Raw genomic sequence first — 120,233 nt, forward strand, 5'->3', positions numbered from 1 at the left:
GCCGGCTTGGAGCCCTCTCCAGGCTCCCCCAGTTTTCTGAATCCCCAGTGGATTCAAGGTAGGTCAGGGTCTCATTCTCCCCCAAAGAAACCACCGAGGGCCCTCTCGCCCATCTGTACCCTCACCAGCAGACACAGATCCAGATTTTCCAGTCTGGAGGGGCACAGGGGCAACTCTAGGACTGGAAAAAAAGAAGCTGAAGTCTGCGGCGCCACCGCCCCATCCCCAATCCCTTAGAGTCTCTATTGCGCATTAAATGGAGATCACTGCTACAGACTAACCTGGGCAGGAAAGTAATACTGACAAAAGAAACATACGAAAATAAGTTTCCTCCTGGAAAACCCCTAGTGAGGGTCCTTCTCCGGTGGAGACGCGGTGCGCTGCAAACTGCCAAGGCTAAAGGCCAATCCCAGCCCTCCCTCTGGCCTACATCAAGGTTTCCAGCGGCGCTGGGGGCGCTTTAGGGTCCCGCGGCGTATCTCTGATGGGGGTTGGGCGGGGGGGGGGGGGGGAGGCGGGGTGCGGTGTGCGGGTGTGTTTGTATCCGCAGCCTGCAGGTGCGGAGTCAGACCCCAAAGTAGGCAAGCTGGGTTGAATCTGGCCCTCTCAGGAGATTCTGAACCGACCCACCTCTCCCATTCAAAACAACAGCTTGGGAACATTTTTTTTTCTTTCTTTTTTTAACGCAGCCGAATTCGACATCACTTCATCCAAAACGGCAAACAAGCCTGTTCCCATCGCCAAATCGGAATCGGAGCTTAATTCGGGAAAAAGAGAAGCAGAAAACCTCCCCCGGCGCTCCATGCTTCCTTGAGGGTCTCCTGCGACCCCTCCAGCCCGAGACCCCGGCGGTGTTTTCAGGCGTCCCAGCGCCCAGCGCTCCTCCTCTCCCAACCCGCGCGTCCCCTCGCGGCCGGCGCCGTTAGGGTTAAAAGTTACCTCTCGGTTTCTTCTGCCTGCAGCCCCCCCCCCCCCACCCTCGGGGCCGGATGATGTAACCCCCTCCCCGCGCCCTCCCCGCCCCCCTCCACCATGTGACACTTTAATTAATAATAGCGCCGTCAGCACAACAAACGCACAACACAAGGAGAAACTTGGTGTCCAGGGGAGGCCCCCGGCGACTGGAGCGCGGCGGAGGCAGGCGCGGAGGCCGGAGGCAGAGGAGGCGAGGGGCGGCCGGACGCGGGGAGGGAGCAAGGCGAGCGGTCATGTGCCCGTGCCCCCTGCACCGCGGCCGCGGCCCCCCGGCCGTGTGCGCCTGCAGCGCCGGCCGCCTGGGTCTGCGCTCGTCCGCCGCGCAGCTCACGGCAGCCCGGCTCAAGGCGCTCGGCGACGAGCTGCACCAGCGCACCATGTGGCGGCGCCGCGCGCGGAGCCGGAGGGCGCCGGCGCCCGGCGCGCTCCCTACCTACTGGCCCTGGCTGTGCGCGGCCGCGCAGGTGGCAGCGCTGGCGGCCTGGCTGCTCGGCAGGCGGAACTTGTAGGAACGCGGGGCTTCTTGGTGGGGCCGGAGCCGAGACCCAGCCGGAGCGAGCAACAGGTACGCGAGCTAGCGCCAGGGCGCGGCGGCTGGGGACTGGAGACTTGAGGCTGACTTGGGAGCCGGAGAGCCGCAAGTTTGCGGCTTCCCATCTTCTCTGCTCCCTTCTCTCGCAGGGATCTTCTTCCCTTTCTTAGACAGTCCCCATCTCTCCTTCCATGTACCAGGTCCACCGTTTCTGCCCCTTGTCTCCAACTCCTCTTAAGCGCATCCTGCCACTCCCTCCATCGAGGGGCTTTGGGAGGACTTCAGCCTCCCTAAGTCCCACCAACCCTTCAAGCAAACACACAGTGCAAGTGAAAAAGTGTGCTTGCTCAGAGAACAGAGTTACAAGCCACGCCAAAGAATTATCATCTATCGCGGTTTCAAGACGAGTCCTCAGTCCTCTTCCTGCGGCCTGCCATTGCTACGAGCCACCGTCTCCATCACCTCCGCCCCAAACCCTGTTCTCCTTCAGTGTCCCTTCTCCAGTTTCTGTAGCCCTTCCTCCGGTGCCCGGAGCGCATGTCGCGACTTCCTCCCCCTCCAGGTTTCAGGCCGGCTCCCTCTTTCTCCCTAAAATTTTGCACTTTTCCTCCGCTCTGCCAACTTGTCTCCTTCTCCATTGAGGTGTCCCATTCAAGGAGTTCGGCCTCCTCTTCACCAAACGGAGGGAGTTGAGATGAAGGCGATGTCCCCAAATGAGCGGGAATCTGAGGCTCTTAGGGAAACTCCAGGGGAAGGCCTTAATGAAAGAGCATTCATTGAGTTTTTTCTGGGTACTAGGCCTTGTAGTTGGAGGCAATGTTTGAGAGCCTGCAGTATGCTAGGCACTGGATGGTGATGGGGGTGGGTAGTAAGTAGTGAGCGCCTAGCATGGTTGGTACCAGTGGAAGAAAGGTACTGGGCATCTACTGTGCGCTAAGTCCTTGGGTTGGGGAATTGCTGAGCACCAGCTGTGTGCCTGGCACTGTGCTAGGCACTTAAGGGGAGACAGCAGGTCAGGACTGTCTTTTCAGGTTCTGGAATGGAGAGGAGAGCTGCAGAGAATGGGGGTGGAGAGAATCAGGCTGAGCCCACCACAGGTGGGTCTAGGGCCGGAAAGTGAGAAAGCCAGCCCCGAAGTCACGGCCCGCAGGCGCCAAACGCTCGGGTCGCGGCCGAGCCCCGAGGTGCGCCAACACCCTGGGAAGCTGGCGCGGCGCCTGCAGGGAGAGGCGGCAGCCGGAGCGTGGGGGGTGGCAACGCCCGGGGAGCTGCGGGGGTGCGCGGGGTGTGAGCCGGGAGCGCGGGTGACAGATGTCGCGTGGGCCGGCGCAGCCCCGGCGCTGGCGAAGAGAGGTGCGCGCTTCGGGGCGCCCTCTGCACGGCTCCCGGAGGTCCCATTCGCTTCTCCCTCTCGCGAAAGAGAGACAGGGAGCTACCCTCGGCTGCAGGGGGCCGGGCGGGGGCTGCCGGATCCTGGGGGCAGGAAAAAAATTTTGGATGGGGCACGGGGTGGGGGTGGGGGGGGCCGGCAGGAAAAGGAGCCAAGAAAGAGACGCGAAGCTCAAAGTGTGTAATTTAGGGAAAGGCGGAAAGAAGGTGGGACAGGAGGCAGAGACCAAAAAAAAAAAAAAAAAAAAACGGCGGCGAGACGAGGAAAGTCGAAGAAGCTGGAGAAAAAGAGAGACTTCCTGGAGAACAAGACAGTGGGAACGTGGATGAGAAAGATGGGAAGCGAGAGGAACCCAGTGGAAATGGGGAGGAAGGTTAGGACATCGTTTCCTCCAGTCTTGGGGTCCGGGCGAGGTTCGAGAAGCGCTCCCGTCTCAGGATTGGACTGTGCGGGATGCTGGGCGTCCCACCCCCGGGACGGAGGGCGCTCAGCCAGAGCCCGACTGTGTGTTCGCTTCGGGGCCGGGGGATGCTCCCGGGGTCCTCAGGAGAAGGCTGCCGCCGGGGAGGTGGCCCGAGACCTCCGCGAGGGCGCGCGGGGCGGACGGAGCGCGCCGCTCTGCGCTCGGGCGAGCGGGAGGACCCATGCCACCCGGAAGGGGGACGGGGAGGAGTTTGGGAGGAGTTTCGCTGGGGTGGTGTCGGCTAAGCATCGTCTCCGCGGAGTTTATTTCCCCCTCCTCACTCTATTTCTGCCGCAGAGTCTCGTGCTGCGTCCCGACTCCAGGCCACCTCCTCAGCACATCCCTGGGTTCTCCTCCCGCCTGTGTGTCCCTGCCGGGTGTCCTCAGCAGTCACACCCTTCTAGGGTCCTTCCTCCTTGTGTGCCCCGACCCTAGGATGCCCACAACCCTCTCAGATCGCCTATAGAATGGTAGAGTGTATACCACTACCATCCCAGGGTTCGCTGCGCTGGGTCTTCCAGGCTTGGCTCCCATACCAAGGACTTGGCTTCTCTCCCTGCTATCCACCACTCGGGCCTTTCTTGTGCTTTTGGCTTAACTGGGGGAAACCCATATTTGGTTAACCTCTGGTAAATTAGGAAGTGAAAGGAAATCCCCTGGGGAAAGTCAGGTTTGTTTTTTTTTTAGTTCTGTGTGTGGTCCTCTCCACATTTCCTACCCTGGAGGAGAAATGGAAATGCTCACAGGGTACCTTAGGGGTTTCAGGGAGGCCTGAATCCTCCATCCACAGCAGACCATTCTCTTAGGCGTTAAAGGCAAGCTTAGCTATACATAGGACAGCGGTTTCAACAAAGTGGTCTGGAGCTTCTACTGTGAGCCACCAATACTTTTCTCAGAAGTCATCATTAAACAAAGAGCCAACCTCCCCTCCAAGACTCAGTTTTCCCATATGTAATGTGGGGACAGTAACAGTACTTAAATGCATAAGTGTTGTCAAGAGGGTAAAATGAGGTCATATACAGAAAGCTCCAAAACAGCTCCTTGTGCATCAAGAAGGGATTGTGCATTTAATACCTGTGTTTGACTATGATTGTGCATTTAATGCCTTTTTTTCTGAAAGTAGACAACATTTTGCCATTGTCCTTGCTGGTGGTTCCACACTATTTCTACTTGCCATTTTGGGGAATCAGGGCCACACGGGCCCAGATAGTATATTGGTGAAGAGCATGGGTTTAGGGATCAGATGAAAACTGGATTTAAGTCCCAGCCCAAGAACTTTCTGGCAGTGTGACCTTGGGTAAGAACCATAACCTCTCTGAGCCTTTATCTGTAAACCTCAGCTATATCTCTGTCAGGATTGCTGGGAGGTCAATAAGAGGTCATCCATTTCAAATGCCCAGTGCAGTGCCTGACACTTAGTTCAATCCTTAGAGGATGCTGCTGCTGCTGCTGCTACTGCTGCTAAGTCACTTTAGTCGTGTCCGACTCTGTACGACCCCATAGACGGCAGCCCACCAGGCTCCCCCGTCCCTGGAATTCTCCAGGCAAGAACACTGGAGTGGGTTGCCATTTCCTTCTCCAATGCCTGAAAGTGAAAAGTGAAAGTGAAGTCGCTCAGTCGTGTCCGACTCTTCACAACCCCATGGGCTGCAGCCTACCAGGCTCCTCCGCCCATGGGATTTTCCAGGCAAGAATATTGGAGTGGGGTGCCATTGCCTTCTCTGTTAGAGGATGCTATGAAATGGTTAATGCCATTCTTATTGTTTCAGAGGGGAAACCGAGGCAGAGAAAATCCACCTGAGTTGTCCTGAAGGATCAGGGGCAAAGTCAGAACTCACATTGGAGGGTCTGTCTTTAGGGACCTTCACCTGGCCGCCCCTCAGATGACTTGAGGGGTGCAAGGGAGGAGAAGATAGTGAGCAGCAAGCAAAGGGGGTGGTGAGCCTCAAATTCCTGCACTAGAGAGATTCCCTTTCTGAGAGAGCCTCGGGGGAGTGGGGGGTGGGGGAGGCTCCCTGGAGGCTGGGGAGGCCCGGAGGAGAATGGGTGTGTTTTAACCAGTCACTGCTCCAAAGATACAGGAGAGGGAACAAAAGATGCTTTATGGTAAGCGCTGGCTGGCGGAGGCGTGCTAGGGAGAAGTGTGTGCCCTGGGAGGGGGAGGGGAGGGGAAGAGAAGGAGGAGGATTCTGGCAGGGGGAGGGGGCTAGGGGTGGGCAGAATCTTGGCTTAGGACTAAGGAGAAGTGGAAAAAGGGGGACTCTTGCACGCCCAAGAGGCGACGTGGTCAGCGGCAAGGAAGATAATGGGCCAGCAGGAGCCGGCTTTAATGAATTAATGACGGTCTGGCTTGCCCGCCAGACATGCTAACTGGTTCTTGGCAGGTACTTTGGGGATTAAGTGGTTAAACCTGGAGGCACATCCCTCAGGCTTCCCTCCCAGGCTGCACCCCTGCCAGAATGACTTTTAGAGCTTGAAAGCCTCGGCGGGGGAGAGGGAAAGGAGGGAACAGAAGGGAGGGAGACAGCTGTTGGGGAGGACCACCCCCACCCCCTAGGAAGGGGCCAGATGTGCAGGACTGTGGCAGCCCTCCTGCCACATGGTCCCTGTCTGGAGTCACTCGCTTGCCTGCCGAGAGGCCAGGGCACAAGTGACTGAGCTGTGGATGTAAACACAGCCACACCCGGGGTTAATTAAATACACCTCCAGATGTGGGCTGGGTGGATTTGGCAACCGCAACTCTGGTTGTTGAAACGTCAGCTTTTGAGACCTATGCTGGTTCTCAAAAGGGAGGACGCAGAATAGTGAGGGCTTCGGTTTCCCTTCTGGTCATCACTCTGTGTGGTAGGATTTCACCGGAGCAACGAGCTGCCCCACACTGTCCCCAGCTCATGGCAACTTGCTTGTGGCATAGTAGATACAAAATAACTATGATGAACACAGTATATGAGTCATTCAGAAACTGTCAGATGAGTATTACTGTTTCCCAAATTCAGCTTCTTCCACTTATTCACCTAGTAATTCTTGAGTTCCTGCTGTGTGCAGGGCATGATGGACACAGAACGACCAAGACATTAGAAGCCCCTGCCTCTCATGGAGCCTACATTTTAGGGGGAAAGTACAGATGATAAATCACTAAAGATTGTTCCGGTTACAACTGCTGTGTAACCAATGACTCCAAAACTTAGTGGCTTAAAATGACTATTTGAGGGCCTTCCCGGGTGGTCCAGTGCTTACGAATTTGCCTTACAATGCCTGGGATGCAGGTTCAATCCCTGGTCTGGGAAGATCCCACATGCCAGAGCAAATAAACCTGAGCGCCACAACTAGAGTCCGTGTGCCGCAATGAAAGAGCCCACACAACGCAATTAAGACCCGGTGTCCTGCAACTATGTCCTGACACAGCCAAATAAATCTTTAAATAGATATTCTAAACTATTATATACTTAAATTGATATTTACATATTATATATTTAAATAAACGTTAAAAAAAACCCCACAACTATTTGATTAGGCTCAAACATTCTAAGGGTTAGAAATCCAAACAAGGCATAGCAGGGGTGACTCGTCTCTGTTCCAGGCTGACTGGGGGACTGGAGTCATGGGAGTGGGATCTTCATTTATATAAAGGTATGGCTGTTGAAGCTGGGTATCGGCTGGGACTGCCAATCAGAGCATTTATACTCGGTCTCCTCTTGTGGCCTGGGCTTCCCCACAGCATAGCAGCCTCATGGTAGATGGAATCTGACCCCGTGTCTTAGAACTCCAAAGGCAGACGTCTCAGAGGGCCAAATGGAAGCTGCTTTGTCTTTTTTGACCCGGCTTCAGAAATCACTTTGGTCGAAGGACTTCCCTGGTGGTCCAATGGTTAACACTCCTCACTCCCAGGCCAGGGAGCCCGGATTCGATCCCTGGTCAGGCAACTAGATCCCGCACGCCTCAACTAAGACCCTACGCAGCCAAATAGATGTTTTAAAAAGAAAGAAAGAAATCACTTTGATCAAAAGCAAGTCACAAGTCAGTCTAGATTTAGAGGAGAGTGGAATTAGATCCCACCCCATGAATGGCAAGGTTCTAGAATAGCAAATAGGAGAGAAGATATTGTGGCCATCTTTGGATTATGCAGTATAAACACAGAATTTTAGAAAGTGCTGTGGGCTCTGAAGGTAACGCACAGAGATAATGTACAGGCAGGCCTCAGAGATACTGTGGTTTGGTTCCAGACCACTGCAATAAGGCAAGTCGTGCATTTTTTTGGTTTCCCTGAGCATGTAAGAGTTACATTTACATTATACTGTAGTCTATTAAGTGTGCACTAGGGTTATATCTTTAAAAACAATGTACACACCTCAATTAAAAAATACTTTATTGCTAAAAAATGCTGCTGACCATCATTTGAGCCTTCTATAAGTTGTAATCTTTTTGAAATAACCACATCAAAGATCACGGATCAAAGATCCCTGTGACAAATACAATAATGATGAAAGAGTTTGAAATATTGCAAGAATTACCCAAATGTGACACAGAGACATGAAGTGAGCAAATACTATTGGAAAACTTGCATCAATAGACTTGCTCAACGTGGGGATGCCACAAACCTTCCATTTGTAAAAAACAAAATCAACTGTGAATTCTCTGACGTATGCCTGTCATAGAGGGAGCGTAGTGCTTTCCTACCTGCAATGGATGGTGACGGCCACTCGAGGAGAAACCAAGAGACCAGTGACTTGAGTGATGAGGAGCCAGCCGTGTGGTGTCTGGAAGAAAGGTGTTCTGGGGAGGTGACATTCTGCACTGTATGTTTGAGGAAGAGAAAAACGAGCAGTGGGCGAAGACCGCATGAACTAGGGGGAGAGGAAGTCAGGTGGCAGACGGGCTAGATCAGGCCATGGTAGAGAGGGTGAGTTCTGCTGTAAAGGGAGTCATAAGTGCTGACAGCACAGGAAGAGGTGCTTTATAAGCAGAGGATTAGATGTGATGCAAGAAAGAGAACTGGGCTTCCCTGTTTGCCCAGTGGTAAAGAATCTGCCTTCCAATGTAGGAGAGTCGGGTTTGATCCCTGTGTCAGGCTGATCCCCTGGAGAAGGAAATGGCAACACACTCCAGTATTCTTGCCTGGGAAATCCTATGGCCAGAGGAGCCTGGCGGGCTACAGCACGTGGGATTGCAAAGAGTCGGACACAACTGAGCAACTGAGCCCACACCAGACATCAATAGTGTGTATATGTCAATCCCAATCGTCCCATTCATCCCAGTCTGCCCTTTCCCCTTGGATATCTATACATTTGTTCTCTACATCTGTGTTTCTATTTCTGCCTTGTAAATAAGATGGTCTATGCTGATTTTCTCAGACTCCTCATTTATGCATTGATATATGGTTTGTTTTTCTCTTTCTGACTGACTTCATGCTATATGACAGTCTCTAGGTCCATCCATGTCTCTACCAATGACCCAATTTCTTTCCTTTTTATGGTTGAGTAATATTCCCTTGTGTGTGTGTGTGTATATATATAAGTACGTATACACATATACATATACATGTATGCATATGTATACATACATGTTTATGTGTATGTATCAGTTCAGTGCAGTTCAGTCGCTCAGTCGTGTCTGACTCTGCAACCCCATGAATCGCAGCATGCCAGGCCTCCCTGTCCATCACCAACTCCGGGATTTTACTCAAACTCATGTCCATCGAGTCAGTGATGCCATCCAGGCATCTCATCCTCTGTTGTCCCCTTCTCCTCCTGCCCCCAATCCCTCCCAGGATCAGGGTCTTTTCCAATGAGTCAACTCTTCGCATGAGGTGGCCAAAATATTGGAGTTTCAGCTTTAGCATCAGTCCTTCCAATGAACACTCAGGACTGACCTTTAGCATGGACTGGTTGGATCTCCTTGCAGTCCAAGGGACTCTCAAGAGTCTTCTCCAACACCACAGTTCAAAAGCATCAATTCTTCGACACTCAGCTTTCTTCACAGTCCAACTCTCACATCCATACATGACCACTGGAAAAACCATAGCCTTGACTAGATGGACCTTTGTTGGCAAAGTAATGTCTCTGCTTTTTATTATGCTATCTAGGTTGGTCATAACTTTCCTTCCAAGGAGTAAGCACCTTTTAATTTCACAGCTGCACAGGGTGATAATATTTTTGGGGAGCCCCAAAAAATAAAGTCAGCCACTGTTTCCACTGTTTCCCCATCTATTTCCCATGAAGTGATGGGACCAGATGCCATGATCTTAGTTTTCTGAATGTTGAGCTTTAAGCCAACTTTTTCACTCTCCACTTTAACTTTCATCAAGAGGCTTTTTAGTTCCTCCTCACTTTCTGCCGTAAGAGTGGTGTCATCTGTATATCTGAGGTTATTGATATTTCTCCTGGCAGTCTTGATTCCAGCTTGTGCTTCTTCCAGCCCAGCGTTTCTAATGATGTACTCTGCATAGAAGTTAAATAAGCAGGGTGACAACATACAGCCTTGACGTACTCCTTTTCCTATCTGGAACCAGTCTGTTGTTCCATGCCCAGTTCACATGTATATATACATGTATGTATACATATACATGTGTGTATACATATACATGTGTGTGTGTGTGTGTGTGTGTGTGTGTGTAGAAACCACATCTTCTTTATCCATTCCTCTGTTGATAACTATTTAGGTTGTTTAAGGTCTGAGAGATTCTGGTCCCTGTACCGGCTCTCTGATGACCAACCCTCAGTGCCCTTAGACGGTTGTGGATACAGGTTGGATTTCCGTCACCTAAGAACTTTCACCATTCAATTCCGTATTGTCTTCCCTCCCTCCTTCCTGCCCTAAACTGGTGCCCCTGTTATTGGGTGGGGATCTCTGTTTTGGGCCAGGTCAGTGAGATGTGACCTTCCAGTAGCACTGTACACCAGGAAACGAGAAGGCTCCTTTACCTGCCCTGTGGAGAGAAAATTGACTACTCCACAGACTATCACCATCTCTAAACTTTTGCTCCACACGCCACGGACTTGGGCAAGATGGAATTAAATAGCTTTGGGAAACTTTATGTAATAAAGTTTATTACCTTTTTAGGAAAAAAATAGCTTTTTTTCTTGATTATGAAAAATATTACAAGCTCATTGTCAAATACTTGGGAAATACTGAATAAAGGAACATTTTAGTCGATTGTTTTTATCTCGCTACCCATTGTTAACATTTTGATAGATTTCTTTCCATTTAAAAAATAAATGCACTGAGGGGACTTCCCTGGCCATCCAATGATCAAGATCCCATGCTTTCACTGCAAGGGGCATGCGTTCGATCCCTGGTTTGGGAACTAAGATCCCACATGTTACATGGCATGGCTGAAAAAAAAAATGCACTGAGAAGTAGTTTAACAAATGGAATCCCTGTAAATACATTTTCTGTAATCTGACTTTGTCATTATATCATGGACATTTCTCCATGTTTTATGGTATTTTCCGTGACACACTTCTTAGAGGTTACTTAGGATTTCTCTGTTTGGCTCTTCCATCATCTGCCTTCTCACTCGGCTATCACTGGAGGTTTGGATCGTTTCCAGTTGCCATACAGAACGTCCTTGGGTGTCACTCTTCAGGGACATCACAGAGATTTTCTTAAGGCCCACAGGTGGAACTTTGGTATCAGAAGTGTACGTAAACATTCTTTTATTATAGAGGATGTCTAAGGAGTATAAAATCTTGTGGGTTCTAGATAAATTCTGCCCTTTGTTCCCATTTCTCATTTATGTCACCGGCCACGATCCGTAATGTGGTTATCGCTTGACTCTGGAGCTGGCTGTTGCCATCCTCAGCTAAATCTGTGTTGTGTTTTTATGGAATATTCTCCATAGAGCACACCTCTAGCTGTTGTTGGAGTGCGTAAGTGTGATGACTGCTGGCGTGCCCCTCCCAACTTCAGGAAAAGGCTGCAAGTCATAGCAGTGTCACCAAGTTTGAAGGACTTCTCTGCCTGCCGGGCTGTACTTGTCATTATGGCACCACGTTCATCTGATATTCTTCGATTTGGCACAGGGTACTTAATAAATACTGCAGGATGCTAACATAATGATGGCAGGGAATCTTAGACAAAGTGATTTTGGAGGGGTCTTCTGAGGATGGGAATTTGCCAGGGGCCATGAGATAGATTTAAGAAAAGGTACCATTTTCATGGGTTTCCAAGGTGGTGCTAGTGATAAAGAACCCCCCTGCCAGTGCAGGAGACATAAGAGACAGGGGTTCGATCCCTGGGTTGGGAAGATCCCCTGGAAGAAGGCATGGCAACTCACTCCAGTATTCTCACCTGGAGAATCCCCACGGACAGAGGAGCTTGGCAGGCTACAGTCCATTGGGTTGCAGAGTTGGACACAACTAAAGCGATTTAGCAATCAGCATGCACCATTTTCAAAGACAGCCCAGATTGAAAATGTTTTAGCCTGTTAGCGCATTGTGGAACCTCACTCTTGATTCAGAAAATTGAACTGCTAGTAACTGTTTATCTAACTCACCCATATTTTTTGCCGACGTAGGACAGCTTGGTGGAAAGTGACGTGAACTTTCAAGTCAGTCTGACTCTCAGGTCAGGTCCTAATCTGCCATTTCCCACTTGTGTGGCCGTAGGCAGGCCTCTCTACCTTCTGAGCAGTATAAGACATGTCACTGATGTTCAGAAAATGGTAGAAAGTGGTAAATGATAGTGCAGGATATGTGTTCTTGTTTGGTGTAAATTTCAGTCCATGGGCTCATATTCAATGTATGGTGGGAGCTCTTAAGGGAATTCTCTGAGCCTTCTGCACAAAGGAATTGCCAATCCTGCCTCCTCAACCCTGTGGATCACCAACAGCCTTCTTAAGTCACTGCACCAGGGCAGGGGGAACCTCCAGACCACCACTCCCCAACTGTCCTAGGGGACAGGACTCCCCTACTGTCCTGGGGGACACTAGCCCTGGGGTCCCCAGGGGACCCCAATTCATCACTTATCCCCAGCACCTGGCATGGTGACTGGTACAGAGTAAGCATTCACTAACTACTGAATGAATGGATGGATGAGTAAATGAATCAATGAGTTGGGGAGAGGCCTAGTAAATTTGGGACCCCCCCCAGAAACAAGACATACAATTGGCTGATTCATACTCCTTTATTCATCTCCCCCACTTCAGAGAGAAATCATAGCTCTGATCTGAGTCTCAAAAAATCTAGGACCCCAAGAGATCACTGTTCCAGAAGCATAGCCAGAGCTAGATAGGACTTTGGAAACCACCAAACCCAACTCCTCACCTTATAGATGATGAAGCTGAGGCTCAGAGAGCTTCTGAGGGTTAAAAGGATGTGGGCTTACATGCCAGCTGTCCTTGTCTAAGAATACCTTCATGTCTAGGCAGAGATCAAAACCTGGTGGTCTCCTGGCTGAAACTGGCCTTCTGTTGAGTTTTATTTGACTTGCATGCTTTCTCCCCAACACTTACAAACCAGGCACTTCCATATAGAAGCCCACATTTTCCGTTTTTCTTGAAAAAATGGAAAGATCTGACAATACCAAGTCCCATGTGGCAGTGAAAGGCTGCAGATGAGCATCAGAAACCTCTTTAGATGGGACACAAACTGTCCAATGACTGTGGCCCCTCCTGCACTGGATCTGATGCGTTTAAATTGACAACCCCTGATTTTGGAGACCACCCCACCAGAGGTCCCTTGATGCATAGACACACCCACACATGCATCCCATTTTAAATAAATGAGATCATTCTGGTCCTGCTGTTTGTAATCTGCTTTTTCCCCAATAAAAAAAATAGGTTGCTGAGATGTTCCCATGTCAACAGAGGTTTTCATCATCTCTTTTTATGGCTGCCTGGTGTTCTGTTGCTTGGATGGACCACGATTTCCTTATTTGGTCATTTCCCCAGGGATATTTACACTGTTGTCATTTTCTGATAGTTCATAAATGAGGTTTAGTGAACATTCTTGTTTGAACAACTTTGCAAAAAAAAAAAGTGAAGTTCCTAGAGGTGAAGTTGTTGAGTGAAAAAATGAGTGTGTGATAACGTGATGCACGTGGTGAGATTGCTGTAAGAAGGATCTGCACATTTGATCTGGCGTCAGTTCTGTGCTGTGCTACTCCCCGCCTCCCCAGCTTCTCAGTGCTTACCCTTCTGGACATCGAGTGAACTTGGCATTCAAGGCCCACCTGCCAGAACTTCATAGTGGGTGGAGCTTTGAGCTCTTTGGGCTCTCTCCACAGACTTTATGTGATCACTAACTGTTCACTGGACTTCCCTGGTGGTCCAGTGCTTAAGAATCCGCGTGCCAGTGCAGGAGACACAGCTTCAAATCCCTGGTCCAGGGAGATTCCATATGCCGCAGGGCAACTAACCCCGTGCACTGCAACTCCTAAGCCTGTGCTCTAGAGGCTGTGCTCTGCAATAAGAGAAGCTGCCACAATGAGAAGCCTGTGCACCACAACAAAGAATAGCCCCCGCTCACCACAACTGGAGAAAATCCCGCACGGCAACGGAGACCCAGCACAGGCAAAAAATAAATACAGCAATTAATTAAGAAACACTGTTCAGGGATAGAATTGATAACTATTCACAGATAACAGGGGCAGCAGACAGATAGGCAGAGAGAAGCAAACACTTCTTCCAGGAGCTGCCAAATAAATGGCCGCTTCCTTTCTCGTACACCCTAAACCTAGCCTTCTGCTCTGTTAGTCCCCTCAACCACCGTCTCCTCAGAGCCCAGTGTTCCTAACTGGCCAGCATGAGTGACACAGGTGGAGATTTAAATGATAACATGGACCAGAGCATCTTCCCTCTAGGAGGATTCCACTTGAAGAACTTTGTACCCATGGTTCTTAGACATTAGGACCTACTACTGGTACCATTTGAACCCCATGGTCACAATCAACTTGTTGAAACCAGAGATGAAAGAGTGGGTAATAAGGACTACTGTAAAGCACAGGGAACTCTACTCAATACTCTGTAATGACTCATATGGGTATAGGATCTAAAAAAGAGTGTATAACTGATTAAAAAGCAGAGCATCACAGCAAAACATCACTTTGCTGACAAAGGTCCATATAGTCAAAGCTATGGAGAATCCCATGGACAGAGGAGCCTGGCAGGCCACAGTTCACGGGATCACAAGAGTCGGACATGATTTAGTGACTAAACCACCACCACCATGGTTTTTCCAGGAGTCATGTATGGATGTGAGAGTTGGACCATAAAGAAGGCTGAGTGCTGAAGAATTGATGCTTTTGAACTGTGGTTCTAGAGAAGACTCTTGAGAGTCCCTTGGACTGCAAGGGGATCAAACCAGTCCATCCTAAAGGAAATCAACCCTGAATATTCATTGGAAGGACTGATGCTGAAGCTGAAGCTCCAATACTTAAGCCACCTGAGGCGAAGAGCCGATTCACTGGAAAAGACCCTGACGCTGGAAAAGATTGAGAACAGGAGGAGAAGAGGGCAACAGAGGATGAGATGGTTGGAGAGCATCACCAGCTCAGTGGACATGAGATTGAACAAGCTCCAGGAGATAGTGAAAGACAGGGAAGCCTGGCGTGCTGCGGTCCATGGGGATCACAGAGAGACACGACTTAACGACTGGAAAACAACAATAATAACTGATTCATTTTGCTGTACAGCAGAAACTAACACGACATTGCAAATCAACTATACTCCAGTAAAAATCAATTTTAAAGATTAAACAAAAAATCCCCAAAGATGGAAAAGTTGGGAAGTTACTACCATTATTCATGTGCTCAGTTAGCCACTGTCGCTCGACAGGTTGAATTGAGCACCTACTGTGTGCCGGGCATGCTGCTGGGCCCTGAGGAAACATGATCAAGGGAGAGACTTGGTGTGTACATGCACAGAAGGTGTCCTGGGTGGCTCGGGGGTGGAGGTGAAGGCGGCTTTCTTTTTATTTCTATATCCTTCTCTGCTATTTGGAACTTCGGCTGGATGGCATCAGTGACTCAATGGACATGAGTTTGAGTGAACTCCGGGAGTTGGTGATAGACAGGGAGGCCTGGCGTGCTGCGATTCATGGGGTTGCAAAGAGTTGGATACGACTGAGCAACTGAACTGAACTGAACTGAACTTACCACATATGCAAACAGCAAGAACAAAAAAGTTTTTTTTTTTAAATTTAAAACTGGGACCCCTTAGGAGGGAACCCAAGAGTCCTAACTCTTCTCTGATGTAGGGAAAAGGGAGTGAGACTTCTGTCCCATCTAAAGCTGCAGCGGGATTCACAGCTCCCCACCTGCCATATCTCAGCCCAGGCAGGTGGGGTCTCCAGGCTTCCTGTCCCCACCTCCACCCCAACCCCGCACCTCCACTCTGTGGGTGCAAAGTGGAAACAGGGACATTGAAAAACAGAAGTTTCATGAATCTCCCCAGTTGTGAGCTTTGGTTGTGAGTCAGCATTTGAGAAAATGCTTTATGAGCCAAGTTTGAGGAAGAAAATCCCAGGGGCAGGACAACTGGGCTCATAGCGGGCGGTGGACTATGTTTTTAAACTAATTTTAAATTGTATAATGACTCCTTGCTCCTTGCAAAAAAAAAAAAAAACGGGAAGTAAATAATATGGAAGAATATGGAAGTACAGTATATAGAGAACTGTAGTGTTCTTTTACTCGGCCCCTAAAGCTACGCCCCTGGTGTAACTTTCAGTCTGGATGTATATATAACCACAGTAACAATCATAATAACAAATGGGTCGGTGCTTTCAGTCCTAACATCAACACAATGAGATTCAACATACTGCCCCACTCCTTTTCCATATAAGGAAACTGAGGCCCAGAGAGGTTACTAACTGGCCCAAAGTCACACAGCTTTTAAATGTCTGAATCAGGATTCCAACTCAGGTATTAAGCTCCAGAGTCTGCGCTCTTAACCATTAAACTCTTTTGCCTTTCTGCAATACTTTTTATATGGATATATAGATAGGTATAAATGTCTGTGTATACACATACACAAATACACATATTTGTTAAAAGAAAAAAAAAGACCTGGGCTATTTGCTCTTTTCAGTTAAAAATCATAGCCAACTTTCTATCTCAATACATTAAAAAAATTTTTATTTTGTATTGGGGTATGGCCAATTAACAATGCTGTGACAGTTTCAAGTGAACAGTGAAAGGACTCAGCCATACATGTATCAATGAGAGGACTCAGCCATACATATACATGTATCCATTCTCCCCCAAATCCCCTCTCATCCAGGCTGCCACATAACATTGAGCAGAGTTCCCTATGCTATACAGTACATTCTTGTTATCCATTGTGATCCATTTTAAATATAGCACTGTGTACATATCCATCCCAAACTCAACAATTCCTTCTCCCCATCCTTCCTCCATCTCCTGGCAACCACAAGTTCGTTCTCTAAGTCTGTGAGTCTGTTTCTGTTTTGTAAGTGAGTTCATTTGTATCGTTTCTTTTTACATTCCACAAATAAGGGATGTCATATGATATTTCTCCTCCTCTGTCTATCTAATTTAGATTTACCTCTTTCTAACTTCCATGAGGCTTGTTAGTCCAGTCTCCTGTCAGTAAACACATAGGGGACTTCCCTGATGGTCCAGTGGTTAAGAATCCACCTGTCGATGCAGGGGACACCAGTTTGATCCCTGGACTGGGAACTAAGATCCCACATTCCTTGGCACAATTAAGCCTGTGCACTGCAATAAGAGAAGCCACCTCAATGAGAAGCCCACTTGCCACAATTAGAGAAAGCTTGTGTGCAGCAGTGAAGACCCAGCATAGCCAAAAATAATAAATAAATAAAAATAAACACATGGGTTGTTTCCAAATTCCAGATTTGTAATAAATTGCGAATTTGTTACAAATAACGCTAGAGGGGACATCCTTAGGTACACTCATGTGACTACTTCTGTGGGCTAGTGTAGGGTGTCCAATTTAAAATCCCCTAGAAGTGTACGCACAGAAGCGAAGTGCCCACCCACTGATTGTGGGATGTGGTGATGTGATGATGTGCCCGCTGGTTTTTTCATGCAGTGCAGAGAGGTGCTTCTGATGTTTGTCCTTCACTGTGGATACCAGCCTGCAATCAGGATGCCAACTGGTACAGGAATTTGTCCATTTAGCAGCCCTGGGAGAGCCTTAGACTCATTATTGGCTCAATGATTTATAGGTAGGAAAAGTGAAAATCAGTTGCTGGTTCTAGTTTTGCAAGAAAACAATACCGTTTCTTGCCTGATGCCACCTTTTTTTCCCTTCATCATCTCTACTCAAGTATCAACACAGTCTCGGTTGTCACAACTCTCTGATGCAGTTCCCTGCTCATCAGGGTCTCCTGTTTGAGCCATACCTGTCACTGTCCTTGAGCCTTGCTCAGCCTCTTCCCCACCTAAACCATTTTCCATTCTTCCAAATATAGGGAAAAAAACTTCCCATGTATTTTCAAGACCCAGATGAAATCCTGCTTCCTCTCTGAAACTTTCCTGGTGATATAACCGCATCCCGATTTCTAGGCTCTACACACACCTGCAGACAATGGTCTTTGGCAGTCCTGACCTCTGGTATTTCATGTCTTCCCCAGTAAGACTGGAGGCCAATTGAGGGCAGAAACTGAGCTTTTTCTAGAGCAGGGAACAATGCGTATTAGTACAAAGTCACACTTGATAGCACACAGTAGGTGCATTCTCGCTTTACTTTCTTTTAAAAAAAAATACTTATTTTTTTATTTGGCTGTGCCAGGTCTTAGTTGCAGCATGTGGGATTTAGTTCCCTGACGGGGGTTTGAACCCAGGCCCCCTGCATTGAGCGTGTGGAGTCCTAGCTGCTGGGCCACCAAGGAAGTCCCCCCATCCTTCTTTTTTTGTACTGGTATTTAAGGCAGCATAATTGCCTTAGGCTAATACTGCAGGGTTCCACTGACGTTGGCTCTATAGATGAGTATGACTAGGCACCAACAAAGTAAGATTTTTAGGAGTTAAAGAAGCTGGTTTCTGTGAACTAAATCAAGCGTGTTTCACAGTTGTGTTGACAGTGACTCTGAATCTGTATTCCATGAACACACACAGCGGCTAAATAGAACACCTTCTGCGCTTGTGCCCTGATGAGACAGGAGGAGAATGGGGTTGGGGTGGTGGTTGGCGGGCTGCAGGGATCTTCTCCTTCTACCTGAGCCGGTCAAAAGCAAAAGGTTTGAAGTTGCTGGTTCAGATCCTTGTGACCCTCTGATACGGATGCATTGGGTTGGCCAAAGAGTTCATGGACAAACCCGAACCGACTTTTTGGTCATTCGAATAGCTTGTGGGGTCCACATGATTGTGACTCCCCTCTTTCATACAGTTCTATGTATTGACCAGGGTCCAAGTAAGGGCAGAGAGCACCCCCAAACTGAGTTATCAGAGGAGAGTTTAGTAAAGGTTCGATGGCAACATGTGGGCAGGGTTTAGGAAATCTGTGGGGGTGTCTGCAGTCCCGTCTCCACCACCACGCCCCCCACCCCTTCCTGGCAGGCTGGCCTAAAGGTGAGGACAGGAACCTGGAGCTATGGCAAGAGCTTCCTGGCAGGCGCTCTGGCCGATCTGTGGCCCTGTTTGTGGCCCCATGACTGCCTTCTGAGAACTAGACCCTGCAGGAGGCCACAGGCCCAAGTGAGCCTGTTGGTGCAGTTCAGACAGGTCAAAATCCGGGACTGCTGCCTACCTGAAGGTCATCAAGTGATCTTTCTCCTACCCCATGTGGTTTGTAACAGGCACAAGGCAGTTTCCCTACCACCTGCTGTAGAGGAACGTGTGAATTGTTTTTGTCTCCTCTGCTAACTCTCCAGCCTCATCTCTCCCAGGGCCCCGTGGCCCAGTCTTCACTTGAGCCTCATCAAGCTCCCCGACCTTGTCATGCTACGTCATTCCTCTGGGTCCTGTTTCTTCTCCATTCCTCCTCCTCCTCCTTCCCTTCAGCCCCCTCCCCCTTCCTCTACTCCCTCTCCCCCTCCTTATAGCCTTTTAAAGTGCACAAGTTGGGACTTTCCTGGTGGTCCAGTGGCTAAGACTCCACACTCCCAATGCAGAGGGCCCCAAATTCAATCCCTGGTCAGGGAACTAGATCCTGCATGCTGCAACTAAGATCTGGCACAGCTAAATAAATATATAAATGAATAAATATTAAAAATAAACTAGCAGTCTGGTGGCTCAGATGATAACCTGGTTATCTGGTGGCTCTGGTTGGAAAGATCCCCTGGAGAAGGGAATGGCAACCCACTCCAGTATTCTTGCCTGCAGAATCCCATGGACAGAGGAGTCTGGCAGGCTACAGTCTATGGGGTTGCAAAGAGTCAGACATGACAGCAACTAACACAGACACACAGCGATCTTTTAAAAAATAAAGTGCACATATCAGTGGTGTTTATTATATTTCCAGAGTTGTAAGGCCATCCCCCAGTCAAATTTAGAGCCTTTTTATTTCCCCAGCAGAAGCCCTGGACCCATTAGCATTTACCCCCGCAACTGTTTACATTTCCTGCCAGCCCTGGGTGACCATGAATCTGCTTTTTGTTTCTATAGATTTTCTTATTCTAGACATTTCCTATACATGGACTCATACAATATTTGTCCCTCTCGTGTCTGGCTTCTTTCATTAGCATCATGTCTTTCACAGTTGATCTGTACTGTAGCATGTATCAGTGTTTCTTTCCTCTTTATGGCCAAATAATATTCCACTGTATGGAAATACCCCACTTTATTTATGCATTCATCAGGTGATGGGCCTTTGCATTGTGTCCACTTTGGGGCCATTAATAGATAATGTTGCCCTGGACATTTGTGTACAAGTTTTTCTGTGGATGTATAGCTTCCACCCTCTTGGGTTTGTACGATTTTTTCAGCCCTGCCCAGAATACCTTAACTTGGCTAATTCACTGGTATCACTCAGTACTCAGCAGGGGTCTGTTTGCTCTTTCTCTGAGGGCTTTTCTCAGACTCGTCCTCCTCCCTCACAAGCTACCTCTCCTCTGGTCCCTCATAGCCCATGCTCATCCAGGTTGCAGGCTCTTCCCATGACCCAGTCATGACTGATTTCATCCCATCTTCCCTTTGTTGGCCTCTGAGCCCCTGAAGGGTAAGAACTGTATCGCTGGATGTTTAACACCTTAGGTTGTGCTTGGCATGTTCATCAGTGAACAAATGGACGGATGGGTGGGTGGGTGGATGGATGAAAGCAGAGACTGTCCTACAAGTCTGCCTTGAAGATGGATCTATGAAATGAAGAGATGAAGGTCCTGTTTCCTGACATGGAGGAGCAAAAAAGTAGTGTCTTTACATTCTCTTTTTTAATCACAGAAGATGCCTATGTAAAATCCATCTAGGTTTGAAAGCAGAGCCAGGTGTGTGTGTGTGTGTGTGTGCACTCACAAATGCATGTTTAGAGAAGGCTGCTATGTGGACAGGGCTTTGTGGGGAGGGGCAGCACCAAGACCACCTTTGGGGGAACCTTTCCTCCCAAATCAGAGCTTTGGTATCTAGCAGCTCTCACCCATCCCCCTCCCTGACACACAGGGCTGGCTGTGCAGCAGTCCAAGGCGCTGACATCATCCCCAGCGGCTGTCTGCACGTGCCTACTGACTGAAATACAAGTCTTTATTTCTGCAGGTTGGTGAAAACCCTGTGTCCTGGAGAAAGCTGGTTCCTGTTTTCCCAAGGGGGAGCCCAGAGCTTGAAAGGCCACAGTTGGCACTTCGAGAAGGAAGTGGAGAATAAACACAGCGCCTGGAGCAATAGTAGCAACGAGGAACGGGACTGGGGAAGCCCTCTGGATGTCCAGCTGCAGACACAAGACACCCCAACACTATTTACATACAGCTCTCTATATATAAAAAAAGAAAATATGAATATTACTACTCAGTGCATGCCTTGTCGAGGACGTGGTCCCCTCCCTTTTCTGCACCTTCCGATGTGAACTCTGATGCTCTTTCATGTCTGGGGGCACTGGAAGACAGATGCTTACTGTGTACCTAGAAAATTTGCAAAGACTGGTGGGAGTTAGCCTCAGAGGCGACCAACTGCCTGGGAAGGGATGCTGGTGGAGGAAGAGGTGAAATGGCAAAAGGCAAAATAGAAAAAAAAAGTTAGGAGGACCAGGGGCCGATGTCGTAGGGGCAGAGCCCGGGGACACCTCCATTTCTGTCTTCACAAATCCTAGCCTCTCTCTGTCTGCCTAGATAGATGGCTAGTCCCACTGTCACATCAAGACAAAAGGCATTTCTTTTCCCCGACCAATCTGGTGTCTCTGGTGCTTCACTTAAATCTTGCTGGTGCTAAGCGTGTTCTTGCTGGTGCTGCCATGGTGTTCTGTTGCCAGACCCGCAAGGCCAGGGAACGAGAGAGATGTCTATTTTGCTGTTTCGGATTCTATTTTAAAAGGGATCAGTCACAAAAGTGCCACTTGAGAGTCTTTTCTCTTTCTTTGCGTGGGGATGAATATCCAGAGGTGTTTTGGAGCAAACCTTGGGGTCTGGGAGGGAGGAGGTGGACGCTGATGGCACCGAGTGGCTTGCTGGTCACGAGGCAGAAAGCTGACCTCACATGCGGCTTTTTTGCTGTCTCTTCCACCCCCACAAAAAGTATCCTGGGAGTTCAGTCCACAGCCTCCCCCACACCCCAAGGGGATTTCAGGGCTTAGGTTTTATGGATTAAAGAGCCAAGAAACAGCTAAGTTCTGGTCAAGGGTGATTTATAAGCCAGGGACGTTGGGGGAGGGAGCGGGGTCATTTAAATGAAATGCACCAGCATCTCACTGACTGAAGGTCTGATGTGTTTTTTTTTTTTTTTTCTCCAGGATAAGCTACTATTTTCAGAAGTTTCTAGAAGGGCTAAAAAAAAAAAAAAGAAAAAAGATGTGTGCTGGACTGAGACTTGGCTGCAAAGACTCTTCAGGGAGCAATGATTATTTTTTGCTTTCATTAAAAAAAAAAAATCCAACAACAACAGGTATTATTCCTCTGTGCAGGGTACACCCTACGGTTTTTAAAGCTGAGGTGGTGAGGCACCAGACTGTAGGTCCAGACAGTCATTCTACAAGGCTGGGTTTGCAAATCACCACCCAGTACCTGTGGACAGTGGGTGTCCTGGTCTGTTCTGCAGACACCCTTCCAAGAAGCCAGCAGAGGGATCATCTGTTTTAAGGGCTGAAACAACAGTTCTTTCTCATGGGCTTTGCTGAAAATTACCAGGTCCTTTAGAATGCAGGAGCTTTCAGTGCTGCTGCAAGCTGGGAGCTGTCTCTTTCTTTGAAAAATAAGTAAGTCCATGCCTTATGTTTTTCTAAATAGCCCTTTAAAGAAACGTGCAACCCAGAACTGCTGAAGGTGAGAGCAGCTTCCCCTCTCCTCCCCGACAGCTTGGAACTCAGCAGAGCCAAAAGGAAAGCTTGTTTATAGACGATTTGTTTCCCTCATGGCTGGAGCCCTTCCTGCAGTTATGTTTACAGGGGATGGGTGTGTAGGCACAGTTGTCAGAGAGCGGCAGGTGACATCCCCACCAAGCCGTGAACTCAGAGAAGACAAATTCACTAGAATGAAATGAAATACAGCCTCTGCTTTGTCAGTCACTTTCCTAGGCAGATGCTAGACTTTCCAGCTGACCCCATTTTCTGGGGAGGGGGTTTTCATCACCATAGTTGTTCTTGATCACAGCTCTCTGCTGCTTTAAGGCTGCACCTTCAAGACCACAGTGGGGATGTGCTGACCACCTGGACACAGATTAAAGGTCAGAGAATCCCCTTTTTCGACCCTGACTAGCTTATGACATTTCCACTGGAGGATACACACTCCAAGTGCTGGGGTTTGGGGCAATTTTCATTTCAATGAAGTCACACTGCTGAGAGAACTGGGCACCCAGGACCCTCCTGATGGAGCTTTACAGCCAAGTCCCTTGTACATATTCTCTTGTATTATTAGAAACTGTGTATTTATCTAACCCTGGCTTTTTCTTGCACATCATTAATTTGAGTGCATTTCTCCACTGCCCCGATTTTTGACAAGGGGTTGTTTTTAATGCTTGTTTTTATATGAGATTTGACTTCTTGATGGACATTTGTATTAGGAAATTGAAGCATGATATATATGTATATATTGTCTCCACCGTCTCTCCTGTTGCATTACTTGGATTGCATGAGATAGTGGGGTGGTGTTTTTTTTTTTTTTAAATATTTCCACAGCATGCAAAGTGCTGGCACCATCCCTCCCTCTCCCCCTTCCCCACCCCCTTGCTTTTCTCTGGCTGCCAAGGAGTCATTGATTTTGATTAGCTGCACTGCAGAGCGTCTGTGAAGAGAGAGAGAGGGAGGGAGGCTTTGAAATAAATTTTAAAAAAGACCTCATATCAGGTTTCAGCAGACAGCAGTGAGAGAGAGAGTGTGTGTTTGTGTGTCTGTGTGTGTGTGTGTCTGTGTGTGTGTCCGTGCAAAGCAGAGGGAGGCCTCTGAGATCATCGTTTAGGTAGCTTGCTGCATAATGAGGTGAGGAGCAAACAGAAGGGCCTCCTTCTTTCTGGTTGCTCTCAGAAGGCAGGGATCAAGGAGCCACAGGGATTGAATCCTCTTGGGACTTCCACATTCCAGATTAGATCCATTCCCTTCTGGAAGCTTCTCTCCCTTACCCCAACTCCCACGAGCAGAGACGATCTCTTCTCCCTTTTTAAAATTTGGGGTTCCCTTTCCTATTCCCTTGGACATAGACACAGCTTGAGTAATAGAGTTCTTTGGGGAGCCCTGTGCCTCCCTGGCTGCTGTCCATGGTTCTAGATGGTGTATTTCCTAGAACCCAGTTCCCATTTTGTTCCTCTTTCACTGGGATCCTGGAGACTTTCCCCCCACTTCTTCCAGTGGTCTCATTTTAAAGTTCTTTTCTAGTTTGGGGAGGGGGAAAGGGTGATTTAAACAGTACTGTCACAGAACAATGGACCTGTGACTTTGGTTTCACAATTCATGGATCTGATTTCATGCACGCCTACCTTTATTTTCATGTTCCTGACAGTGACAAAATATCACTTCCCCTCTTGCTTGGGAAATTAAGAAAGTCCTCTTTGATGCTATACAGATGTCTTTTGGGGACACTGGCTTGCCACTCTGGAACTGTTGTGTGTCCACCTGGTATTAGAGGCTGCAGTGATCAGAATACAGGTTTTGTTTTTCTATGTTGATACCATTTCCTTTTCTGAATGTCCCCTTAAGTCCACCTGGGCCCATCACAGGGTCAGAAGCTGGTTTAGGGGATGAAGGAGGCAGGCTAGACACTTTAGCCTAGTCCCATGGGAACTGATGGAGTAAGCTGATGTCAAAAGTGTCATTTTAAAGTGTAAACCGAAAGTTTACTTTTTAAAAGTTTAACTAATTCATTCAACACCTATTTATTGAGCACCTACAACGTGCCAGGTTGTAGAATGTCCTCTGGGAAGAGATTTATGTATTGATAATGGAGGGGTAGACCCGCTTAGAACCAGACAATACTCAATGTCTCTTTCCAGTCTGGTTCATGGTTTTTAACAGATTTGTCAGGTCATCGCTGTGACCCCAAGCCTTGCTGGCAGATTGTTCTACAGAATTTATATTTACTAAGAGCTACACTCTCATGAAGGCGATTCAAAAGCCGATGACCTCAACTCATTCCCAGCACGAAAAGGCTGGTTCTTGCTGCTTCACACAGCAAAGAAGCTGTGCTAAGTGCTTTCTGCGTTTACCCCTTAGCTATTCCTCACGCCCACGTTGGAAGACAGTGCTGGTATTATTCCCAGTTGAGGAAGCTGAGGCTCAGAGAGGCTATGCAACTTAGCTAAAGTTGCATGCGAAGAGTGAAGTGACTGAGCCAAGGTCTGGACTCAGGCTTCTGTGACCCCGCCCCCCTCTGCTGCCCCGGTCCCACTTCCCTCCAAGCCTGTGAGCTAACCGTCCTGCTCCACTGAGCTCCTTCCACAGCATCGCTAGTTCAAAGGCAAGCACATGCCTGGGGCCCAGCAAGCAGCAGGGGAGCCCCGCTTAGGTTGCATTTGGGGGCACTCCAGGACAGGCTGGATGGCTTAGCTGGGGATTTTGTATCTGTTCCTGGCCCTCTGTGTTCCTGGTTTCTGTAAGGTCCCTGGGACAAGAATCTCATTTGCAAACCAGGTCTGTTTGACTTACTTCCTAGGACACGGGAAGTTTTTCTCCCCTCCTTGTGTCCTCCCCAACTCAAACCCCCAATCTCCTCCCCTCAAGGTCTTTTGCACTATAAGCGCCCAGGAACCCCGTGTGTGGTGGGGACAGCTGTGGGGCTGCTTGGATCCTCAGTGAGGCCTCTGACTCCGCTGGAGGGGCAATAAGCTTGGGGACATTCCGTTCTGGGTTCTACCCTTGCTGGTTCGTTGTGCTCTTTTGTAAGAGGAATTTCGTACCTTGGAGACGCTTTGTACATATTTGTAATGACTTTATTAAAAAACAAACAAACTAGTTGTGTGCTTCCAGCCAAAGGCCTTTGCGTGTTCATTTCCTCTTGGAAGGTTGGTCCCCAAGGACTATGGAAGGATCTGGCCGCACATGCCACCCTTCCCTGGGACAGAAGGCCACACACTCATCTCCTGTCAGGTTCCTGGGAACACCCCAAGGGGAGGATTGGCCTAAGCAGTACCCTTGGGTTGAGCAACAGATTGGGGGAACGTGTCCAACAGTCCAAGGTCAGTGCACAAAAGCATCATTTATGCATGACATCATGTAGATAATAAGCAAGTGAGCCTACAGACTCATGTCTTCAGCTAAGGATGAATGAACAGCTCTGGGTGGGGTACTTTCACCTGCATTTATCTGGTCTGAGTCGTACCAAGAGACCAAGTTCTAGTTTCTTCCGAAGAATGGTAGGTTGAGGACAGGTTGTTTTTCTAGATAATAGGTCCTTTCTTCTTTGGGGACCCACTGCTTCCCCACTCTCAGTCCATAAGATTTGGAGGGATGGACCTCCTTTCCCACCCAACTCTGCTCTGACGTCCAGAGCACAACACCCAATACAAGCTTGTTCAGCGCTCTGAGTCCTCAGAGCTAAAATGGTTGGTTTGGGAACAAACTAATGAGAATAAGGCTCAAGACTCCTGCTGGAGCTTCGGGGAAGCAGGGGCTCTTTGCTGAGGTTGTGAAGCTGGTAGAACACAAGCACAGAGCTTCGGGGTGCCCTCTTCCCAACACATGGGATCTGACAGCCTGAAAATCAAAGCATCTCAAAGGAAAACAGAACCGAGGGATGGAAAGACATGATTCTAATGTCCCTGGAGCCCCTGAATCCAGCTGTACCTGAAGCCCATGCTCTTACATGAACCAAATAGAGTCCTTTTATTCAAGACATAGCTGACTTGGTTTACCAATGATTCCAACCAAAAGGTTCTGCCTGATGATGCTTGTGTGGCTGGCTTCCTAATGCTGACCTGAGAGGCACCAGGTGTCACTACTGATATTTATATTTTAAATACCCATCATCCTCTGGGGTCTGGGAACACCCTTCTTGAATCAGCCCATGCACCTGGTATCATTCAGCCTATAGTGAAGGCTGCAGTGGGCACTGTAGATGCCACACCGAGATCCCTTCTGATCCCTCTTACCAGTTCTCAGTGCTGTCTTGCATCTTAGTGTGTTCTGTGGCACCTGACACTTTCAGAGGCTTGGGGCCTCCTGAGTGGAGTGCTTGAGAGTCCCTCCCACCTCCCGCATGAGCCCATGGCTGGGAGCACAGAAACCTCAGGGTTGGACCAATTCTGAGATGCAGCTCATGCTCCAGAGCTGCCCGTGGGACCAAGCTGAGCTGGGACTTCTCTGAAAGTCGCCCTCTTATTGGGCTGCATCTCCTCCCTCTCCCATTTCGTTTCACCCATTCCCTTACTGGTTTCTCCTGGGAGCACTTCCTTAATAAATCATGTGCAACTCAATGGGATCCACTCTGGGGAAAAACTGCCATCAGAGAACCACCCCGTGCACAAAACATCTCTTCAAAGTTGTCCTAAAACAGGTCCACCTGGCTTCAAGAGGAAAATGGAGACTCAAAACCCAGATGTAATTTTTATCAACACATCATATTTATTGGCAGACTGCAACTTAAGGGGACGTTAAATACACCAAAGGCGGCTCTGTTTGGCCCAGAGCAAACATACTAAGATTCCAGGACTCACTTTACATTTCCTATTTCCAACCCCAGGTCTTGGCAGCTTGGAAGTGTTCCCATGCCTCTCACATGCTCCCCTTAGGGAGATAATGAACCTATGACATCCAGGTCCAAAGCTTTTTTTTTTTTTTTTTTCTTTTTCATCTCGTATTTATTACGCTCAAGATCTTTTACATTAGGAGAGCCATTTCCAAGGACTCCGTGGAACTTCAGCCAGTGAATCATAAAATATTAAGAGCAGGACTCTCCCACCTGACACTCAATTAACCCTGCCTCTAACAAATGAGTTTGCAGAGCCGAGGTGGATAAAAGACAGTGGCATTGTTCTTCTTTCCAATGGTGACTCTTGGCTGCTTTTCTCATGTTAGGGAAAATATGCAGCTTGATGTCTGGAAACCTCTGCCCCTGGCCACTGTTTCTCTGCCTTGAGCAGAAGTTAAATCCTCCCACCCCAAAAGGAAACCTCCAGAACGTGACTTGAGGGTGGGATACATAAATAAAATCTAACTAAATCATCCCACCTGCCCCCCCTCCCCAAATGTCCCCCGCATGTGACAGTCTTTATAGTGTCTGAGACATGGCTCATTATTTGCAGAACGTTCAATATTTTTTTTTGGTGGCATGAGTGTAATTGACAAAATGGTTGGGGGTATTCATCTGTAATCTACATTGCTGGTTTCCCTGGTTCCCGCAGATAATGCACTAGGCTTTGTCACCCTGGAGATGGCTACGGGGAGGTAAAGTGACTTCCCAAAGCCATGTGGAGTCTGAAATCAAAATTCCAGGCCTGACTCGCAGCAGACTGCTCTGTCTGCTCCATCACACGCTGGCACATTAGTAAGTCTTCTTCAGTGGCATTTTCTCATGCTTCTTTGATGGCATCTGCAGGCAGGATGATCCTTGTGATAAAAATCAGCTGTAGAAGCTCCTGTTGTGTCCCTTCAGTTCTTCCTCAAGGTGGCCGGGTGGGGGGCGGGGGAGAGGGGGAAGGGGGCAGAGCAGCCAAATCCCCCTGGCCCCACTTCCCCTTCCGACTTGATTATCCAGGCAAGTGGGATTGTTAACATCACGGCCATTGCCATAGTAACAGAGCCTGAAAGATGCCACGCTGCCCTGGAAGGGATGTCTTGCTGGGTACCAGCAAAGAGCCAGGGATGTCAGGCAAAGGAAAGGTCCTGACTTGATAGCACAAAAGGGGTGAATGCCCTGAATCTCTTGGGGATGGGATGGGCATGAGAATCCTGGCTGAGGGTGAGGTGGCAGTAAGGCTCCCACCATTTCTCTCGGGGCTTTCTTGCTAATCTGCTCAGTAGCCACCCAGAATGCTCTCTAATGCTGTTGGCACTGACCTGTGGTACTGAGGTTGACAGTGAGAGAATAGCGCTGGGAGGGTGGGTAGGCCAGGCAAGATTCCAGTGGCTTCCAAGGGGCCACTTGTGCCTTCTCCTCCCAGATTTCAGAGCAGAGAGGGTCTCGTGGGTGGAGAGCTTGTGTTACAGAGATTAGGAGCTCTGGTAGAGACATTCCAGGAAACATGGATCGCTGCTGTGCTCTCTGCCAGCATACTGGCTTGTGGAAAAAAAATCCGTAACAAGGATCTTGCCTTTTGCTCTGAAGGCTACTAGAGGAGAAGGCAATGGCCACAGGAGCTGTTGACAAGCCTGAGATTTAAATGAGGGACAGGACAAAAGGAGAAGAGAAATAAATACGGGAGGGGACACCCAGTAACACCCGCATCTGGACCAGGGGCGGCCTTTCTATTTCTTCATTTTCAGGTCACGTCCCATGGCATGTGGGATCTCAGTGCCCTGAGCAGAGATCAAACCCAGGCCCCCACACTGGGGACACAGAGTCTTAGCCACTGCCTCCGGGCAGGTCTCTGGAACCGGCCTTTCTTGATGTGCCATGTGCTGTGCTCGATCAGCCGCGTCTGACTCTGCGACCCTGTGGACTGTAGCCCTTCAGGCTCCTCCGTCCATCGGATTTCCCAGGCAAGAATACTGGAGGGGGTTGCCATTTCCTCCTCCAGGGGATCTTCCCAACTCAGGGATCGAACCCATGTCTCCTACATTGGCAGATGGGTTATTTACCACTGTGCCACTTGGAAGATACCCAATCACAACTGAGCATCCTGGCAGGAATCCAGCTAAACAGCAACTTTAAGGACCAAAATTTCCTGTGAACCCAGTCACGACTAGATTTTCAGAGCTGGCATTCAATATTAGCATCCTCAACCCAGTCCAAATGAAACACACTACATACTTGAGTCACCGATGACGTCAGAATCACCTCCTGTGCGTTGAAAAAAAAAAAAAAAACATGACTGAGGGGCCTCATGCCCGCAGTGTCTGAGCAGCACATCAGTGTGTGGGTAAGAGGCAGGCTCCAAAGCCAGACAGGCCAGGGCTGCAAGCTTGGTCCATCACTGCTCGCCGGGTGACCTGGAAATGTTTCCACATGGAGCTCTGAGCTCAGTTTCTTCATCTGTGACACAGAGGAGACAACAGTACCTCCACCTTGGGGCGGTGTGAGTGTTATAGGAGGTCATCTGGGCCGAAAGTTCGAGACCCTGCCTGGCTCACTCTGAGGGTTCTGATACACGAAGTTCCCGTAGGTATAAGGTGGGGCCCAGCATTTGCATTTGAAAAATACTTCACAGTGATTCTCATCTGCAGACCTGGGGCCCTGGTGGGGAGGCGGCATTGAAAGGCCTCTCTCCGGTTTGCAGCATCAGGTGTCAGGTCACCACGGGTTATGATCACCAACAGGTAGAATCTGGTCCATTATCAGTTCTTTGACTCGGAGGGAGGAGGGAGACTGACCTCGGTGGAGACCAAGTGTGAGTGAGAAGGCATCCCCATGTGGAGGCAAACAAGAGAGGAAGGTGAGGGCGGGGGTGGGGTGGGGGACAGGTGGCTGGATGGAGAGAGGCAGGAGGGAGGGCAGTTGGGGCCCGAGGGCTGTTTTCAAGGAAGCTCTCAGAGGTGGTCCTGACACCGTTGACCCTCCATCATCTCCCTGGTGTGCCTGCGAGCCCCGGGGCCACAGTCTTCAGCCCTAGTACACCTGGAAGTGTGCCGAAGTGGCCCCGTCCTTCCAGCAGCGCAGGGTATCCACGGCAACCGAGCGGCAGAGCGGGCAGGTGCGCTCACGGTCCAGCCAGAGGCAGAGGCACTCCTCACAGAACACGTGCTGCGGGGGACAGCAATTAGGACCACTGGGGTCGCCTCCCCCAGCATCCACCCCATGCCCGCCTCGGTCCTAGGAGCTGAGACCCAGCAGTGAACAAGACAGACGATTTCTGCTCTGCATAGTCAAGGGACGTTCCTGGAGGCGGGGTGATGCTTGTGTTGAAGTCTGAAGGATGTTTAGGGGTTAACTGGGGGAAGAGAAGGGGTGGGGCTAGAGCATTCCAGGCTGAAGGGAACAGCTGTGCAAACCTCCTGAGATGGGAAAGTGTTTGAGAATCTCGAGATGCTCTAAGTGGCTACAGGGTGTAGGGTAGTGGGGGGGAGGAGGTGAGGAGGCCATGCAGAGTCTTGAAGGCCGTGCCGATTCTCACCAAGGTCTGAAGTGCAGGATCCAGGGGTCAGCAGGCCCAGCAGCTCCACAGGGCAGTGACTGCTGCTGCTGTAACCCCACTGCCCAGCCCCGGCCTGCACTCTGACAAATGAATGCCTTCCCATGCAGGTTAGGTGGAAGATTCTAGAGATACCAGCATGATGAAGACCTGGTCCCTGGCCTCCAGGAGCTCATGGTCTCCTTCTCAGAGAATCAGACAGGACAGAATCCAGTGCCAAATTAAGAGATTCAAAGCACACAGGACCCCAGGGGCAGGGCTGGAGGAGTTCATGACCTAGGACTGCCTCCCACATCTAGAGAAACAAAGGCGTGTCTACAGAGGGAGGGGGCAGAGGGGTCCTTCCAGGCTGGGATGTGTAGCATCAGGTCAGTTTGTGGTTGGTGGGGGATCACAGGCGGGGCTGGATGGTTAACCCTTCCCTGGCTATGTATCCTGGAGTGTGGACTTGGGAGAGATCCTGCCCTCAGGAGGTGCTCTATCCATCTTATCTGTCCCATCCACCCATCCATCCATCTCTCCAACCATCCCATTCCTTCTATCCAGCCATTGTTTACTGAGTCAGTACTGTGGTTACACTACTAAGACAACATGGTCACCACTCCCAAGTGGCTTACAATCTGGCAAAGAGGAGACAGACCTGACCTAACCAGTCGCCCAATTAGCCATCTAGCTGACAACTGGGATAGATGCTCTTAAGGAAAAACATATGATCTGGAGGCTGCATAGCTAGGGGTGCTGACTAGTCTGGGGAAACAGAATCAGGGAAGCCTTGAATGAGGATGTAACACGTGACTCATTCATCCATTTGCTCATTCATTCGGTGCATTTAGGAATTACTGAGGCCCTTTTCCCTGTGGAAGGCATCTTTGTCCTTGTCCTTCTAAGCCCAGCTCACAGGAGCAGAGCAAGACTGAGGCGTGTACTGGGCCTGGCCAGGTATGTGGGCTTCAGCAGCACTGGGTGTGGCCACTGCTCCTAGCTCTGGGATGGCGGTGTCTTGTCCAACCCCTCCCACCAATTCTAATCCAGGGATGGGGACACATACTGGTACCAGGAGAAGAATGGGAGAGAGACACATAGACTAAGGCTTGGAGAGACTGCCATCAAGGAAGAAGAAAAACTTTCACCTTGACATCATGTTCAAATAATCACTGCTACCGAGAAGGAAATACAGATGGCTCTGAGGCATATGAGAAGACGCTCATCTGCTCTCATAATTAGACAAATGCAAGTGAAAACTGCACCAAGAGAGCGTTGTCACCTGTCAGATTGGCGAGGCTCAGGAAAGGCTTGATAATGTGGTGTGTTGGTGAGGGCGGCGAAGCAAGAGGGCACGTCACACTCCTCACTGGGAGCGCAAACAGATGCACTCCTTTACGGAAGGCGACTGAGCAGTATCTGTCAGACTGCATACCCTCTGACCCAGGAATTCCACTACTAGGAGTGTATCCTACTAAGAGCTTGCACACGTGTGGAACGGAATACGTGCCAGTGAGAGCTAGTGTTTATGGAACCCTGACCACGTGTAGTTCTAGACGCAGCACCTGAATCAACTCATTTAATCAACACAGTGAGTCCAGGTAGGTGCTACAGATCTCCCTATCCCTGATCCCTCCTGACAACCATACTTGTGGTAACAAAAGACTATGAACCACTAAAGGCCTGTCAATGGGAGGATGGTTGAACAAAGATGGTCAATCCATAACATGGGATGTTATGCAAATAAGGAGCAATCTCTTCAGGCAGAGTTTCAAATCAAAAAGAAATGATGCAGAATGGGCCACGAGTTAGGTCTTTTTGGAAATGATATGTTCATGGTGTGTGTTGTGTATTTAAACTTTTCAGAGCATCTCTGGAAAGATATAAAGGGAACTGGCAACAATGGTTGCCTGTGTGGGTATTTGGGGGCCTAGGGAGCTAGGGATAAGTGAAGGAGCCCTGTCATCACTTCCCTTTTTGTATCTTTAGAATATCTTTTTAATGAACTTTTTACTTTGAAATAATCTTGTACTGTTCTGTGCTTAGTCGCTCAGTCGTGTCCAACTCTTTGTGACCCCATGGACTGCAGCACAGCAGGTGCCTCTGTTTGGGGATTCTCTAGGCATGAATAATGGAGTGGGTTGCAATGCCTTCCTTCAGGGGATCTTCCCAACCCAGGGATCAAACCCACGTCTCCTGCATTGCAATTCTTTACTGACTGAGCCACCAGGGAAGCCCCAAAATACTGGAGTGGGTAGCCTATCCGTTATCCAGGGGGTCTTTCAAAACAGGGTCTCCTGCGTTGCAGGTGGTAGCTGAGCTACCAGGGAAGTCTGCAAAGGTAGTACGCAAAGTTCCTGGACACCCCTCCCCCAGTTTCAGTCTCCCCAGTACCATCCTCTTGCATCACCACAGTCGATTTGTCAAAGCCAAGAAAGAAACCCACACAGAGGCATGACCATGGACTAAACTCGAGCCTCTCTTCGGATTTTACGACACTGGTTTTTCTCTCCTGTCCTCTCTCTGTATCAGGTCCCACATTGCATTTAATCATCATGACTTCTTCATCTCCTTTTTGAATGTTTGAGTCACACAAATTTATTCTCAATTTTAAAAATAAATACAATTAAAAATGAACCTCTTAAACATCCTCAAACAGCAAAAACAAAAAAATTTTGTTGGTGCCATAAAAGGCCCCCACCTCTTGTACTCCTACCCCTGGGTGGTGGGGGCAAGGGGACAGGGGGAGAGCCGTCTGCTCTCCCATTCCTTCCAGTCTGCAGGCTATGCCTCCCCCAAAGCCTTCTCAACCTCCAACTCATCGAGTTCTGGCCCGGTCCCCTGGGACGCTGCATGAATCTCTCTTACACAGCACTTATCACTGCCTGCCTTGTTTCATAGTTATTTATGTATGCGTCTGTTTCCCCAGGGTGACTGTGTGCTTCTAGAGAAGGGGACAGGGTCTGTGTGCCCCCTGCCTCCCCTGCCCGGTATCTGATAGGATGCTTTGACTCATACACATTTGCTGAATTGACATCTTAGTCCGCCCCCATGTCAGGAAGGTGCGGGGGAAGGGGAAGGGTTGGGGGAGGAGGAGAAGGTGCGGGGGAGGGGGAAGGGTTGGGGGAGGAGGAGAAGGGCTAAGTTTAGGCAGCTAAAAGTAACTGACCAGAACTATGAGTTGGTGACCCACAACTAATAATGAAAACAAGTGGTAGTAATAATTATAATGATACTAATAACTGTAATAGTATAAAGTTTTAGGGCTGAATATTTCAAATTTAGCTCTTCCCAGGGATGATTTCATTTGATAAGAATAGCTCTTATGATTAAATGAAGTAGGCACTATTATGATATCCGTTTTATAAATGAAAACAACCAAGGTTTGGGGAGATGGACTGAGCCACTTGGGGTCCACACACCCGCTAAGATTCACGTGCAGAACATTCTGACACTGTACCATACCAAAATGTGCATTTTCTACATTTTACTGATGAAACCAAGGCTTGGAGTGGTGAAGTAACCTGCCCCAGGGTAGCCAGCTGGGAAAGGCAGAACTGAGTTTTATACTTGGGTCTAACAGACTCCAGGCTTCACCACACTTTTGCCAGAAACCCAGCCCAGCGCCCCGAGGCTTGGCAGGGGACAGGCACCTGGGACTCCTGCATGGGGCAGGGCCCTGTGGTCCCGTGGCGCCCATCTCCAGCGGTCCCGCCCGACCCTGCTCACCTGGCACATGAGGACCAGAGGCTCCCGGAACTCAGCCTGGCAGATGGCACAGATGTCACCAGCTTCTGTGCACTGCTGCCCCGTGGCCCGGACTCCATAATTCTGCTTGACAGAAGGGAGGGAGAAAGACACAAACACAGCTGTGGCCCCTTGCTGGATAGGCACCCTCGGAAGCACAGTGTGGTCTGTTCCCAGCTCCTGGTTCCTATGAGCTCGGTGAGGCCCATCAGAAGCCAACTCACCTGAGAGGTGCAGAGAAGCTTCAGGGCCTTCCTGACTCCGCCCACGCGGCCACAGATGTCGAAGGACTGAAAGGAGAGTGAGTGGATGGCTACAAACTATCCAAGGATGGTTCAGGATCTTTCTCATCATGGGCCTCATCTTTGAACATCTGCAGGGTACATCCTCCCATTTAAAACTCCCCATTCCCAACAGTTTTACTTGGCTTTTGTCTTGCTACCCATCAGCAGTCTCCTCTGCCAGTGGGGCCAGGATGGCGAATATATGGCATGCCTACTGCCTCTTCCCCCGCCATAAGCCCAGGGCAGGCATTGCTAATCGATCACTCTTCTTCTGAGCCAGGCTGTGATCATCCTTCTCCATCTAGCACTCCTGTCAGCCACAGCCAGCAGATCAGAATTGGCAGGCAAGACAAGCCCCAGTGGTTGACTCTACATGGACTGCCTGGCTAGTCCTGCTTTAAAGAAAGGGAACACATGATTCTTCCAGGATTCTCTAAAGCCAGAAATAGATACGGAAAAAGAAAGAGGAGGATGTGTTTATTGTCAGGAGTGGGGAATCTGACTCTGCACTAATGATGAAAAGAGGAGTGGTCTATACTGATTTGCAGAGTTGAGGGTGTGCAATTTAAGAGGAACAGAAAACAAATTCCATGGCTGTGCTGTTGGTGGGTTGAGATCTCCAGACTCTGGAGGCAGCCTGCCTGGGTTTGATGCTTGTTCTGTGATCTCCAGCTGAGTGACGCTGGACAAGTTACTTCTCTCTGGACCTCAGTACACTTCCCATAATATTGACATGATAATGGAATGTATCTGGAAGGGTTGTTATGAAGACAATGAGAAAGGATGGCATATAGTGAGTTTTATGGGCAAGAAATTAGGATGGCTGTACCCATAAATGCAGGAAAATACTGACATATGGTATAATGTGGAGGAACCTCAGAAATGACCCTAACTGAAAGAAGCCAGACACTAAACATCACAGAGTGTATGATTCCATTTACATGAAAACGCCCAGAAAAGGTAAATCCAGAGAGTCTTCAGAAAGAAGACCTGTGGTGGCCAGTGGCTGATGGAAGAATGAGGAGTGATGCTTCCCAAGTTGCTGCTGCTGTTGTTTAGTTGCTAAGTCATGCTCAGCTCTTCGTGACTTCATGGGCTGTGATCCACCAGGTTCCTCTGTCCAAGGGATTTCCCAGACAAGAATACTGGAGAAGATTGCCATTTCCTTCTCCAGGGGACCTTCCCAAGCCAGGGATCGAACCTGTGTCTCCTGCACTGGCAGGAAGGTTCTTTTCTACTGAGCCACCTTTCTTTGTGGACATTTCTTTGTGAAATGTTCTGGAACTAGACTCTAAATGCCACTGAACTGTTCACTATAAAATGATAAAATAATTTTGTATTGTGTGAATTTTGCTTTTCAGTTAAACAGAAAGAGATAAGGGTGTTTATCCAGGTTCCTCACTTGCACCCCCCACCCACCTGCCAGGTTCAGCTGGTGAATGGGTCGTCCTTAGGCCAGCCCTCTAGCCCCCAGGCCACCTCACCTTGCACAGGCTGTAGAGGACGATCAGGACCCCTCCCAGGAAGTAGCTGTTGGAGGAATCATCACCCATGATGTATTTATACCACAGCTGGATGGGGACGAGGGATCGGAACAGCTGGCTCACCTCCTCGATGACCAGATAGAACTTTCCCTGCAACCACACAGAAAGCATCAATTATTATCAGCAGTAAAGACCCAAAGGACCCAGCTGAGGGGCCCTCCAGCCCAGGGAGTAATGACATTCCAGGTCACAGCCAGCCCATTAATCAGTTCTGGAAAGCACTCAGGCCTGCTCCTAATGGGCCTGCGATGTGGCCGGGGAGACAAGGCCCCTGCCCGCTGCCCTCGCCCGCTGCCCACCAGCCCAGGAGATCAACGCTCTGAGGATCACCTTTCAGGGAGGCAGAAACTGGACACCTTTGGTAGAAGGTTGGAGTGGGGGTCACTCCCTGGTGCCTGCTGTGGCTTTGAGGGCTTCAAGACGATCATGGGGCAATAGTCACGGGCCCTGCACACAGATCACGCTCATCTCTAGGGGGCTGGCCCCAGCTTCGTGGGTGACTGCCCTCAGTGGCAGGGGCAGGATGGACCACAGGATGCAGAGAAGGATAGGCAGAGAAGAGGAGAGGAAAAGATGGCCCAGCTCCCCTGCCTACTGTCTCCAAGGAGGCAGGATCATATGTGGGGAAAGAACATGGACTCAGGGCTGGGGTCTCAGGCTGGGGGGACTCAGAACCTCAACTTGCTACATGTCCACGAGCCTCACTGTCATCACCTACAGAATGGGAATTGCACCTGCTACCTTCTGGGTGGCTCTGAAGATTAAAGGAAATAACAGGAAAAGTATCTAGGGTTCTCCTTCTCTTCCTCTCCCAGCTTTTATTCAAGTCCCTCAGCTTTCTGGGGCCTGCGCTATAAAATGGACATGAAAATAACCTACCCTGCCGTGTTCAATGAAGTTAAACAGAAACCTCTTTAGGACCCAGCACTCCACTCCCAGGTGTGTACCCAGGGGAAAGGAAAATATATGTCCATTCACAGGTAAACGTTCATGGCAGCTTTATTCATAATATCCCCAAACTGGAAACAGCCCAAACGTCCATTCATGGAAGAATGGATAAACAAATTATGGTATATTTATTCAATAGGGTATTACTCAGCAATAAAAAAGGAACAAATGTTTGTGATACACAACAGCCTGGATGAGTCTCACACATTCTAGCCAATCAAAGGAGACAGACACAAAAGAGTACATATTGTGACATTGTGAGTTACATGAAGATCTAGAATAGGCCATGGTAAACTGCAAAGATGGAAACAAGATCAGTGGTTGCCTGGGGCGAGATGGGGGAGGACGGACTGTAAGCGGGCATCAGGGAACTTGGGGGAATGAAAGAAATTTCAGATTGTCTATATAAAATTTTATATTGTGTACAGTGATGGGGTGGTGGTTATTTGTGTGCGTACATTTGCTAAAACTCACTGAAATGTGTGCTTCAAATCTATGTGTCTTGTTGTACAGATATACAATGTTCTACACCTCAATAAAGCCGACTGAAAGAAACAAACAGAAACAAACAGCCCTGCCCCAGGCATGCACAGCCTTAAAAATATGAACAGGGGCTTCCCTGGTGGTCCAGTGGCTAAGACCCTGCATTCCCAATGCAGGGGGCCCTGGTCTGATACCTGGTCAGGGAACTATTAGTAGATCCCACATGTCGCAACTAAGAGTTCTCAACTAAAGATTCCTCAGGCCACAATGAAGACCAAAGATCCCAACTAAGACCCCGTGCAGCCAAATAAATAAATACATAAATAAATGTTTTTTAAAAAGTGAAAAATTTTTGTTCTAGCAATTCTACTTCTAGGAATTTATCCTAATAAATCAGGGATATGGGTTAATAGATATGTCAGTAGGAATGGCTACTGCAGCATTCATTGTAACAGAGCAAAAAAAAAAAAAAAAAAAACAGGTGACAAAGTAAATGTGTACAAAGAGGATCTGGTTATGATACAGATCAATAATGCAAAGCCATACAGCCAGCCAAGCACCATCCTGAAAACGAGCAACTTCGCAGTGAAGAAATCCAGCACATATTGCCTTGCTGTTGCTGTTAAGTTGCTTCAGTCGTGTCTGACTCTGTGCAACCCCATTGATGGCAGCCCACCAGGCTCCCCCATCCCTGGGATTCTCCAGGCAAGAACACTGGACTGGGTTGCCATTTCCTTTTCCAATGCATGAAAGCGAAAAGTGGAAATGAAGTCACTCAGTCGTGTCTGACTCTCAGCGATCCCATGGACATATTGCCTTAACCAAGGTTAATTAAGGTTAACATCCCCAGTAATAAATCACTGAAGCCTAAACCCCCGATACAATGCACTGAGAAGAACACAGTATCACTCCTGTGTATTCTGGTCAAAAACTTAGAACCTCGATTGAATCAGGAGAAAACAAGAGACAAACCCAAACTGAGGAACATTCTGCAAAATAACTATCCAGCATTCTTCAAAAGCATGACATTCACGAAAGACCAAGAAAAGACCAAGGAATTGTTAGATTGGAGAAGAAGGTAAGTGAAAGTTGCTCAGTCATGTCCAACTCTTTGCAACCCCATGGACCGTAGACTGTCAGGCTCCTCTGTCCATGGAATTCTTCAAGAGTGAGTAGCCATTCCCTTCTCCAGGGCATCTTACTGACTCAGGGACTGAATCTGGGTCTCCTGCATTGCAGGCAGATTCTTTACCATCTAAGCCAAGACTAGGGAGACATGACTAATGCAATGTGGAATCTTAGATTTGGTCCTTAGATCAGGAAAAAGACATCTGTGGGACAATGAGCAAAATGTGACAAGGTCTGCAGTTTAGCTACTAGTAAGGGAATTGATCTTAATTTCTTGGCTTTGCTAACTGAACTATGATTATATTAAATGTAACATTAGGGGAAGCTAGGCAACGGGTACATGGGAACTCTGCACTATTTTTGCAACTTTGCTCTGAGTTGAAAATTATTCCAAAATAAAAAATTAAAAAAGAAATAATCCTGGCAAAAGATATCTATTGATTCAGGGAAATGCTCATATTATAGTTCCAAGTGGAAAAGCCACAGAATGCAGAAACTACTCATTTTCGTTGTGGTTTTCTGTCTTTTCCAATTTTTTCAGTACTGAACATATGATGTGTTTAAATTAGAGGGAGAAAAAGGTTATAAAAACATGTTGTGTATCCACACATGGATGATGTAAAAGGCTATGGATAGAGACTTTATATCCATGTTGCTATATTCTGTCTTGATGGCCTGGGTACAGGTCACTCGCAAGGGGACCCCTTGAAGTGGATGTACCCACATCTGCTAAGGACCAAGGACGGGCATCCAGTCATCCGTTCACTCCCATGTCTGACCTTGCAGAATCAGAACCTCACTCCAGACCTGCTGAAGCCCAGAACCATCAGTAATTTAACAAGGTTCCCAGGTGATGGGTGTGCACGTTTAAGTTTGAGAAGCTCTCTTTCAATGGATAAGTGGAAGAAGGACCGTGCAGTAACGTGGGGACTATGAGGGAAGAAAGGTGTTGCAGAAGCCCAGGGGTGATGGAAAAGGTGGTCAGTCTTTGGCTATCTTGCTGGGAAGCCTCCTGTTCTGTCCACCTGGCCCCATGGTGGGTGAGGATATGACCACCTCATGAAAGGTCCTATGTCCCTGTGTCTCTGGGAACCCCTGCCTGCTCATCTGACTGGCTCTGGGGGACAGACCCTCCTGTCCCCTCTCAGGCTGATCTTGTGCCACCAGTCCGGCTTGGTGGGAAGAGTGCAGCCGCAGGAACCACACAGCCTGGACTCAGATCCTATTGCCAGCTACCTTGCCATTTCTGTTCCCTTGTCACTGTCTTTGGATCCCCCAGTTCTCAGGCCCCACTGGCTGAGAGCTGGTCCCCTGGCCCAGACCCCACACTTCCCACTGGCCTAATGAGTGAATCCAGAACAAAGGTCAGCGACCTTTCTCTTCTGCCACGGGCCAGATAGTGACTACTTTGGCTTTGAGGTCACACAGCCTCTGTCACCACTATACCCCTCAGCTACTGACAACAGACAGACAAATAGGCAAGGCTGTAAAATTTTACCTACCAAAACAGGTGTCGGGGCATATTTCAATGCAGTTTGTGGTTTACTGACCCCTGATCTACACATCAGAAGCTAGATAAGTCAAGTCTGGGGGCTCCCAACATATCCCCAGATTTCAGGGCAGACTCAGGGAACAGCTTTTGGGCCCTTCTTTCAGGTGCTTTGCTATGAAGGCCAAGCTCCTTCTCTGCAGATGGATGTCTGGTCCCATACTCTTTGCTGAGCTAACACTTGAATATCTTCTGTGTCTCAGCTAGCTGTCACCTACTATGAGGACTCTTCCCCAACTACTTAATTAGGTGCTCTTGTTACACCCTTTAAATCACTCTTTTAGATCACCTCTCACAATATTTAAAAAATTATCTCTGTCTTCCTCTGGACTGTAAGCCCCATCAGCATGAAGATAATTTGGCTCCTGGTCATATCACCAGCACGCAGCACAAAGTAGGTGCTTACTTAAGAGCTAGACACTTTGGAAGCACAAGATTTCCACCCTTATTACTCAGGTCAATGTCTAGAGTTTGCTGATGGAGAAACAGAATTGGAACATGGAAGAGAGTATTTTTCTTTATAAACAAGCCCTGATGTCACAGAAAATAAAATAAAGGGAGAGAGAGCGCTAAAGGTAGCAATTAGCTGCTGGCGGGGTAGGGGGAGGCACTTGGAGAAGGAGATAGAACCACCAGGGAGAACTGGGCATATCCCAGTGAAACCATCTCTCTCTAATTAAGCAGTTTTATAATTCCAGGTTGCTTAAGCGTGTTATTTCTGACGACCACCAAATGGAATGTGTGGTTTCTCCAGGGTGTCAGAGAACAAGGAAAGCGATCAGATTATGAGCCGTCTGGCCTCCCTGTCACCCGTGAAGGGGGAACAGTAGCAATTGCTGCAGAACTTGGGCATGGAGAGTTTGCTGCTGGGATTCTGATAAAGGGGGCGGTAACAGTCGAGATGGAGAAGGCAGATTCAGTTCTGACTTTCTTACTGCTTGGAGGAGGGAGGGAAGGACCACACGTGAACTGGGAAGCTAGGAAACAAGAGAGAGCTGACTCTGGAAGGGAGTCAGAAGTGAAGGCAAGTGGGATGCCGAGAAGCCAAAGAAAGGAACAGAGAAAGAGCACTCTGGAGAAACACACCTAGGAAGGGTGATGTGAAGGATTACAGGGATGAAGAGGAAGGGGACAGAGACCTAAGTAGAGAGTTGTTAGCAGCATAAATGTACAAAGACATAAACACTAGACAGACACGGAAAGACGATTTTTTTCTGCATCAAAATTAATAATGAATATTTATGAGACCTTACCTGTTTATGAATTTCTTTCATACACATTTTTCTCATCTACAGAAGTAGGACAGCACAGTGGTTAAGGGCATGCAATTTGGGGCTCCAGGGTCAAATATGCTGCCTACTAAATTGGTTGACTTAGGGCAATAATTAAACTTCTCTGAGCCTCAGTTTACTCATCTGTAAGTGGGCTTGAAAACAAACACACATAGTGGAAAACAACCCCCGCCCCCAAAAAAGGGCCCCAATATGTAGGTTTCCAATTTCTCTGGTGTAAATACTCCCACCAGGCCAATTTCAAGGTACCTAGGGTTTAAGGACTATTGGAAAATTTCCTGAAAATGTAACCATCCACTCTCACAAGCCTGTGCAAGTTGGCTCCAATACACCAGTGATTGGGAGGACTGAGTGAGCATATGAACCTAAAATATAGGTACCCAGAAAGGGCCCAGTGCATGATGAGAGCCAGGAGAGAACCTCATGATGATCTGGGGATGCGGGCACTATTACTGTCACCTTCTTTCAGAGATGGGGCACCCCAGGTTCAAAGAAATAGGACTGAAGTAGAATGAGGCGGAGGTGCTATCTGGGATGCCCAGGCCCCATGAGCCCTGGTAGCTGTCCGGGCCTCCCCCTCGCTTGCCTTTCTTCCTCCAGCACCACATTATGAAAAACCCAAAGGGAGACTACATGCAGAGGCCATGTGCAGAGGGAGAGGCTCTGAGCAAGACTACATGGAGGAGAAGCAAGGAACCCAGACAACAGGGAGAGCTGAGGCAGCAAATATAGGACTCTGGGCAATTCATCCCACCCGTGTCAGCTGAGCCATTAGACCCATGAGTGAAAAAGCCATCTGAGATGGTCCAGACTCACTGTACATCACATGAAGACCAGCTGTGCTCAGTGTGTCCTGGCTGAACTCCTGACCCACAGAATCATAGGAAATAATGAAATGGTGGTTGTTTGAGGCCAAAAGAAAGAAAAAAAAAGAAAGAACAACAACTAAAGTACTCATCTAAGGATACTCAGCCAGTGCTGTGGTTTGAATGTGTCCCCAAAAAATTCTTACTCTGAAGCCCTTACCCTCAGTATGGTGGTATCTGGAGAAAGGGGCCTTTTGAGAGGTAATTAGGTTATGAGGATGGAGCCCTTCAGGAGGATGAAGGGCTTCATGAGGATGGAGACCTCACTAATGGGATTAGTGTCCTTATAATGGCACCCCACTCCAGTACTCTTGCCTGGAAAATCCCATGGACAGAGGAGCCTGGTGGGCTGCAGTCCATGGGGTTGCTAAGAGTCAGATAAATTGGTCACATGGGGCAGGAGTGGGTGGGGTGCCACAGCTGACAGCCGCAACAGGACCACAGGTAGAGGGAGAGGTGCTTCCGCCATAGAGAGGGGAGTGGCAGGAAAAGGAGGCCAGAAAGCTTCTCTGAGTTTAAGTTAGAACAGGGCCAAAGGGAGTCCTCATTGCAGAGCCCTCCTTTAATGTGGGGAAAATAAACAGTAACTGTGTCCAGACTCTTGGTGCTTGCCCTCATTTGCTTCTGTTGCCCTAGACTGCTAGTTAGCTCTGGGTTGCCTCAAGGGACAGGGCCACGCTTCCTGCTCCAAAATGGGTGGGCTGGGCCAGTGCAAAGGGCTGAAAACAAAGACTTGTTTTCTTGGGAAGGTATCCTGTGGGTCTGTTATGATTGCTGGCTGCACCAGGGGAACAGCAGCTGAAAGAGCCCTTCAGAACAAAACAGCCACAACATTGACCTCTGAAGTGCTGTGCCCATCGGCTAAGGGGCAGGAGGGCCAGCTCAGACTTCAGAAAGCTTAAGGGTGGGGAAAGAGCTTGGTAACTGCCTTCAGAACAGCCTGGCCTGGAGTGCTGGGAGCAAGAGGTGTTGAGGGGACTGGGACTAGAAGAAGGCTAGAGAGAAATGTAGGGGGTGGGGAAAGGGGAGAGACACAGGAGGGGAAATAGGGGATGTGCCCAAAAGAAGAGCGGGGAGGAATGACCGAGTTAGAGGTCAGGAGAAAAAGGGCACCCAGGAATGAGAGACCAGCACAGAGGAGGCCAAGGAGGAGAAAGTAATCCCATTATTAAGCACATATCATGGGCGAAGAATTGTACATCAAATGCTCCCTTGGTAGGGTAGCTATGACCCAGTTCCATTTCTCGGATGACAAATCTCAACAAACGCAAGGGAGGCAAGAAAAAAGCATGGGAGACTAAGCTAATGAGATATGTACAAGAGGGAAGAGACAAGAAACTAGCAGCAAAAGAGAAGATCAAGGGCCAGCTCAGTTTGGTGATGAAAGTTTCTCTGGGAACACTTAGTACCTGCATGGGGCCCCCAATTCTGACAACCCTAGGAGATGGACACTGTTCTTACCAGTCCCAGTTAGCAGGCGAGGAAACAGAGGCTCTGAGGGGTTCCCATGTGCTAGACAGCGGTAGAGCCAGGTTTAAACCCAGTCTGACTTCCCATCTTGTGCTTTGTGCTCTAAGAGGAGACTCTAAGTTAAGAAGTTAAGAGTGAGATGAGAGGGGAGAGAGAAAGAAAAGATACAAGGTGTGTGGGAGGGTAGAAAACCAAAGAGTGAGGATGAGATTCAGATAAGAGGTCCTTTGAAAGAACTTCTATTCTTAGCTGTCTGACAGTCTAGGGAACAGAGTCTCTGAGTGGGGGGTAAGGGACCTGTAGGGGTTCTGACCAGAATAGAGAATGAAATAGATTTTTGGGTGCTGGAAGCGTTTCATATCTCTGCCACCCAATACAGTAGCCCGTCGCCATGTGTGGCTATTGAGCACTTTAAATGTGGCTAAATCTGTACTGAGATGTACTGAAAGTATGAAATACACAGGAAATTTCAAAGTCTTAGAAAAACAACAAAAAGTAAAATATCTCATTAAATTTTTTAATATTGATTACATGTTTAAACGATACTTTGCACATACTGGGTTAAATATATTATTAGAACTGATGTCACTTATTCCTTTTTGCTTGCTTAATGTGACTACTTAGAAATTGGAAATTGCTTATGTGACTTCTACTATATTTCTGTTGGAGAGCACTGGTGATATCTTGAAACATATGGATATACATATACATATTTTACATATGGATACATACATATGTAAAAACTCATCGAGCGTGTACACTTATAATTAGACTGCTTTACAATATGTAAGTTATGCCTCAATAAATAAAAAAAGAAATAAGAGTGAGCCAGGTTGGATATAGAGGATGGGAGCGCGACGGGTGGGGGGTGGGGGGCGGGGTCCGAAGGGGCGGGGCCAGAGGCAGGCGGCCGCACGTTACCCGGCAACAAGCGCTGCCGGTGACGTCATCGGTGGCGGCGGAGGCCATCAATCCCCTTCCCGGTGGCGCGGGCGAGTGGGGCCGCCTGTCTCCTCCTCCCCCGGGCCCGGATGAGATCACCGCAACGGGCAGCCGGCTGTCCCCGTGCTCCCAACAAATCGACTCCACGGCAAGCGCCGGCATCTCATGATCTCATGGCCCCGCGGGACGGCGCCGGGCGATGAGGTCACAGCCCCGCGCCCCTGGCTGCCCAGGTCTGCGCGCCGGCTCCTTGCCAGGGTCTCTGGGCACCCTGCCATCAGTACCAAGCAAGCCCCTCAGCTCCTGGCTCTTAAGCCTTCGGGGACAAAGGAGGTGGCTGTTTCAGAAGGGTAAAGCTACCTTTTCCACTCTTGCTGCACCTTTCCCTGCCCACTTATTTGAACCTGTCACCACTGAGGCCACATGTCTATCAGGGAGAGACTGCAGCAGCTCCCCAGAACTTGAGGTCAGGAGCAGTGCAAGGCGACTTGCACGCGTGATTTCACAGACGTTAAATGAAAGAACTTCTATTCTTAGATGTCTGACAGGGAACTGACGCTCAGAGGGGTAAGGGACACCTGCCCCTGGTTACCCAGCTAGGAAAGGGTTGCAGCAAGGACTCTTTAACCCTTTGGCTCTCTCTAGCTGCACCCCAGGGAGAAGGCAATGGCATCCCACTCCAGTACTCTTCCCTGGAAAATCCCATGGACGGAGGAGCCTGGAAGGCTGCAGTCTATGGGGTCGCTGAGGGTCGGACACTACTGAGCGACTTCACTTTCACTTTTCACTTTCATGCATTGGAAAAGGAAATGGCAACCCACTCCAGTGTTCTTGCCTGGAGAATCCCAGGGACGGGGGAGCCTGGTGGGCTGCTGTCTATGGGGTCACACACAGTCAGACACAACTGAAGTGACTTAGCAGCAGCAGCTGCACCCCAAACATCCACTTTTTTATCCTAGTTCCTCCTTGCTCTGGTGGAAACAATGATCATGGCCACACTGCTGGGTGCCCACCATGCACTGGGTACTTTATATTAAAAGTCACAGTTCCACATGCCAAACCCATGGAAAAGGTATTAAGAGTATATGGGCTAGTTTGTGGATAAGAGTCAGAAGGCTCAGAGGGGTGAAATGACTTGTGGCAGAGCCAGGATTTGATTCTACAGCACAGACTTTGTATTACTCTACACTACCTTCTGCAACAAAAGGGGATGCTTTCCTGTTAACTGTAGACAATATACCCTCTCACCTGTCTCCTTCCCCCTTAGGTCAGCCATCAAAGGCAGTCAAAGACAGCCTAGTGAAAGCGCCTCTTGGAGGGTGGCTCAACTCCCTTGCCAGCAGCAGATTTTCCATCACTTACTGCTCATCATTTGCTCTCCAGCAGCATCCACTGCCTAGGATGACAGGGAGGGAGGGAGATGACATTTTCTGAGTGGCTGTGCTAAGCCAGGCACTGAGTCACTGCCATTACCAAGAGCAGAGCTGTGAGGGGGTCATTACCAGCTCCATTCTGCAGATGAGAAAACTGAATTTATTTTAACTACAATCAGATGGCAAGGCAGTACCAGCTTCAGCTCCAATATCATTTCCACACAGAAAGTCCTTCCCATCTTCCTAAAAGAATCCTCCATAACTTCTGTGTTATTTTCTTCTTAGTGCTTATTGCAGTTTGAAGCTTTAAGTTTGTGTTTAACGGTGCTCTTCCCAACTCAATGAAAGCACTGACCCTGTTGTTTCATTCACCGTTGTATTCCCATACCTATGCAGTGCCTGTCATACAACAGATACACAAGAAATGTTTTTAGGGTGAATGCAAAGAATTGTTGGCTTAGGCTGGTGGGCAGTCCTGATATTCAAACTCAGGCTCATTTGGGCTTAAGCTTGGGCTTATATTTACTTTCTAAGAAGTCCAAGCCTCTTGGTACACATAACTTTATTCACAGCAAAACCGTTCTGGTGCTCACTCTGCTGCTACTGCTGCTGCTGCTGCTAAGTCGCATCAGTCGTGTCTGACTCTGTGCGACCCCATAGATGGAAGCCCACCAGGCTCCCATCCCTGGGATTCTCCAGCAAGAACACTGGAGTGGGGTGCCACTGCCTTCTCCGGTGCTCACTCAGAGCCTACTAATTCTAAGTATGCTCACAGAACTGACAAGTTTGATGTTCTGATTTCCCAACTAGCAGAGCCCTTGCTTGGTAACAGACAGAGGGCAGGAGGAGGAACTTGATAAGAAATTAGGTGTGGAAGGGAGGAAGTTATACATGTTTATGCCTGCTCTAGTCTTTTGTTTTTATATAATTTTATTTATTTAGTGTTTTTGTGCTGGGTCTTTGCTGCTGCACATGGGCTTTCTCTAGTTGTGGAGATGGGGTTCCTCATTGCGGGGCTTCTCACATTGCAGAGCATGGGCTCGAGGGTGCACAGGCTTCAGTAGTTGCAATGTGTGGGCTTACTTGCCTCACAGCATGTGGGATCTTAGTTGTCTGACCAGGGATAAAACCTGTGTCCTTTGCATTGCAAGGAGGATTCTTAAGCACTGGACCATGAGGGAAATCCCCTCCTCCTGGCTTTAATAATAGCTCAGCAAGGAAGGAGACATTAAAACTACAGAAAAGCAGACTCAAGGAAAATGAGGTAGTAGTAACCACAAAACTCTGGTTTCTCATGCACAAAGGGAGGAAGGGAGAGGGATAGAATCTAGGAGATGGGCACAGGGAGTTTCTAAGCCATGAGTTAATTTTCTACTTTTTAAGCTGGGTACATGAGTCTTTGTTGTTTACAAACATACAGAACACATAGTTTCCTGTTGCAATAAGGAAATACTATGCACTATATTCTTTCACTGAATGGAAGATATATTTTAAGTGAGATGCATATACGTATTATTATTGAAGAGATCTGTAATACTGCTCTTCTAAGCTACCTTAAGCTGCACACATTTCTGTATCTTAAAGGTGAGTAAGGGAACTTCCCTAGTGGCCCAGTAGGTAGGACTCTGCACTTCCAATGCAGGGGGCCTGGGTTTGATCCCTGGTTGGGGAACTAAGATCCCACAAGCTGCGTGGCACAACCAAAAAATTAAAAATAAATAAATATATAAACATGAGTAAGATGAAGGCCATTCACAGAAGTTTGTTTCCCATGGAGAAAATGAATGTTTTTTACGAGTTAATGTTTCTTACAAGTTAGATGAACAAAAGTTTTTGCAGAGATTGTTCCCTCAATGTATGGAGCTTGTTCTCTCAATGTAAGGAAACGGCATCCCACTCCAGTATTCTTGCCTGGGAAATCCAAGGGATAGAGGAGCCTGGCAGGCTACAGTCCATGGGGGTCACAAAAGTCTGACACAACTTAGTGACTAAACCACCATGGAGCTTGTACCCAGGACTTGGAGTAGCTAGAAAAATGTTTGGAAACTTACAAACCTATGTTTTCCAAAGTTTAACTGAAAGCTGTGTGAAACTGTTCAAAGCCCAAGTAAGAGCGAAAGCTTTCAGCATGCAGGGAAAGACTTGTTTCCCATTTACTAAACGTATGTCTCTCACAAACTGGATCAAAGGAAAAAACCAAATTGGGAAAGGAGTACATCAAGGCTGTATATTGTCACCCTCCTTATTTAACTTATATGAAGAGTACCTCATGTGAAATGCCGGGCTGGATGAGACACAAGCTGGAATCAAGATTGCTGGAAGAAATATCAGTAACCTCAGATATGCAGATGACATGAACCCTTATGGCAGAAACCAAAGAAGCACTAAAGAGCCTCTTGATTCAAGTGAAAGAGGAGAGCGAAAAAGCTGGCTTAAAACTTAACATTAAAAAAACTAAGATCATGGCATCTGGTCCCATCACTTCATGGCAAATAGATGGGGAAAGAATGGAAAAAATGACAGACTTTATTTTTTTGGGCTCCAAAATCACTGCAGATGGTGACTGCAGCCATGAAATTCAAAGATGCTTGCTCCTTGGAAGAAAAGCTATGACAAACCTCGATAGCATATTAAAAAGCAGAGACATTACTTTGCCAACAAAGGTCTGTCTAATCAAAGCTATGGTTTTTCCAGTAGTCATGTATGGATGTGAGAGTTGGACCATAAAGAAAGCTGAGTGCCAAAGAGTGGATGCTTTTGAACTGTGGTGTTGGAGAAGACTCTTGAGAGTCCCTTGGACAGCAAGGAGATCCAACCAGTCCATCCTAAAGGAAATCAGTCCTGAATATTCATTGGAAGGACTGATGCTGAAGCTCCAATACTTTGGCCAACTGATGTGAAGAACTGACTCACTGGAAAAGACCATGATGCTTGGAAAGACTGAAGGCAGGAGGAGAAGGGGATGACAGAGGATGAGATGGTTAGATGGCATCACTGACTTGAGGGACATGAGTTTGAGCAAGCTCTGGGAGTTGGTGATAGACAGGGAAGCCTGGCGTGCTGCAGTCCATGAGGTCACAATAAGTCAGACATGACTGAGCAACTGAACTGATATATATGCTTATGTGTGTGTGTGTATATATATATATATATATATACACCTCATGTGTTATCTTAAAAATGCCACAGGCAGAACATTTGTTTGCCTAGTGATTGACTGTAACACCACCAAGAGGCAGGGGGCAAATCAGTAACCCCAGTTTCCTAGAAGGTACAAAATAAACCCAAGCTTTATGCTCAAATGAACCTGGGTTTGAATATCAGCACTGCCCACTAGCCTGAACCACCAAATCTTGGGAGAAACTGAGGCTCAGGGTCAGAGAAGGTCATCATTTTGCCTAAGATCACAGAGCTGATAAGTGGCAGAGGGGGCACTGGAATCCAGGTCTGTCTGATGTCAACATGAATGTGCTCACCCACCACGACATCCTGCCTTCTGATAACTAGACACCTGTCATTAAAGAGCACAGCTGGTGAAAACACCTGTCACCCACACCCTCCCACCTCCGATTTCCTACACTGGTCCTCTCTCTACTCCTCGGGTTTCCACGCCAATGGCTGGGATCGGCCTCTGTGACACAGAGTTCTTGGGGCTGGCCTGAGGCCCCAGAGAGTCTCTCAGCTGTGAGGAGAAACCTGCCCCTCAACAGCAGCAGTCAGGCGTCTAGCTTCACTGGCTGTGGTTCCCTTGATTTAAAAACCTCCACCCTTGGGCTTCCCAGGTGGCTCAGTGGTAAAGAATTCACCTGCCAATGCAGGGGACATAGGGTCCACCCCTGGGTCGGGAAGATCCCACATGCCACAGGCATCTCAGCCTGTGCACCACAACTGCTGACCCTGTGCTCTAGAGCCCAGGAGCCACAACTACTGAACCTACGTGCCACAACTCCCGAAGCCCGTACGCCTAGAGCCTGTGCTCCGCGACCAGAAGCCACAGTAACGAGAAGTCCGCACACCACAATGAAGAGTGGCCCCTGCTCTCCACAACTAGAGAAAAACCTGTGCAGCAACGAAGACCTAGCACAGCCAAAAATAAAATAAATTATAAAAATAAAAAATAAAAGCCTCTGCCCCATGAACAGGAAGGGTCCGGGCCACGTGTCCCAGCAACATGTGTTATCAGGAGCTTCCTCATAATCAGGGCCCTGCTCCTCAGGACCCAGGAGAGGCCCAATTATATGGTGTTGACAATGAAGCCCAAAGTGGCCTGGGACCCTGTTAGCTGCAGAAAGGCAGTCTTCCCTCGATTCCAGTCCCAGGGGGATGGATGTCCTTACTTGTCCCTGTGTCAGCTACACTCTTAGGCACAAATGCTCTGGCAGCAACTTCCCAAGCCTGTCTGCCTCCTAAAGTACTGGGGGTGGAATGAGGTGAGTGGGTGCATGGGGCAGGGGTGGCCAAGAAGGGCAGAAGTTGCCTCCTTCCTGGTGATCTAGCGATCATGAGAGGAACTAGATGGACAAGGACTTCAACTGCAGGTCTTCCCCTTTGCTGGGAGCAATTTTCCCCACATTACATCACCTCTCTGAGCCTCAGCTTCTTCTGCAAATTGGGGGAGGTGGTAGGCTAAACAATGGCTCCCCCATACGCCCACATCCTGATCCCCTGATAATGTTCAGTGTCACCTTCTGTGGTAAAAGGAATTCTGTGCATGTGCCAATGTGATTACATGTTAAGGATTTTCAGAAGGGGAGGCTATCCTGGATTACCAGGGGTGGGAGCAATGTCATTACAAAGGTCCTTATCAGGGAGGCTGGGGTGTCAGAGTGAAAGAAGAAGAGGTTGGAGAGAGGTGCTCTGAAGAGAGAAGGGGCCACAAGCCAAGGCTCACAGGTAGCCTCCAGAAGCCGGAAGACACAAGGGAACATATTCTCCCTGGAGCCTCCTGAAGTGACCAGCCCAAACCTAACACTTTGACTTTAGCTCCATGAGACTCAGTTTGGACTTCCAACCTCTAGAACTGTAAGAGAATCAATTTATGTTGTTTTAAGCCACTAAATTTGTGGCAGTTTGTTACAGTAGCAAGAGGAAACCAAAACACTCTGCCTTAGTTCCCCCATCTTGAGGACAGAGTCAGGACCAAGTGGTCGGAGACTCTTAGTTTAAGGCCTCTCCCTGAAAGGCTGGCTCTAGGGCAGGATGGGAGGAGGCCAGAAAGCATATTCCGGGCTGGGAGTGGCCTCTGGTGCTGTGGTCCCCTGCTGCCTCTCTGATCACCAGGACTGGCTACATAATTTGCAATGCCTGGTGGAAATGAAAATGCTGGGCCTCTTGTTTAAATAAAATCCTCACAGCAAAGATTGAGCAGGCACTGAGAACTCTGTGCTAAGCCTTCTAAATCCTTGAGCTCATTCTCTCCTAACTAGGCTCCTCTTTGACGGGAGCCACATTGTCTATCAGCCCCATACACGGAGGAGGCAGTGGAAACTCAAACCTCTGAAATTGCTTCTCTGAGGATACATGGCTAGTGGCAAACAAGATTCAAAGCCTGGCTGTTCTAAGACCCAGCCAGGGCAGGAAGTGTTAATATATCTTTCCTTCTTTGGCCTATTCAAGGAAGGCACTCCTGGCATTCCTAAGTCCCGAGATGAAGAGGCAGGGGTCTGTCAAGCCTTAGCGGCTCTCAGCCGCTGAGCAGCTTGTTTACCTCCAATCTCCAAGCTCCAGTGGAATTCTGACCTGTGAGGGTCACGGGGGAGAAAACACAAAAGGAAACACACAGACACACACAGACACACACACACACACACTGAGCACCTATTCCGTGTCAGTAACTGTGGAAAGCACCTCTACCTGTACTGTCTCAATTTATTTTGTTTTAGCTCAAATCTCCCCTAAAGCCTTGAGGGAAACAGCATTATCTCCTTTTTTACAGATGGGGAAAGTGAGGCACGGAGCAGGGAGGTGACAGGCCAGAGGTGATACTGATAGAAATGGCAGAACTAGAGTTCAAACGGGAATCTGCCTCCCTCCAGAGTGCAAGCTCTTTCCAAATGACTCTGGAATGTTTCTGGACACACCGTAAATTCAGAAGTGTAAGTGGTGGGCTCCCTTGGACCATTTCAGTTGTAACCCCCTTTCTTGCCCCCGGCGTATCTGAGGGAAATATGAGAGCAGGGCAGGCCCACCCACAGCAGAGGAAGTCAACCCCAGAAAACCAGCAGAGTGGCAGCTACCCGGAAAAACTTAGGTGCCCACCCAGAGGGAGGAGGTGAAGGGGATGTCTCTGAGGCCACCTCAGGGAGCCTGGCTGCCTCCCTAATCATTTAGCTGGAGAGGAGCAAAATAATCACCAATTAGCTGGCTAATTAATCCCCGCAGCACCCCAGAGTAGGGGCTGCCGCAGCACAGCCATAACATGGTGTGGAAAGGCACACGGTGGGCCTGAGAGTGAGGGACCGGGGCCTCCCTGCCTTGCCCCGAATGCAAATTCACACCAGCCATTTATATCACTCATCTGTTCACTTGAGAGTCACTGCACACTTACTTACCATGTGTCACCATGCCTAGTCACGAGCATGGTGGACATCACCCCTGCCCTCCCGGAGCTTAGAGTCCAGTAGGGGGAAACATTCAACAGTTAGCTGGAAAAATGCACAGGCCAAACTGATTGCCACTGCAGTGCCGTGGTCCTGGCTGTCCCCTCTCCCTTGCCTGCCCTTCTGGTTTGGCTTTGCCTGGCTAACTCCTAACCATCTTTTAAACCTCCAAGGTCTTAAGTTCCAAGGTCACCTTATCTAGGAAGACTTTGCTGGGGGCTGGTTTAGGTGCCCACCCCTCTATTTTCCAAGAGGGCTCCGCTTCCTGCCTGTCACTCCATCAGACTGAGTTTTGAGCTTGAAAGTCCTAGGTCTGGGTAGCCCTCCATGCCTAGCAGGGTGCCTGGCACTCTGCTGACGTCTAATAAATACTTGTAGAATGAATATATGAGAGGATAAATCGTGATCTGCGAGCAGTAACTTTGGAGACTTGGTTTCCTTATCTGTAGAAGAAGGTCTTTCTGGGTCTAAATCTGTGAACAAAAGGGAAGGACCTCCCTGCTGGTCCAACAGCTAAGACTCCTCCCTCCCAGTACAGGGGGCCGAGTGCGATCCCTGGTTGGGAAACTAGATCCCACATGCCACAGCTAAGACATCCTGCATGCCCAACAAAGACTGAAAATCCCACACGCCACAACTACAACCTGGGTCAGCCAAATAAATAAATACTAAAAAAAAAAAACCCAACCCCTGCAAGAAAACCCAGGAGTACAGCCCAGCCTCTGAGGTCCTGGGGTACCTCTGCAATGTCCATGTGTGACAGTTCTCAGTGTGTGAACTGAGAACTTTCAGATGTTCAAACTGGATTTAGAAAAGGAGAGGAATGAGAGATCAAATTGCCAACATCCACTGGATCACAGAAAAAGCAAGAGAGTTCCAGAAAAACACCCACTTCTGCTTCACTGACTACACCAAAGCCTTTAACTGTGTAGATCACAACAAACTGTGGAAAATTCTTAAAGAGATGGGAGTATCAAACCACATTATCTGCCTCCTGAGAAATCTGTATGCAGGTCAAGAAGCAACAGTTAGAACTGGACACGGAATTTTGAACAGACTGGTTCAAAATTGGGAAAAAGGTACGTCAAGGCTGTATGTTGTCACCCTGCTTATTTAATCTATATGAAGAGTACATCATGTGAAGTTCCAGGCTGGATGAAGCACAAGCTGGAATCAAGACTGCTGAGAGAAGTATCAATAACCTCAGATACGCAGATGACACCACCCTTATGGCAGAAAGTAAAGAAGGACTAAAAGTCTCTTGATGAAAGAGAAAGAGGAGAGTGAAAAGCTGACTAAAAACTCAACATTCAGAAAACTAACATCATGGCATCTGGTCCCATCACTTCATGGCAAATAGATGGGGAAACAATGGAACAGTGACAGGCTTTATTTTCTTGGGCTCCAAAATCGCTGCAGATGGTGACTGCAGCCATGAAATTCAAAGATGCTTGCTCCCTGGAAGAAAAGCTATGACAAACCTAGACAACATTTTAAAAAGCAGAGATATTACTTTGCCAACAAAGGTCCATATAGTTAAGGCTATGGTTTTTCCAGTGGTCATGTATGGATGTGAGAAAAAGGGGTGTAAAGAAAGCTGAGCGCCTAAGAATTGATGCTTTCAAATTGTGGTGTTGGAGAAGACTCTTGAGAGTCCTTTGGACTGCAAGGAGATCAAACCAGTCAATCCTAAAAGAAATCAGTCCTGAATATTCATTGGAAGGACTGATGCTAAAACTGAAGCTCCAATACTTTAGCCACCTGATGGCGAAGAACTGACTCATTGGAAAAGACCCTGATGCTGGGAAAGATTGAAGGCAGGAAGAGAAGGCGACAATGGAGGATGAAATATTTGGATGGCATCACTGACTCGATGGACATGAGTTTGAGCAAGCTCTGGGAGTTGGTGATGGACAGGGAAGCCTGGCGTGCTGCAGTCCATGGGGCTGCAAAGAATGGGACACGACTGAGTGACTGTGAACTGAACTGGAATGTCCAAACTGAGCATTAATCATGGTGGTCTGGCCCCTGCCAAAGTCACAAGCAAATTCACAAAGCAAATTCACAAAGCTTGTGAAACCCTCCAGCCTCTGCCAAGGGAGCTGGTGTGTATGTTACAGTTGTCTTTGCCTGCAAGGAACTGAAACTGACTCCCACCAAAGCCAGAAGGGCCTGCTGGACTCACTGTGGGATCGTCAGATTATCTGAAGGCAGAAGTGGAAGGATCTATCCTCTTGACTGGTGTTTTTCCAACTTTCCCTGGGGATCTAGTTAAAATGCAGACTGATGCATGATGCTGCTCCCAGGTGCTGAATGATCAAGTGTACTCAACTTCTGTGTTCCTCTTTCCCTGGGTGAGGGCACCGGATGGGTCTTTCTTGGGCCAGGTGCCTATCCCAAATTTTCAGTGACAGCCAGAGCAGTACAGTGCTGACAGCAGCTATGGCCCCAGCAACAGCCGTGGCCGCAGACCTGTTTCCGTGTATCTAGTTATTCCTAGTGGAGGGTGGGCCTTGGGCTTGGGCAGCCACTCTCAGAGGGGTTGACTACAGCTGGAGGGAGCCATGCCAGCTTGCTGTGTATGCAGTGACACTCTGAGCGGTGAAAGGTATCATCTTTCAACCTGGAAAGTGATTTCCAAAGGCCCAGCACTGGGGGCGGATGGAGGAGAGTTTAAATAGCAGCTGTGTTCCTAATTTCCCCAGGAGGAGGCCTGGCCGCCCCTCCTCCGTGTTGAGTGTTTGCCATTAAAAACAAACAGTATCATTTGGTTCAATATAAAATGAATTAAAGGAAATTAAACTGCGGGGGCCATGTGGCAAGCCTTGTCCTCCATTGTCTGAAGCCATTTTTCATCTTCCCCGGTGGGGAACAACAGCTTGGGGGGTGTGGAGCAGAGCATGGCTAGATAAATAAATAAATAAGGTGAAAGACCCCCCCTTTCCCCAGGGGCGGAGGAGGGGGGTGCAGGAAATCCCAGGTGCCTGCTCTGGCCCATCTGTACTGCATTCCTTGGAGGCAGAATGTAGACCTTGAGTCTCCCAGGGAACGAAGGGAAGGGGAAAAAACAAAACAACAACAAAAAATGATGTGGGGCCTCTGAGACAGAAAGGGGGTCAGGGCAGCTGAGAGAGAAGACTATGGACCAGAGGGGCCGGGAGAGGAGGGTGTCAGGCACCTGACTGGTGGGGAGTGGTCCTGGCTCTTCCCAAGCCGCACAAAGCGGGGTTGTTGCCGCTATTTGTGCTGCGGAAACTGAGTCAGGAGGGCAGGGGTGGGGAAAGATGGGCAGAGACAACTGGATAGTGGTGAAGAGGGGGGAGATCAGGAACTAGACTGCCCAAGTTCAAATCCCAGCTCTGCCACTCATCAGCTATGTGCCCTGTGCAAGTCACTTATCCCCTCTGCGCCTCAGTTTCCTAATCTGCAAATTGGGAGTAGTAAGTATCTCCTGCATAGGGTTGTTGTGAAGATTAAAAAAGTTCATGTCTATGAAGCATTCAGAACAGTACTAAGGACACTGGCTATTTGTTATTGCTGCATGATAGTTATCATCTTATTATGATTATCAATAATCATAAACAGAATATTGATTATGTTCTTATTCTTGGTTTCTGGGGGCATCTTCATTGGCATCTGAAGACTTAGCCTTAAGTTATAGCTCTGCCATAGGCTTGCTGTGTGACTCTTGGGTAAATGAATATACCTTGCTGAGCCTCGGGTCCCTCATTCTACAAATCAGGGATAAGCAACTTGGGACAGCATGTGCTGGTGCCTCCCAAGGTCCATTCTCCCCTTCTTCCTTCAAAATAAGAACTATGATTTTTGCTTAGATCCACTGGAACCCAGCTGTAGGATGAGCTCCAAGTCTTATGTAGCAATTATGACTATGCGGTGGCCAATGAAATGTAAGTTAAAGTCACAGAAGCCATTTCTAGGAAGCAACACCTTTTAATAATATCTCACTAAGGAAGCAGAAAGGCAATGCCAAAGAATGTTCAAACTACTGCACAATTGCACTCATTTCATACGCTAGTAAAGTAATGCTCAAAATTCTCCAAGCCAGGCTTCAGCAATACGTGAACCGTGAACTTCCAGATGTTCAAGCTGGTTTTAGAAAAGGCAGAGGAACCAGAGATCGAATTGCCAACATCTGCTGGTTCATCAAAAAAGCGAGAGAGTTCCAGAAAAACATCTATCTCTGCATTATTGACTATGCCAAAGCCTTGGACTGTGTGAATCACAATAAACTGTGGAAAATTCTGAAAGAGATGGGAATGACCACCTGACCTGCCTCTTGAGAAATTTGTATGCAGGTCAGGAAGCAACAGTTAGAACTGGACATGGAACAACAGACTGGTTCCAAACAGGAAAAGGAGTACGTCAAGGCTGTATATTGTCACCCTGCTTATTTAACTTATATGCAGAATACATCATGAGAAACGCTGGGCTGGAAGAAGCACAAGCTGGAATCAAGACTGTTGGGAGAAATATCAATAACCTAAGATATGCAGATGACACCATCCTTATGGCAGAAAGTGAAGAGGAACTAAAAAGCCTCTTGATGAAAGTGAAAGTGGAGAGTGAAAAAGTTGGCTTAAAACTCAACATTCAGAAAATGAAGATCATGGCATTCTGGTCCCATTACTTCATGGGAAATAGATGGGGAAACAGTGGAAACAGTGTCAGACTTTATTTTTGGGGGTTCCAAAATCACTGCAGATGGTGATGGCAGCCATGAAATTAAAAGATGCTTGCTCCTTGGAAGAAAAGTTATGACCAACCTAGATAGCATATTGAAAAGCAGAGACATTACTTTGCCAACAAAGCTCCGTCTAGTCAAGGCTATGGTTTTTCCAGTGGTCACGTATGGATGTGAGAGTTGGGCTGTGAAGAAAGCTGAGCACTGAAGAATTGATGCTTTTGAACTGTGGTGTTGGAGAAGACTCTTGAGAGTCCCTTGGACTGCAAGGAGATCCAATCAGTCCATTCTGAAGGAGATCAGTCCTGGGTGTTCATTGGAAGGAATGATGCTAAAGCTGAAACTCCAGTACTTTGGCCACCTCATGCGAAGAATTGACTCATTGGAAAAAGACTCTGATTGGGGGCAGGAGGAGAAGGGGACGACAGAGGATGAGATGGCTGGATGGCATCACTGACTCGATGGACATGAGTCTGAGTGAACTCCAGGATTTGATGATGGACAGGGAGGCCTGGTGTGCTGCATGGGGTCACAGAGTCGGTTACAACTGAGCGACTGAACTGAACTGAAGGCCCCAGAATAATATTTTAGCAAATAGTAATTTTTTTCCATCTGATTATGGTTAGATTCTGACTTTCTTGCTTACCTTAAACCGTAAATGCTCTCCATTTTCTTTAGAATAACAATAACTAATAACAGCAACAAGGATTTACTGTATTGCACAAGGAACTCTGGGCTTCCCTGGTGTCTCGTTGGTAAAGAATCCACCTGCAATGCAGGGGACGAAGGTTCGATCCTTGAGTTGAGAAGATCCCCTGGAGAAGGAAATAGCAACCCACTCCAGTATTCTTGCCTGGGAAATCCCATGGCCAGAGGAGCCTGGTGGGCTGCAGTCCATGGGATCACAAAGAGTCAGACACAACTGAAGTAACTGAGTATGCACATGGGGAATTATGTTAAGTATCTTGTAATAAAGTATAATGGAAAAGAATAAAAAGTGGATTTGTAGACAGTGTATTAAAAAGTGGAGACATCACTTTCCTGACAAAGGTCTGTATGGTCAAAGCTATGATTTTTCCAGTAGTCATGTACAGATGTGAGAGCTGGACCATAAAGAAGGCTGAGTACTGAAGAATTGATGCTTTTGAACTGTGGTGTTGGAAAAGACTCTTGAAAGTCCCTTGGACAGCAAGGAGATCAAACCAGTAAATCCTAAAGGAAATCAACCCTGAGTATTCATTGGAAGGAATGATGCTGAAGCTGAAACTCCAGTACTTGGGCCACCTGATATGAAGAGCTGACTCACTGGAAAAGACCCTGATGCTGGCAAAGACTAAGGATAGGAGGAGAAGCGGGTGACAGAGGATGAGATGGTGAGATGGCACCATCGACTCAATGGACATGAGTTTGCGCAAGCTCCAGGAGATAGTGAAGGACAGGGAAGCCTGGTGTGCTGCAGTCCATAGGGTCTCAAAGAGTTGGACACGACTGAGAGAATGAACAACAGCAACAACAATGTACATATATGTACAGCCAAATCGCTTTGCTGTACACCTAAAACCTAATACAATATTGTAAATAACTATACTTAAAGAAGAATAACTAGCCAGCAATCACTTGACCTGTGTTATTTTAATTATCCCTCACAACAGGGTTGTGAGGTAAATCCTGATACTCCCATTTTTAAGAAGGGGATGTTGAGGGTCAGTGAAGTTAATCAGGGTCCTAGAGGTCCTGTTCAGTTCAGTTCAGTTCAGTCGCTCAGTCGTGTCCGACTCTTTGTGACCCCATGAACTACAGCACGCCAGGCCTCCCTGTCCATCACCAACTCCCAGAGTTCACTCAGACTCACGTCCATCGAGTCAGTGATGCCATCCAGCCATCTCATCCTCTGTCGTCCCCTTCTCCTCCTGCTCCCAATCCCTTCGGCATCAGAGTCTTTTCCAATGAGTCAACTCTTCGCATGAGGTGGCCAAAGTACTGGAGTTTCAGCTTTAGCATCATTCCTTCCAAAGAAATCCCAGGGCTGATCTCCTTCAGAATGGACTGATTGGATCTCCTTGCAGTCCAAGGGACTCTCAAGAGTCTTCTCCAACACCACGGTTCAAAAACATCAATTCTTCGGCGCTCAGCCTTCTTCACAGTCCAACTCTCACATCCATACATGACCTCTGGAAAAACCATAGCCTTGACTAGATGGACCTTTGTTGGCAAAATGATGTCTCTGCTTTTCAATATGCTATCTAGGTTGGTCATAACTTTTCTTCCAAGGAGTAAGCGTCTTTTAATTTCATGGCTGCAATCACCATCTGCAGTGATTTGGGAGCCCAAAAAATTAAAGTCTGACACTGTTTCCACTGTTTCCCCATCATTTCCCATGAAGTGATGGGACCAGATGTCATGATCTTCGTTTTCTGAATGTTGAGTTTTAAGCCAACTTTTTCACTCTCCTCTTTCACCTTCATCAAGAGGCTTTTTAGTTCCTCTTCACTTTCTGCCGTAAGGGTGGTGTCATCTGCATATCTGAGATTGCTGCTGCTACTGCTAAGTTGCTTCAGTGGTGTCCGACTCTGTGCGACCCCATAGATGGCAGCCCACCAGGCTCCTCCATCCCTGGGATTCTCCAGGCAAGAACACTGGAGTGGGTTGCCATTTCCTTCTCCAATGCATAGAAATGAAAAGTTAAAGTGAAATCGTTCAGTCGTGTCCGACTCTTAGTGACCCCATGGACTGCAGCCTACCAGGGTCCTCCATCAATGGGATTTTCTAGGCAAGAGTACTGGAGTGGGGTGCCATTGCCTTCTCTGTATCTGAGGTTAGGTCTACTCTAATCACACGAGCCCTTTGAAGGCAGAAGGGTAAGTTACAGATACACGAAGCACAAGAAGGATTCCATTCTGGCTTGAAGATATAGGAGGCCATGGGAATAGCCCAGAATGTGGTTTCTGGGAGTTGAGGGTGATCCCCAGCCAAGAGCCAGGAAGAAAATGGGGATCTCAGTACTATAATCACATAGAACCTTGTTCTGCCAATAACTAAATAAGACTGGAAGTCAATTCTGCAGAACCTCCAACAGGAGCACAGCCTGGCCAACACGTTGACTCTGACCTCATGTGACCCTATACAGAGAACATGGTCAAGCCCACCTGGCTTCTGACCTACAGAACTGTGAACTAACAAATGGGTGTTTTTCAGCCACTGAGTTGGTGGTAATTTCTTAGGCAACAGTTGAAAACTAACAAGGGTAGGGACTACTGTGATCTCATTTTACAGTTGAGGAAGTGAAAGTCTGCAGGGTGACACAGCTGGTAAATGGCAGAGGACTTCTCAAACAGGAGTTGAACCCAGACAGTCTGGCTTTTAACCATTGTGCTGTGTTCTCCATTTGTATTTGTCTATAACAATCTCCAACACAGATAGTGTAGTTGTTTTGAAAAGCAAGGTGGGAGCTATGTATAGAATATAACTGTTCGAAGAATGAACTTGTGGTTCATTAGAGAATGAACTTATGGTTGCCAGGGGGGAGGATGACGGGAAGGGATAGTTAGGGAGTTTGGAATGGGCATGCACACACTGCTATATTTAAAAAGGATAACCAACAAGGACCTACTGTACAGCACAGGGAACTCTGCTCAGTGTTCTGAGGCAGCCTGGATGGGAGGGGAGTTTGGGGGAGAATGGACACATGTATATGTATGGCTGAGTCCCTTTGCTGTCCACCTGAAACTGTCACAACATTGTTAACTGGCTGTACCCCCAAGTTTAAGAAAAAGAATATTACTGTGTGCATATATAAAGTAGGAAGAACATACACATTGGTCAGCTTGCATGTGGCAGAGTAGCTATAAAAAGATTCAAGGATTGTATGATTATTTCCCAGGAGGAGAAATGGGTGTCTGGGGGATGGAGAGGGAAGGAGACTTTTCACCATATATTGTTTTGACTTCTGAACTCTATGATTATATAACCCATTTAAAAAATGGTGTCCTCAATAATGAGAGGAATGGGGGAAAAGTTGAGAGACATCTGAATAGATGGAAAAAACATTCTCAAAAGGACTCAGAATGACAGATAAACTGGTCTGTAGGTGTATTAATTTCCTAGGGCTGCCATAACAAAGATGGAGGGCTTATACAACAGAAATTTATTTTCTTACAGTTCTGGAGGCCAGCAGTCTGAGATCAGGGTGTGAGCAGGGTTGGTGCCTTTTGAGGGCTGTAAGGGCAAGGCCTGCTTCCTGCCTCTCTCCTTGGCTTATAGATGGCCGTCACCTTCCTGTGTCTCTATGTTGTCTTTCCTCTGTGTGTGTCTGGGTCCTAATTGCCTTTTTATAAGGACACTGGTCATATTAGACTAGGGCCCACCGTAATGGCTTCATTTTAACTTCATTACCTATTTAAAGACTCTATCCAAATACAGCCACATTCTGATGTACTAGGGCTTCGGACTTCAATATATGGATTTAGTGAAGGGACACATTTCAGTCCATAAAATGAACATTTAACCCAGGGTTTCTCAACCCTGGCACTCAACACTGGGGACTGGATAATCCTTGGTCTCAGGGCATTGTCCTGTGCTCTGTAGAATGCTGAGCAGCATCTTTGCTCTCTACCTACTGAATGTCAATACCATCCCCTTGCCCAACTCCATTATAACAATCAGAGATGTCTCCCGAGGGACTTCCCTGGTGGTTCACTGGTTAAGAATCTGCCTTGCGATGCAGGGTACGTGCGTTCAATCCCTGGTCAGGGAACTAAGATCCCACATGCCATGGAGCAACGAATCCCACACACCACAACTACTGAGGCTGAGAGCTCCGGAGCCCATGGGCCACAACTAGAGAATCTGTGCACCCCAATGAAAGACCCTGCATGCTGCAACTAAGACCCAATGTAGCCAAATTAATAAATATTTTTTAAAAAATCTCCAGAAATGACCAAATGTCCCCCTAGTTGGGAACCCCTCCTAGCCCAGCTGTGTGGGCAGCTGGGCCAAGTACATCTGGCTCATCGAGAAGTTCTGCACTTTCATACACAGAATCATGTACTGTGAGAACCACAGCTGAGACCTAGGAACCCAGCCCTGCCCTGGTGGAGACCTGCGTCTGCTTAGGAGGGGAGTGGAGGGGAATGATTGACCTCCAGGAGGGAAGGTGATTCAATCAATGGGAAACCACTCTGAAAGCAAAAGTGCTGGGTTCAGGGCCCAGAAAACAGAGGGATTTTAATGGCACCAAAAGCCTCATGAATCCTCTCATCTCTCACATCCAAGAAAAGCACCTTTCCTGCTCTTGTGGGCTCTCCCCTGTACTTAGAGACAAACCACCAGGCTGAAAGCTCGTGGAATCTTGCCCTCTGGAAACCTCTCATCCAGGGGCTGGCTATCCAGACTGCACTAGGAGTCGGTTATGATGATTTCAGACACGGGAAGGGCTTTCTCTTTCCTGTTCTGATGGGAAAAGACAGGAAGTTGGTCACGTGCTGTGTTCTTTGGAGAAAGAGCTTGGCTAAACTTTTCCTCGTTTCTGACATAGCTAGTCCTATTAACCATCCAGCAACTGGATACCCACTCTTCTACCTTCTGATAACCTTAACGGGATAAAAATGACCATTTCAGACATGAGGAAGCTGAAGGCTCCAAAGAGTAAGGTCACCCGTCCAAGGTTGCATAGGCAGTAAGTGTCTGGAAATCAGGATTGGAATCCAGGTTTGCTGACCCTACAACTTCTCATCAGCTCAGCACTGACTCAGCTGTCAGTAGATGTCAGTTCTGCAAGTACTTCCTCTACCCATGCGTGAAGTCGCTTCAGTCATGTCCAACTCCGCGACCCCATGGACTGTAGCCCACCAGGTTCCTCTGTCAATGAAATTCTCCAGGCAAGCATATTAGAGTGGGTTGCCATGCCCTCCTCCAGGGGATCTTCTCAACCCAGGGATCAAATCTGGGTCTCTTACATCTCTTGTATTGGCAGGTGAGTAATTTACCACTAGTGCCACCTGAGAAGCTGGTAACTAGGTTTGGGTTAGGTTAACACAAAAGCAAGTTTTACTCGCAGAGAATAAGGGAGTGCATGAAGGCAAGGAAGGTGTCTTACTCATTTTTATATTCTCAAGGTCTAGCACTGCCTCTTTAAGCAAATAAGTTCCAAATAATGTCAGTGGGACTGAGGACAGAAAGGGGAGGTGGTTGAAAAGAACTCTACGTGGGGGAAGCAGCAGACCTGGTTTTAACCTCCCAATAGGAATTTAACATGAGGCTCTTCATTCAGCCCATAATACCCAAGGTGTGTTTCCTGCATCAAGACAGACCTGATAGTCCTCGTCCTCGTGAGTCTATACTCGAGTAGCAGAGGTAAAAAAATAAACACAATTCAGTCATTTCAGATACTGGTACATGCTACAGGAAGAAATAGAATGGTGATGGGATAATGCAGGCCGGGGACCACCACTCTGAACAGAGTGGTCAGGGAGGTGACAGACTCTCAGAGGAAGTTACACTGGAGCGACACTTGAATGATGGGAATGGGACAGCCATGGAAACATAGGGAAAAACCTCCACAGGCAGAGGGAGCAGTTAAGTGCAAAGGGCCTGAGAGGGAAGGTGCTGGCTGGCCCAGGGTGAGCAAGGGAGAGGAGAAGGTCATGGCTGATGAGGTCAGAGAAGTGGGTGGCAGTCTGATTGGGCAGGGCCTAGATGTATGGGTTGTATAAGTTATCTAGATTTACGATGGTAAGTGGCTGCTCTAGTCATCCGGCCAGGGTGATGGTTTGGGGCTGAGGTTACAGATGGGTGGTCATCATTGTTAACTCCACCTCCCTTCTTGGGTGGCCAATGAGCCTGGAGATCCTGGGAGGCCCAGGTGTGACAAGATCCTGGACAGACTCTCTGGTGTCTGGAGGCATGTGGGGGGATCAGTGGCTCATCCGGCCTCACACATCAGGGACCGTGGGGCCATCAGGCAAATCCAAATTCCAGAAGCCCTTCCAATACAATGATTATAATATTAAAAACCAACCCACGCTCTCAGTGGACGGCGTGGAGGTGCAGGAAAGAGCATCTGTGTTGTGAGCCATTAGGGTCCCTGACAGATGTGTGCCTTCCCCTCCCCTCACCAGCTGCAAATGAAGACCCATCCTTTTCTTCTGCCCAGACAAGGATTGATGAGGATTCGGGAGAGCACTCAGACAAGCAAGGAAAGGCTGCGAACCTTTTCCAAGCCTGCAATTTATCTTGAGGAGACTATTCACATCACTCCTTACAGGCTGGATTCTGCTCTGACCTGGCACATTAATCTCGCCGAATAAAATAATAATAATCAGAAAAAGGGAGTTGGATAGTTGCCAGGGAGGCATTAATAACTGTCGCCCACACCTCGGCGGTGCAGAGAAGGGGTGCCGAATCCAATCCCCGCCCCCTGACCCCCAGCAGTGCCCGTCAAAGAAGAAGGAAGTGAAGAAAACTTTGCTTGAACCTTGGGGGGATTTTCTAGAGATGGTGTATGGGGACATCATTCCTCAGTCAACACAGGAATTTCCCCAGGAAAATGCAGAGAACTTCTCTGGGAGGGAGTGTGGTCTAATGATTCAGAGCGATCCTGGAATCAGACTGCCTGAGTTCAAATCCCCACACAGCCATATATAAGCTGCGTGACCTTGGGCCTCCTCTTAACCTCTCACTGGGTTTGTTTTTTCCTCTGGAAAACAGGGATAAAACTAGCACCTGCTGGGAACGTAAAATGGTATAGCCGCTATGGGACATAGTGTGGCGGTTCTTCAAAAAGTTAAACACAGAATTACCATATGACCCAGCCATTCCACTCTTAAGTATTACCCAGAAAAACTGTTTAGAGAGATCCTTCTGCACAAATGTTCAAAGCACCACTATTCCTGATAGCCAAAAAGTCGAAGTAACCTGAATGTCTGTCAATAGATGAATGGATAAACAAACGCTGGTCTCTACACACAATGGAATATTATTCAACCATAAAAAGAAATGAAGTGCTGACATCTGTTACAATGTGGATGAATCTTGAAAATAAGATGCTAAGGGAAATAAGCCAGACATAAAAGGTCACAAAATGTATGATTCCATTTATATGAAATGCCCAGAAAAGGTAAATACATACAGACACAAAGCAGATTGGTGGTTGTCAGAGGGAATGGGGAGTGACTGAATGCGTATGAGGTTTCCTTCTGGGGTGATGAAAATGTCTTAAAATTAGATAGAGATGATGGTTGCCAGTGAATGTACTGAATGTCACTGAATCACACACTTTTAAATAATTACTGGTTAATTTTATGTTATGTGAATTTTACCTCAATTTTTAAAAACCCACAAAACAACAGCACTTGCCTTCTAGAACAGATGTCAGAGGAAAATGAATTAGAGCCAGGCCTGGCCCACATGAAGGCCTGACTCCGCATCAGCTGCTCCTACTGCCATGGGCATTATTATACTGGGGTTTGCAATCTCCGGCAAGTTATTTAACTCAGTGTCTGCTCCGTGCATGCAAGGAGATATAAACAGTATCGACCTACCAGGATTGTTAGATTAAACAAGACAATGTCTTCAGCAGACTATCAACTCCATGAGCATGTGGATTTTTGTCTACTTTGTTCACTGATACACCCCTGTGCTTAGAACAGTGCCTGGCACACAGCTGGCATTTAGCAACTGTTCTTGAACAAACGGCAGTGCTTACCTTAAACACGGCCTGGTTCCTGGTGGTTGCTCAGCAATGTTTAGTTGTATGTATTACTATTGGGCTGGCGGCTGTAGTTTTGAAGGCCCCTGCGTGTTCCTTTCTAGCACAGGGAAGTGAGTACTACTTTGCCTTGCAGATTTTGGTGTCTTCACAACAGGGTGTCTGGACATCTACCAGACATGAGAAGTCTGAGCTGAGCTGACAATGGAGTCTAAGCTCTCACTGCAGTTACAAGAGGAGGTGATGAGAGTCAGTGTAGCTAGCTAGACTATCAACTCATCAACTCACCCATCCATCTACCTACCTGTCTGTCCATCCTTCTAAATCTCCATCCAAATATCCATCCATCCATCCATCTAAATCTCCATCCATCTATCCATTCAAATCTCCATCCATCATCTAAATATCCATCCATCCATTCACATATCCATCCAACATCCAAATATCCATCCATCCATCTATCCACACAATCACTTGACTATCCATCTATCCACATATCCACCAACCTTTCCAGCTATCGATTCAATTCATCCATTTACCTATATAGCCATTCATCCATCCATCTACTCTGCATATCTACATACAATGAACATTTCTGAGTGCATATCAGATGCTGGTGATCTATCAACAAAGAAACCAAATGCATTCATTTCCTGTTGTCACAGAGGTTACAGTTGAGCAGAGCAGGCAGACAATTAAACAAGCAATTACGGTCAGAGTGGTGAGTGCTGGAACGGGGGAGAACAAGGCGTTAGGACAGCCCCAGCAGGGGCTCCATCCCTCATCCAAAGGGCAGGCGGATGTCTAAGAGGCTGTGATCTGCAGGAGGAGCGTGAATTGGTTGAGACAAGAAAGGAAAAAGGTCTTTGAGATAGAAGGATCAGTGGGTAGGAGAAAGGGTAGCACAGAGCCGGTTCTGGAAGCTGTATGGGTTAGTTACTTAGCATCTCTGTGTTGAAGGTTTCTCATGTGGAAAATGGGATAAGAGCATCTGCCACATGTCAGATTGGGACTAGCTGGTGTATGGAAAGAAATGAAAGAAGTAGGGTCTGGTCTCGAGGAAGCACAGGTTCCTCGTCTGTGGATTCAGCCAATCTCATGTAGAAAATCTAAGGATGTGGGACCATGGATGCAGGAGGACAACTGTAAGTGGCTTGAGCATCCACGGATTCTGCTATCTGAGGAAAATCCAGGAACCAACCCGTCACAGATACTGAGGGGTGACTATACTCAACTATTCATCTGGCAAGAGTTGATCATAATCTCTCTCTCTCTCTCTCTCTCTCTCTCTCTCAGAGGGGTGCTGAGAGCCTTACACAAGTCAAGACATAGAAAAGAATCTAGCAAGAAGCAGAAGGTATTAGGTGATGAGTGACCATCCTCTGCCTGTTTTCCTTATCTTCCTCCCCTAGCTACTTTGAGGCAGAGCTTGGGCCCTGAAGCTGAAGTTCTGGGCTGGAGTCCCAACCCTTACCACGTAACAGCTGCTTGTCCTTCCGTCTCATCACCAATGAGAGAAATAGTATCTCCCTGGGAGGAATTGAAGAGGCTACAAAAGGAATTCATACATAAAGTGCTCTTAGACCCCAATTTGATTCCTGGGTCAGGAAGATCCCCTGAAGAAGGGATAGGTTACCAACTCCAGTATTGTTGGGCTTCCCTGGTGGCTCAGATGGTAAAGAATCTGCCTGCAATGTGGGAGACTTGGGTTCAAGCCCTGGATTGGGAAGATCCCTTGGAGGAGGGCATGGCAACCCACTTCAGTATCCTTGCCTGGAAAATTCCCTGGACAGAGGAGCCTAGCGGGCTATAGTCCATGGGGCTGCAAAGAGTCGGACACGACTAAGTGACTAAGCACAGCACAGTCTCAGGTTCACAGTCGGTGCTCAATAATTGCAAGCCACTGTTATTCCAGGCTGTCAGTGTTGAGCCAGCTTCCTCACATGCCTGGATTCACATCTCCTGCCTTCCACAAAGTGTCACAAATGCTATGAAGGAAAAGGCTCAGGGCATCTAGAAGTGACTGAACCCAAGGAGGGGGTCGTGGAACTCTGTTTTGTGGCTGGTTGATGAGAAGCACAGGTGACAACCTGGGGCTTGGGACTGGCCATCTGAAGGGACAGGAGACGTCTGGTGGGACTAAGCCCTTCTCCCGTGGGATCTGATACTATCTTGAGGTGGATGGTGTCAGAACTAGATAAACTGCTGGACACCCAGCTGGTGTCAGAGAATTACATGATGTGTGGAAAACCCGCATGTCTGGTGTCAGAGGTAGTGAGCATGTGTGTGTACAGAAGAAACACAACAGTGTGTTTTTCCTACACACCTGGCCAGTGATTTGACCAGCTGTCACTGAAAACGAATGGTCAATTCCAACTTGTTCTTCTGCCAACCAAGGCCTGGGACAAATTTTGAGCTTTCTGACCTAATGATGATGTCTCTTCCTAACAGTGCCCAGTTCTCTGAATTACAATGATTATCCCCCAAGACCTCTTCATACCAACACCTGCTGCAGACCTTTCCCTGAGATGACACTGCAAAGAATCCTTGTCACCAGTTCTCTTCCTCCAGCCATGGCAGGCATCACTCATAGATCACAGAGTTCTTTCCTCCTGAGCCTCAGTTACCCCTACAGAACATGCCACAGAAGCCACGAAGAGTGAGACCTGTGAGAGCCACCCTTCCCTGGAAAAAGCAGGACCCAGGGCATGTTGATGTGCTTTTTTCCCTTCTCAGGAGAAATTTAGATGAAAACGGCATCAAGGCCAGCTTTGGACAATAACTTAGGGAATGAATGCACTTGGAGAGTAGAGACGTGACAGGAGGGTGATGACAATAAAGAATGATGCGCAGCTTCAAGCAACGATAAGAGGTGGGTTACTGGATCTACCAGCTCAAGTTCTGTTCATTTGATGACCTGACATCAGCTCTGCTCAAGTCCAACCTTTCTTTCTCCAGGAGGCGCAGCAGAACCCCTGCATGATTGGTGTGATGGGGGCTGCCACCTGTGCCTACCTTGGACTTGACGGCCAGGATGATCTTGGGCAGGGCCACGACGAGGCACTTGAGAGCGATCGTGATGTACTTGAGCACAAAGTCTGCGATGCCCACGATCCACAGCAGGTCGAAGAAGTCTAGCGTCTCCAGGTTGGGTTTCAGGAATATGAGGCTAGGGGAGGAGTCAGAGTGTCAGAGTGCTCATTTAGGATCACTGGCCCTTGGCAGCTCCTTCTACTCACTCTGGCAGCCTTGTAAATATTACCTGTAGAAAGAGCACTAAACTGCGAGTCAGACATCTGTGTTCTGTTCCTGAATATGCTACTAACTTGCTGTGTGACCTCGGGTGGCTATCTTAACCTCTCTGAGCCTCAGTTCCCCTGAGAGTTAAATGATGCGCTTGGCCTAGAACATCATAAGTTAAAGTCCCCTCCAGTTTTATGGGTCCACAACAGGCTTCACAAGAGAAACTGGAAGGAAGGGAGGGAGGGAAAAAAAGCTGACCAACACCATGAAGGAAGGAGAGACAGAAGCAGGGAGAAAGGTTTTGATGTGTGACAGTGTGCTAACCCCTTTACTCACTGTATCTTGTTGTTCTATGCAGTAAGCATTGCTTACCCTCACTTTATAAATGAGGCACTAAAGCTTGGAGAGGTAAGGTAAGTTGCCCAAAGTCATATTGCATGCTAAGCATACAGGCATGAGTATCAGACAGACTTGAATTTGAATCCAGGCTTCTCCATTTTTTGAACACTAGGCAAATCATGTTCTTTCTATAAGCCTCAGTGTTCTCATCAATAAAATGGGAATCTTTCTGTCCGTCCTCAGGTTATTAGTGGGATTCGATGAGGTAATAGACATACTACAGACTCTGCCAAGCAGCACTGACAATGATAACCACATCTCTATGAGGCAGGCACTGTTACCTACCCATTTCGCAGACGAGAAGACGGAGTCACAGAAAGGTAAAGGAACATGCACATAGTCCTACAAATACAAGGAACAGTGGTAGATTTGAACCCAGGTGTGCTAGCTACAATTACCACCCTCAGTCCTTACTCCACAGTAGTGCTGCTTGGAGTGTGTAATTCCTCTTACCCATCCGTGACCAGGTAAGGCAACCTCACACTCAACTTCTGTACTTCACTCACGGGAGACAGACAAAAAGTCATTCTCAAACTGACCCTGGTCCATGGCCCACATGTGGAGCAGCACTGCTGTCTGTCACCCCTGCAGATGACGGTATTGTTCATGTTAATAATACCTTGGTTCTTTACATCATGCTGGCCCTACTCCACCTGCTGTATGTGTCTCAAGTCATTTCATCTTCCCGAGGGCTCTAATTGGTAGACACTATGATTATCACATTTTGAGCTGGGAAGTCCGGAGTTCTATGACATCATGGAGTCCACAGTATCTCAGCTAGAATGTGGAGCTAGGATTGGAACCAGCACCCAAATTGTGCTGGGCCCCTCGCTTTTCTTTCTGCTGGATTAGAGGCTCCAAGCAAAGGCCACTCCGAGTCTTGCCTGTCCCCCAAAAAGCAGAAGACAGTGCACACAGCCCAGACTGAGTGCTTTCTAAACTCTTCCAACATACTCTGCTGGGCTGGCAGACAACAGTGCAAACTGAGGTCCCCTGATGAGAGCATTCTAGGAGTCAAATGGTCTGTTTTCTTACTTTTATTTTTAAAAATCGATTTCTATTTATAATAAAGATCTTTGAAGAGCTAGACTATGGGCTAAATCAATGAAAACAATCTATTTTGGCAATCTCTCATGATACCGTCAGTGTCCTTCCACATCTGAGCCCCATCTCCATGGGATGCCTCGTCTCCAAGTCTGAGACGCACCCAGGTTACGATATGGGGAGAGGCGGGTGGCCCTGGGCTCCTCTCTTCGTCTCTGCGTTTGTCCCTCCCTGGGCATATCCCAGGCTGGCGGGCTGACTTTCACGCCCTGCTTCTCTTATTATGCATGCATCTCTGATGGCAAAAAAATGAAGATGTGCCATCCACTTTCCATTTTATCCCAGAGACACCAATCTGTTACATTCACCTACCTGGGTTTTACTTCATCATCTTTGTGTTTTTCTGTTGGCTTTGACGCCGGAAAGACGCCAAAGTGTTTTTCCACAGATTGATCACTACATCCACTTATTTCTAAGATACACTATGAACTTTAATGGACGGATACATTTTATTGTCAGTTTTCCATCCCAGTAGCCACCACCACCAAAAGGTACAGTAATTCATCATAAAACAATAACATCATGACATGATTAGGACATATCAAATGTTGCACAGTTTGCCCAGTAGTTTCTGCATATTCTAATATTTGGCCTCTCTAATCATTAGCCTGTTCAGGTGGGTAAAGCAGCAATTAACTTGCTTCCAGTTTCACAAACGCAGAAACTAGGGGAGGTTCAAAAAGGTTCCACTATTTGCCAAAGGGCACAAGCTGGTATGTGGCAGGACTATGACCTTCTGACGCTGGTCATCAGACTTCAAATCTTGGGATGATTCAAACTTGCTTTCACCTACCGGGACTAAGGTTCACTAAAAAGGGTTTCATTAAGCCTCAGTTTCCTTACCTGTAAAATGGCAACAGCAATACCCTGCTCACTTGGAAAGCAAAGTAAGATAACGGCTGTTGGTATCACAAACACACTCTAGACCACTGACATCAAAAAGGAGCTCTATTGCTTTTCCCCAAGCCACTCTCTTTCTCTTCATGTGCTGCCAGTTTGACTCAGCCCTGGTCTGATGAGGGCGCAGAGGTCTGAGCCTGTGAATGTGATCATGCCCAGAAAATGGCACGAGCTGGAAATTCATCCAAGGTTCTGGGAAACTCCATCTCCTTTACCCTCCACCAGGACCTTGATCTTCTGGGCCGGGCAACTAATGCAGCGTGTGAGCGGCATGTTGATGCCTTGGAACGAATTCTCCAAATTGCTTTTATGCAACTTTGGGTGGCCCCAGAAAGTGGTGAAACTGCTTACTCCTCAAAGCCCATTTTGAAAACAGATGGACATAATCTGAAAGCTTGGCTTGAGTTTCAACCCTGTACTAGAGACCGTCACTGGCTAGTCCTTTCCCCTCGTGCACTAGGTGGTCAGTAGAAAATGCAAAATTATACATGCAGCTTGCATTCTATTTCTGCTCAAGAATTCTGCTCAAGGCATGTGTGTACTTAACAACAGGGTAGGATCTGAAGGTTACAGTGTGACTGAGGGCTACTATATCATTCTCCAATGAAGGGGCTGTGGGTCCCAAGTGCAACAAAGCTCCCCACTTTCCCACTGAGGGTCAGACTCCTCTGCTCACCTGTTATACAGCTGCTGGGAACTGAATGTGTAGAGCACATAGAGGGTGTTCCCCGCTAGAAAGGCCAAGATCCACAGGATGACCAGCACCGACCTCTTCTCCTGGAGACAAAGCGAGAGATCTGTGGGGATGCTGAAATGTCAAAGGTACACCTGGCAGAATATTCCAGAATGCTCCCCAACAAGGGGCAAATGTTCCCTTTCACAAAGGTTTCGAGGAAACATGGCTCATGGTGAAAGGAAGAGTGCTGGCATCTTTCCATCCCACTGGAACCCAAGCAATGGTTACAGTGGAGGTAACAGAAATGTGTGAACCTGCTTGGAGAACTATCCAGTCAGGAGGGCACCATGGTTAGCAAAACTGATTCTGGAGCTGGATGACCTGGCTTCAAATCCTTGATCTGCTACTTGGGGGCTGTTCAACCCTGGGCAATTACTTAAACTCGCTGCATTTCTCTTTCCTCATCCGCAAAAAGGGTGCATATTATATCAATTTATAAAGTCATGAGAGCTAATGTACATGAACCATTTAGAACAGTGACTGGCATATAGGAAATGTTAGATTATATTTACTGTTAGGGACTGAGGCACAGAGAATTTAAGCAACTCTTGCTCAAGGGCACATGTTTTAATAACTTTTTTTTTTTTTGGACCATACTGTGAGGCATGTAGCGTCTTAGTTCCCTGGCCAGGGATCAAACTCGTGCCCCCTGCAGTGAAAACATGGAGTCCTAACCACTGCTCCACCAAGGAAGTCCTTTAGGGGCACATATTTTAAGGTCCGGTGCCCTTATTCAAAAGTGAGGTTCTGTTAAGGGTTAAGTAAATTTGACAAATGTAAACATTCAGTCGGGCACAGGAGCGTGTTTCAGGGTCACTAAGTGGCAAGACCTGTTATTCCAACTTTACAACCCACCACTCGATTCAGATCGACAAGTCAGAAACTGCTGTTCTAACTTTTTGTGGTATGAACCTTTCCGGACTGACCATTCAGCGTAGGGGCACGTTTGTAGGACTACAGTCAGCTTCGTACACGTCGATGTCAAAGCCCTCTGCGATCCAGACGGTTTCTCTTTCTTCAGACTTGTTTCTGATTCGTCCCCAGGAAGACAAGCTGGGAAACCTTCTCGGTCTGTTTTCTTAGTAGTCTCTCAGCCTGAGAGCAAACCCCGGAAATTTCTAGAGGAAGCGTAGAGCAAGGTGTTCCTGCCTGTGTACCCTGGGATACATAATCAGACCCCGTGCTGTAGATTCTCAAAAGCCTGTCTCTTCCTGGACCAGGGCGGCTGCATTGCTGGAATAAGATGAGGTCATAACTTTCCCAGTGTAACCTTCCCTGTGGTTTCGGTAAATGCTCCAGTCTCCAGGCACAGCTCAGTACTTCACACACTGTTAAAACACACATTTCCATAGAGCAGACAAAATAAATGCATCTCTATCCACCCATTATTCCAGGAGTGGTCAAGGTTAACAGCCCGAGAAACCACCTCCGACCAACCAACTGCTCTTATCAATGTGATTAATCCACTCAGCAGCCCTTTTTATGCCAATAAATAATAGATTCCAGCTTAATCCCCTGTAAATCCGAACCAAAAGTAGAAGAGAGAGGGAATAAGCAAAGCCCTGAGAAGCCAGACTCTGGAGGACAAGTGGGGTAGTTCTCCAGTAGTAAGCTGAGATCCTAAACTAAGAGTCATGTAGACCTACTGACACTGAAATATGCACACGTAGGCAAAACACCTGAGTCTTCAAAGGGTGCAAAGACCCCTAGAAGCCTATTCACAGATACAGGCATCCCTTTGTCCTTAAAATTCAAGTCAAGGCACCATGAGGATGTTGCTGCTTCTGAGAAAGATATAGCCCCAACAGCCCCACTATGACACTGAACAACCTGCTGCTCTTTCAGGTGATTTTAAAAATTATTTATTTATTTATTTATTTGGCTGCATGGGGTCTCAGTTGAGGCATGTGGGAACTTGGTTGCATCATGTGTGGTCATTTGTTGCGGAGCACAGACTCCCTGGTTGTGGCCACGTGCAGGTTCAGTTGTTGTGGTATGTGGGCCCAGCTGCTCCATGGCATGTGGATCTTAGTTCCCCGAGCAGGGAATGAACCTGTGTCCCCTGCATCACAAGGCAGATTATCAACCTCTGGACCACCAGGGAAGTCCCAACTTGTTGTTTTAACAGAAAGGGGTTGGCATGAAGAAGACAAGACTGAGGGTCAAGAAGAACCTCTGACTCCATGCCCTACTCCTGACTTCAACGTGCTCATTTGTTTAAAATAAAGACTGAGCTGGCATTTTCATCTCATGGAGGCCTAGGTGCTTCCAAGAAAGCAGATGACCCCAAAGCAGGGTCAGAGAAGATTGTGGCTATGATACAAGCCCATGTGCTGCAGAATACACAGGCTTGTTAAAAAAAATAGCTCAGTTAAGTTGTTCCTATGAGCCAGGTGCTGCACAAAACATGTTCCACGTACCATCTTGCTTAATCCTCTCAGTGGGTGAATGAATTGGGTGTGGCAATTCCTTGCCCAGAGGTGGCACCTGAGGATGAGATCAGTGAGGTCACCCCTCCAAGGGCTTGCAGGAGGGTGGAGAGGCTGGGATTTGAACCTGGGGGAGCACAGGCTCTGGGCACAATGCCTGGATTCATATCCTGACACCATGCTTCACACAGGCTGTATGGCCTTAGGCAGAAAACTTAGATCTTAGCCAAGAAATTTTGGGCCACTGTTTCCTCATCGGAAAAATAAATTAAGTGTGATTCTGCCTGCCTCCCAAGTTGCTGGGATAGATCTCCAAGATGAGCTGTGAAATGGGTCCAGCTCTGTGCTGGACACACTGAGTGCTCAGCACGTATCAGCAGGCACTGGGGATGATGGTGGTAAGACCCACCAGCCACCCAGAAGTGCCACTGGGGTGGCCTGAACCATGAGGGTGGGTTGGAAATGAGTGAACTGACTGAATGTCAGGAGGGTAAGAGGACTGGGCTAGGGGCATGAGAGGACAGGTTGCTCTTGGAAGGGAGAAAGGTGGCATTTCTGGGGACCTGCCAGGGTAGGAGGCAGAAGAATGACTCCCAAAGGAGTTCCTGTCCTAATTCCCGCAGCCTGTGAATCTGTTTGGTTCCATGGTGATAATGGTTGCAGGTGGAATTAAGATTGCTAATTAGCTGACCCTGCATTGGGGACACTTTCCTGGATTATCCTGGGGATTGGTCCAAATAATCACAAGAGCCCCTAAGAGTAGAAGAGGGAGACAGAAGAGCAGAGTCGAGGGGGATGTGTCTATGGAAGGATGTTCACAGAGATGCAATGTGGGTGGCTCAAAAGAGGAGAAGGGGCCAGGAGCCAACGAACGTGAGTGACTTCCAGGACCTGGAAAAGGTGAGGAAAGAGACTGTCCTCTGAACCCTCCAGAAGGAAGACAGTCCTGTGGACACCTTGATCTTAGGTTAGAGGGATCCACTTCAGACTTCTGACCTACAGAACCACAAGGAACCCATTTGTGCGGTTTTAAGCCACTGAGTTTGTGGTCATCTGTTACAGCAGTGCTGGAGGGTTGATTTGCTAGGTGACTCACCTTTAGAGAGACCTGTTCCCGGAGCGTGGAGTTGGCATAGGCGAAGGTGCTGGCCATTCCGATGCACACGGCAATGCCTGCGGGGCAGAGGAGGGGCCAAGACCACCCACTTAGATGCGTCAGGCCTGGCCTGGCTTACTAGAGACCCGGGACACATACCTCCCTCCTCAGAGTCAACACACTAACCACAGAGGAGAGAGAAAATCCCATCTCTGGGGCATTTGGGCTGCTGTGTATATTGCTGGGAACCTCGAGGCCCCTGACTTAGGGATGGGATTGAGGCCACTGGGGGAGGGTATTTTATAGGACCAGTTAGCATGGGCTGTGCAGTCTGGCAAGATCTGGGTTCAACCTCAGTTCTGCCACCTCCTCTCCGTGTGAGCTTGGACTAGTCACTGCACCGCTCTGAGCCCGGTTTCCTCCTCTGTAAAAACAGAATAACAGAACTGAACTCAAGGAGGGATACTGCTTACAGGGCACAATCTCCAGCAGTTTGTTGCTGTCGTTCAGTCACGAAGTCGTGTCTCACCGTTCGCGACCCCATGAACTGCAGCACGCCAGGCTTCCCCATTCTTTACTAACTCTGGGAGTTTGCTCGGACTCATGTCCATTGAGTTAGTGATGCTGTCTAACCATTTCATCCTCTGCTGCCCACTTCTCCTTTTGCCTTCAATCTTTCCTAGCATCAGGGTCCTTTCCAATGAGCTGGCTCTTTGCATCAGGTAGCCAAAGTGTTTCTATTTTCAAAAAGAATCTGAGGCATGTTATTTGTAATAAAAGCGTATGTAGCAAAAGACCACAGCACTGTAAGAAATGGAAATTTCATGTTAAAAGGGAAAAGAATTCCTAGCTGACAGGCAAACATGAGCTTTGGAGAGGGGGGAAAAAGAACGGAGTTTTATTCCACAATTTGCTAAGCTGCAATCAGAATTCTCCCTGAGCAGGGATTTTCAAATCCTACTTTTTGTTCCTTGTGGACAGGATTCTGCTTTTACACAATGTACAGAATTCCCCATGCTTGCAGTTCACTTTTACTTTTTAAATAGTACATGTATTCCATGCATGCTTCCAGATCTACTTTATAAAAGATGAGTTGCTTTATTGAAAACATAGAAAACCATAATCAATAACCCCAAAATCTCTTCTTATACTCTTTGATCAACTGAACAAATGTGACAACTGAGGAGGAATATGACCAAACTTGGGAATAAAACTTGGCGGTGAGTTTGCTGGAACTCAGGGTAAGAAGAAACAGGCCAGCTTCTGTTTCTAGGAATAAAAAGGAAGGTGGAGAAGGGCATGGCAACTCACTCCAGTATTCTCGCCTGGAGAATCCCACGGACAGAGGAGTCGGTGGGCTGTACAGTCCATGGGGTTGCAAAAAGCCAGACATGACTGAGTGACTAGCACTTTCACTTTCTTTCATGAAAAGGTGTAGGTGTACAGTATAATCCTTATCTACATTAGGAGAAAGGGAGGGTGGAGAAAGGAGGGGCCTGCAAAGGTTGAGGCTCAGTAGCTTGCAAAGTTTAGAAGCAAGGGGCAGAACCTCCCGCTTGAGGCTTTGTCCACAGCACCTGGGGAAAGAGTTCAGACACCTAAGAAGGGGACCGGCACCACTGCCACAGGAGCCCTAGTCCAGCTGGCGCTAGACTTGGAAGGAGGTGCTGAAGGGCCCAGAACCCAGTGCGTATACAGATTATAAAAACCAAAAAAAACCCACCATTTTTTAATTGGTCAAAAAGAAAAAAAAAAAGAAGGGACTGATATGGTAGCATCCCAAAAAGGAAGAAGTGACCTGGGTCAGCTGGAACATACCAGAAGGGGGCAAATAAGACACAAATGATGGCCTAACCTCTTCTAGATATTTCCTGTGGGATGTACCAGGCTATGACATAATTTGTACTGTAATTTCTACCATAAGATAAAAACAATAGCCTAAAACTCTCCAGGACACAGCAACACCATGATCTAATACCAGTAACAGAAATAAATAACAGTGGACCAGAGACCACGTTTATTGAATGTTAAGTATGTGTCAGGTACTATGCTAAGTACTTCATGAATCATTATTTTACTTCCTAGTAATAGGTCGTATTTATTGAGCACTTGCTAAGTGCAGGATTCCATGTTAAATATTCTACAGGTACTAACAATGAATATGATAAAGACAATCATCCACACTTGCACAGCACTTATTCTCTGCCAGGCACTGGCCTAAGGGCTTAACACGTGTTTACTCATTTAACCTTACTCAATCTTATGAAGCCAGAAGCTGTATGTTTAATGGCATCTGTAACATACCATTATAGTAAATGTGTATCTATGATATCTATATAATAACATATGAACTAGTACAGCTGTCCCCAGCCTTTCTGGCACCAGGGACTGACTTCTGGAAGACAATTTTTCCACAGGTCAGGGATGGGGGGAATGGTTTCAAGGTGATTCAAGCACATTGCATTTATTATGCACTTTGCTTCTAATCTAATGCTGCCGCTGAGCGGACAGGAGGTACTGCTCCACGGCCTGGAGGTTGGGGACCCCTGAATAGTACAAATACTATTTTAATTCCTATTTTATGGATGATGGGACTAAAGCACAGAGAGGTTAAATAATGTCCCCAGCATCACACAGCTAGGAAGAGGAAGAATTCAGGTTCAGACCAGAGCATTCTGAACTCCTCCACGCCTTCAAGTCACCCAACCAGCTGAGGAAGTTTCTATCACAACCCTTGCTGGACCGATGAGGAAACTGAGGCTCAGAGAAGGGGAGTGCCTTGCCCCAAGTCACATAGCTAATCGACCAGGATTTGAACCCAGGTCTGAAGCGGAATCCTGGCCTTTGAAGCACTTTGCACCAAGAGGACCTCTACTGCCTGCCTTTGGCACTTGGGATGGAGACCCCCCAACCCCTTGGGTGAAGTGGCAGGCGTTGACCCCGCATCCCCCCCCACACTCACCGAGCTTATGCTGGAAGCATAATTTGGCCAGGAGGATGAGGATGAAGGGCAGCCCTTTCTGGAGCCAGCAGATCACAGCCTTCAGCTCGGACAAGGCTGGGGCGGGTGTCCCGGGCTGCTCATCGCCAGCCTCGTCTGAGTGTGAGCGGTGGTCCCCGCCCACGTGCTGCAGCAGGGAGCCCCCGCGGTGGCTGCCGTGGTGGAAGTGGTGGTGGGGCTGCCGATGGTGGTGGTAGGCGCCCCCCTCGCCGCGGCCCCCGCTTTCCTCCCTGGACGCCGGCATCTGGAGGAACACGTCCCCGCCGCCGGCCGCGGCCCCCAGGACCAGGCTGGACGGGAATGGGGTGGTGGGGAGGCTGCCCGCCGGGAGGCCGGATAAGCCCGAGAAGAGCGCTGGTGGGGAGGCCGCTTCCGCCTTCAGACTCTCAAAGACGCCGCCTTCGTCCACACTCGCCTCGGAGCTAAGCGCTTGGCTGCGATTTCTGGACCAGAAAGGAGGAAGTCCCACCAAGTCAGGCAGTGGAGGATGGGGGGCAAATGACAGTATCCATAATGTCATGGGCTGAACTGTGCCCCCTCCCCTGGGAAAATCATACATCGACACCCTAACCCCCAGTACCTCAGCATGCGACTGTTTTTGAAGAAGGGTTTTTGCAGAGGTGACTAAGTTAAAAGGAGATTATTAGTGCCAGCCCTTGTCCAGGTTCCCTGGTGGCTCAGATGGGAAAGAATCTGCCTGCAATGCAGGAGACTGGGGTTTGATCCCTGGGTGGGGAAGATCCCCTGAAGAAGGGCATGGCAACCCACTCCAGTATTCTTGCCTGGGAAATCCATAGACAGAGGAGCCTGGCGGTCTACAGTCCATGGGGTCACAAAGAGTCAGACACGACTGAGCGACTGACACTTTAATCCAATATGACTTTTGTCCTTACAAGAGGAAATCTGGACACAGACACAAGAGAGGGTGGATGATATGACGACACAGGGAGGAGGTGGCCATCTGCAAGCCACCAAGAGAGGCCCTCAGAAGAAACCAACTCTACTGACACCCTGACCTTGGACTTCCAGCATCCAGAACTGTGAGAAAATAAATTTCTGTCGTTTAAGCCACCTAGTCTACAACACCTTGTCATGGCCAGCCCTCGCAAATTAATACAAGTAATAATAGCAATAGGGTTATAATCTTTATTGAAAATTTCCTATGTGCCAGATACTTTTTCCAAGTGCTTTTCATTAACTTAACTCGTTAAGTCTTCCTATCAACCCTGTGAGTTACTTACTAATAATTCCCCCATCTTACAGATCAAGAAACTGAGGCACAGAAAAGAGTAACTTGTCTAAAGTCACACAGCTGGTAAGGGGTGGTACAGGGAGATTCAAACCCAGAAGGCTACCTCTGGAGTCTGCTTTCTTAACCACTTTACTTCACTGAAAAGGGAGCGCAGGGACCTACGATTTGAGAATAACCTCAGGAACTCAGGTTCCCCTGGCTCTGTCATCTCCAAGTTCAATAATTCCCAGTTCCCAAGAGGATCCACCTTGGTTACAGCTGATATTTGGAGGGCAGCAGAGAGTGATGGGAAGAAGACTTAATTGGAGAAGCCCACATGTGAACCCTAGCTCCACCCTTTCTAGGGCTCTTAACAAGCCTACACTCAGTTTTCTCACCTGGAAAATGGGTATAAACACCATTCATGCATAGAATTCCTGGGGATCAAATTTAGAATGCCTCTTTCAATATATCTGACACTAAGTAAATGGGAACTCTTATCTCTATGCTATGCTATGCTAAGTCACTTCAGTCGTGTCCGACTCTGTGTGACCCCATAGACGGCAGCCCACCAGGCTCTCCCGTCCCTGGGATTCTCCAGGCATCTCTATCCCTATGCAAAACCTCCAGGGCCAACTGCCGTTTCTAGTTCCAAGCACAGCCTCTTGTATTGAAATCAGATAAAGCATGCTGATGCTCTTTCAGAGCCACTGCCAGATGAGCAGAGAGCCTAGAGTTACTCTTCCAAGAATGGAGAGCCTTGAACTGGGTGCCCTTTCCCATAAACACCAGGCCCCAGAGCCCTGATGTCATGTCTTCTCTTGGACTTGTCCTTTTCAAATGGAATCAGTCCACAGAACAGGTGGAACTGATTAGTTTAATGTGCTGTGTCAGTGGGAGGGGCAAAGAGCCACCCTCTCCTCCTCCTCTCACGCCAGAACCCCTTCAGTATACCTAAAACACCCCGAGTTTACTCCAAGTGAGAGCTGAGTTCCACTCATCCTCTGGACACTGCAACCCAGGGCATACAGTAGGTGCTTAATAAATGCACGGCAGCTATCATCCAGGCACAAAATGGCCCCTGAGGGAGGCTCCAGGGAAGGTTTTACACTGCCTTCACACTTGACCTTATACAAATTATCCCCACTCAGAGAACAGGGTGAATAAAAAAAAAAAACCCAACATATATTCAATTATTTCACTGTCCCACTAAAAGGGCTTCCCATTCTAAATGCCTTCCTGCAGTCTCAGATAAATCCCATAGTTAGGGACTAATATCATTCCCATTTTATAGATAAAGAAACTGAGTCTGTTAGCACAGCACAGCACACAGACTCAGTCTCAGAGAGATGAACTTGCCAGACAGCCTGGATCATCTCTGGCCCTGAACTCCAATCTCACCATGTGCCCCTTTCTCACTACCCAAGCACTTCCTACTGGAGGGCCTTTGCCAAGCCCAGCCCCTTCACTGGCTGGCCCCACCAGGTAACCTACACTGATCCATCAGATTTCAGCCAAAAATCTCTCTTGCTCGGGGGACCTTTGCCCACCTCCCAGACAATGACAGTCTCTGCTCTCTGTCCTCATTGTACTCTAACCTCCTATCATCCAGGCACAAAATGGGACTGATCATAATTATTTTACTCCTTACCTGTGACTCTCAGCCCTGCGTGTACATTATAATCATTCAGGGGAGTTTTTGAAAAATACAGGCCTTGGACCTAGTGTTGACCAACTGAATGAAAAATCTTTGGGGTTGGACAGTATACCACAAGCTACAACATAGTACACTGATAGGTTTACATGGCCTGTTCTCCTACTAGACTGTAAGCTCCTTGAGGCCACACACTGAATCTGATTCACTTCTTTATTCTCAGCGCCCAGCCAGCGGCATAGACCAAAGCAGGTGCCTAGGACATTAGAAGATGAAACAGCTAGATAAAGCCCAATCAATGAAAAAGAAACACTTAGAAGTATACAAATTCATTAAAGTTATAATATTAATTCTAACTTGAAAAAAATCTCTGGGCTTGGGTCGCAGCACCTCTAGTCCCTCAGAGCCCCCAGGTGACTCTAACACGTACTCAGGACTGAATGGCACTTCAGACTGGGTACCCCATAAGGTTAAAGACCATGACTGTCTGCCTCCATTGGATTGCCATGACCCAGCACAATGCACCTGGTACACAGAACGTGCTCAATAAGTATTATTTGAAAGAATGAATGAATAAGTGCACTAAAGGCTCTGAAAGGCTCTGAGAAGGCCTGCAATTGAAAAAATTAATTTTGTTTAAACCTAGTGTTTCCCAAACTTATTTGATCACAGGATTATTTTCCTCCACAGAAAACCTACTCACATCTTGAAGAATATCTGTGAAACCCGGCAGGGGAGATACTGATCTGCAGAAGTCTTGGGGCTGGCTTCACCAGCCTTACAAACTTGACCTGGGGGTAAGTTATTATAAACCACCAACTTTATGCCCGGGCAAGGGAGGGAACTTGAAGATGGCTACCTATTCCCCCTCCTCCCATGGCCCATCCCTGCTGGCTCCAAAAGCCCAGGAAATGTGTGGGCCTAGTTTCTTGAGCTTGGGATGATGATAAAGATAATAATAACAATAACTAACACCATGGCTATGATCCTCAAGGGGCCTTCAGCTTTTTATGCACTTTAAGAAGCTGAACTGAGAAAGCAAAAGTCCTGGCAGGTGCCCACAGAGGCCACCCTCTCCCCCACTATCTCAGGGGCCCTGGAAAACCTCCTGCCTGCCTTAAGCTCACCAGCACTCTGAGCTCACTGGGCTCAGGGGACCTCTAGTACAACCAGGGAAGGCTCAACCCACCAAGGGCCTTTTTATAGCTGGCCTCCCATCCCTGGGCCTTTCCCCAGAATGCAGTTGAGATTTCAGCCTAAATGGGAAAGAATAATCCTTGGGGGGAGCAGAGGCTGAGCTTCCAACTTAACCACTTAAAGGCTAGAATGTGAAGCAACCTGGAAGGACAGTGAACCCACCAAAAGAGGAGACAGCTGAAATGTGGAGTCTCAAAGCACATACTTAGCAGAGGTCAGATTGGGGCCTGAATCTGAGCCCTGCCACTTCTTGTCTGTGTGACTTCAGGTATCTTACTTACCTTCTCTGAGCCCCAGTTTCCTCATTTATAAAATGGTGATAAAAACAGTCCTGACTTCCACAGGCTAATATAAGGGTGACATAAGAAAGTACACGAGTCACAGTGGCCATTATTTTTCCAGTGTCATCTCTGCCCCCAAAGACCTCACCATTCATTTAAAAGCAGAGAGCAGTTCTGTCTTTGGAGGCTGGAAAAAGCTCCAACGGCGCAGCTTATCAAACAGCCCAGGTGCTGTGTTTATGTATTTTCACTCATTCACAAGCAACCCTGAGTTCTGTTATCTGCCATTTATGGATGGGGGAACTAAAGCCTAGAGGTGAACGTGCTTGCCAAAGGCACCGAAGTGGGAAGTGACTGATGTGGGATTTTGTCGAAGGGTTATCTGACTAAAGGACTTTCCCCCAGAGAACAGGGAGGCTTCATGCAAAACTCAACACTGGCACTGATGAGTACTTTGTGATTTTGCTGCGAACCTCAGAGTCACAGGGGACTTGAAATAGGAAAAGCTTGGCTGCCAGCTCCTTGGGTGTATGTTCCAGCATGGTGAGAGGGCTGGGGCCGGGAGGCTGTTACAACCTGAGAACAGGTCCCCATGGTCTGTACTCTTTTTGGCTTAAGTAGATAGAAATCCTAGTTCATTAGTGTTTTAACTGTTGTTTTCTTAGGTTCTGGATTTGTCTATTTGGCATCTACTCATTATGGGGCTTCCCTGGTGGCTCAGACAGTAAAGAATCTGCATACAATGCAGGAGACCTGGGTTAGGAAGATAACCCTGGAGAAGGAAATGGCAACCCACTCCAATATTCTTGCCTGGAGAACTCTAAGCATAGAGAAGCCTGGCAGGCTACAGTCACTGGGGTCGCAAAGAGTCAGACACGACTAATACTTTCACACACACATTCTAGGGTCAAACTAATGGCCAAACTTGTTTACAGCTTCCCTGTGACCCAGAGCCTATATCCCCAACCATCTCCTTTATCTAATTCACATTCTCAGCCAATATTTCCTCTGCCTCAAATCACCCAGGGCCAGGTACCAGACAGCTAGAGACCACTCCTATAGCCTAGAGGCCACCAACATTATTCAAACTAGTCCACGCTAAGCTGTTTCCTCTGCCTTGCTTTACTTTGTGTGGAAAACACAATAAAAGCTGTGACCTGCGCTTTCCCTTTGCTCCTTTCTGTCTCCTGGCTGACCCTGGTGCTTCCCCATGTGGCCCTGCATAGGATGGACTGCCCTTTTCTCTTGGGAAGTGCAAGTAATAAAAATCTTCTTTCAAGGTCATCAGCCTCTCCATGTTCCCACCCAGACACCTCTATAAATTAAAATCCCCTGGGTGCAATCATTGCCACAGTCAAGTGGACCACTGGCTGCACAGGCTTTGAGAATTACCGTAAGAGCAACAGCAAGCTGTTGTGTGTTGAAGATACAAGGTCATCTTTGTGCAAAGCAGTTTCCGATCAGGTCTCCTCCACCCTTCTGACAAGCAGCCCTGAGGAGCAGGTAATATTCAATCCAGTTTTGGGTTGTCCCGACCACCTGAAGCTCAGAGCCTCGGATGGAATGAGAGTGATGCCTACCTTTCAGGTGGAACGTTTTCTGTGTTGCTGCTGTGGCGTCTCTGCATTTTCCTTAAGACCTAAAAGTCAACACAGGCATGAACCAGAGTCTCCCAACATTCCCAGCACCTAGATTGCCATGGTAACTATAAATAAGTACTACTCATATCTTATATCCCTAGAGCTTTCTGACATTTTGCAAACTGGGTTTTTCAGTCTGCTATGTCATTCAACCCTCAAATCAACATTCTGTCCCATGAGGAAAGTGTCATTCGTGGATGAGGAGGATGAGACTTGAAGGTGGAGGAAGTCTTCACATGAGAGGAGAAAGAAGTGAACTATAAAGCAAAGAGGTGCTGGAGGAGGTGCAGCAGACAGACATTTGGGAGACACAGATCCTGGACTGGTGCCACCCTTAATTTGCTGTGTGACCCTGGACAAGTCAGTAACCTCTTGGTGGCCTCAGAGTCCCCATAGGTTCAAAGGGAGAGGGGTGGAGTGTCTGAACCCAGAGCTTCCTTCCAGCCCTCACATTTGGTAATGAAGATGTGAATTCCCATGCAGACACGTCACCTGGTTCACTGTGAGGAACCACATGGACTTCAGAACTCCATGTTGACGACACCTCAGGTGGGCATTCAGGGTTCCAGGTGGGGATGTGACCACTGGATTCCAGAGAAAGCAGATCTCTCCCTCTTCCTTCTCTCCAAAGGGACACACGGGTCACAGGAGCTTACCAGAGATTCCAAATCCTGGATGGCACAGAACACTTAAGTGACTAGTCCATGGGATGCCTTGAACCTAAGAAGTCTTAGGGCTTCACGGGGAACTATAAGCAGATGGTTCTGTTGCCTCCTTATCCCTTGCTAGCCTCCCATTGATCCCTCATTAGTATTCCTGAGGACAGTTATGATCTGAACATATTTTGCCCTATTGTCAAAACTCTGAGTCCTGATTGGGAAATACAGACATGTTTTAGGGCCTCCAAAGGTGACCCACTGTAACCAGAATAAAATCGAAGTTCTGTTCCTGGCCTGCAGGCCTCACCTGTCCCCAACCTCACCTGCCTCCACTCTCCCTTTAACCAAGCTGCTTCAATCATACTGGTCTTTTCATTTTTCAAAGATGCCAGCTTGTTCCTGTCTCAGGGCCTTTGTGCTTGCTGTTCCCTCTCCCCAGAATACTTTTCCTTCTGGCTAGCTCCCTCAGGTCAAATGTCACCTCCTCCTAGAGGTCTTCTCTTCTCACCCTCCTGACCCAACATATGTTTCCCTATTCAACTATCTTCATAGCATTGATCAGTTATTTACATGCTTGCTTATTTATTTATGCTCTGTCCCCCATTAGAATGTAAATGCCACAAAAGTAAGGATCTGTCTACCTAGTTTGCCCTTCCACCTCCACATGTAGAACACTGCCTGGCACAGAGCTGCACTCAACAAGTAAAACATCAATGGGTCTCTCACTTTACCTCTTTCTATATATCCCCTGCTTCTTCCCTGACCTCTCACCCTAGAGAAGAAATAAAAGCCAGAGACTTTACATGAATAGGTTTAGCTTCCTTAAATATTTTCTTGTCCCAGAACAAAAGATGATATCTGGCTTAGTTCAGGGCACCATAATTGGCTGTTGAGTGATTTCTTGATCCTGACCAGCCTTCTTCAGGGGACAGTACTCGTGTTACCAGGGCTGCTGATTAGAAACAATTCACCAGAGAAGCCTTCTTTCTTTTTGGAAAATCACCCAAAAACACAAACCAAAACAAAACTGGTCAGTAGCACCATCTCCATATATGAAGGAAAGTTTATCCCATAATTACACTCATCTCACACGCTAGCAAAGCAATGCTCAAAATTCTCCAAGCTAGGCTTCAGCAGTATGTGAGCCGAGAACTTCCAGATGTTCAAGCTGCATTTAGAAAAGGCAGAGGAACCAGAGATCAAATTGCCAACTGCTGGATCATAGAAAAAGCAAGAGAATTCCAGAAAAACATCTACTTCTGCTTCATTGACTATGCTAAAGCCTTTGACTATGTGGATCACAACAAACTGGAAAATTCTTAAAGAGATGGGAATACCAGAACACCTTAGCTGCCTCCTGAGAAATGTGTATACTGGTCAAGAAGCAACAGTTAGAACTGGACATGGAACAACAGACTGGCTCCAAATTGGGAAGAATATGTCAAGACTGCATACTGTCACTCTGCTTATTTAACTTATATGCAGAGTACATCATGTGAAATGCCAGGCTAGATGAAGGACAAGCTGGAATCAAGATTGCCGGGAGAAATGTCAATAACCTCAGATATGCATATGACACCACCCTTAAGGTAGAAAGAGGAACTAAAGAGCCTCTTGATGAAAATGAAAAAGGAGAGTGAAAAAGCTGGCTTAAAACTCAACATTCAGAAAACTAAGATCATGGCATCCGGTCCCATCACTTCATGGCAAACAGATGCAGAAACAATGAAAACAGTGAGAGACTTTATTTTCTGGGGCTCCAAAATCACTGCAGATGGTGACTGCAGCCATGAAATTCAAAGATGCTTGCTCCTTGGAAGAAAAGCTATGACAAACCTAGACAGCATATTAAAATGCAGAGACATGACTTTGCTGACAAAGATCCGTCTAGTCAAGGCTATGGTTTTTCCATTAGTCATGTATGGATGTGAGAGTTGGACCATAAAGAAAGTTGAGCGCTTTAGAATTGATACTTTTAAACTGTGGTGTTGGAGAAGACTCTTGAGAGTCCCTTGGACTGCAAGGAGATCAAACCAGTCCATCCTAAAGGAAATTAGTCCTGAACATTCATTGGAAGGACTGATGCTGAAGCTGAAGTGCCAATACTTTGGCCACTCGATACGAAGAACTGACTGATTGGAAAAGACCGTGATGCTTGGAAAGATTGAAGGCAGGAGAAGGGGATGACAGAGGAAGAGATGGCTGGATGGCATCACTGACTCAATAGGCATGAGTTTGAGCAAGCTCCAGGAGTTGGTGATGGACAGGGAAGCCTGGCATGCTGCAGTCCATGGGGTCACAAAGAGTTGGACACGACTGAGCGACTGAACTGAACTTATCCCATAAATCTATTTCAAGAACCTGCAATCTTGCCTTAATGCCCCCTCCCCCCACAATGATTCCTCATCACCTACAAATCCTTGGGGAAAATAAAATACAGAATCCCAAGTTTCGGGACTTTCCTCGTGGTCCAGTGGCTAAGACTCTGTCCTCCCAATGCAGGGGGCCCAGGTTCCATCCTTGGTCAGGGAACTAGATCCCATATACTGCTGCAACTAAGAGCTCGCAAGCCACAAAGAAGTTAGAAGATCCTGCATGCCGAAACTAAGACACGGCGCAGTCAAATTATTGTTTAAAAAAAAAAAAAAAACCCCAAGTTTCCATTCACAAATTTGCCACAGTCTCCTAAATCAAATACCCAAGATTCCACTTTCAGATGCTTGCTTTCGAAGGGGCTTCAGCTTCTGTGTTGGCAGCAGGCCGTACATAACTATTCCCATACTGAATTCTGGAATAAAACGTTTGCATGTGGGATGCTTCTGAAATGACTGATTGAAATGCCTTTTTTACCCTCTGCTTAATACATCGCACTCCATTCCTAAGAAGGATTTTACCAAGAGTTTACAGTGTATGGGAGATTTTAAGTTGCACCCCCGGGCCGTTACATGACTGCACAGAAATGCACTCAAGAGCGCATCTCCTGCAGCACTTGCATTGGAAGCAGGCAGGTGCGCTTCGAATACAATGCCGTGGGCGTTTTTCATTCCTGCATGCAACGTTTAGCGCGAAACGCCCCAGGATTTCAAGGGCTGATTACTCTGACCATACTGGAGGGGGAAAAATAACGTTTTCTTTTTACCTGCACAAACGATTCAGCAATCACAGCGGCATCATTCACGTCCTTCCAAGCCAATCACTCTCGCGGCCGGGAGAGCACCTGACTTCCGAGTGCTTCCGGCCTCTCCTCAGGTTTTTCTCTCAGGTCGCTAGGTCCGGCGCTAAGACCCGGGCATAGCTCCATCGGCCGCACGCACACGATTGCCCACCCCCTTCCCGAGATTTAGCCAATAAGAGGCCGCCGCTGTCTAGGGACCAATGAGGAGGAGGCTGAATGAGGCCCGGAGGGTGACGCAAGAGGTGCAGAGGCGGTGCGTGGGGCGGGGTCACGTGGGAGGTGAGAGGTGGCTGACGGGAGCTGGCTGGGCTGAGGGCCGCGGGGCCGGCGCCCGCCGCGAGCCATGGGGCTGCCGGCCGTGTAGGGGCCATGCCGCCGGGGCCCCGGTCCTGCCCCGCTCCGCGCCGGGATGGTGAACCTGGCGGCTATGGTGTGGCGCCGGCTCCTGCGGAAGAGGTGGGTGCTCGCCCTGGTCTTCGGGCTCTCGCTGGTCTACTTCCTCACCAGCACCTTCAAGCAGGTCAGTGCTGCCCCGGGCTGCCCGGGTGAGGGAACCTGCCTCTGCAGCCGCGCTGCCCGAGGGTCCGGCGCGCCGGGGCTGAGACGGGAGAAGGGACCTGCCCCTTTGGCTGGGACAGAGCTGGGACTCGAGCCCGCTGTGATGGGCCTTTAACGCTCTTCTTTTCACCCTCAGGGCTTCCTACCTGCCAGGCTCAGCGCTTCCCACCTGCCGGTCCCAGGGCTGAGCGGGGCTGACACTTCTCCTTTCATCCTCACGGCGGTTCGGGGTGGGGATGCAGGGGTGTACTGTCCCCGTATTGTAGTGGGGGAACCTGGAGACTGGAAAAAGTGGAGATTCCTGGGCGATAAGTAGCCAAGCTGCGAGGCCAGCGCCGGTGTGCCTGGTTTTTATTTAATTTCGGGGCTCAGTGATCGCCAGGGAGACACTTCAGGATCCCCGCGGTTCCCTTCCTGTACAAAACAGGGTTGGGTGGAATTTTGTTTTCACCTCTCCACCCCCTGAGTTTTTCTTCTCTGTGCGAATTTCTGAGAGAACAGGCAGAGAGCTTTGGTGGGAAATGTTACCCAGAGCACGGGCAGGGTGTTTAGAAATTCGGTAGGAGCGTTTGGGTTTTTACAACGAATGAGCCTACTTCAGAGGGTAACCGGGACAACCCTGCTTTATGCTGTTGCTCTGATGGGAGTTAAAACAAGTCGCCTCTTTTCATTTTCAAGAGTCAAGTTCCTAAATAGAATGTATCAGTGAATAGAAAATTACTAATCAAGGGAGGGAATATATGTATACTTACGGCTGATTGACGTTGTACGGCAGAAATTAGCACAGTATTGTAAAGCAGTTATTTTCTAAGTTAAAAAAAAAAAAACAGTAAAGGAGATGGTCACCCTAGTTTTAACAGGTTGGTGGGGAAGCTGTAAAAAGGGAAGTTAGAGAACTGTATCCCACCTTTTACCTGTGTTATAAGCTTCCTCTGGTGACTAGGATGTGTGGGTGACATTCCTGTGAACTCAGTGCTTCTTGGACATGTGTTTTCACAACTTCACAGACACCTTCTCATGGTCACATGCCGTCCCCTGTCTGTCCCACGGGTACCATGGTGAGCAGGGACTCAGCCCCCTGCCTCCCTCCCACTTGCTGTTGCTCACCTCTAGCACCATTGGTTTCAATACCAACTGTATGCTGTTGGCTATCCTAATTTCTAACTCCAGCCTCGGCTGATTCAGAAATCCCCAGGTTCTTCTGCCCAGTTGCCTGCTTGAGTCCCTTTTGAATGTATTGTCAGCTCCTCTTACTTGTCCAAAACCAAACTCCTGATTCTCCAGCACCTGCACTTCCTCTCCAGTCTTCCCAGGCTCACTAGTTACTGTTCCTCAGGTAGTCCGCCATACATGCTTTCTGCTTTACTTTATCTCACTCCTCGCCTGCAAAACATTTCCTCTGCCTCCACAGCAGATCCCAAATCTGTTCTTCTCTCCCAATTGTCACCGTAGCCACCCTAGGGCAGCCTGCCTGGACCTCTGCAGGGGCCCACCCACAGGTCTCTGCTTTCTTTCTTGTCCTATAGTCTTTTCTCTACCAGCAGGAGGGGGTGATCATCTGAATAGAAAAAAAGATATAATTCTTCTTTGGGTCCCCATTGCATTTAGGTAAAACTCCAGGCTCAGTTCCAGGATCTCTGCATGGTGAGTCTTGTTGTTAATTCAGGTGAGGCTTACTGTTACTGCCCCAGGCCACACCAGGTGACACAGTCTCAGTGACTTCAGTTTCTTGTTCATAGTCGTACTTTATTTTTTTTGTGGTAGAAATCACTTACTGAGGATTTCTGGATCATTTATTTATCTGTCTCCCCTCACTTTCCCTTCTGGAACATCATTTTTTGGAGAACAGGGACTTTGTGTTGTTCATAGAATCCTAGTCTCTAGAATACTGCCAGACACTATCGTAGTTATTCAGATATTGGTTGAACAATCAAATCTTTATAATTGGGTGGCTTTCTTTCTTCCCAGTTTAGCACACTCCTACTGATTTTCCTTTATTGACTCAGATGCTGTCTACTGTGTTACTTTCCCTACAGTCTCCTTTTCTGAGGGGTGGGTATGGATGGGCATGCCATGAGGCTTGTGGGATCTTAGTTCCCTGACCAGGGATTGAACCCAGGCCCTTCGGTGAAAATGCGAAGTCCTAACCTCTGGACTACCAGGGAATTCTCACTACAACTACCTTTTACTCTGGTGTACATAGTTTTTTGTTTTTTTTTTTTAATTTTTGATCTATGGCCACAATCATAGGGGTGTGTATGTGTCGGGGGGAGATGATTGTGAGTCCCTAAAACTGTTCACAACTGTTTTCGTTTTGTAGATTTTTTTGGATCTAATTACCCCATGGCCTAAAAAACATGTTAGCCATGATCTCTCTATTTCTGCCCATTAAGCCCTCGGCAACCACTAGTCAACTTTCTGTCTCCATGGATTCACTTATTCTGAACATTTCATATAAATGGAATCGTACTGTGTGTCTTCTGTGTCTGGCTTCTTCAATTAAAAGCCTGTGTTTTCAAGGCTCATCCATCTTGTAGCATGTATGAGTAGTTTATATCTGAATAATACTCTGCTGTAGACATCTACCACATTTTGTCAGATGGAGACTTGCCTTGTGTCTGAAAAAAGTGAAAGTAGTGCAAGTGTTAGTTGCTTAGTTGCAACTCTTTGCAACCCCATGAATTGTAGCACGCCAGGATCCTCTGTCCATGGAATCCTCAGGGCAGGAATGCTGACTTGTTTCTAGTTTTTGACTATTTGCCATGAACATTCAAGGTTTTGTTTGGAAATGGGTTTTCAGTTCTCTTGGGTATGGTCCTAGGAGTGGAATTGATGGGTCACTTGGTAACTCTGTTTAACTTTTTGAGGAACTGCCAGGCTGTTTTCCAAAGTGGCCATACCATTTGCAGTGAACTTTTAAGAAACTATACTTGTCAAGTTTTTGATGTACTATCAAAGATTATCCATAATTATCTGGAAAAACCACTAAAATATTCTTTCTACTTCCAACTGCACAACTGTATGAAATAGATTTTCTTCATAAACTTCAACCTGAACAATGTATTGCAATAGATTGGATGCAGAGGGAGTTGTGAGAATCCAGCTGTTTTCCATTGAGCCAGGCATTAAAAACATTTGCAGAAATGTAAAAACATTTTCTCATCTCACCAAATACATATCTTTGTTGTTCTTTTCTCACACGCACATGAAAAACTGTTAATATGTAACGGGCTCATTATTGTTATTTTTAAACAAATAGCTTATTTAAAATAAATGTTTTAAAAAGTTATATTTTAATTTCTAATATGATAACTATCAATAACCATAACCCTCAATGACCCACATATTGAAGTCCTGAATAATTTTTAAGAGTATAAAGGGTCCGTGGACTTTGGTGAGATGAACATCATCCCAATCTGACTGATGCTGTTACACACGTTGTGAGTTTGCTTGCCGGCTCTGTTCTCTGCTGCCGTTTTGGTCTTCGGCACTCCTGAGATCAGTGGCTTGAGGCGAGTGGGCTCCGTTTTGCCTAGACTCAGGCTCCATCTGTAACAGAGCTATTGGACAGGAAGGTGGGGTGGGAGTGGTTAGAATTAATTGAGAGGAGACTGAAAAACTCCAAAGCTTCATATGATCCTTAGCTCTGCTTCAGTGAGACTGAACTCTTGGAGCAGATGCAGCCATTTTTTGCCTAGAGAATAGTTGATTATTCTCTACAGCTTTGAATTCCTCTTTTCTTTGGTTTTCATGTTAATTAATGCTTTGGGGGATAGTTTAAATTGTAGGTATGGGAACACAAGAGAAATTAGTGACCTTGGTGGGGATGCCATTGGGGGAGAGGGCTGGGTGCCAAGTGACTTGGGCACACTGATTTAACAAATGTTTTAGGCAAAACCAACCGCACTAGGCAGTGTCTGCTAGATGATGGTGATACGTGGGGGGCAGAGCAGATGGAGTCTGACTTTCCAAGAGCCTGTATTCTGTAAGGGGTGAGGGGTAGAAGTGGCAAATGAGCAGGATTATTTCACACAACAACTAGTAATATAAAGAAAACAAAACAAGGTACTATGCTGGAGCAGCAAGGTGGGCCTAACTCTGGGGCGTTTGAGCTGAGATGAAAGAAATCCCAGTCTTGGAGGCAGAAGGGTCCTTAGAGGTCCTCTCATGTCAATAACTGTTCTCATAGTTGTTCAAGTAGTGCACTTCTGAAAGTGTCAGGGCTATTTGCATAACTACTTGAGAATATGTGAACATCATCATCTTTTAAGTAGTTAAGTATGTAAATTGGTTTCAAGTTAGACACTGTCTAAAATGTAATAAATCATAAGAGACAGTTGCTAATCTGTGTTTTTCTTCTGTTTTTTTTTTTTTTACTGATCACGAAAGTACATATACCTTTCAGAGTTTGTAAAGTGCTGCATAGGCTAGACAAGGAAAACAGTTAACTTTAATCTCAGCAACCAGAGGGATTCACTGATGATATTTGGGCATATTTTCTTTCTTCATTTTCATATTTTAAACATATAGTTGGGGCATACTCTTTTTTCGCTTAACATGTATGCATTTTCCCCATCTTTAAAAGCTTTAAGTATAAATTTTTTATAACTAAAATTTTCCATGATCAGGTTATATTTATTTGTGATTCCCCAAATATTGGACATTCGGGATTCCCTCTGGCCTTTATCTCCCTTTTTTTCTTTTACTTTTGAGAATCATAAGTGACTCTTTTAATGACAGCGCCTTATGCTTAGGTGCCTTACTGCTTACATGGGACACGTATCTGATTTGACCCTTAGGCTAGCTCCTGAAAAATAGGACAGTTATTAATATGTGTGCTCATGTGCTCTGGCACTCAGTTGTGTCTGACTCTCTGCTACCCCATGGACTGTAGCCCACCAGGCTCCTTTGTCCTTGGAATTTTCCAGGTAAGAATATTGGAGCAGGTTGCCATTTCCTACTCCAGAGGAGCTTCCCAACCCAGGGATCAAAACTCATGTCTTTTGTGTCTCCTGCATTGGAAGGCGGACTCTACCTCTGTGCCACCTGGGAAGCCCCAGTTATCAATATACCCCCTTTTAAATCAGAGGTTAAGTAATATACATTAGTAATAAAACATTTCTATTGTTGCTTGTAGTTTATGAAAATTCTGGAGGCGCTTTGAGAATAGAGAACCCAGCTACCTTTGTTTCTGTATCCTTAACACATTGTAAGAACTTGGTACCTTTGGATGGATCTGAAATGAGAAAATACATATTGGGAGGGGATGTTTAAAATTGAGACAGCCTGTTAGGGTAGGTGGACCAGCTGGGGAAAGGCTTGTTCAGTGAAGGAATCCCTTCAGTGCCCCTTCACCACATCTTTGTAAAAGTGGACCTTTGGAAAAACAACTGTGTGCTAATTCATTACACTTGTCATTATGTCCTACACACTGTCTTGTACAGTCTTTTCTGGTTGTACAACGCTGACCCAGTCCTTTTGGCAAGGTTGTGAATATTCAGGTTTGAAAACAATCTCAAATGCTGGGAGCATTGCCTTTCTGTTTACCAGGATCATAGTAATGTGGAAGAGGTCCTTCTGGAATGCCCTTGTCTGTGAACGCTTGTTTTCTTTCAGGAGGAATAACAGGAAAGTTTGAGAGTAGTTTGAAGAGCACTTTCAACCTTGCTATACTGTAAATCCAGTTTACTGTACTTTGACCAGCCTCTTAAGTCTTTATGGCTATTAATTTATCTAGGGTAGCATTTTAGTGCAGTTTAGCTTGCACATAGCTTGATTATCTCGTTAACTGATACAGCCCCAACAGAGCAGAGGAGCATGCATTTACAGGTGGTTAAGCAGTGTGCACCTAAGTGATTTGTCCATATTCCCAAGGCTTCTGCATTTAGCTCCCATTCTTCCCCCAACCAAGTAATACTGATGTTGTTTTTGTATAACCCTTCTTGTTCATGCTGATGCTAGTTCAAAAGAAAAAAAAAGAGAGGGGAAAGTGAAAGTAGCTCAGTCATATCTGACTCGTGACTCCACGGACTATACAGTCCATGGAATTCTCCAGGCCGGCATACTAGAGTGGGTAGCTGTTCCCTTCTCCAGGGAATCTTCCCAACCCAAGGATTGAATCTAGTTCTCCCACATTGCAGGCAGATTCTTTACCAGCTGAGCCACCAGGGAAGTCCAAGTATACTGGAGTGGATAGCCTATCCCTTCTCCAGGGGATCTTCCCAACCCAGAAATTGAACCGGGGTCTCGTGCATTGCAGGTGGATTATTTACCAGCTGGGAGAATAGAAATTAAAGCCACCTGGCAGGACTATTTTACCTTTAGTAAATTAAGGAACAAAATTCAGTACTGCTGTGGCACAGTGCTATTTAAATGCTGGTAATGTTATAAGTGGCATATATAACTTTTGGAAAATTATCTAGCACTGTGCGAAGAACTGATTCATTCAGTCAGGTCAGAAGACCCTGATGCTGGGAACGATTGAAGGCAAGAGAAGAAGGAGGTGACAGAGGATGAGATGGCTGGATGGCATCAGCAACACAATGGACACGAGTTTGAGTAGGTTCCGGGAGTTGGTGATGAACAGGGAAGCCTGGTGTGCTGCACGCAGTCCATGGGGTCACAAAGAGTCAGACACGACTGACTGAAATGAATTATAGCATTGACTCTACTTCTAATAATAATTCCTACCATAAATGATGCAAGAGAATAAGCAAAAGGTCTCCATTTTTATTGCAGTGCTGTTTATGATAACAAAAACCTGGGGCAGGCTGAAACATTGATCTGTAGAGGATGTGTTTACTAAATTACAGCATATCAACATGATGGATTATTATATAGCCTTGAAAATGATTATCAAGATAATGTAGGTACTTGAATCGTTTACCATCCAATTAGTGTCAAGAGGAGGTGAATGTGAAGCATCCTAATTTGTAGTATAAATGCTGGGGTCAAAGGCTAGAAGTTAATATGCAGAAATGGCTACAGCTTTATTTAAGTAATGGGATTGTGGGATATTTATGTCTTTCAGATTGGTAATCATGGTTTTTTTAAATAATAAACTTAATTTGGAATAATTATGGGTTTACAGAGAAGTTTCAAGGGTAGAGTTCCTATAGATTCCTCACTAGTGTCGCCTATTGTTAATCATGTTTTTAATAACTTATCATTTTACTTTAAATTAAAAATGAAACTTTTCCAAAGATGAAAGATGTTAATAATCACCAGTCCTTTCCATGTTAATGGTCTGTAGTGTATCTTTCCATGCCTTTATCTCAGCTCTTACAAACTTGTATGTATACATTAATACAGTTATTATTTTAATACAACATGTGGTAATATGCACATTATTCTGTAACTTGTTTTTTAGCTTAATGTACTAAGGACATCAGTGATCTGCAACCCTGTTATTAATATCATCTGAGTGCTTTGAAAAAATAATGACTTCCAGGTCCCACCCACAGAGGTTTTTACTCAGTCTGGAGTTGGACTCAGGAATCAGAATTTAAGTGTCCTATATAATCTAATGTGCAAGTCATGTTTAAGGACTCCTACTGTAAGTAAATACACATCAGTCATGTCTATTTTTTTTTTGGTAATAGCCATAGCTATCCATGTTTATTCAGTCATTTCTTTGTGGTTGGGGTTCCTGGTTTGTTTGTTTTTTCTATCACATAAACAGTCCTATAGTGGACATCCTAATACACCCTTACACATTGGTACTTTCTAAAGGCTAGGTTTCAAAAATGTGTTTGCTGTGCCAAAGTATATGTGGATATGCATGTTGTAAATATTAAATAACTCTTCCCAGAAAAATAACTCTTTTCTGTTGTCTTAAAGTATAACCTTTGTCATCAGCCTTCAAGCTTAGTCCCTTTTGCTCAATGACACATGACAGGTCATTCTCAATGGCAGAAGCCACAGAGCTCTATTAAAATGGTAGAATGGTTCAATTATCCTCTGTCCGTGGGACTTCCCTGGCAAGAATACTGGAGTGGGTTGTCATTCCCTTCTCCAGGGAATCTTCTCAACTCAGGGATTGAACCCTGTGTTGCAGGCAGATTCTTCACTGAGCCACTAGGGACCCGTATATACACACCCGTATACACAGCGTCTCTCAGAGGGAGTCTTATCCTTGTTTTGTTTTCCAACAATAGATAGATTGAGTAATTCAGAAGGTGGCTGTCTCCTGAATCAGAAGATGGCATGGTCTGTGTTTTGGCTCTTGGGCACCTTACTTAGTTTGTCTTAAGAGTATAACAAGGCAGTTTGGAAAGTCTAACTGCGGCGTGGGGGCTAGGAGAAAAGATCTAAGCTCTTGCCTCTAGAGAAGCTCTTCACTTTGTGTGTCCAGGTAAAGGCTGTCTGACGTGGGTGTCTTTTGTAAAGAAAGATATATATTCTAAGGGTCACATTGCTTGCTTGCTAAGTTGCTTCAGTCATGTTCGACTCTTTACAACCCAGTGGACTGTAGCCTACCAGGTTCCTCTGTTCATGGGATTCTCCAGGCAAGAATACTGGAGTCGGTTGCCGTGCACTCCTCCAGGGGCTCTTCCTGACCCAGGGATCAAACCTGCGTGTCTTACGTCTGTTGCATTCGCAGGCAGGTTGTTTACCACTGGCGCAGCCTGGGAGGCCCCAAGGGTCATGTACTCAGGATTTTTTCATAGAAAAAAGTTACAAGTTTCCATGCTCTTGCACCTAAAATCAAGCTCTTAATTCAGTGTTCCCATTAGTTTACCACTGTTCCTCACTGCAGATTCAAGTAACCTTGTTACCTGTGATATGTTCCAGTATTGTCTGAAATGACAGTTGGAAAGTTTCTCTGAAGTTTCCTCTTTTAAAAATGTATTCAGATTTTACATTCTATTCCCCATTGTAAATGTTTACTTTAGCATAAAAAATGTTTTAAATGATTTGCTGTCAGAAAGTTCAAAACTCTTCCCCTCCAAATTTTTTTAAGACATTAATGCTTTTGTACACATTTATAATGTGTACTTAATCCAGGGGCATTTATGTAAATATTGAAGCATAGCCCTAATTTATTACTTCTTCCTTCAGGTTTACTTTGCATTTTTTAAAAAATGACTTTGGCCCAGACTTTTCTTATACCAAGTGAGGTTTCCTGTTGTGCAAGCTTTTTTATATTGTTTTTGTCCTGTTACTGTAGTTTATATGAAAAATTGGTGAAAATGCAAGAAACTATAGTTTAACCTTCTCATTTATGGTCTCTTTGTAGGAAGAAAGGGCAGTGAGAGATCGGAATCTCCTCCAGGTCCAAGATCACGATCAACCCATCCCATGGAAAGTACAGTTTAATTTGGGCAATAGTAGTCGGCCCAGCAACCAGTGCCGTAACTCCATTCAGGGGAAACACCTCATCACAGATGAACTGGGTAAGGCTGGCTCCCTTCCTCTCCTGCAGTCTGGTGCCGCTTTTCCTTAATGTCGACTATCCAAATGGTGGTCAGAATTCCTCAGTAGTTTTGTGGGTTTTTTTCCTTTTTCAGCTGGTGGTTTGCAAATAATCTGGTTTGTTTTACAAGAGTAAATTTTGCTCTCAGTCTCAGAACAAATGAATTATAAATCTAACAGTGCTGAAATTGATAACAGTAACCTTGAATTAGAGTCTTCATTGATACATGATGAAGCTCAACAAAATGAAGACAGGTACTGTCTTTAAAATGAGACTACAGTGCATATGTGTGTGTGTTTTAAAGTTTGCAACCCCAGTAAAATAATTAAGAAAAAAAAACTTTTCCTAAAAGATCTCAAAGGTGTCAGAGCATATGAGGTTATTTGGGATTAAAGGAAAGAATCAGGAAAACTAAACAGTGTTGAGCTCTGTTTTTAGGATTACATTGAAAAAGCAGATTAAATTGCAAATAACATGTGTTTTGTTTTAATAGAGTAAAGTTCAGTTAAGGGAAGCTACTTCCACAATATGACCCAGCTAGTTAGGCAGGGGTAGACCTAGGACTAAGACCAGGACTGAAGTTGGAATTCAGTGTTTTTTTCTTACAGACTTTAGTTTGTATGATATCCAGCGAGAAAGCTTGAAATCTTATGCCTTGACTTTATTATTTAATATTAGGTTATAAATGACAGTTTGTCTTTTCCTTTGGTCATAGCTAGCAAAAGAATGATTTCTCTCTGATTAATTCAAATGAGACAAAGACTCTCAGATTTCTTAAGTAAAAAGTTCCAAGAACTAATCAATAAAAATCCAAGAACGATATGTTTTATATTAGCTCCATGAATACACAAGAGGAGATAAAAAGTGTAATAAAGAAAACTTGCAGGAAATTTTTGCGTTTTAGCGAGCAGATGCCACCAACATGAGTGTTGCCAGAGTTATACCTTATTCAGTAAGACAACCAATAGAGTTAGAAACTTTGCAAAGGTTATAAGTTGGTTTCCCAGTCAGGAGCAGCGCACTCTGAGATTGTGATCTCACAGGACTCCTTGTTGGAAATAATGTCTGTAAGAGTGCGCTTCTCCAGATGCAAAAGGAGAAATCTTGATAGGCTTTCTTTCACCAGAAGTTACAAAGATCTGGTTTCAAAGCTAAATATTGACAGATTGTACTGGGGAAAAATAGAAGACCTAAGATGCCAACACTTACAACATGGAAAAGAGAAAAGGGCAGAAAGATCATTTCCACAAGGGTAATATTTTACATCTTTCTGACAGATTTCATGATAAGATGCTCTGTATCATTTGGGGCAGAATTTTAAGGAACATGCTGGCTTATTTGGATTTTTAATTTGTAATTCCTATGAAGATGATGAGTAAGAATAGTTAGGAAGAATCCCAGAAACATTGAATGTGGCATTAGGATCATCCTCTCTTATTTTAGAAGACAAAACCACATAGTTAAAACTACCACAGCAACGACAAGAAGCACCAGCACCCAGATAAGTGGGATCGGCTTCTCAGAGGCCTCAGTTTCCCTAGTATGGAGTGAGGGCCCTTCTTGCCTCTTCCATTGTTATTTTACTGGTGCCTCCTGCATTTGCACAGACTTTGTTTTCCAGAATGGTTTCTGAAAACACCCTCTTGCTTCACGAGGTCTCATTCTCTGAGGATTATGAAGCTGGGCATTTGGAATGGAAGGATGTGAGGACAGCTGCTCTGCACCTGTGTGCACCTGTGGGCATGGGCCGGCACCGGGGAGTTTGCCCGTGGGCCAGGCGGTGTCCCTCATGGACTTAGGCTTATATTTTTCTGTCCCACTCCCAGAAGGGTGTAGAGAATTGTTTTTAGCAGCTATGAAAAATAAGTTCACCTTTGTGAGGAGATTCTTTTCTTAAAGTTGAATATGAATGCATGAACTGAGTTGGAGGGGGTGTATTTAGATGATGAGTGGAGGAAATTAGGATTTTTATTCCTTTGGTCTTATCGAGTATTGGCATTCCCTAATGCTGAGGGCTAATTGAATCCCTTCTCTGTATACTTAAAAACAGCCTAAATCAGTTTCTAAAGGTTAGATGTGAAATGGCAAGTATATGAAAGGTATTTATAAAAAGTGTGTGTTAAGTTTTTTTTTGTTTGTTTTGGTTTTTTGTTTCGTTTTTAATCTAGGAGGATCTCATTTTCAGGAATGAACGCCTTGTATTTTTTCCTCTCTTCAGATTTTTGTTCGAAAAAGCATGAATTTTTCTCCAGCATAGATGAAAAATTGGCTTGTATAGGTTAGAACAGGCCTTTGTTTCCCTGAGTACTGGAGTGGGGTGCCATTGCCTTCTCCATATAAAAAGTGTGTGTGAAGTTTTTTTTGTTCGTATATAGCCTAGGCTATATACATCCTAATCCACCTAAATGACCTTTTAGTCTGCGGTCATTTAATCATCACATGGCATTTGTTTCCCTGAAGAGAGGAAAAAAAACAAGGCGTTCATTCCTGAAAATGAGATCCTCCTAGATTAGAAACAAAACAAAACAAAAACTTCACACACACTTTTTATATGGAGAAGGCAATGGCACCCCACTCTAGTACTCTTGCCTGGAAAATCCCATGGACAGAGGAGCCTGGTGGGCTGCAGTCCATGGGGTCGCTAAGAGTCGGACATGACTGAGCGACTTCACTTTCACTTTTCACTTTCATGCATTGGAGAAGGAAATGACAACCCACTCCAGTGTTCTTGCCTGGAGAATCCCAGGGATGGGGGAGCCTGGTGGGCTGCCATCTATAGGGTCGCACAGAGTTGTTCACAACTGAAGTGACTTAGCAGCAGCAGCCTACTTATAAAATAGGAGTCTGTGTTTCCTATAAACTGCTGCATGCAGGTAGCAAGCTCTGATTGGACACCGTCTGATTCCAAACTCTGTGGTCTTTAGGATGCTGCTGACTCCAGGCTCCGGCTGTGTGTTCTTTGGGAGCAGGACTTTGATTGCTGCCGTGTGATCGCCCCTGGTGGACAGGTAGGGGACTGCTAGGTGTATACTCAGGTTAGTCTCTGACTTTCAGGTTACGTTTGTGAGAGGAGAGATTTGCTGGTGAACGGCTGCTGTAACGTCAACGTCCCTGGCACGAAGCAGTACTGCTGTGACGGCTGCTTGTCCAGTGGCTGCTGTAGCGCCTACGAGTACTGTGTCTCCTGCTGCCTGCAGCCCAACAAGGTATGGAGAGTTGCTCCTTGTGCTGCATCTCCTTTCATTTTGCTGCTTGCATTTCACATTGAGCATTAGAATCTTTCTGTGGGATTCTTTGAAAATAGAAGAGAACCTGGTGTAGGTGTCAGAAATGGCTGCTGTGAGGTAGCCTTTGTCTGCAAGGGAAGGAGGTAGTTCTCTTTCCTCCAGCTATGCCTTGGTAGAGTGGGCTGTTGTATTCCCAGTCAGATGTCTAAAGAATAGGACACCAACCTCCTGCTCATGTAAGCCTCTCTTTCTCTCCCTCCCCTCCCTGCATCAGCAGTCTCTTACTTTAGGAGAAGTTTCCAAGGTTACCTTGTGCTGTTGAGTTTGGAATTTATTATAGGTACTAACTTTTGTTTCCACAGCAACTCCTCCTGGAGCGCTTCCTCAACCGGGCAGCTGTGGCATTTCAGAACCTCTTCATGGCAGTTGAAGATCACTTTGAATTGTGTTTGGCTAAATGCAGAACCTCATCCCAGGTCAGAAGCCATGATGCCTCTGGTGGCGGGGTGGGCCAGTGGGAATCAACGTCTGGAAGAAAACTTGAAAATCCGCACTGGGGGCCCTTTGGTGGGGTGATAATGGAGAAGAGATTTAAATGGAACTTTGGGGGATTGATTGTACAGTCATCCCTTGGTATCTGAGGATATTTGGTTCCAGGACCCCAAATTCCTAAATGCTCATATAAAATGGCATAATGTTTGCATATTACCTCCCTCCATCCTCCCGTATGCTTTAAAGCATTTCTAGATTACTTATAATAACTAATACAGTGTAAAGGCCATGTTTTGCTTTTTGGAACTTTGTGGAGTTTTTTGAAATACTTTTGATCTGCCGTTGGTTGAACCCATGTATGCAGACCCTGTGGATACGGAGGGCTGACTGTATTTAGAATGTCAACGTGAGATTTATATGATTTAGGGATGTAAAATATTTATATTTATTTAAATCAAGGTCTAACTAACTTGCATGTTCCCTGACTGATTAGCTTGTTTGCATTTTAAGTCCTACTAGTCAAATTCTTGAGAGAAGCTCTCTCCTCTGTCTTTGACTGAAATTTGACTAAGGCTTTCAAGCCACCACTCATTTAGAGTGGGTACTAAGTTATTCTGGGACAAAAATGTGGTTCATTTTAGGATTCAAGGGCATGGGGCAGGTGGGTGTAGAAAAATACACAGATAAATCTGTAGGTTGTTAAGCTTTCAGTACTTTCTAGCATGTTGTCATTAAATGCTTTGCTCTTTGGGCATTGAACATGGCACCAGCTGCTGAAAGTGTCTGAACCTTTTTGCCTTTTGACTTCCCGTCCTCTGCTCTCAGCCTTTATGATTGGGTGGTGGTTGGAGGGCTCTCTGTAAAATCACCAAATGTGTTCGTTATACAAGCACATTTCCTCTGGCTTTCCTTCATGGTGTCTCCAAGATTGACCTGGCTCTGTCTGAGATCCATGACTCATTTGCCATTCTCTGGAACTCTTACACCCTTTGCCAGATTTCTGTAGTCCTCCTTTGGGTTTTATGATACTCTGTATGTCTCTGATCTGCTCTTACGGCATCTAGCATTGTTGGGTAAATGTTTCAGGGATTATAATGAGTATTTGAAACATGAAGAAATTCCTAATGGCCTTGTTTTGCTGAAAGAGCTTTCCATTTGAATGGACTTTAAAGGAAATGTGGAGGAAGTTTGAACCCGTGACTTTGATTCATACTCTCATTCTGAGAAATGGAAAATAGAAAAAAGGCCAGGTGTTTTCTTTCCTTAACTGATAAAACCCAGGAGTTAATACCAAACTTGACTGAAGATGCTAAACTTTCTTGACTTTGCTTTTTCATTGTAAAGAGAAAATTCCCAGTTGCCAATTTGCCTTTATAACAGTGTCCCAAGAAGCAGAGTTGGCTGCACGACTATAAATTGGATTAATACTTACAATTTAGATATTTAGCCTTGGTCTTAGACTAATTAATGAATTCTCGACTAGCCAAAAATTCAAGTTGCTTGTATGAAAACAAATTGCTGAAAAATTAGTCATTGAGGCTGATTATCTGTAGTCACACTTCATTTGCTTGGCCAGACGTGGTCAAGCATTTGTGTGGTACCGTGGTGTTTTGCTCATGTGCCAGCCCTTAGATACACAAACCTTGATGGAAGCAATTGGAAGTGCAACTCCTTCATCTCTGCAGGGTGCAGTGCCAAGGACCGAATTACTTTGAAGCACAGGGTCAAGTGCAAGACACCTGTTGGATCTTAATCTGACTTAAAATAATTTGAGGGAAGTTTATTGTCTCAGGTTGTCCCAGTCACAGCTGGGTTTTAAAAAACTCACTCGTGTGTGTAAAAGAAATGGTCCTGTGACGCTCTGTCCTTTCTCATGCCCTTCGTTGGCATTCCATGCCGAGCATCCGCCTTGGTTGCAGAGGGTGCCCTGGTGACATTTTGGAGCTGGGCTCACCTGGGCTCCCGCAAGGGGCGTATGCTGGCCGCCATCCCGCTCTCTCTCACAGCGTTCTCCTCTTCCGTTTTGCCAACAGAGCGTGCAGCACGAGAACACCTATAGGGATCCCATAGCAAAGTACTGCTACGGAGAGAGCCCTCCCGAGCTCTTCCCCGCGTGACGCTGTGGGGGACTCGGCCCTCTGGGAGGATGTGCTGCTGAAGAACTTGCAGCCTGAAGCTTTTCTCTGGTCTTCAAGAGAAGACTTGATTATGACCACTTCTTGTGCTGTGCTCTGTGGCCTCACTCGCCCCCGGGCTGACCAGATGGACTTGCTCCGTAAAGCAGTTGGAAACGCCAGCGGGTTGAATTCGAGAAAGACAGAACGGCGGGTAACCTGGCGGAGGCATCGGCGCTCTGGGCGCCTCAGCCCTGCGGCTGCTTGGGAACCTGTGGGCCCTTTTGTGTGTTCTCCCCGGGCCCTTCACTGTAAAGTTATTTATTGGACTTCTTTGGAGTGGTGGGAAAATTCTGTTTCCTGTAGGAAAATGTTTTGCCTTGACAGTGGAATATATTCAAGGAGATTGTTGTTCTTGGTGGTGTTTTCTTGTGTTCTTGAGTTTCATGAGTGAAATCGTCCCTTCACCCACTAAAACTTTGGCCTCTTAAAACTTGCATGTTCTCTCAAGCTGATTTATTTTTGGTTTTGTTTTGACAGCATCTTCAGGAGTGCACCCTGACTTCTAAAATTGTCTAGAAACTCAGATGCTGTTCCCTTCTCATCCTGTGCTAACTTTCTGGCATCTGGCACTGTGTGCTCTCAGGTTTTTTTCTAGTCTGTTTGGATATGCTTGTTTACTGATGTGCATGCATTGTTTTAACCAGAAATTCTGCCTTGTTGTCCTGGAGGGTTTTGTTAATTGTTTCCTACGCCCTGGTTGAAATGACTGGTCTTCTCAGCCCTGGAACATCAGGAGTCTCAAGAAAGTCACCTGCGGGGCGGCCTCCTCCTCTCCTGACATGGGAACCCAGTGTTAAGGTGATTCCCAAGTGAAGATACATCTCAAAACTGACTGTAAGTGGTCCTCTTTTATTGCTTTCAGCTTCAGGAGATGTAACAGGTACAGACGTTTGGTTTCTCTATGATTTACAGAGACAAAGAACAAAACTCAAGTTTCTGTCAAGGTGCTAAAGGAGACATCTACCCTCGGTGGATTCAGGATGCACAGGCGCTGGTCTGCTTACTTGGGGCCTCCTGTGCTTCTGGTACAACAACCCCCTCTGGTCAATGCCAGCAGTATTTGGGGCTTAGATCAAGACATCGTGACTGTCGCATAATACAGCTCTTTGCTCTCAGAAGTCATGCTATCACACACAGTTCTTTCCCAGAGCCCTTCACTAACCTCTGGATCTGTCAAGGTCTCCCTTGTTCTTTGTCGGTTGTTCAGCTGCTGCCCTTGGAGCAGAGCATAGGTTTTACAGCCCGCTTTCAGCGTGTTTATTTCAGTGGAGCTTTGCCTTTCTGTATCTCTGAAGTCTGCATAGTGGGAATTTCCCTTAACTCTTTCGCATTATTTCTCACCCTTATCTTCCCAAGCTAGTTGTCCCCCTGAGTCCACTTTCTTAGAGGGTAAACTATCTGGCAGTTGTTTTTAAATGTTAGATCCCAGGAAGTTTATTTAGTGTGCATCAGGCTCTGGCTTCTGTGTGTGTTCTGTGGAAGCGTGAGTACGTCTACTGTTTCGTCATCTCACTGCTTTTGGTAACCCAGCCTGTCTCCTGGTGGTTGTCACTGACAAGCCTCTCCTTTGAGCTTATTTGAACCCTTGAGCAATAACTCACAGTAGATTTACTGTGGAAATAGTTTATATCAAAGGTCAGCCGTGTCTGTTTACTCTGTATTTGAACATTGGTGTGCATGTTTTGCATTTTCACTGCTTTCAAGGTCTTTGTAACTTAAGTAGAAAATTAAGCTGTCTGTTCCCACCTTCTAGATGGGGTGATAGAGTGAAGTGACTTCCCTGGGTCTCCACGACAGAACCAGAACATGACCTTCATCTGCTGCTCGGTGGTCCACTGTCCTTCCTGGTGCCCCTCGCCTGCTCCAGTGCTGACTCATCTATAAACACTCCCCTGAGAGCATATAGATCTGGATTGTCCAGGCCAGAAGAGAGGAGAGGTGGCATAAGTAGTCAGATTGGGTTGATAATCCAAAGGTCATTTTCATTCAGTCCTGGAATGTGTTTCTCTGTACTGTAGTCAGTTGAGAGGTGTGTTAACTGTTTTGGGAAACTCAGGGTACTGCAGACTGTGTAGCGAAGCCTCCCAAGGACCTGGAACATCATGGGCCTCCCCAGGCTTCCAGCCTGGACCCCTCTCTACTCCCCTCTCTGGTTTGTTTCTGGTTCCTTCAATTGCAAGTTTCCACAATTAGGAATCTTGTCTTAGTTTTGTATGCCCAGAGCTCAGCAAAGTGTGTGATACACATTGGGTTTTAGGAAAAGATCAAAGATGAAATGAGAATTCCTTTAGAAGAAAATGTATTAAATTCCGAATGTTTGGGGTGAAAGGTAATTGGCTAATTTAAAGCACTTCCCCCAGTTCTGAATCTTAACTGCCGTGCTTGTTGGTGGAGCTGTAAAGATATGTCCTGATAGGGAAAGAAACGTTCCGTGAAAAGGGTGCTGTACAGAAAGGGCCACCCGCCTCAACGCAGCCTGGGATTCAGGGTGGCCCTGGACCCGGCAGCACTGGAGCTGGTATCGAAGGAACAACTCTGCAGCTCTTATAAAAGCGGCGGATAGGATTTTCGAACAGGGTTTGCAGCTTTCAGCCTGTTCCCAGACTGACTCAGAGGCTGTCTAGGGAGTGCCTCAGTTGGTGAGGCTGCACAGGTGCTGTGGGAGCTGTGTGCAAGATTCTGAGCAAGCTGTTCCCATCGTTGGGATTTGCAGGTAAATTGTAAATGGGCAGAGACGTTGCTGCTTTAATCTGCTTTTCACTGGCTGGAGAGAGTGTGGCCTTGCAGTCAGTAACTTCTGCTTGTTACTAAGGCATGGCCTCGGGTAGTCTTCTTTCCTCTTTAGGTCCCAGGCCCTGCTCTGTGATACAGGATCACATCCGATGGCTCCTCATGGGGTTGTTGTGAGGTGTCGGCGTGAGTGAGGGCTCAGTCCTGGGCACAAAGTCCACATCTGCCACCCATCAGGGGCCCAGCATCAGGTGGGCAACAAGGCTGGGAATGGGTAGGCCCCTCGGGTGGGAGGATGGGAACTACAGAGTTCTGGGTATTGTTTTCATTACGATTTTTAGAAGAACTCATGCGAAAGATAATTTTTAAAATGGAGGTGATTTAGAAATATGTCAAGATGAAAGTAATAATTACTTAAAATCACGCAATCTAGAGATCAGCCCCTGTTTTTTTCTCTTCCTCATGACTTTCTAGGCAGATGAGAACCCTTTTTCCTCTTGAAAGCAGTCCTCTGATGAACATTCTTCTATGTGACATACAGGCCTATCTAATAATTTTTAGTGATCACATGTCAGTTTCATGGATATACAGTAATGTTATTAATCTCCTGCTGAGGGCGTTTAGCTTGTTACTTTTTTTTGGCTACTGTAAGTAATGCACTGATGATACGCTTTCACGTGCACGATTGTATGTTTATCTGAGAATGATTTTCACCAATTTATACTCCCACCTAATGTATGTGATGAGTGTCTCATGTATACCCAAGAACCCCATGGTATTGTTTAACTCTTTGCCGATGGATCTCAGTGTTCTAATTGATGTTTATCTGATCTCTTCCCATATTTTGATTGGTCATCTTATCATTCAGATGTAGTGAACTGCTGTTTGTGACCTTGGCCAGTTTTTCTCTCATTGGTCTTGATCTTACAGAGCGTTTTTCACTGAGGGAGACCTTAAACCCCTTTTCTTGTCTTTCTCAGCCCTGTGTTTCTCAGAGGCAAGTGGCTTGTTTGTTAACAAACTAACCTTTCCAGTTGATCTAGGGCAGCAAATGGGGGCAGTTGGCAAAGTCCAGATTGCCAGGTGGTCAGTAGGTGTGATGGCCGGAGACCAGGGATACCACTAAACACCCCACTGCCCCTGCGACACAGAATGATCCGGCTCCAAGCGTCAGTGGTGCCGACGTGGAGAGGCCCTACTCTTGGTCACATTTCCTCCCTTTCAGTTAAAGAGAAAAAACTACCAGGAGCTGAGAGCTGACTTGATTATTTCCTTGCCCTTGCCTTCTGTTGTGCCCAAGTGCTGCTGATTAAATTACCTTGAAATCCCACAGGACACACGGCTTCCTCACTGGTCTCTACCAGCCCAGTGCTGCCTCCAGGAACTGGCTTATTACTGTGCATCGGCGTCCCTTGCATGCTGACACAGTCCGAGCACAGACACCCTCCTGTGGGCAGAATAACCTCAGGTTTACTCACAGCCCCCTCCCCTCCTTGTTCTCCTGCAGCAGCCCTTTGCAAGGAGGGCTTTGGGGGATAAGGGGGGAAGGGAAATGTCACTACAGATCCCATTCAGAAAACTGGTCCTTCTACTATAAAAAAGTACCACGTAAGTGAATAGTAATAATGAAAAGGAAAAGCTGGTGGAATTGTGAGAGTTCTTTCCTGCACAGCACTTTCCCTGATCTGTGTCGTCAGTCCATTGCCTTCCAAGCCCCTTGCCTGTGTGGACTCTTCCTGCAGGGTTTGTTGTCACAGTGTGAAGACGGTTTGGGGTGCCAGGTTCCCTGTTTTCACTCAGTCACGTGGCTGCGATGTTCTTCGTCTGGTTTGCTTTCACAGGTGGGAAGAGGAACGGGTGGCCCCCTCAGGCCTGAGTGGGGACCGTGGGGGTCATCGTGTTCGTGCAGCTGGCTCCATGTCCTGGTAGCCCCTCGCCGCATACCTTCATGTGTACGACTCGATTCACCTCTGCTGTAGAGCTGCAGTGGTGGACATTTTAAAAATAGAAGTACAGCCTTTAATATTATAAAGAAAACATCTAGCCACTTAAAGTGAGTGGGCCCAACTGTCATTCAAACTTTTAAACAGGGGTCCTATATTGTTTCCCAGGACTGCAAGGTCAGTGTCTTTGAGGGAACCAAAATCAAAACCAGATCACTGCTATCAGTGTATTTTATTTGAAAGTGGGTGCTTTCCTAGTTTTTGGTAGGGTCATTAGTTCCTCTAGAGAAGGCAATGGCACCCCACTCCAGTACTCTTGCCTGGAAAATCCCATGGACGGAGGAGCCTGGAAGTCTGCAGTCCATGGGATCGCTGAGGGTCGGACACGACTGAGCGACTTCACTTTCACTTTTCACTTTCATGCACTGGAGAAGGAAATGGCAACCCACTCCAGTGTTCTTGCCTGGAGAATCCCAGGGACGGGGGAGCCTGATGGGCTGCCATCTATGGGGTCGCACAGAGTCGGACACCACTAAAGCGACTTAGCAGTAGCAGCAGCAGCAGTAGTTCCTCCAGTCTTTGGACTTTTAAAATTCTTACATATTTTTAAGGAGCATAGTTTAGGGAAGCTCTGGTCAGCTTGCATCCGGGTTATCAAAGTCAGAAATGTTTGCTAAATGAGAAAAAGTGGTATTGGCTATCAGTGAAATTCAAGATCTCAGTCTACGGTGGCCACATGTCACTATTACTGAGGAGGAGTATGTGTGTTTATAAGTGTAACAGCAGTGTGTGAGTAGCATCCTAATTTTATTGATGAGAGCACAGACATTTAGTGGCCTTAAGTAAATTAACCTCTTATGGCTTTGGTTTTGTCATTTGTCATAGGCAGGTGATTATTAAGATATCTTGCAGATCCAAAATTCTGATTTTTGTGCCAAAGATCCTGCCACATATGAAGCAAGACCAGAGCCCAGCAACTTGGTCCTTGGCTCTGATTCTCAGAGGGTAAGTGGAGACCAACCATCTGGAGCTTGTTTTCTTCAGACCGGGGCTTCTCCTCTCTTGAAGATTTCAGCTGGGGCTCACCATTTTCTGCCTCTTTCTCCTCAAATATTAAATAGACACCATATTCTTCTCTGCTGGGACCAACTTATCATGTATTGCTGCTCTGCACCTGTGAAGACAGCTGCTGTGTTTTCCATCATAAAAACAGCTGCCTTTTGGCAGAGAGGCCCAGAACGTGGTTTGTAGCTATACCTTAATACAGTGTTAAATTATTTAGACATGCTTAACCTGAGATGCTCAGAGCATCTTGGAATTCCTATTAAGGCCTCTGAGCCTAGTGGGCTGCCGTCTATGGGGTCGCACAGAGTCGGACACGACTGAAGTGACTTAGCAGTAGCAGTAGTCACTGCTCAGTAAAAGGTTTCCCTTTCGTATCTTTTGGGATCACTAGGCAGAAATCTCAAAATATAGGAAATTACAAAGATATTAAATTATCAGATCCCCAGCACCCCCCGGAGATAACCACTAATTAAAGTTTTGGTGTAAAGTTTTTCCTTTTTTTGTACATAAATGTGTATTTTGTCTTAGTACGTAAAGGTAGAATCTTGCTGTATAATATTTTAAAATAAACAGTTCCTATTGGGTTGGCTTAACTCAATTATAGCTAATTAATTTACAGAGTGGGAAAAGTGTACATTTTAATTGTATCATCTCGGCCTCTTAACATAAAGTCAGGGTAGGGTTGAAAGCCCTTTTAGAACTGCACACAAGTTTGGCATTGGCTTTCTACATCCCTTTTCTTTGTCTGATTTTTACACAGTGGGGAGACAAGTCTTTGTGTTCCTCACAAATAAATTACAGGCATCCTACCTCAGCCAGAGTTGACCTACACGAAGCATGAGGAGGTTGAAACCTGTCACAGCAGAACCCCACTTTCTCGAGAGAGCTAAAGAAAAAAGATGGGGGGAGCCCTGCTCTAAATCTCCCCAACTATGCCATTCATTTCAGTGAATCACTAAGTGCAGCAATTAAGGAAATAAAAAAAAAAATTATAAAATGGCTGGGAAGGACACAGGGGGACCATCTTTCTGGATACCTGCTTTGGGAAAAGGATGATGTGAGTTTAAAGCAGCCAAGTTTTGTCAAGTTTGTGGCCCATGGTGATGGTTTTTGAGGGCAAGAGGGATGTCAGTTTCTAAAGATGTTCTAGACACTCCATGGGTTGCTATTTGGAGCTGGCATCCTCTGTGCTTCCCTCCAGAGCCTCAAGAGGCCTGGAGTCCCTCGCATGTGCTGGACTCAGTTTCTCTGAGGAAGTTTTTGCCTGGGCAGCAATCCAGGGCGTGCTCTGAGAGTGCAAGCCCTGACACCCGTGCCCGTCCTGAGCTCTGCCTGCAGCCTGCTGCATGCCAGCTTGGAGGCCTGAGATAAATGGTCTTGCAGCCGCTTAGCAGTCAGCTAGGCTCATTTATTTGACACAAATAAGCTCATTGACCTGATTTAACAGAGGGAGGAACTATGGAGTCAAGTCCAATATGGTCTTAAAGCCCTGTCTTTTCATCGCAGTCTTTTCCGACCTTTAAGGATGACTGCCGAGTTAAATGATGCTCATGGGCACTCTCTCAAGGAAAAAAGGGGAAAGAGAAGCTGGAGAGATGGGAGGAAGGGGAGAGGAGAGAGCAGGAGGTGTTGGGGGCACAAACGCCAACAGTTGCTCTCTGTGCCACTTGGGGGCACCAGTTACTTAGGTTTTCTGTCCTCAGCGTAGCCCTTGTTGGGAGACCGTGAAACCTGTGCCCACGTGGGCTCCCTCTCACTGAGACAATGAAGCTGTTCTGTAGACGAGGGACCATCTGGTGGTGACGACGAATCAGGACTCTTTCCCAGAGCCCCGTCGACTTTGTGCACGGGGACTCAGGCATATCCTTTTGCAAAGAAAAGGAAATCTGCTGCTGGTGCCATTGAAGACCTCAGGCTGGGGGCCCGTACCGTCCCTTTCTTCCTCCCCTCCCATTTGTTGAGGTGAAAAGTAGGATAGTCTCTTGACTGGTCCTACCCTGACAAAAAACATGGAACTGCTTACAGCGTACCATCCTGCATTGGCCCCATCACGTTCACACAACAGTGTGTCCTGAGGCAGGTGTTCTTTCTCATCTTCTTTTTAGGAGCCAGGCTCTGACACAGGTTATATTTTTCTCCAGGTTATAGATGCCAGCTTCAGAGCCCCGGAAGGTGCACACGTGCCCAGCCTAGGCACTTTGTGATTGCAGCAGCTGTCTTCCAATCATTTCTGGAGCTAAAGACTCCAGAAATGTTTAATCTCAACAACCACGCTTATAAAGTTGTAGGTCTTTTTATCCTCATTCTACAGAACTCAGAGATGAATTTCTTTGTCTGGGGAAACATCGCCTTAGTAGTTTAAACCAGGATAGTGATTGAACCTGGATCTTTTTTTGCTCCAGGACCTTGACTTTTAGCCCCTGTGATGTAAGTGCCACTGTGGGCTGAGTGCTGAGAAGGAGGTCGAGATGGAGGAGGGGTTATTTGCTTTAAAGCTTGCTATTTGGTCTAGGATTTGGATAGTCTTTGATTTAAGCAAAATGTTTCACCTGCTTGCTGCTGGTCCTGCCAGGAAGAGTGTTTGAAGAATGCCCTGAAAGAGGATTTTAGCCTTTCAGCACAGCTCTGGTAACTTCCTTTTTCACCCTGATCAGAGTCCTTATAATGGGCTGAACTCAGCCCATTATAATATATAATATAATATTTCCCCCTACCCAAATCTGTATACTGAATTCCCAACCCTCAGTGCATTACAGTGTAATCTGTTCAGATAAACTGCCTCTGAAGAGGTGATTAAGTTAAAATTAGGCTGTGAGGGTGGCTTCTGATCTACTAGGACTATGTCCTTAAGAGGGAGAGAAAGCCCTTAAAGAGGGTTTAAGAAGGCCGCCATCTGCAATCTAAGAACGCCTCAGGAGAAACAAACCTACTGACGCCTTGATCTCAGAATTCCCGGTCTCCAGAACTGCAGGAGAATGAATTCCTGTCCTTTAAGCTCCCCAGTCTGTGGTATCTTGTTAGGGCAGCCTGCGGTGACTGATAACAATCCTTGAAGGAAATAGTGCTGAGTTACCATGCAAACCCAAAGGATGGCATGGCAGATAGCAACACTGAGCTGCACCGCTGGAGTCGTCTTGGCTCCAGTATGTTTCTTTTCTAAGAAAGTGTGCCTGAGAGCATGCCTTTCCAGCCCTGGCCTTCAGGGGCTCTAGTTTTAGGGTCTAGCCTCAAGACCTGAAAAGTGCTGCTTTTAAACCTGTGGTGTTTAACCAGAGGGGCATTTTGCCCCCCAGGGGACATAAGCCAATGTATGAAGACAGTTTTGGTTGTCATGACGTGTGTGTCTGTGTGCCTTGAACAGCCCCCACCACAGAGGGTTGTCCACCGCCCAGTGTCTGCAGGGTCGAGGTAGAGAAACCCTGGGTTCAGCGTTGTTGCCCTGCGAATGAGGGTGACGTGGGATTGTCAGCTCCGGTCATTCGTTCAGCAGGTACTCGCTTAGCACTTACTGTCTACCTAGCTCTGTGCTAGGGAGGGCAGAGACCTGGAAGAGTCTCCTGGGATTGAAAGTCGTGTTGATCTTAAGCTTCTGGTTTTGGGAACATTGTATTAATACCTAAACATTCTTAGGTGATGATGTTACCATCCTCCTTAGGATAAACTGTCACTTTGGATTTCCAGAGAGCGTTTTTTGCTTGGACAGCCAAGCATCATTTATTGAATCCTGCCTCATTCACAGACCTACGCTAGTATAGCTTTGTTGTTCAGTCGCTAAGTCATGGCCGACTCTTTGCGATCTCATGGACTGCAGCGTGTCAGGCTTCCCTGTCAGCTTGGTTCTTTTTATAAAGGATTGGAGGAGGGACTTCCCTGGTGGTCCAGTGGCTAAGACTGCTCCTAATGCAGGGACCTGGATTTGATCCCTCACCAGGGAACTAGATCCCACATGCCGCAACCAAGAGTTTGCATGCCATAACTAAAGATCCCTCGTGCCTCAACGAAGATCAAAGATGTTGTATGTCCCAACTAAGACCTGGTGGGGTGCAGCCAAATAAATGTAAATATGAAAAAAAGCAGAAAAGATTTGAGGAAGCCATGTATTTATATACAGTACTGATTAGTAGAACCAGTTTAAAAGGAATGGCTACCCACTCCAGTATTCTTGCCTGGAGAATCCTAAGGACAGAGGAGCCTGGCAGGCTATAGTCCATGGGGTCGCAGAGTCGGATGTGACTGAGTGACGCTTTTAAAGTGGAATGCCAACATGTAGATGTGAGACAGCAACACAGTTGATGTGTAAATCCATATATGCATTTTTCCTAATTACAAAGTGACACATTACATTATAGAAAGAGAAGTAAAGAGAATAAAAACTTTCATAATTCTTCCATCTGTAGATAACCACTATGTGATACGTCTCTTTTTGTACACATGCGCACATATTTATATTTAACACAAAAGAAAATTGCAACCCTATTTTACCATTTTGTCACTAAATGAATGGCCCTTGAATGGGGCTTTGACCTCTAATTTGGTGATCACAAGGCAGAGAAAGATGTCTGCATGCCAGATTGGCTGTGGAGTTAGGTGACCAGGGTCACTGCCTACCAAGAATGCATTGATCCAGGGAGATGGGTGAACACCCACATTTCACAACTCCAGAGGGCATCATTTGAGTAGTACCAGAATGGTGTATTTCGTGTCAGCCCTCCGCCCCTCCCCCTTGTGTGACCCAGCAGCCCTGGAACTCTATTTTTTGTAGCAGCTTTGTTGAGCTGTGGTTCACTTACCATGCAGTTCAGCCATTTAAAGTGTACAATTCAGTGATGTTAGTGTGTTATTCAGAGCTGTGCAGCCATCACCACAATCAACTTTCGAACATTTTCATCACCCCAGAAAGAAGTCCCGTACCTGTTAGCTATCACTCTCCCATTTCCCCTGATCTTTCCAGCCCTAGATAACCACCGATCTACTTAGTCTGTAGATTTGCCTATTCTGGACATTTCATATAAATGGAATCATATATGATCTTTTGGGACTGGCTCCTTTCACATATCATCATGTTTCCATGACTTGTCCAATTATAGCATGTATCAGTACTTTGTTCTTTGTTCTTTTTTAAAAATTTATTTTCCTAGTTGAATTGTTCATATACAGTTCATTCACTTTTTTAAAGTATACAGTTCAGTATTTTTTCCTGTTCACAAAGCTGTGCAGCCACTACCACTAATTCCAGAATATTTTCATCCCTCCAAAAGAAACCCCATACCTATTGGCAGTCATTCCTCATTCTTCCTCCCTGCCAGCCTGTGGCAACAATTTGCCTTCTGTCTCTACTGATTGCCTATTCTGAATAGTTCACATACATAGAATTGTACAGCATGTAGTCTCTTGTCACCAACCTCTTTCACTTAGCATGTTTTCAGAGTTCACTCATGTTGTAGCATGTGTCAGTACTTCATTCCTTCTTATGGCTAAATATTCCACAATATGGATAGACCCTCTTTTGCTTATCCATTCATCAGTTGATGGGCATTTTTGTGAATAATGTTGCTCTGAGCATTTGTGTACAAATTTTAGGTGGACATATGATTTCTATTCCCTTCTAGGCATATACCTAGAAGTGGAATTACTGGGTCATATGGTATGGGTTTCATCTTTTGAGGAATTTCCAGACTTTTCCAAAGCAGTTGTACCACTTTACATTCCCACCCGGCAGTGTACGAGGATTCCGATTACTTCACACCCTTGCCAACACTTGTCTTTGTTACTGTAGCCATCCTAATGATGATGAAGTGGTATCTCGTTGGGGGTTTTGAATTAGCGTATCCTTGATGGCTCATGATGCTGAACATCTCTTCATGTACTTTAGTGGCCACGTGGACATCTTTAGGGAGGTGTCTATCTTAATTCTTGGCCCATTTTAAAATTGGGTTGTCTTTATAAATTGTTAGACTTCTTTATGTATTTTAGATACGAGCCCCTTGTCAGGTATATGATTTGCAAACATTTTCTCCTATTTCTATGGATTGTCATTTCACTTTCTTGATGGTGGTCTTTGAAGCATAAAAGTTTTAGTTTTGATGAAGTTCAATTTCATTTTTCTTTGGTTGCTTGTGGTTTTGGTGTCATATTGTGATACTAATTGATTTTTAATGAATGATAATATTCCTTGGAATAGATGTAGCATAAAAAGATAATTGTTTGATACTAATTGCATAATGTTCTTTGTTTTAGTGTCATCATGCCCACCCTCACCCCCAATATCTTTATTCTGGTGACATCTGGAGTTATACCTCAAGCCGTTTGCAAATTGCATTAGATTCCTGTAGCCTTTGTAAACACATCATTCTTCCACATGTCCTTTTTTCCTCCCCTACGAATGTGCTTAGTGGTGCCTAGACCTCTGCAATGCAACTGACAAGGAACAGAAGTCTCCATACAGCACAACTTAGCTGCCCTCTAAGTCCCTGTCCTTCGATCGCCAGCGTTGCAGTAATGCAACCTTGTGGGTCCACGTCGCCATCTTCTGGCAAAGTCGGAAAAGTGCAATGCCAGAAACTTGAAGGTTTTACGGAAGGTCTTTTTGCTTTTTCCTTTCTCCATGGCAGATTGTCAGGTACCAATTAATTCTTTTCATTCTGACCTACTCCTGTTGCTTTAAGGTCTTTTCACCTTTGGAGGTAATGTTTAAAAATTCAACCACTTACAAAAAGTGAACCTGTTTTCTATAAGGCAGCGAAGCTTGTGTGTTTCTCGTTCTACAGGCAATTCCCAGTGTGTTGAACATTTTTACTATTGAGTAGGAAGCACTTCTTTACCTTCAGTGTGGAAAGGCAAATGAATACAAGTCATCTCTCGTGTCATCTGGGTCAAATTATTATGTTTGTTGAGTCCCTGGTAGGCTAGGACTCTCTCGGGTGTACCATTTTGCCTGCTTTGCCCAGCCCCCCAGGTATACCCAGGTCTAGGTCTTGTTCCCACTGCTGATGAGCGTGAGGCCCTAGGAAGATAAGTGAATGATCTTTGTTTTCTAGGACAGAATGGGCAACAATTTTTTTTTTTTTTAATAAATGATGGAACAGTTACGATGTGCAATCTTCAGTATCCAATATAATGCCTTATACTCTATTTTAATAAATCTTTATTGAATGAAGAAAAAAAAAGAAATTCTGTGTCCTGACTCCCGACCTACTTTCCCTTCACCACACCCAACTGCTGCTTCTATTGTAAATGCCTCAGTCATTTCAATGAATATTTGCACTGTTGTTCAATGAGAGAACAGGTGTTTATAACTTTCAGTCTTTAATAAAAGGAGTAAAAATGATTATTGAAAGAATGTGCAGAAAAACACCTACACAAATATTCATACCAGTGTTAGTCACAACAACCAGAAAGTAGAAACAATCAAAATGCCCATCAACAGGTGGACAGATTAAAATGTGGAACATGAGTCAGCCACAAAAAGGACTGAGGTATGGGCACAAGCGACAGCATGGTGACTGTTGAAAATGTGATGCTTAGTGAGAGAAGCCAGTCCCCAAAGGCCATGTGTTATGTAATTCCACTTATGTAGAATGTCTAGAATAAGTGAATTTATAGAGACTGGAAGCAGATTACTATATGGGGGAAATTAAGGGTGGCTGCTAATGGATGTGGGATTTCTTTGAGGGTGATGAAAATGATCTGAAGTTGATGGTAGAGATGGCTGCACAACTCTGAATATACTAAGAAATATACTAAAAATATACTTGAAGTGGGTGTGCATTTTATACTATATCCCAATAAAGCTGTTTTTAAAGTGTGTAAATGAGCTTTGCAAAGAGCTGGTGTGTGTATTGGGAAAGGGTGTTGGGCTTGGGACCCCACGGAGGAAGTGGAGCACTGGGCTCAGCCAGAAGGACCCCAGCTTAAACCCCAGTTCTGCCCCGGACAAGCAGCATCGTTTTACCTCAGTACTTAGCTGCTCTGGAGCTTGTTTCCTTATTTGTAAGACAGGCATTACAGTATGACAGTACCCTCCTCACAGGCTCTTTTTGGATTAAATAGATGACGTGTGTAAAGTTTCTTACACATAACCATGCTCAGCAAATACTCATCCCTGTCTTTTGACCCTGAATTGCCATGAATCTGTGACTTCAGGCTAGCGAACAGACTCTGAAGCCCCCTTTGCCTCCCAGAAGCATCTAGTGGGTTAGGGTTAATGCAGTCGAGTGGATCCAAAATGTGAAATGAGGGGTTTGGACTAAGCTAAAAGCCTGGCCCCTACAGGAATCTGTGGTGTGTCTGTTTTGATACCCTAAGTTGGTGGTCTGCTTGAGCCCACTCTGGTCTGTCCTGCAAGACCCCAGTCCCACGCCTGGCGGCTTGTGAGCCTGTGGGCATACCTGCATTGTCCTCCAATCCTGGAAGGCCTGTGCAGCATCTGTAGGCAGTGCCCTCCTCCTGTCGGCTGGTCACCCCCACCTCTGCCTCCACCAGCTCCTTCTTCAAGGGGCCGACTGGCAGAGGCCCTTGTTATAAGGGGGATGCTGGGAGTGTGGTCAAGAGCAGCTTTTCCCGTACCCTCGTAAAGCAGGTTTGTCTTGGATGAATAAGGACCCTTCAAGCTACCCTACACAAACAATGCTTGGGATAAAGGCAGATAAGCATGTGCCAGTGAGGCTGGGGGAGAAATGGAAGGGGGTGTCTTGAATGTCTCTACCATCCCCAAGCCAACAAGTCACATCTGTCCTTCTATCAGACACCTCAGGATCAGAGGAAATTAACTCCATTGGTGACCCCTGACCCCTCCCAACAATCCTAGGCAGCCTGGGGACCTGGCGAGTCCTATCCTGTGCTCTTCTTTGAACCCAAGGTCTCACTTAGTGGGGCGGTGCCCAACACGGGGGAGTGAGTCCTGAACTCACCCTGAACAAGGCCAGGAAGTGGGGGTCAGACCCAGCCCTGCATCTCGATGTGAGGTGAAGGCCTTAGGCAAGAAGTGGCTGAAAATGAGGATCATCTGTGCTCATTCCTGAGCCCTCTCCGCCCTTCTGCCAGCACATGTCCCAGCTGAGCTCTATCCTTTATGAAGAAGCCTTTCTCCCTTTCGAACGTAATGCTGGTTCTTGCCTCCCCCTGAGTGCTGAAGCCCCACTGATGACGCAGACACCTGGAGATGGGTGCAGGAGATAAACCCAGTCAGGACTGAG

General features: G+C 46.8%; 3 protein-coding genes across 6 annotated transcripts; 2 read left to right on the plus strand and 1 right to left on the minus strand.

The window, feature by feature from the left end:
* Positions 1-1,080: 1,080 nt before the first annotated feature.
* On the plus strand, positions 1,081-25,821 carry HRK (harakiri, BCL2 interacting protein). The gene is made up of 2 exons (XM_070769606.1): positions 1,081-1,540; positions 20,971-25,821. The coding sequence occupies exon 1, from the start codon at positions 1,209-1,211 to the stop codon at positions 1,482-1,484; it is 276 nt and encodes a 91-aa protein (XP_070625707.1). The 5' UTR covers positions 1,081-1,208; the 3' UTR covers positions 1,485-1,540; positions 20,971-25,821.
* Positions 25,822-27,386: 1,565 nt separating this feature from the next.
* On the minus strand, positions 27,387-89,562 carry RNFT2 (ring finger protein, transmembrane 2). Of its 2 annotated transcripts, none has more exons than XM_070769603.1 (11): positions 89,397-89,562; positions 86,091-86,269; positions 85,539-85,597; positions 79,557-80,038; positions 76,595-76,671; positions 73,010-73,110; positions 69,703-69,856; positions 36,572-36,721; positions 35,028-35,093; positions 34,786-34,887; positions 27,387-30,686 (listed from the first exon to the last, which is right to left on the minus strand). In XM_070769603.1, exons 2-11 carry the CDS (start codon positions 86,112-86,114, stop codon positions 30,552-30,554), a joined length of 1,350 nt encoding a protein of 449 aa, XP_070625704.1. In that variant the 5' UTR covers positions 86,115-86,269; positions 89,397-89,562; the 3' UTR covers positions 27,387-30,551. The 2 variants fall into 2 exon arrangements, with proteins under 2 accessions (XP_070625704.1, XP_070625705.1); XM_070769604.1 differs by having other exon boundaries at positions 86,050-86,269.
* Positions 89,563-89,703: 141 nt separating this feature from the next.
* On the plus strand, positions 89,704-105,649 carry SPRING1 (SREBF pathway regulator in golgi 1). Of its 3 annotated transcripts, none has more exons than XM_070769608.1 (5): positions 89,704-89,888; positions 99,229-99,385; positions 102,460-102,611; positions 102,995-103,108; positions 105,158-105,649. In XM_070769608.1, exons 1-5 carry the CDS (start codon positions 89,802-89,804, stop codon positions 105,239-105,241), a joined length of 594 nt encoding a protein of 197 aa, XP_070625709.1. In that variant the 5' UTR covers positions 89,704-89,801; the 3' UTR covers positions 105,242-105,649. The 3 variants fall into 3 exon arrangements, with proteins under 3 accessions (XP_070625709.1, XP_070625708.1, XP_070625710.1); XM_070769607.1 differs by having other exon boundaries at positions 89,706-89,952; XM_070769609.1 differs by lacking the exon at positions 89,704-89,888 and adding an exon at positions 97,400-97,545.
* The last annotated feature ends 14,584 nt before the right edge of the window (positions 105,650-120,233 follow it).

The sequence above is a fragment of the Bos indicus genome, chromosome 17 (assembly GCF_029378745.1).
Source record: "Bos indicus isolate NIAB-ARS_2022 breed Sahiwal x Tharparkar chromosome 17, NIAB-ARS_B.indTharparkar_mat_pri_1.0, whole genome shotgun sequence".
Taxonomy (NCBI): domain Eukaryota; kingdom Metazoa; phylum Chordata; class Mammalia; order Artiodactyla; family Bovidae; genus Bos; species Bos indicus.

What these genes read in the sequence shown, in the direction of transcription:
- HRK (XM_070769606.1), top strand. Translation starts at nt 1,209, where the DNA reads ATGTGCCCGTGCCCCCTGCACCGCGGCCGCGGCCCCCCGGCCGTGTGC.
- RNFT2 (XM_070769603.1), bottom strand. Translation starts at nt 86,114, where the DNA reads ATGTGGTTCCTCACAGTGAACCAG. An exon ending in TCCTCTACAGCCTGTGCAAG is followed by an intron (nt 35,094 to 36,571) that starts GTGAGGTGGCCT and finishes CTCTCCTTTCAG; the next exon opens with TCCTTCGACATCTGTGGCCG. An exon ending in AGCTTCTCTGCACCTCTCAG is followed by an intron (nt 34,888 to 35,027) that starts GTGAGTTGGCTT and finishes TCTGTCAAGCAG; the next exon opens with AATTATGGAGTCCGGGCCAC.
- SPRING1 (XM_070769607.1), top strand. Translation starts at nt 89,842, where the DNA reads ATGGTGAACCTGGCGGCTATGGTGTGGCGCCGGCTCCTGCGGAAGAGG. An exon ending in TCACCAGCACCTTCAAGCAG is followed by an intron (nt 89,953 to 99,228) that starts GTCAGTGCTGCC and finishes GTCTCTTTGTAG; the next exon opens with GAAGAAAGGGCAGTGAGAGA. An exon ending in GCTGCCTGCAGCCCAACAAG is followed by an intron (nt 102,612 to 102,994) that starts GTATGGAGAGTT and finishes TTGTTTCCACAG; the next exon opens with CAACTCCTCCTGGAGCGCTT.